This window comes from Alexandromys fortis, unplaced genomic scaffold, assembly GCF_014885135.2.
Source record: "Alexandromys fortis isolate MF-2015 unplaced genomic scaffold, M_Fortis_MF-2015_v1.1 scaffold_97, whole genome shotgun sequence".
Lineage (NCBI taxonomy): Eukaryota > Metazoa > Chordata > Mammalia > Rodentia > Cricetidae > Alexandromys > Alexandromys fortis.
The window spans coordinates 4,414,924-4,534,322 of NW_026067981.1; the positions used below are offsets into that span (position 1 = coordinate 4,414,924).

General features: G+C 46.5%; 2 protein-coding genes across 2 annotated transcripts; one reads left to right on the forward strand and one right to left on the reverse strand.

Annotated features, from left to right (window-relative positions):
• Positions 1-22,979: 22,979 nt before the first annotated feature.
• Positions 22,980-50,766, reverse strand: Styxl2 (serine/threonine/tyrosine interacting like 2). Its single transcript, XM_050158352.1, has 5 exons — positions 50,657-50,766; positions 36,679-36,773; positions 34,825-35,056; positions 31,916-32,133; positions 22,980-25,744 (listed from the first exon to the last, which is right to left on the reverse strand). The coding sequence occupies exons 1-5, from the start codon at positions 50,764-50,766 to the stop codon at positions 22,980-22,982; spliced, it is 3,420 nt and encodes a 1,139-aa protein (XP_050014309.1).
• A 3,247-nt stretch (positions 50,767-54,013) lies between these two features.
• Gpa33 (glycoprotein A33) lies at positions 54,014-90,838 on the forward strand. Its single transcript, XM_050158360.1, has 7 exons — positions 54,014-54,154; positions 70,947-71,101; positions 76,293-76,509; positions 81,313-81,468; positions 88,086-88,205; positions 88,869-89,004; positions 89,433-90,838. The coding sequence occupies exons 1-7, from the start codon at positions 54,100-54,102 to the stop codon at positions 89,563-89,565; spliced, it is 972 nt and encodes a 323-aa protein (XP_050014317.1). The 5' UTR covers positions 54,014-54,099; the 3' UTR covers positions 89,566-90,838.
• Positions 90,839-119,399: the final 28,561 nt, after the last annotated feature.

Below are 119,399 nucleotides of genomic sequence, written 5' to 3' on the forward strand. Positions count from 1 at the left end.
AGTTCTGTTATTGACAAAAGAGACAGGTTGGATTCTGGGTAGACAGTTAATGGTCCCATCGCTGCTATTATTATGGATGATCCTGGGAGATAACTAGCAATCTTTCATAGCCGATACAGGCCCAGAGATCAGCCCCTCCAGGACCACTTCATTTGGCTTACAAAAAAGATGGGTGACTGACTCTACTCCACCCAGGATATGAGGTGAAATGAGGTGTCTAGTCCTTCTCATGGGACTGGATAAACACTCATAAAGCCTTAATGTCAACAACATCTTCCATGTCACTGTGGACCAGGCCACAACAGGCCCGTCAGCTCACACATCAGCTACTACAGTCTCCGCTGAAATCAACTTGCTCGTGACTGGAAGGTGGAGTCACTACTGATCAAGGGTCCTGGAATTTCCTTTCCGCCTGGCAGTTTTTACCAAAGCAAAGTAAGGAATGAAGCAGATCTGTGTAGACCCTTCCTTTCCCTCACTGTCCCCTCCTCCTTCTGCCCCCTGCCCCAGAGGACCTCCAAAAAGTAGCCCAGGCAGGCCTCAAACTCATGTCTTGGCTTTCCGAGTAATTACAGGTATGTACTACCACTTTTAACTTGCCTTTGGTTCTTTTTTTTTTTTTAACAAAAAATATTTTAACTATTTATATATATTACTTATAGCTGTGTTATATGTGTGTGCATGAGTGTGTATGTATGTATGTATCTCTGTCTATTTGTCTGTGTCTGTGTGTGCATATGGCACTCACGTGGAGGCCAGACGGCAGCTTTCAGAAGCTGGTCCTCTCCTCCTACCCCGGGAGTTTGGGATTGAACTCAGGATGTCAGATACCTTTACCCCCGAGCCATTTCACCAACCTTGCCTTGTGATTTTAAAGTGGTATACATTCCTTATTTATTTATTTATTTATTTATTTATTTATTTATTTATTTTACCACACACTTGAATTCAAAGACCAGGGACTATGAAGGCGAAGGGACACCCGGATGATATGACAGTGACCTTGAGAAGGGAGGGTGTCAAGAGAGCTGAGGCCTCCTGGGACAAACTGACAGAAGGAATGTTCCTTGAGAAAAAAATGAGAATCTGATCTAAGTTTTGTTAATTCGGTTAAGATGGGTGTGATATGTGCATATATGCACCCACAGTTTGACTATGCACCAGGATGGGGATCCTGTCTTTTTTTGTTGAGTAGAGAGTATTTTGACGTACCCTGCCAGTGTTAGGGATTCTGCCTTGACACATGGCTTTAACCTACAACCAGAGTAAATATTCTCTGGTTATTGAGATTGCCTGTTTCTGAGTTAACCCCAGGATGTTTTGGTTGAAGCTTTCTGGGCCAGCCTCTTAGATGTTGACTAGTGATGAATTGGGACCATAAAACACCTTCATAATGAACACAAAAATTATTCTATTCATGCTCTATAATTCTACAGCAACTTGCTGAAGTAGAGTGTAAAGACATCCCCCTAGGAGTATGAAATACAGCTAAACCAACCTACTGCAGTCATGGATAACTTCACCCAGTGATTTATCTTAAAAATGTAGGCAAATTTTACATTTTGGTTCTTTGGTATTGTTGTCTTGGCTCATGCTTGCGTGCACACACATGCACACCACACTGTATTCTATAGCTTTAGCTTATATTTCTTTAGAAAAAAAATAGATGTTCTTCTTATAAAATTTCATGGTGGTTTTTATGCCCCATTCCTTTGTAGTAATTAGCAAAGTTATTTAGTAAATAAGGGCTGGAGAGATGACTCAGTGGTTAGGACCATTTACTGGTCTTGAAGAGGACCTGGGTTTGGTTTCCAGCACCCACATGGGGCTTACAACAGCTCATAGATTCAGCTCTTGACATCTTCTTCTGGACTTCACAGATACCGGGCACGCATGTGGCGTACATCTATACATGCAGGCAAGCACTAGCACATATAAAATAAATAAAAATAAATAAAATAAAAATAAAGGGATAAAAGAGTGCATTGTAAAGCGGCGGAGAGTGACAGTTTTGGCTTTGCTGTGCATTCAGCCTGCATCAGAATCACCCACTTCTGCCTTGCTAGTGTGAAGGCAGGGTTAAAAAAAAGAATAAATAAGCTGAGTGGGAATAGTTTTCAATAAAGCACATAATAACCGGAAGTAGAGGGAGAATTCTGGGAAGCTGGCAAAGCGGGACAACAATTATACGGGCAGAACTGTCCTACGAAACTATTTGGAAAGTCTGGAGACCATTGAAAGGAAGGCTTGCACAGTAAATTGCAGTCAATTTTGGTCAATTTTAGCTCTTAGCCCAGAAGCAGCTACCATCCCCCACTCCCCAGCCGGGCGAGCCGGTGGCAGGCGGCTTTGAATGTGTCCCTGGAGCAAATTGTTTCTACCTTGTCCCAGGCAGGGTGAGGGAAATGCTCCTGCCTCCCTGTGTCACGGAGCTCTGCTCATAATCACTGATTGCTGATTCTGATCACAGAGGCCCAGAAAGTTCTAGCCACTGTTGCTGCACCCACTCCAATCTGTATGTCCTCACTCCTGCTGGAGGAGATTTTCAAAGGATTCAGAAAGCCAAGAGCTACATACAACCCCTTCTTTCTTGTCTCTCACCCACTTCAGAGCCAGATTAGAGACTAAGACATTCATGAATAACGGAATAGGCAAAAGTGGGAAGTGCAGGGCCATGGTAACCAGGGAAAACGCAGGCTCAGAAAAGACATGGATTTAGTCGATCCTTCAGGATGCTTCTTGTTATAGAGACATTCTAAAATAATGCTTCCTTTTTTCTTTGTGTTGAGACCTTGCGTTCCCAATTCTCCTACCTCTACCTCCTGAGTTCGGAGATAGTCCTGTGCCAGCAAGTCTGGTTTCTGTGGTGCTGGGAACAAAACTAGGTAGGGCTTTGTGAATGGCAGGCGAGCATTTTCCTGATAGAACTATATACACCTCCATCCCTGGAAATAACTACCAAGACCTCCAAGACAGTAAGAAAAACCAGATAACTCTTGGGGAGGGAGAGAATTTGATTCTCAGAGTTAAATTATTATATTCAAATAATTGGTTTTCAACAACTAAAATCAGAAGCCATACAAAAAGGAAATTTGGACCCATTCAAAAACAAACAAACAAATAAATAAAAAAGGACAATCTGTTTTGAAAAGATCTGATGACAGACCTGTTAGACAGACACTTTAAAATGATGAGCTTGGAGACACTCAAGAAAATGATATGCAGGGTGTCTTAGTAAGGGTTTCTATTGCTGTGAAGAGCTATCATAACCAAAACAATTCTTATAAAGGAGAACATTTATTTAATAGGGTGGCTTACCGTTTCAGAGGTTTAGTCCATTGCCATCATGGTAGGACATGGCAGCATGCAGGCAGATGTTGGGAGCTGCAGACCCTCAGACCCTGACCTTTCTATGACCTCTTGCCTGCTGTAGTAAACAATTTATTTTTCTATGCTTGCAGCTGCTCTGAGCACAAAACCCTCACGAGCTCCTGAAAATAAGGAAGTGGTTTCTGGTGGGCTTGCAGTGGAAAATCCCGAGAGCTAGGGCGTGGCCACTAGTCAAGGAGAGCACTATATAAGCTGCCTTGGAACATAATAAAATTGCCATTCTTGTTTCAAGAGTGATTCACGTCTCTTGATCCATAGGCAACAGGAAGTGAACTGTTTCACTGGGTGTGACTTGAGCATGTGGGACCTCAAAGCCCACCCCCACAGTGACACAACAAGGCCACACCTCCTAATGGCGCCATGATCTTTCAAACCACCACAGGGGGTCTCTGGTACCTCACAACCAGTGTAGTAAGGATATGACGGAGGCAAGGAGGCACTTGGGTTCGGTGTGACTCAGTAACTAGTGCTGGTTCAAACTTTGGGAGTCTGACCCAGAGAAGTTTATTTAAGGCATATTTAAACACAGCACAATTTGGTGAAAATTTTCCTGATGATAATTAGCTCAATCTCATGTGCACAGCAATACTTAAGACATGTCTAAATCATGAGTCTTTGTAAAGTACATGTGACATCTTCCATAAAATTAGGTTCTAAAGATTGACAAGCTCACGATAAGTGTCTCGAGGCTCTAATGTGGTCTCAGCCACACGGACAGTGCAGAGGTCACCAGTCTATTAACCATGTCTGTTCCCAGTCTTCTAGGCAGGAAACAAATTATACATCTCTCCCTTGAAGAGACAACCCTGTGTGTTTAACATTTCTTGTTACCTAGTGCTCATCCGTGAGCACAATGACCTCTGTGCCTCCCACAGGGATATACAAACAAAACAGAAACATTAACAAAAAGATTGAACACCTTAAAAGGAATAAACAAAAATTCTGAAACAAAGCCAGCAAGACAGCAAAAAGCCTGGGGACCTGAGGTCAATCCTTGGATCCATGATGGAAGGAGAGAATTGACTCATGAAAGTAATCCTCTGACCTGCACCATAGCACACACATACCTGCACTCAGGTACACATATACACATCACACACACACACACCTGCACTCATGTACACATATACACATCACACACACATACACGCGCACATACCTGCACTCAGGTACACATATACACATCACACACACATACACACACACACCTGCACTCTTGTACACATATACACATCACACACACATACACACACATACCTGCACTCATGTACACATATACACATCACACACACACACACAATACATTTTAAAGAGAGGTGGGAGCGGAGGTGGCTTAGTGGGTAAGGGTATTTGCTGCTGTACTTGACCCACGTGATAGGAGAGAATCAATTCCTGAAAGTTGTCCTCTGACCTCCACACTTAGGCTGTGGCATGTGTGCTCTCCCATCCAAAGGAGTACGGTCGGATTTTCTGGAGCTGAAAAGTACAATAAGGGACATTTGAATTCCACTGCAGGGATTCAGAGACAGATTTGAGCAGGGATAAGAAAAAAAAAAAGTACTTGAGAGACGAAGATGAGAGTTATCAAGTCTGAGGAACTGAAAGTTTGAAGAAAAGGAAGTAGACCCCAAAGAACCTGTGAAACATTAGGCAGAGAGGCATAAGCACTGTGGGAGACCCAGAAGCGGTGAAAAGGGAGACTATTTAGATAAATCATAAAACAAATAAAGAAAATATAAGCCCTCTCAAATTTAGAGAAAAGCACGAACATAAACATCTTAGAAGTTCAACAAACAACAATTAACACCAACTCAGAGTGTCGCACTGTGATAAGACATACTAAAGAGAGCCCACTGCCACAAAATCCACAGTAAATCACCAGTGTATTTTTCATTAGAAGAGAGCGTCGGTGAACTAACATAGTCCAGTTGGGAAAAGAAAACACAAACAATCCGACATCCAGAAAATTTTTTCTTTAATAGTGAGGAAAAAATGAAGCCATTTTTAGATGAACTAAGTTGAGGGGATTTGAGACCATTAGATTCTTGTGCAAGAAACGCTCACCGGTGGTGTGCAGCCTGAAATAAAGGGACACTGGATAACGTCTCCAAACTTTCATTGTGCAGCTGGACTTTGAATCTTTGAAACCAGAACTAAATAAACCCCTTTCTCTCTAAGTAGTCTGAGCCAGGTATTTCATTATGGTGATAAGAGGCTTACTAACACTGGTTGGTAAGTGTAATCCTTGCTGTAACCAGAAAGAAAATAACTATAGGGCACACATAAAAGGGAATGAGAGAGGAAATATATATTCGGTACAAAAAATTGGGGGTTGGGGAGATTGCACAATAGGAAAGAGTGCTTGCCCTGTAAGGGTGAGGGCCTGAGTTCAGATCCCCAATTCCCAAGTCAAAAACAAAACAAAAGGAATGAGCACGTGTGTCTGTGACCCAGTTCTGTTGGGGGGTGCAGTTTGAAAACAGGATCACTAGGGATCACTAGGGCTTGGTGGCCAACAACCTTGCTCCAGGTTCTGTGAGAAACCCTGTCTCAAGAGAGTAGGTGGAAAGTTATAGAGCAGGATGGCAGACACCCTCCTGTGTCCTCCGCATGCCTGCAGGTATGTTCACACCACACACACACACATACCCTCTCACACACATACCTCTCACACACATACACCATTCTCTCTCTCTCACACACACACATACACTACACTTCAACAGAATATGAAAGAAGATAGAAATTCAGAAAATGAGAGACAAAAATGTTAGAAAACAAATAGCAAGATCCCAGAAGCCCTTTCCTTAACAACAGTCTACTTAAATATAAATCATGTAAACCCTTCGCTTAAAGACAGGATTGTCAGAATGGATCTAGCTGTGTGCCACTGTCTATATAAGAGCCATTTTAACTGGGTGGTAGGGTGGCACACACCTTTAATCCCAGGACTCGGGAGGCAGAGGCAGGCAGATCTTTGTGCATTTGAGGGCAGCCTGGTCTACAGAGTTAGTTCCAGGATAGTCAAGGCTACACAGAGAAACCCTGTCTCGAATGCCACTCACCCACCCAAAAAGTCATTTTATCTCCAGAGACAAAGTAAGTTGAAAGTAAAAGAATTAGAAAACAAAGACAATACTCCATAACTCCATACAGTCAGTAGTCAGTGACGAGCAGAGGTGGGGCCAGAGGTGGTGGTGCACACTTTTAGTCCCGGTGCTGAGGAGGCGGAAGCAGGGCAAGTTCCCAGGCCTCACGTGGCAGGAGAGGATTGGCTCCTGAAGGTTGACCTCTGACCTTCATGTGTGTGCTGCAGCATGGGCGCCCTTCCTCCAAAATGAAGATATGAACAATTTCATTGCGAGAGGCAGGATGATCTCTGTGAGTTCAAGGCCAACCTGTCTACATAGTGAGTTCCAGGCCATCCAGGGCTACAAAGTGAGACCCCATTAAAAAAGGAAAAAAAAGAAAGAAAGAAAAAGTGAGAAAGAAAAAGAAAAGCAGAGGTAGGCATCTGGATATCAAACAAAATAGACTTTAAAGGGAAATGATCAGAGGAGACAAAGACCGTGTACCAACAGAAGCACTTCAACACTGCAAATTTTTATAAAAATTATAAGCATTTGTGCATATAACAGGCCACCAAAATATATCACGCAAAACCGATGACCAGGGAGAAGATAAATGAGTCAACAGGGGCGTTGAACAATATAGTAAATCAAGTAGATGCGACAGATATTTCCAGTTCACCCTACCCAGTAGCAGCTTGTACAGGATTTTCAATTGCACATGGGACATTTTCCAGAATGGGCCATTTTTCAGGCTACAAATGAAGTAAAAATGTGTTGTATACACACAAGGGAATATTCTCAATCTTAAAAATACAGGGAGTTTGAGTCTGCTAAAACATGGATGAGTCTGGAGGATATTATCCTAAACAAGATAAATTAGTCACAGAAAAAGCAAATATTGCATGATTTCAGTTATAGGAAATGCTTACAGGGGTCAAAATCCTTTGTTTATCTAGTGCTGGGGCTAGAACAAGTGGTCTCAAGTGTGCCGAGCAGGCACATTACCACTGGGCTACACCCTAGCCACCCTGGGACCTACTGTTCAGTGGGCATAGAACGTCAGTGTTAGAGGAGGAAAACTGTATTGGGAATTGATGGTGGTTAAGACTGCAACTCTGAAATACATTTAATATCGAACAACAGTGCACTTAGAAAGAGTTATAAATTTTATGTTATGTTCACTTTGCCATAATTAAAAACTGGAGGAAGGTGGGTGTAGTGACGCGTGTGTGCTTGTAATCTCTTCACACGTGGCTACACTTAGGAAGCCAGGACAGGATTTCACACCTTCACTGACACCAACTCTTCAAAAAAAAATCCTACAAACAACAACAAACAAGCAAACAAAACAACTGGAGGTGACTTCCCCTTTTTCCTCTCTGCTGCTTCTGAGGTAACTGCCACCTCCTGTCTGGCATCATGTTTCCCCTCAGAACCTGGTGAAGCACCAGGCTTGCATGCAGCCAACACATGCAGGCAAAATACTCATCCACACAGAAGTAAAGTAAGTCTTTTTGTTGATCTCTCTCTCTCTCTCTCTCTCTCTCTCTCTCTCTCTCTCTCTCTCTCTCTCTCTCTCTCTCTATATATATATATATATATAGAATATATATCACTATATATGTATACATATATATATAGAATATATATATCACTATGCAGCTCTGATTGTCCTGGAATTGTTTATAGACCAGGATGGCCTTGAACTCAGCGATCCACCTGCCTCTGTCTCCCCGAGTACTGGGACTAAAGGCATGCACCACCGCCGCCCAGCATTTCAGTAAGTTTTTAAGCTATACATTTACCAAGAACATGAACACCACTGAAGTCTCGCTTTCAATACTGCAAAGAATAACTAGCAAGATCACCAAGTAAGCAGAACTCAAATGGCATCCACAGAAAACTGCACCAACCAGCCTGCTTGCAGGATGCACCGCGGGCATCTCGTTTAATAGACATATACCAGGCCTTAAGATGAGTCTCGGAAAATGAAAAAGGATTGAAATCCTACAAACTATGCTCTGTGAGATTAAATTAGAAACCAGCAACACATGGATGTGCATATTTGAGAAAACAGCAAAGTTTTCTAAGTACCCCAGGGGTCCACCAGGAAATAAGAAAAATTAGAAATTTTCTTTGGGAGAAAAGAATGAGAACACAACATCTCAAAACTGAGGAGATACAAGCAAATGCTTAAAAGGAAACTTAGAGCTACAAATTCTTATACTGAAAAAGAGTGGTAATCAAATCAATAACAGAGCCTATTACAGTAAGAAGCCAGAAAAGGGGCCACGGAGCTGGCTCAGTGGGTAAAGCTGTGCAGCCTGGGGACCTGCGTTTGATCCCTGGAACCAAGGGAGGAAGGAGGCACAGACTCCTCAAAGCTGTCCCCCGCCCTCCACACATGTGCTGTGGCGCATTCGCCCACACATACACAAATGTAAAATAACAAATATGTTTTAGAAAGATTATTTTAGAAAGAACAAAGTAAACAAACAGAAGGAAGAAAAATAATGAAGGAAAAAATAACAGGAAAAGGGAAGATCAGCAAAAAGATTGGTTCTTTGGGGATCTTTAATAAGGCTGATCAAGAAAACAAGAGGAGAGACGTTATTTACATTCAGGATGAAAAGAGACATCATTACCAATCTTACAGATATGAGAAAGGTCAGAAAGGGAACACTGTGAACTCTGTATGCTAACCAATAAAAAAAATAAGTGAACCAATTTCTAGAAAGATGTGACCTAGTAACGGAAGAAATAGAAACCCGACTGACTTACGGACAGTGGAGACTGATTTAGTTATTTCAATGCGCCACAAAGAAAAGTCCGGGCCCAGATGTTCACTGTTGAGTTTAACCTAATATGTAAAGAAGAATACTAATCTGTCAGCCCGATGTGGTGGTGCACGCCTTTAATCCCCACACCCAGCAGGCAGAGGCAGGCAGATCTCTGAGTCCAAGTTCAGCCTGGACTACAGAGAGAGTTCCAGGACAGCCAGAGCTACACAGAGAAACCTTGTTCCTCACAAAACCAAACCAAACCAAACCAAACCAACAGCTAAAACCCAAACCCAAAAAACAAAACAGAAAACCAAAACCTAATCTTTCAGAAGCACATTCTGGAAGTAGAAGATGAAGGATCATTTGCCAGTCCATGCTAGTATTACTCTAAATACCAAAACCAAAGATATCACCAGAAAACATTGTAAAAGCACTAGTTCATTAAAATGAGCTTGAAGATTATTACAAATAATACATTTACATTATTTTACATGGATGTTGTTTTGCGTGGCCAGGGCAGCTAACGTGAGCATAACTAAATGAAAGGGGTTTCAAAGCATTAGAGTTTTAGTTTTGAGTTTCCTACAGAGCAGCTGACAGTGGCCTGGTACGGGAAGGTTTGTCTCACTTAGTTGGTATCCCTAACTTTCTTTGCCTAGAAAGTGCCCCTCACTAAAGTTCCATCAATAAACTCGTGTATGATGCCACCAAAGTCCATTCTGTGGCACTGGTAAGCTTACTGGCTTATGTACGGAGTATAGATAAGTGGATATTTACAGGTTTGTGAGTGGGGTCCCCCACAAAATGCCATTTTGGAAAGTCTTCAGACATCAGGGGTGACAGCTCTTTCACGGCTTCATAGACAGAGCCCCTTCCTCTATCAGAGAGAATTCCATGACTCTCCCTACCCTTCCTTCAAGGACAGTGGTTCTCAACTTGTGGATCATAACCCCTTTGGGGGTTTGAAGGACCCTTTCACAGGTGTGGCCCTACAACCATCAGAAAACATTGATATTCACATTACAATTCATATCAGAAGCAAAATTAGAGTTATGAAATAGCAATGAAAATAATTTTATACTTGGGCGGTCACCACCACATGAGGAATTATATTAAAGGGGCACAGCATTAGGAAGGTTGAGAATCACTGTTCTAGGAAGTCAACAAGACCAGCTGGGATGATCTTTTGCAATCAGGAACAGTGGAACTCCCAAAGATGGCTGTTGTTTGGCCTAGAGGATAGTCCTGTCATAGCTGGGCTGATAGAGGACCCAAAAGTGACAGATTCGTCATACAAGCTGTTAGCCAAACATTGGCACAGAATCAGCACGTAACATTTACTGGCCTTAGTGTTATTACTCTGAGTGTGTTTTATAATACCAGGACACAAGTAAGAGAGTGAGCAATAAGTACCATTGCTGACACTGAGTTTGTACAGACTTTCTAGATGGCAATTTGGCTTGTACTGAAGGAAGCTGTTCTTGTTTTTAAGGTGTCCGCACATTGAAGCTGTAACTTTCCTAAGCATTTATTCTGAAGACATAATCAGGCAGATACATGTGTAGCCACGCTATCTTTCCAGCGGTGTTTACAATCAGGTGATTCATGCCCACGTTGTTTATGAGTTGGTGACTCAGCTCAGCATTGTTTGTAATAGGAAAAACTTAGAAAAGAGAATTAATTGTTCAACAATAAAGACTGGTTAAAAAACAAGTTTCAACATGAAGATGGACTGCCATAAGGTTATTAAAATTTTATAGACATAGAAAAATATCATCAGTGACTATCTTCTGGTAGTACATTACAGATAGTTGTACAAATTCAAGGTATTTCTCTCTCTCTCTCTCTCTCTCTCTCTCTCTCTCTCTCTCTCTCTCTCTTGCTCTCTCTGTCTTTCTTGAGAGAGAGAAACAGAGCGAGCGAACAGGAGAGAGAAAGAGAATATGCAGGCACATACGGTACATGTGTGGAGGTCGGGAGACAACTTTTGGGCACGTGCCCTGCCGCCCACGTTTGGAGTGCAGGGCGTCTTTCCATTTCTGCCGCTCTGCTGCTTATCTGGGCAGATAGCTGGACTTTCATCTTTCAGGGGAGTCTCCCATTGCCACCTCACTTATTGCCATAGGAATGCCAAGATTTTATACGGACGCCCCTGAGCTCAGCTCCTTCATGTAGCTTCCGGGGATGACGCTGGGGTCATCAGGCTCGCGTGGCTAGAGCGCTGTTAGCCACAGAGCCCCTGCAGATACTTTTCATTTAACTTCATTTTTTGTAGTTTTCTGTATGTTTCATAATTACATAAATAAAAATGTCTAATGGTCCATGTTGTCTTAATTCACATTTCACTATTTTTTTTAACACTATCTAATTGAGTCTCCAGTTCTTTGTTGAGTGTTAATTTTGTCTTTTTCAAAAGACTGGAGACTCTATGTCTTACAGGAAACCCTACTACCTGGAGAGTTTATTCTTTATTTTTAAATTTTATTTATTATTATCATTATTATTATTTTGTGTTTTTGAGACAGGGTTTCTCTTCTGTCCCAGAAATCTGTTGACCAGGCTGGCCTCAAACACAGACATCCATCTGTCTCTACCTCCGTAGGGCTGAGATTAAAGGCGTGTGCCACCACCGCCCAGGAGCATTTATTAATGTGCCTTTCACTCAGCTTCACACAGCAGCTCCACTCTGAATGACTGCAGAGGTATGAAGCAGTTTGTGACCACGCCAATGTCCAACAGGTGCAACCTCCTGAAATTCAAAAGGGCTCTCGCTCTCTTTTCTGCGCATGCGCACTGTGAACCCGACTAGCTCGCCCAGCTGCAGAATAGCCTTACGGGTGGGTTCCGCGTCTGTTCTGTCTCACCTAACTTTCTTAAACCACCAAGTACCAGCAACTTAATTAAGAAAGTTCATCATGGCAATGCTAACAAAGGCCGCTCTCATTTAACATAAATATTCTCATGTAATAAGTATTAATAATGTGTGTGGTAAGTATATTTGACACCTATAACATTATAGCATTAGTGTAATCCAGTTTATACTGGCGAGTTGTCTCGTGCTTCTTGCGAGCAGACTCCCGGAGCAAGGAGGGTTAACTTGTCCCAGGATCAAGAGTGTTTATTTCAAGTGTCTTCCAAAACTCTCTTTCCTGGAACAAGCTCTGTAACAGAAACAGGAAAAGAAAACAGCAAACAGCCAAGGGTATTAAAAACATTATGCCCTTTGGAGCAGCTATATGGCAAAGCCTCTCCAATAGAATTTACTATTGTTTATCTAATGGCATAAAAAATACCTGCAGGAGGAAGAGAAGCCAGAAAGCTCATCCATGGAGACAGCCCTCTGGTTTGCCTGGAAATCTCTCATCACCAGCTCCAGAATGGCAGGTTCAGCAGGGCTTCCCCCGTCCTTTCTGTTGTGTGCCTTAAGTGCCTGATTTTACGATGTTGCCTTTGCTTGCTTGCTCAATCCAGTTATGGCAGTCATTGTGCTGGATGTTATACGAGCCTGATTTGATGGTGTTTTACTTTCCACCTGCTGCTCCTAACTATCCACGATTTGCTATTTGTTCTTTTATTGTTGCTTGCTACATATCCAATAAACTCATTCATTCAAAGCTGAGAGCAGGACCATCATAGCTCATTTCCTATACGGAACCCAAGCTGAAAACAAAAAGCAGAAAAGAGCAGATGCTCACAGATCAAACATTATCTCAAGGAAAAAGGAACTGAGAACGCCCCAGACAAGATCAGGATTACCCACAATGAGGCAGCATCAACACCACAGACCATTCAGCTAAAAAGTGTATGCCCCCAGTGGATTTATGGTACTTGTCCTTGATTTGCGGAGCCTAGAGATAGCAAATAAAATAAATTAGGTATGACAGGAACGTCTGTGGACTCCAAAATGCCAAACCATTCCCATAGGGCATGTTGTAACTGGGAATCCACAGCAGATGGGGAAGACCGTTTGCTCCAGGGTCAGGCAGAAATGATTTTTAAAGTCAACCATCTTGATCTAGGCACGACTTTGTGCAAGTCATTTCACTTCCTTGGACTCGTTTCTTCATCTGTAAGTGGGTGTCGAGGTATCTGGCTCATCAGGCTGCGAAGTGCCTTCCGTTGTTGAAGACTTCACTAGACTTCATGCTAACTCTCCAGTGGGTAACACTGTGTTTGGTCAGCTTTGCATTTCTAGCACCAGAACCATCTTGTCTCATATTAATTGCCTCAGAGAGCTTGTCCACAGAAAGAAGACGGGAGGAATTGAGAGGACCATGGAGTCTTTTATGGCATGTCTAAACTTATTGTTACATTAATCAATAGACATCAAGGGCCAGGGATGTATCCCAACTGGTAGAGGACTTGCCTAGCACATCAGAGACCCTGGGTCTGATTCTTAGCACAGCATAAAACTGAGCATGATGGCACATGTCTGTACACCCAGCCTTGGAAGGTAGAGCTAGGCGGATCTCAGGATAGACCATCACTGGCTGTATTGTGAGTTCAAAGCAAGCCTGAGATACATAAAGTCCTGTCTCAAAAAAAAAAAAGTCTACTATATCTATCTATCTATCTATCTATCTATCTATCTATCTATCTATCTATCTATCATCTAATAGACAGGCAGACATCAGGATGAATTTATTTAATAGATCTGTTTTTAGATCTATATGTCTCAATTTTGGCTTTGTGTAAAATCTATAATTGCCCTGACCTGACTTTTATTCAACAGGCGACTATTTTCTCAGTTTGAGAATGTGGGTGATTTGCCCAATGTCTCCGTCTCTCTTCGCATTCTCCCGTGCACCCTGAAATCAATCCGGAAACAGAACCCTTATCTCCTGAGAACCTCAGCCCAGGAAAGCCTTGCTGAAGCTCCCCTCCTCCAGCCCTCTGCCAGCCTTTGTAATAAATTGAGAGCTACATAGTTACCTGTGCCGAGCAGCTTTAAAGGGGAAAGCTGTCTGAGAGGCGCACAAATATTGTGACTCCCCGCAATGAAAGCGTCTCTCCCGGGAGCCAGGAAGAGAGAGCGTGTGGAAATCTTAACCTCTTTGAACATGCCATCCTTTAAGTAAAGCTCCTATTTAAAGGCTGTCCCAGGAGACGACGTGCTTGTCATCTTCCCCACAATCCTTCGCTGTGCACTGTTTATTAGTGAGACGGCTAATGTGCAAAACGCATGAAGGCCAACTCCAGCCCCCTGCTTTGTTCAGGAACTGTCTCTTTTGAATGGCCAAGCCGCCAGCAGCCCTGCAGTTAGAGTCTAGATTTCTCTGTAATTGCAGTTTTAATCTCTCCCCAGGCATGGATCTTTAAAAGGGCAAAATGGTACGGTACAAAAAGTGGTTTTAAAATTAGACATATCTAATTGTAAAGTCCTTGGTTCCTTACTTACCGTGTGACTCTGAGGACATTGCTTCACCCCTTGTCGGTCTAAGCAGACCATCGTGACAAAATGGCATGGGCTAGGCGATTTGTAAACAACAGAAAAATGTTGCTCACAGTTCTGGAAGCTGAGAAATCCGAGATGAAGGCCGTAACCCATTTAGTGTCTGGTGAGGACTATCTGGTTTTATGGCCAACATACCTTCTCAATATGTCCTCACAAGGTGGAGGAGGTAGGCAAGATGGATTCCCCGAAGTGTCTTTTATAAGGACAATCACCCCATTCTCATGACCTAATCATGGGCTTAAAGCCCTACCTCTGAATACTGTTTACTGTGGAATCAGAGGTAAGATTTCACTACATGAACTGGAGGAAGGCACAAACATAACACCCCGTCTAAATTCTTCATCTGTAAAGCCTGCTTTATGGATTGTTGTAGCGGTCTCTCGGGTGGATGGAACTTGACTGGATGCTTGTCAATTGGTTTTCCAGTGGAATTCCCAAAGGAAAAGCTGTAGAATTCTGGGGGTCTCTCTTTCTATGCCCCTCTCTGGGGCCACTAGAGCTGAGAGCAGGAAGCTGTCTCCATGACCTTCCTGTTTGAGGGCTTATCTGCAGGGCACTCTTGTCTGAGAAACATAAGCCAGGCAATGGCACACTTAATGCAGGCTTCTGAGTACTCAACAAAGGGCAGCGAGTCATGCCCGCTGTTTGCCTTCTTGCCAGCCACGAGTTTTGATTCCCTTGAGGAGTGGAGCAGTTCTTGGCAGCCCTTGGAAATGAAGTCCCAGCAGCTTGGTTGTAGCTGGCTTGGTACAGAGCAGGGTCAGGACTAATTATTACTCTGGTGGCATCTGAAGCCTCGTTCTTGTTTCCTCCCTTCTCTCCCACCATGCTCCCTGCTCTGTCTTAAAAGGCACAGCCACTTGTCAAAACCGGGTTTTATTGGAGCGTTGAAAACACCCCCGTGGCCTGGAGAGAAATTACCGTCAGTGCCTTCCCCTGGGCAGTCAGTGGGGGTGACATAGGAGACCTTCCTCCCAGCCATGGGACACAAACTATTGTACCTCTGGAGCTGCGTTACCCTCTGACTCTGGGTGACCCTGATGTGTGTACATGCCAAGGCAGTCTTTCTCCCTCACACTCTAACAATCTTGTTCACTCATGGGGTAGGTGGTATCTCGGAATGGAACAGAGAAAAAAAAAAACCTGACTCTTTGGATTTTAAATGTGATCTATAATGAATTAAATATGGAGTAATTAATTCTATGTTTTCAAACTAGGACTAATTTAAGAGCGTAAAACGTAACAGATGATAGACATTTAAAAGCTCCCTCCCCCGAAGGCGTGTGAACTCTGAGATACCGTCAGGTTGTCTTGATTTCAGTTGGGGTTGTGAGTTCCAGTGGCCTATTATATTGAGTAATCCATTATTTCATCTCTGTGAGTCTCAAGGTTTTCATCAGTTTCCCCAGTGGAGCTGTATTCCCTTTGTCTGGCTTTCAGGTTCCAGTTTAAATGACCCCTTTTAGAGACACCTCCCTGAGTAGAGCAACCTTCCCATCCCCTCCACCCCTGTCCTCCATCATGTCACCCTGTGTATTTCCTTCCAACCGCTTATTATCGTCATCCATTATAAACACTGGCTATGAGTCGGTCCTCTTGAGACCAGGCTTGCTGTCTAATTGCAGGAGATACAGCCCAGAATACCAGCTCCCCTTCTGGAGCTTACATCCTAGTGGGGCCAGCCAGCCAGCCACACAGAAAGCTCATAATAAGCAAATGATATCCCGCACCTCCTAAAGTGCCATTTCCTTGGTGTATCTCTTCGTGTTACCGTTACCTCCTTAAGGATGAGAGACAATCTGTCTTGATTTCTACTGAATTCTCAGTCTCTACCACACTGCATTAGGCATAGCACAGTCTTCAAAACTAAGGCAAAACACCGAAAGAGTAGGATTTTGAAGAGTAAAGGAGATAATTGTAGAGATAAAGTCGATAATCCATGCTAAATCTCTCAGTGTAGTGCCTGGAATGTGGTAAACACTTAATATAAGTGTTGGCTGTTTTTCAATTAGATTACAAAGCTGTGCTCTTAACTACTTTACCGCACTGGCTATAATAACAGACATAATAATAACAGATTATTATCACAGAATTATATATAACAATGTACAATTACTGAATTCTACTGCATGCCGTGAACTGTCTAGGCACATTAAAAGAATCTATTTAATTACAGTGCCACAATAATCCTGAAAGTTGCACGTCTTTAACTACCAAATTCCTCTAATAAAATCGAGACTGGAATGAGCATCAAAAATGAATACAAGCAAATGCTGTGCAAGCTTAGGGGTGGAGACGCAGGTAGCCAGGAGGCTAGAAGAGATGGAACTGGGAAGGCACTGCTGGAAAAACCCTAGAGGGGGCAGGATGCTGGCAGAGTGATGGGTGGTGATAGGTGGTGGGATGCCCGGGCAGAGGAAAAGACGGGGAGCAAGCACTGAGCGGTGCTCCAGACAGTGGTCCATTCGACAGAGGTACATGGAGAAACCTTGCGGGAGGACTGTGAATGGTAGGTAAGATGTTTCCCCAATGACAAGGGAAGAGATTTGAGATTTATTCAGTAGATAATGAGGAGCCGTTGAAGGTTTTACACAGAGAAATAAAAAGTACCAAAAGTATGAGCTTTGGAAAGATTTACTCATCCCTAAGATAGATGATGGGTCTGAAATTGCTTAACAAGCTATTGTAAGTGTCAAACAGTGGGAAAGAAGAGACTTGTTTGCGTAGATGGTGCCAACGAAAGAACTTGGGAAGCAGGTACGTGGAGCAACATTGAGGCAAAGGGAGGCGTCAGTCTCGGCTGTGAGGTTCCAACTTTCAGTCTTTTGACCTTTTCTAATGCATTTAACAAAATGTTAAGTTCAGAACCAGGTAGCTAATAGTTTTTTAACTCGGTTTTTTTTTTTTTAAATTCTCATGAGTGTCTTAAAACTTTTTCTTACTTGTCTCTGTTACTTCACATAGCTTTCCTTTGATAGCACGGTGCCATGGTGCCATGGTGCAATAATACTCCAGGGATGACATTCAAAGCAGGTTAAGTTGAAACAGATTGAACTGAATTATCGGCTAACGCCACTCTCCTAGTTTTCCTTCTACTGCTGTGATGAACACTATCGTCAAATCAGCTTGGGAAAGACAGGATTTATCTGCCCTGTGTGTCTTCATTGTAGTCCTTCGTTGAGGGGGTGCGGAGGCAGGAAGTCAAGCAGGGATAAAACCTGGTGGTGGGAGTCAAAGTGGAGCGTATACAGGAATGTTGCTTGTTGTCCAGGGTTTGCTCAGCTTGCATTCTTGCACAACCCCAGACCACTTGGCCAGAGGTGGCACTGCCCGCACTGAGCTGGGACCATTCCCATCAATCACCAACAAGAAAATGCCCTATAGCCTTGCCTGCAGGTCACTCGGATAGAGGCACTTTCTGAGTTCCCTCTTCCCAGATGACCTTGTCTTGTGTCAAGTTGAGAAACAAACAAACAAACAAACAAACAAAACCAACAAGGCACAGCTGCTGTCTTGGTTGCCAGTAAAATTGAAGCACGCTTGTGGTGTGTGTGTGTGTGTTATTCATGTGTGTGTGTGTTATTCATGTGTGTGTACATTTGGGTGCAATTGTTCTTGCACATGTTTGTGTTAGTGGGGGCCAGAGGTTGATGTGGGGTGTCTTCCTCACTTGCTCTCCTCTTTATTTATTTATTTATTTATTTATTTATTTATTTATTTATTGAGACAGGGTCTTCCTTTGAACCTGGAGCTCATTGTTTCAGCCGGACTGGCTGGCTAGCAAGCCCCAGGAACTTCTCATCTCTGCCTCCCAGCTCTGGGTTCTGGAGATCTGAACTCAGGTCCGCATGGTGTCCTGGAAAGGATATTACAAACAGAGTCGTCTCACTAGCTCTCAGGTTCTGCCTTCAGGATCTAAAGACAGGGGAAAGGAATTCCAGTGCACCTGCTCCCGGCTTGAGGGCATGCCCAGTTATTTTACAGATGACTGGATGGGTGGTGGTTGAAAGGCCTGGCTCCTGCACCAGCTGGTCTCTATATACACCTGCTCACAGGTGCCGCGAGGTCAGAGATGTCTGAAGGTGACTGTTAGCAGGTGTGGAGCCTATGAGAATAAAGTTAAGCTGCTGATGACTTTCACCAGAATCATGCTAGATTTGGTAGGTAGTTGGGGAAGTGTGATGATTTAAAATATCGATTTTTACATGGAATGCATGTTAATTGAGGGCGGTGTGTTTCTAGTTGGTACTTGAAGCAGATGTTAGGCACCCTGAAGAGAAAATGGAGTTCAGGAATAACTAACCACAGTAAAAACAAAATTGGCCTCCCTTTATAACATAAACTTGATGTCACAACTAGAAAGAGGAGGTGATCCTAAATTCGGGTATATATTTGTGTTTAAGGGTCATCTCATGGAGGATACTACGTAGCATGCTTGATGGCTGATTGTGGCAAGACTTTGATATTAATTTTCATTAGTTAATGATTCTTTCAAAACTAAAAGTTTCAGGGAATCCAAGAAATTCATATTCTTGATTCTGGAACTATCCCAAACACTAAAAGCAATCCATTATCAAACTTGTTCTAACAGATGCACTGACCCTGGCTTTCCTGCTCTGTTGCCTGCCTTCTGCTGGTCCTTCCAGGTCCACACTGGTACACTCTTCTCTCCATCCTGGCCATGTTCCCACAATGGTGCACTCTGTCCCGGCCATGTTCCCACAATGGTACACTCTATCCCGGCCATGTTCCCACAATGGTACACTCTGTATAAAACTCCCTTCCTCTAGAATTTGGTTGGTTGTGACCTGTGAGGAAATGGAAAACCAATTAGAGTAAAAAGGGGTGAGGTTGTGTCAGGCTGGTGGTTTAAATTGCCCCTCCACCTAGGTCTTTCCCTCTCAGGAGAAGCCCCCCTCTCCCGGCTCACAGGTACATCCCTGCTCCTGGGTACACAGGTGCCCTGTGGTTTCCCCACCTTGCCAGCACCTTTGTAAATAGCCCTTTATGAGATTTTCCTTTTGAACTGCTCTATTTGGGTGTGGCTTTTGTTTCTTACTGGGATGTGGCTGGGTGATACCCCTTGTCTCTTCACATCTGCCATGTTTTCATTTTACCTCCTGGACTTCCACTTGGGTGAAGAAAAAACATCAAGCTCCTTTCCCATCTCTTCCTTATCCTGCCTCTAAGTCCTGAGCAGGATTCTACTCTTGTCGGCAGCCTTTCTGCGCACAATTACCCTTATTGTAGGAGCTTTCTCTTGATAAATTCTGGGTTATTCAGGATGGACAAAAACCATATTCAGGGTGTCTCCTCATCTCGTTTCTGTAAAACAAAATCCTTGCTCTCTCTAACAGTTGGTTCTATGTAGCTGGAATTCCATTCCAAACGTTAGTTCCTAACTGCGGGTTGTTTGGGTGTCTGGTGACTGTGTTATTTTCCCTGAAGTCAGACCACACCCTTCAAATGGTGTTCTGGAGATGGTCTCCTAATTTAACATGTTGCTTTTTGTGTTGTAGCCTTTCCATCCGTCCTTGCACACTGCTGATCTTTCCATAGACAGCTAGCCCTACCTGCTGGAAGTTACTTGCAAAAGATAAAACAGAGGAGATTTATTCTCTCACTCCTTTCACAGGTTGTTAGGCTCCCCCATTCATTCTGTGTGTCCTCCCAGACTGGAACCAGCTTCCTAACTCCATTTCTCAGCCCTAAGGTGGTATCAATTTCTTGTGGTTGCCGGTACCTTAGTTACTTCTTAGCTCCCTTCACCCTCCCCCGACCTGTGAACATAATTTCTACACTAGAAGCATTGGTAACTTCTGAGTTCCCAGCTCGTCATCTATCTCCTTGGGTTTGCCATCTATTTCCAGTGGAAACTTCCACTGACCTCTACTTCTTAATGTCATTTAGAGACTAAAACACAATATCACTGGCCATTGCCCTTGCTTAGAGCCTTACTTCACAGAGATTCCTTCAAGCTCATCATAAATCAAATGTAATTTTCATTGATTTTATTTCTAAAAAAATATATTCTGGACTCTAGGAATAAGCTGAATTTTGAGTACAGGATCTCTAGCAGCTATTTGGGAGTCACTACAGGCAAAGGTGCTTTCTTGGGGCTGGACACTGATATTTTTCTGGTGTACTGAGCTAAATTGGTCTTCCTATTGGCCATGAAAGTTATTATTGTCCCTGTAATCTAGGGTTCAGCCAAAGCCGGACAGATTGTCTCTTGGTCTGTTTCTCCCAGGCTTGGAGAAAGATAGGGCAATTTTTGAAATCAATACACCTTTAATGTGTGCTCAACATTCTTTCAGCAAGATATGAATTGGGATTGACTAGGAATGGTTTTGATTTCAAAACGCATTGCCTATCTTGACGTGAGTGAGATTAATTACGTATTTTGGAGAGAGATCATATATATGAAGGGATATGGAAGGTAACTGGTTCCTGGTAGAAAGGCAAAGGGACTTCACTAGGTGGTACTCAAATTGCTCCCTTCAGAAAACTGAAGTTCAAAGGTCGATTGTGCATACATCTGATGCCTTCCCATATGAATAAAGTGGGAGGGACCCTGAACTCCCTCACAGACAGAATGTATAGAATGTGTAGTACCAGTCTTCTTATGGGGGGTTAATTAGGTAGCATCTTTATGAGCGATGGGATTCCCCAGCCTCAGGAATTGGGGACTGGAGCTGACTAACTGAAGGTTCGCAAGGGGAGGAAAGGGCGAATGGGCAGGGCTGAGAACTTTTCTCAAGGCCTTGCTCTCCTGTAGTCAATGGAGGAGATGAGTGGAGGCTGGCCAATCAATCCAGCCACGTGGACAGCATTTTGTACCCTTCTGAGTTCGGGCTGTTCGGGTTGGCCTCTTGCCTTGGTGTTATCATGCGTGCTTACTGGGATGTGTGATGCTGAACTAACACACGGGAGGGTGTATAAGCTCTGTGCCCCGTGAAACTCAGCTCAGAAAACCGATCACATGGTTATTGTTTATTATTCTCTCATTGGTGGGCTCCTCTGTTTTCTTCTCAATGATCATGTATTGGTCACTTTTCTTCTGGACCTGGAACTTTTGATGGTTGGTATCTCGGAGCTCTGCATGGCTCCTCAGGGAAAGATAGAAAATAAAATGACCATTCATCCTCCCCTCCGGAAAACTGAACTTCAAGGGCAGATGCCACTTGGATGGCATCTGTCACAGGTACTTCCCCACTGCAGTGAAACAAGAGGGCACATGCCTTGAGTGTTTGCTCAGCATTAATTTAGGGAGACAAGAGTTCAAATCCTGAAACTTCACTAATGTAGGCTATGTTTTAGAGACGCAAGGACTTTGTGGGAAAGGGCAAACAATCCTCACCAACCTAACCCATACACAGTTCAACAAAGGATAAAGGAGGTTAGCCACTGCAATATTAAATGACCCTTCCGTAAGTTAGAAGCAAGAATGGCCATTAACTCTCATTTTAAAAAAGTCCTCATCACTTTGAATTGAGCTTCTTTTCATTCTCTTCCATGCCTGTTTTAGTCGACACTCTCTCTACCTCGTCTAAGCAAACTTGTTCTCTACTGCCTTAGTTTCTTCTGTTTCTCTCAGACATTTTCTAGTATGGCCTCTGGCTGACTGTATGATAGCCTAAACCCTTTATCATTTTCTTTAGAAATGAGGTACCCATGGTGTGGTTTGACAACACAGCTTTCGTGGAACATAGCAGCACATAGGTGTGGCCGTCTCATGAAAACCCAGTCGCATCTTTTCAAATGAGGGTCCTTTAACAACCAGAGTTAGAAATGACTGGAAGGAGGAACTGTTTGACAACATACCGATTTAATGCAGATCCAGAACATTGAAAAGAAACCACCACAGCTAAGCATCGCAGGGAGAGGTCAGACCTACCGCAGAGTAGATTACCTGGGTCTCCTTACAAAACCTCTACAAACAGAACTGCAGTCTGCATATACAGTCTTCCTCGGTGGCTTTCCATACCGGTGTCTCCACTCTGCAACGGACACTTTCAAACACAGAAGGAAAACTCCGAAAGTTTAGAGAGCCTTGGGTGACAGCGTCAGCCAGTCCAGAATTTGGGCGTCACATGGATGGCTCTTCTTGCTTCTCCCTGTTACTGTATGCCCAGGGCCTTTCTTCGTGGACACTTGCATTTTCTGCGTATCTGGAAGATCCTGTCTACCTGCTCAACCCTTGGCAGGCAGTAGTAAGGTGTCCCAAGCCCCATGTTAAGCTGAATGGCTTCTGTGTTCCCAGTGTCTCCAGTGTGGGCCTTATTCACAGTCCTCCCTTCTCCTCTGCAGTTTAGTTCTGGTTTCTTCTTGCCGCCGTCTCCAAGCCGCGATGATGGCTTCATCGTCCATTTCTTCTTCCTCTTGTCGGTTTGTACTTCTCCGATACTGGGACTGCCGGCCAGACGCAAACCTCCCTTCTTCTCTGTTGTCTGTCCTCTCTTTCTCTCCCTCCTCTTCCGACCTCATGAAGCTCTTGGAAAATTTCCTTTTGGCCCCAAACTCAGCGAAGTCTGACTTAGATGACTCTTCCACATCTTCCCAGTCCCTGGGCCTGGTCCAGTTTGGACGTCTTGGTCCTGGGGACTCTTCCCCGTCGGAGGGCTCAGGGGTCCGGCGGAAGAAATAGGGCTCTGGGCTCTCCTCGCGGGAGCTCGCCGTCTCGCTGAATGTGGACCTGGAGAACTTGTGAACTTCTCTGCCCTCTTTGGTGGTGGAAGATGAGACCCGTGAGGTGTTTCTCACGGCATTGCCGTCTGCTTCGTGGAAGGAGGTGTCCTGTTCCTCTGACCGGGATTTGGAGAACTTGTAACTGCAAGATTTAGACTCGGTTTCCCGGAGCAGGGAAGACCTCGTGTACCTCCCCCTGGAGCTTCCAGACCAATCACTTTGGGGAGGAGACTTTTCTTCCGTCCTGAGGCCGCTCAGCCACATATTAATATTGCTATCCATCTCGTTGCCAGCTCTGTGGCCATTTCTATAGAGATCGGAGATGGCCAGGGAGGAGGAGGTGTCTGTTTCAGGTTTCTGGGAATTACTGCGGGAGGAATACCGGAAACTTCCGATGGCACTGTCTGTGTCCTCATCTCTGTCACCCACGCCGCTGTCCTCATCATCCTTGGCCTTCTTCTTCTTGAACAGGGAGCTGCGCTTGTTGTCTGAGGCCAGCTTCTCCATCTTATACTCGGACATCTTCTCCTGCAGCTCCATCTGCATCTCTCTCTCCTTCCGGCCGAGCTCCTTCAGGTCCACGTTGTCAGCAAAGAGGCTGTAGATGGGCTTGCTGGTCCCCCTCACTCTGTTCCCACTGCCTTCTGCCCCGGAGGTCAGTGAGCTGGTGGAGGACAGCACAGACTGCGCGTCGGTGCTAGGCCTCACCTGGCTCTGAGGCGGTAAGCAGCCACTTAAGGAGGAGCCGAGCATGGAGACCTGGTCATCCTGCAGGCAGCTGGCTGCTGGCGCTGCCTTCATACTCGCGACAGATGGCGAGCGGGACAGCAAGAGCATTTCATTTTGCTTCTGGGCCAGGGTTTCATTGACGACGTTGGCGATCCAGTTTTGGATACTGGCAATGGAAATGGTGTCTCCGGGCCCCACTGGCAGGTTAGGCAAGGGTGTGGTGGGCATGTTGCTTGCAGGCTGAGACAGGTGAGAATGGTGGCTCTGGGTGCTGAGTACTGATGCCGTGTCCCCATCTGCACTGACCACCGAGGGGGCTGCAGACCAGAACGCAGACAGGGGGATGCTCCTACTGGCTGCACTATCTGCCTCCCAGCTTCCCATGGACTGGCTCTCTTCCAGCGTCTGCCTGCTTCTCTCCAGTAACTCCAGTCTCCGTTGCCTCTTCTTGGCCGAGGCCGCATCCTCTCCCCTGCTCATCTCTACCACCTCCTCCTTGTTCTCACTGCCCACCTTTCTCTGGTGCTTCAGCTTCCAGGCCTGGTAGGCTGTCAGGTTGACATCGGAGAGGCTTGTCTCTCCGGCTGCCTCTTCAGCACCATGCTCACTGCTTCCATCTCCCACCTCCGAGTCTTTCTTGTGAAATCCAAACTGGATTCTCTTAACCCTCCACCTTTCTAGGGCCGTGAGCTTGTCCTTGTTCCTGCTGCAGAAGTTGTAGAAGGAGCTGGCCTCGGACAACACACTCTCCTCATCATCCTCTCGAACCCTGCCCCCTGCTTCTGAATCCATGTCCATCTCCTCCCTCTTGCTCCTGGAGTGGTACTTCCGCGCAGCCTCCTTCTCAATCTCAAGCAGCCTCTCGTTCCACATGTCCCAGGTGCTCTCTGAGGACTCAGAGTCGGAACAGCGTCTTCCGCGGCGGCTTTGGCTGTTCTTCTCCAGTTGCCGCTTCAAGACCCGGATGTCATGGCTGCTTACACTCTCTGAGACGCTGCTCTCGCTCAGAGTGTGCCTGCGCCTTCTGCCGGCGTAGGAGCTCTCTTCCTCCTCTTCCTCCTCCCGACTCCACTGTCGGTGCCCTTTGCTTTGGGACCTCTCATTTCGGCTCTGCCACTCCTGGATTATCCTTCCCACATCCCCATCCTCACAGTCGTCCTCGTCCTGGGCAGAGGAGGCAGAGCAACTGCCCTTTCTACTCCGAGCAGCCTCGCCCTTGGGGAGGCCCTGCCCCTTCCTCCACTCCTCATACAGCTTCTCCTCTTCCTCTTCATCAATGAGGGTGACTGGCTTGGAGACCCGGCTGGCCTTCCCCAAGGAGGAGCCACTCAGGTGGCTGGTGGCATCGTCTTCTTCTTCCACCATCAGTGAATTTACTCTAGCCCCCAGTGTGCTCCCAGCATCCTCCTCAGGCTCCTCCTCACCATCCTCCTCTTCCCTCTCCTCCATCAGCTTCTCATTGAGCTCCCGCAGCTGTTTCAGGAAGCCGTCATTGGGGTAGATGGCCCGCTTTCTGCGCACGGTCATCAAGGCCTCCAGGATGGCCATGTTGTGGAAGATCATCAGGTAGGCGACCACCAGCACTGCTGACCTGCTGATCCCCATTTCGCTGCTCACCAGGACTTTCCCTAAAGGCAAAATGAGCACAAGAGGCAATGACGCAATTGCTCGGCTTCCTCCTGCTGTTTCTCTAGAACGCTATTTTGATGTGTTGACCCCTGGGTGTTTGCTTTGACTCGGGTGTTCGTCCCTGCTCAAATCACACAGGCACTTGTCCCGCGGACATTGGACAGAGCGTCCCCACTGCTGTTGCTTCTGAAACACTGGGGTCCATTTCTCCTTTCTCCCTTCCCCAAACTCTTCCTCATTCAAGAGAGGAAAAGTTAGAGAAGTTAGGAGGCAGAAGACAGGGGCAAAAACTCCTGGAAACTTCTCTTTACAGCATCCTGGATCATCTGACCCTCATTCCCATCATCTGACCTCTGCGGGATGCTGACAGCAATAGGAACTCACTGGCTCACAAATCTAATTTGTAGAGAATTCTTTTATATTTCAGGGTAAAGTATAACCTAGAGCAATAGGAATCCAGGGCTTCTTCACTGACATTCTGGAGTCAACAGCAAATGCATTTGGACGAACCAGACCCTTTGTACAAAGGCCTTTGCAAAGATTACCATCACATTTGGTTTCTTCCTGGTTAACTTGAGTCTTTTAAGCATTCCCCTCATGACTACAGACACTCCCTTCCAAACATTAAAAGGAAACATTGACCTTAATAGTTTTTATTATTTTTTTACAAAGAGTTTGTTTTCAGGCTAGAACAAGCTATTTCTGGTTTGGACAACTCACATAGAGTAGGGTGGTTCCCACATCACTTGTGGACATGCAGCCTTCACTTATGCCACCGGTACTATACTCACCTTTTACTATTATAATGAAATGCCCAAAGCGGGTTGTAAAGAGAGAAAGTTTATTTTTTGCTTATGAGTCTGAAGATGCATGGTCTAGAGGCGGTATCTAATGACAGCCTTCCTGCTGGTGGAGTCCTGAGGCACACCACAGAGTAAAGGACAGAAAGTGTGTGTGTGTGTGTGTGTGTGTGTGTGTGTCCGTGTCCTCATTTCTGCCTCTTAAGAAGCTACCAGGATTGGATCACGAGGGCTCCACCCTAATGGCCTTATCTAACCCTCATCATCTCTTAAAGGCTGCAGCTTCAAACACTACAGTTGGATCAGGGTTCCACCCTCTTATTATCTCAAAAAACAGGGATTAATTTTCAGGTCAGGAAGCCCTAGGAGGGGCATGCAAAGTATCTAAACCAAAACGTTGTTTGCAGTATGGACAGACAGGCCAAATAAAGATCTTAAATTCTTCTGTATCGACTGAAATCTATAAAACAAACAAACAAATCAACTTGCTACTAAGTCATGTTTCTCATCCGTAGTATGTTTTAACCATGAAGGTAGCATTGCAAATCCCTACTGATACTTTTGGTCTATGCAGTCCGTCCTTCCAGCCCACAGAAGCTTCCGAAAGGAAAGCTGTACCATTCAGCAGTCATGTTGTCCCCTGGCCTCCCCGTCTGCTTTGCATCTTTCATAAATGTGACAGACACTCTGTCAGTCCCTTCATTCTAATGGCTGTTTAAAATGCAGCCTGAGACCCCCGGAGACCTTCCTCCCGGCTCTCATCAATCTATTTGCCAACAGCCTTTGGAGATGTTTGCTAAATCGGCAGGAGTCCTATCTGATAATACGAATAGGGGATGATTCTTTTGTTATCATATCTTTGCGCCAGTGAGGCCACGTTTTTGTCACAGGGGAGGTCAGAGACCGGGACTGGAAAGGACCCAGGGCCTAGCAACGCTGCTAGTGTCGGGAGTCAGCAGCCACTAGAGGGAGGTAAGTGAGCAGAGTCAAAATAATGAAGGGCTCTGGTTCTCATTTTAGCCCTTCTTACAACACCTGTGCCTCACCGAGGACCTTTTCTTAACCCTATGTCCAGGTCACAGCCTCCTTGTTAGTATCAAGATTCCAAACTCATCCCTTGACAGGCCAGCTCACTTTCAAAACATTACTGCCTCGTCTTTCTCATAAGGGCATCGAGTCCTGTTTAGACCCATCTGGCATAAAGTGGGTTTGGCGTGAGGACAAGTCTTCCTATGCTGTGCTCTTGTCTCCTGGGATTCCTCTGCAGAACCTCAGGGACACAGCCTGAAGGACAAAAAGAGGAGGCTGAGTCGGGCTTTGGGGCTTCTACTCGCTTCATCTAAAGCAAAATCAGGTGTTTTCTCTTTTCTCTATTGAGTGCAAGGCCCAGGCAGAGGGAGCACTTGGGACAGAGCTTGCTTAGCATTTGGGAGGACCTGGGTTTGATCCAGAGCAGCAGGGAAGAGGCACTGAGCACAACTCCAGGGAGCACCCTCAATAATGGAGTAAAACTATGCTGTTGAAGCAAGGTAGGAATACAGGGGAAATTATGGGGACACGGGAATGAAAACGAGCCCACGTCGGAGCCTCTCACCCGTGGAGGGCAAGCGTTCCAGCACTGTTCACAGTGCTGTGAAGGTTACATATAACGAGAGCCTTCCTTTCATATATGGACACTTTATGTTAAATTAGCAGCGACCTAGGTTTAAAAGCTGAATGTATATGACCTGGAATAGGTTTCATCCCTCTCCCAGACATTTTCTAGGGGTCTCTAACAAATCTGTTCACTTTGTTTATAGTGAAGACACTTAACTTCCTGCATCCCTGGGATCTAGAGTTTTGCCTTATCAACCACAATCCCGCTGGGTGCCCTTCAGGAACCACCCTGTGATCTCATTTAGGCTAGCAACCCTTTAAAGATAATAGTTTCAGAACCTGACCGGAACAGTGTGCCTGGCCATTGTAAAAGGCAGCCAAGTGCCACTCGGTCAGAACGGCCAATGCCCGTGCTCTCGGGGGCGCCTCACTTTCTTCTCAAGCTCCCCTCTTTCTAGCAACCCCTGTTTTGAAATGTGTTAAAAATGTCTTTTGAGAAACACCAAGTCTGCTTCATAACAGCTCATCCCGAAATTCTTTGGTGTCAAGGATCCAGTTTTACCTCAGTGGAGAGCACCAAAAGACTAAGGGAACTCCTCAGGCCGATGCGGGTAACCGCGTGGAACTGTGCCTCTATCCCTGCCACCGCTGACAGGATAGAAACTTTCTATCAGGGCTGGAGAGATGGCTCAGTGGTTAAGAGCATTGCCTGCTCTTCCAAAGGTCCTGAGTTCAATTCCCGGCAACCACATGGTGGCTCACAACCATCTGTAAAGAGGTCTGGTGCCCTCTTCTGGCTGCAGACATACAGACAGAATATTGTATACATAATAAATAAATAAATAAATAATTTAAAAAAAAAAAGAAAGAAACTTTCTATCAGTAAAAATGGCTCCAGGAAGGTGGCCAATGTACACAGTCATCACTTTGTTTAGCAAGTGGGCTGATTGGTGGGTGGAAGGACCATCTGGATAAGGGTGCTGCTTCAAAGATAAGAGAATGCTACTGGAGACTGTGCAGGACTTGAGCACGACCGTGTCCACACCCTCTCTACCCCTCAGTGTGTGTGTGTGTGTGTGTGTGTGTGTGTGTGTGTATTGTGGATTTACACTGTATCCTCCTAACCCATAACTCCCCCTTTCTTCAGAACATACCTCTCCACACCCTAAAGAAGCAAGTGCTAGCCCAGAAGCCATCCCAGCTGCTGTTGCTGACAGAACTCAGATGACTAGAAAAGGGACTAGGGTCCACCAGACCATGGAATTTGGAGATGGGACTGAAGTAGATAGCAGCTAATAGCAGTCTTCCTGTCTGACATAGAGGGAGAAAGAAAACAGAACCCAGGAGTCCCGAGAATGTCTAGTGCCTCCCTCAGGCCATGTTGGGGTCCTGTCTTGAAGTTCTTTCCCATGTCTCTTGGCAGCTTGGCTTCAGCACAGTGCTTTTCCGAGGAGTTGGAACTGGTTTTGCACTTACCAGCAAAATCCACGTCCCCACCCCTGTATGTGTGCAGCGTATTTCTTATTTCCGGAGACAGGGTTTTGGTTTATAATGGTGCCTGGCTTGATACTAGCTATACAGCTGAATTTGGAAGCCATGACAGTCCTTCATCCTCAGTCTCCCATGTGCTGGGACTACACACATTTGCCATGACCTTGGGCTAAGAGGGTTTAATTATTACACAGAGGCAAAGCCAGAGGACCCATCTAGGAGCCTCGACGTCCTAGGCCGTAAAATGTAAACAGCAACACCCCATCATGGGGTCACTGTGATGGGTGAATAACAACACCCCATCATGGGGTCACTGTGATGGGTGAACAGCAACACCCCATCATGGGGTCACTGTGATGGGTACTGGTGTTCCTACCTCCAGTGCATTCTAGAGCAAAGGAAAGAAAGGCTCTGGGGAATTCAGGTATTTACTTCTCTGTCTCTGAGTGGGACCTACCTTAAGGTGGCAGCCACGCCTCTGCACAGTACCTGTAGGAGGTAGTGATTCAATGCTAGAATGGGCACAGGAGAGGCCCTGGCAAGGTGGGCACTGGGGCTCCCTGTGCAATGGCCAGAGGTTTAACTTAAGCCATGCGTTTTCAATCTATAGGTCTCAAACCAGGGTTGCATATCAGGTATCCTGCATAGCAGATATTTACATTGTGATTCATAACAGTAGCCAAATTACAGTTATGAAGTATCAATGAAATAATTTTATGGTTGGGGGGGGTCAGCACAACACAAGGAACTGTATTAGAGGGCTGCAGCGTTAGGAAGGCTGAGAATCATTGGCCTAGGCAGGCCTAATACTCAGCTTTGCCTTGGTGCATGCATCCTAGAAGTCAGGCGCGCACCCTCCACAAGCCTACGGCAGGAGACTTCCAGTGCAGCATCCTCTTCCTCACAGGCCTGCTCTAGCTGTGACTCTAATGTCCGCCAAAGTCCCTGCCTACTACGAATCCATGTTCTGCTGCTTTCCTGCTCTCATGATGGCCGCATGATGGCCGCATGATGGCCGCATGATGGCCGCATGATGGCCGCATGATGGCCGCATGATGGCCGCATGATGGCCGCATGATGGCCGCATGTTGCATCCACAGCCCATGCCCTGTTTGCAAAGCCTCTTTGCCGAAGACAATGATGCACTCGGCCCCACATAGATGAAAAGACCTGCACTTTTAAAAGTAAGTTTAAGCTGGATGGGTAGTTCATATCTGTAAACCTGGTACTTAAGAGACTGAGGCAGGAGGATTACCTCAATTTGAAGGCCAACTTGGGTTACACAGTGAATTATAATACAACTTAGGCTATAGAGTGAGACATTGTCTCTAAAACAAACACACAAAAAAAAATCAAAAGGAAAAAATAAAAGAGAACTCTGTGTGTGTGTGTGTGTATGCAATATTAGCATTAGTTAAATATAAGGCCACTGTGTTTCCTGGGGGAAAATAGTTCTTGGGTAAAGCTAGCTTATCATGGACTGCATGCCAGGCCTCCAGTCAGCAAATCCTGCACTCTTAATGCCAGGCGGTAGCTCTTGCAGGGATGAAAACCTGTCATGGAGAAGTGTGCAGAACTCTGGGCACTCCCACGGACTCTGGTCTGTTCTCACAGTGCCTCACACAGCAGCCCCAGGCCCGCTCCTTTCCCTCCTTCTTGACCATTCTCCAAGGCAGAGGGAGTGACTTCTAGGTCATCAATCACCCCGAAGGCCTCTCATCCTGTGGGCACCCTCCCTTTGCCATTGTTGCTGTCCCTGTCAGGCAGCCCTTATGCACTGTGCTCCTCCAGCCCAGTCTTTTGATTCCTGCACACATCAAACTTGGGCTTTTACACTAGAACTTCTCTTAGCCAAGAATGCCCTCCTGCTCCCGGCTAGCTCCTCTTCCTATGGAGCTTAAATGGCCTGTCCATAATAAGGTTTTCCCTGGCTCCCTCGGGGAGCTAGCCTGGCCCCCTGGGGAGCTAGCCTGCCATTCCAGTGTGTCATTCAAGTTAGTTTTTGCCTTGCATTTACCATGGCCACCTCCCCTCCCTCTTCCCCTTCTTCCTTCTTTGATTTCCCTTCCCCTCACTGCCACACCTCTTAACAGTGCAGGAACGATGCTCATCACATGTCTGGCCCTTAATAATTGCCCCTGGATGAATGATCTTTCTTTCCTTTGTCAGAGAAAACCACCACACAAAGACAGATTTCCTCCAGGCAGTCAGAAGGTTTCTGTAACATCTCCCATCTCCCCACTGGAGATTTTCAACAGCCCAGAGCCTGCAGGACCCCCTCACCTCTGTAGGTCAACAATGCTTCGTCAAGGAACTCGGCTGCCTTCCGGAAATGCTGGGAGATGTCCACCTCTGGGAAGTCATCCACCTCTATCCCCAGGTACTGGATCTCCAGGCCAGTGTAGAATTCAGAGCCTGTGTAAACACCTGTGCCATGTGCGGCGTTCAGGATGTGGGTGATCCCCAGCCTCTTGAGCCGCCCCTTGTTCACAGCTACGCTCCTGGGGCAAGAGACAGGGCATGGTTAGCAGAGTCAGATAGGTATATTGCCAAGGTGATCAGGATCCCATAGTTGGGCTAGGGCTCCCCCCTCTGGCCCTTGTAGTCTGGGGTTCAATGCTAATGCCTTTCATAAAGAGAGGCCAATGCTTTGGGCTACAGCAAGATAGAAGAGAGACAGGGCATTGGGCAAGGAAGCAGGGAGAAAAGGACAAGAGCAGTATGATTGGAAATGCACACACATATAAAGCATAAAGGTGGCATGAAAAGTAAAAGTAGGAGCCCAGAAAGATAGTTCAGTGGTTAAGAGCACTGGCTGTTCTTCCAGGGGACCCTGGTTCTCTTCCCAGCACCTACATGGTGGCTTACAACCATTTATAACTCCAGTCCCAGGGGATCCAACACCCTCTTCTGGCCTCAGGCATGCACAGATGTTCATGCAGGCGAAACATGCATACAAAATATTTTTAAGAAACAGTAAATAAAGAAAAATTAGAAGTCTTGTACTCTGGCATCACACACAGTATTCTTCCAGATCCCCTCACACACATAATTTTATTTTATCCTTATCAGAAACTGAAGAAGTAGAAGGGGCAGTTTTGTTCCTGCTTGAAGATTACAAAAATGAATTCAAGAACCTTTATTCAAGGCTGGAAAGGAGAAAAAGACCAAGTAAGATGAGTGTTCGGGGCTCTTCCTTTTGTAACTGAGTAAGTGGAGCTCAATTTGAAGAGCCCCTGAGGACAGCTTTTCTCAAAGAGCTGCAGAGGCTCTGGGGACATCCAGCTTTGTCTGGTGACCATGGAATAAATGCTTCTGGACCTGAATATCTGGTTAAAGGTCACTTAGGGCTTGATGATCTGGGAATCAGTTTTTGGGCAACTGATCATTGCATGATGGAGTAGAAGACCCAGTGTACAAAGCTCTCTCCACATTGCCTGCCTTAGTGATGTGGGAGGTCCTTCTGTCTATGGGTTGCTTTTATTGGTTAGTGAATAAAGAAGCTGTTCGGCCAATGGCTTAGCAAAGTATAACCAGAATGTAAGATAGATAGATAGATAGATAGATAGATAGATAGATAGATAGATAGAGAGTAGGTGGAGTCAAGGAGACATGCCATGTAGCTGCTAAAGGGGAAAGACACGAGTTGCTAGCTGGAACCTTGCTGGTAGGCCACAAACCTTGTGGTAAAATATAAAATAATAGAAATGTGTTAATTTAATATGTAAGAGCTTGCTAGGAATATGCTGTAGTGATTGGCCAAGCAGTGATTTAATTAATATAGTTTCTGTGTGGTTATTTCAGGGCTGAGCAGAAGGGAACAAACAACTGGCTTCCTACAACAAATTGGTGCCCAACGTGGGACTCAAACCCATGACCCTGGGATTAAGAGTCCTATGCTGTACCTACTGAGCTATTTACAAAGGTTAGGAAGAAAGATAAACAAAGGTGATTAGATTCAGAGTTCTTGTTTTGAAAAAAAGGGGGGGGGAGTGATGTGGGACCATGATCTTGTACCCTATAAAGATTTATCAGTTGTATTGCTTTAATAAAATGCTGATTAGCCAGTAGCCAGGCAGGAAGTATAAGTAGGGTGACAAGGCAGGAAGTAGAAGTGGGGCAATGAAAACAGGAGAATTCTGGGAAGAAGAAAGGGTCTGTCTGTAGTCGTCACCCAGACACAGAGGAAGCAAGATGAGAACGCCTCACTGACCAAAGGTACCAAGCCACGTGGCTAACACAGACAAGAATTATGGGCTAGTGTAAGTTATAAGAGTTAATAAGAAGTCTGAGATAATAGGCCAGTCAGTTTATAATTAATGTAGACCTCTATGTGTTTCTTTGGGACTGAATGACTGCAGGACTGGGCGGGACAGAAACCTCAGTCAACATCCCAGGGTCCAAACCTCTATCCTTCAATTCTTGCTCTTTGGGTAATTGCATTAGGAAGATATATCATTAAGTAACCAGTGCTTCAGCAAAAATTAGTTTCTGGTCTCAATTATGCACTGACAAGACCTTGAAGAGATAAACTGTGAGAACTGTTTTTGGTTTTGTTCTAGAAACCACTGATTAACTTGAAACTAAGTTTTCTGATCAGAAAAACAATACCTGGGAGATCTGTATATATTTGAAAAAAAAACCCAGAGAAACGAGTAAAACTGGCTCTTAGGTATTATTAACATTCTCTAACATTTCTTTCTAATCTGAGGCCTATGAGAGTGTGTTCCTGTGCATGTACACACAAACACACACACACACACACAACCTAACCAGTATCATACTATCACAATATACTCTTCTTTTACTATACTGCATACATTTTCATATATTGTTAAACATGGATGTTCACAGGCACCGTCAGTAGCTCCTAGTGTTCTCTTGTCTGGTTATTAGAGACGTGGTGGGGTGGTGGAGGTGATGGAGCTGGCAAGCACCCACGTCAGGAAGATCCCTGGAAGGTCAAGCCTATGCTGAAGAGCACCCACGGGCAGGAGGTGGATGTGGTCATTTTGTCTGGGGATCTCCGTGTGCAGGGTGATAGACTTTCTCCAATGTTAGGCCTGGGTAAGTGGTCAGGCAGCCACCATTTGATGGAAGAAACTGTGTGGGCATTGGGTGAGCTAGAGGAATTTCATCTCGGGGATCAACCAGAGGAGGACAGAGGGCCAGGTCTCTGCGGTCACACTCACTTCTCAGCTATGAAGACGTTGGGCCAGACCTCATCCACCTCATTCCGAGGGGCCTCTTGACGGTCCTGGATCAGTGCCCGCTGCAGGTCCAACACACAGGGGGTGTTGAACAGGCTCTTGTCATCCATCTTCTCCCTGACACGGTTGTACAGGTCTTCCACCAGCAGCTGCTCGGCAGACTCCAGCATGCCTGGACACTCCGTGTCTGCTCTGAGACCCCGAGGCTTGAGTTCTACAGGGGACACATGGTATTTGGATCAAAGAGTTAGAAACACCACAGCTTTCCCTGCCCTTTGGGGGAGTCTGGGCCAGCTTGCTACCTGGACCCTGGCACAGATGGAGTACCAGGAGCATCTACCAGGAAGGATTTACTTAGAACTCAGGACCATGGTGTTGATCTAGACTTAGGATCAGGATCCACTACAGGTGGGTGTGGGGGAGGGTAAAGTCAAACTGGTTTCTGTCATTCACTTCTTTGTCTGTAAAGCTGGCTGATAACGTTTTATACCTAAGTGTCTGGGTACGCAAAGTGTGTCTGATTCGTGCCTTTAACTCCCACAGTGCCTAGTACAACATGGATGGCCATGAGTGTTTACCAAATGAATGAATGAATGAATGAATGATGCTCTTTCCTAGCATAGTCCACCCCATCACATCTCGAATGCAGATATTCCTGGGAAAAGTTAAACTTTCATGAGTCAGTTATGAGACACTACCTTCTGAGACACATTTAATTTGCTTATTTGTCTCATTCTCTATGGGCTTCCCTGCTCTAGAACTCACGGGCCTGTGACTCTCATTTGCCTGCAGTTCTCATCCGCCCATGGTTCTCATCTGCCTGTGGATCTACCTCCTCGCTTCCAGGAGGGTGGGGAGTATGATCTCTTGAACCTGTCTCAAGCCAGGACCCACAGCCTTTCTGACAAAATGTTAGAAAACTCAAATTCTAAATGAGTTCAAATTCCAGCTACCTGAGCCCTCTGTCACCTGTAATGATGTCTCTGGACAACCCCATCAGAAGTGAGGCAGCCACCTGGAGAGGTCATAGGAGAATAGAAAAGGGTAAAACTGTGGAAGAGGATTGGCCCAAACTTCAACCAGGGTGTGTACCCTTGACTATAATCTGAGCAGAAATATGAACATCGCTACCTATCCTACTTCCCCCAATTTTCCTCATGCCAACCTACCTTATCAACTTAAAATTTTAAATAACTGTTTGTTTGTTTAGTTTTTTGGGGGTGTGGTGGGGGTAATACACCCTGGTGTATGTGTGGAGGTCAAAGGACAACTTGCAGGAGTTGGCTCTTTCCTTCTGCCATGTGAGATCAGAGGATCAAATCCAGGTCCCCATCCTCCATGGTGAGCACCCTCATCCACTGAGCCATTCCACTGGCCCTACTTTAAAGATTGTTGGAAGTTCATCCTCACGCAGAATGGATACACAGCTAAATGTAAACATCTCTTTGAACAGAACTCTCTGGGTTTCCTTTATTCCTTCTGGTGTCTTGGGCTTTTAAGTTTGTGTCTATTACAAGCCCTACACATCCAGCCCTACTATCAGCCCCTTGAAGCTAACAACCAGAATGGACAGCTCTGGGGTCAGAGTGGAGCCACTTCCCTCTATGACTGTGGCCTAGAGAACCATTCACATAGCATGAGATTATTTCCACCTTGTCCCATCAGAGTTATTGAGGTGAATTTAGTCAACCTGCTTCTGCCACATCTGCTCTCCTCAACGTGATGGGCACCACTGAACAAACATGGCTGCCCTTCAAATCTCCTCCGCCCTCCCCTACAAGAGTCTTCAGATGCTACCAGGCCCTCCCTCTGCCCACTTGTATGCCAGTTTATTACCTTCATTGATGATCTGTTTGGCAGCCACTGCTGAGGAGAGATGGATGGGCTCCATGAAGATGCTTTCAGTTTCTGCATCTGAGACCACTGAGTACCTGAGAAAAGGGGAATAAGCTCAGCACCGTGTGCATGAAGGCATTCCAACAGTAGAAACCTGGTCTGATTTTACCTATATGTGGTAAACAGTGAGAGATGGGAGGGAAACCCGCACTGCGCTTTGAGAATGACGCATGATAGCTTGGGTACCTGTCAACTCCTATCTGAGTTAACACCTCTGAGTCTGGGCTGGCGTGAAATAATGTGGAGTATATGTCTATGGCTAGAGGGCTGACTCGAAGGCTCTACTCTCTCAGATGTGCTAATGTCCACCACCCCGCACCCTGCCATCAGTACTATTGAGAATGCCACCAAATGTGCCTCTGTAGGGGTTTGCAGGAGTGGTGGCTGGCCAGGCTGCCACTGTTCCCTCCATCCCCAATACCTTCTCCTTGCTTGAGAGGAGACGGGTGGACAATGGAGGGGAAGTGAATGCCACAAGTGTGCTCAAGTTGCAGGTCCTTCCTAATTCTGAGCTCAGCGGACCAAAGATCAGGCTGAGTCCAAGGAATCAATAAAGCAATGTGGGTAAATATCAAAGCTATTTCTCAAAAGAAATCAATGGAGGTGTAAACAGGAGCATGAAGGATCATGGAGAATTAGGGCAGAGCAAAGGTTAGGACCCTGTAAAGTGCACCAGTGATCCACTCTTGTTGAGCTCTGTTTTCCTCTCCCATCTAGTTCTACCATTGGAGACGGAGTGATTTAAAAAGTGAGGAAACTCAGGGGATAGCGTTTCTGAGTGCCCTCTGGGAGTGTCCCACCAGGTGAAGTGAACTGTTACTCTTGTTTTACAGATGAAAACACGTGATCAGAGAGCTCAAGAATGTCGTCCAGATGGCAGAGGGTAGCTAACGAGAGGGCTGCACCTACTCAAGGTCCAGTCTTGCCCTCAGCACAGTGCCACTGCTACCGTCTAGGCTGCAATAGGGAGGTGAGTCCATCGGAGAAAGCAATTACAGCTGGGATCCCAGGCCCGACAGTGTGAGAATATGCATAGAGAGATGGATTTAAGGTGAACAAAGTTGAGCTGAGCAGTATCTAGCTGAATTGAATGGGGGCAAACTTCAGATAAGCTGGAATGGAATGAAACTGAATTGGTTCCCAGAAAAACTCTCCTGTAAGCACCTGTGGCATGGGAGTATAACGTTGGGAGACTCGTGTGCTCAGTGTCAGCTAGTCAAGTCAAAGATGCCTTGCTCAGAAAGAGGTAGCCAGATCCACCCATACAGCCTGAGGAACAGCACACTGTGGCATTATAATGCATCATTCCTGGGGACTTTCCAATATCAATGGGTCATTGAGGTCATTCCTATTTTACCTTCCTCATAAACAAGTACTCCTTATGAACAGAAAGTATATCTTCAAATGTATATGATTTCAGAATCACTATGTAAAAGTAAATGTTCCCCAGAGGGGAAATGATATGGGATGTCCTTCTATATATGTGTTGCTTTTATTGGCTAATGAATAAAGCTGTTTCAGCCAATGACTTAGCAGAATATGGCCAGGCTGAAAGAGATATAGAAAGTAGGCAGAATCAGAAAGCCATGTAGCCGCCGCTGCAGACAGAGGCACTAGAACCTTGCCAGTAAGCCACAGTCATGTGGTAATATACAGATTAATAAATATGGGTTAACCAGACATATAAGAGCTAGCTAGCAATATGCTTAAGTGATTACCTAAGCAGTGATTTAAATAATATAGTTGCTGTGTGATTATTTTGGGAGTCTGGGTGGCCAGGAAACAAACAAGCAGTCTTCCAATAACACAGGGATTCTATTGGGGGTGGGGTTGGAGGTCATGCATACTGCAATACAGAAAAGAATCTGGCTGTATTTTGTCCAGGCCTTGATATTTTGAATTAAAAGGTAGTGGGCTAATTAACTTGACACAGTAATTTTGAGGCAGTACATATAGGCTGTAGCATGATTATTGTTTACTTGTTTGGGCCAGATTTACAGTGAAAATCCAGAGCAAAATCTGTGGACAGAAAAACTGGAAAAACACACAATTTGATGAAGAAAGAAGTGTAAACAAATTAAACGCTTAAGATAAGGCCAATGCTGTGAAAAAGAGGTGATAGCTGTTGAAAGAGGTTAGTAGAAGTAAAGGGAAAGCTTGCTTTGCACTGGGATCACAAGAAAGGTCCCAGGAGAGCAAGACCCTTCACACTGAAGAAAACTAATTTCAAACAAGAGTCTTTTTAAAAAAAGAGATCTGGATAGAGAGAGCCTTCAGGTTTCCTTCAACAAGTAAGTATTTCCCCTCAATTCAGTCACTCAAGCACTCAGAGCCCACTGTAGCCATGGTGCATGGGAGCTTGGCTGTATCTTGACCAGAAAGCAGACTTTAGTATCAACTACATGATGTCAACATTGTCAGCATGCAGAACAACAGAACTACAGAGTCACACAGGCTTAAACCAAGGTTCTAGAGTAAATTAAAAGGGCCAGGCCAGGTGCAGTGGGGTCAGATTCCCTTCAGGAAGCTCTGGTCTGGGCTGGTATGACGGTGAAGCCTAAGCTGTAGTAGAGACCCCAGAGTGCTAGAGATATCAGGAACATTTAACATTTACTGAGGAAAGCTACAGGCACCCAGTGGATCCAATCCAAGAGAGAGTCCCTGTATGCCACAGAGAGCAGAGCAGTAGAGGCAGGTTTTCCCAAGCCCACTGAAGCCCATATAATGCCACCACATGCTCTCAATGCTACACATTGAGGTTCAGAGCTTAATATCTTTCTTTCCCTTTAATTCTTTCATTAAGTATTCTGTATCAGCAAAGAGAAAAATAACTAATACAGGAGGGGAATGATTGTGGATATTATTATTGGGTGAGAGAACCAGGGAAGTCTTTAGAAATGTCAATGCTCAATAAATAAAATAATAATAATAATAATAATAATAATACCTAGTGAAGTGGTACAGATTAGACAGTCTTTTTACCCCTGTCTCTAGCATGTGGGAGGTGATGAGTATTGGTAAAGACTGATGAACAGATGGGTTCCTGGGTGGATGGATGGATGGATGGATGGATGGATGGATGATATTAGGCACTGGACAAAGTGTCTGCATCTCATCATGGGAATCAAACTCTGTGGTCTCTAAGGTCCTGACTTTTGGCCTTCTCGCCAACCTAAGTGCCTGCACTGGCTTCTCCATGCTCTACTCCTGTCTGGTACTCCCGTCTTCATAAAGTTTCCTTCTGCTATAGGACCTGGCAGATGCCCATTTGGGCAGCATAGATGCTCAGTCTTCTCTTTTGGGTTTCACTTTAACCATGTCTTCTTTGGAGAAGTCCTCTGTAGTCTTACAGCATATTCCTTCCCTTTGTGGCATTCCATCAAATGAAACCTGATATTTATAAGTATCCGTCAACTAAGCTAGTCTGTGCCCTCTGTGTGTGGCTGGATGTTTCGTTGGGCATTGTGTTCCAGAACCTAGGCAAGGCTTGGCTTGGTGTACAACGAATGTGTAACAGATATTTTCTGACTCACAGACTGAATTTATCCTCAGTAGTACCGCATTTAAGGGAACATGGCAGTTGCCACAACAGGCAACAAGACCTGCAGCTGATCCGGGTATTTGCTACATGTGAGGCCCCAACAGCAAGCCAATCACAAAACCTGTGCTATGGCTGTGCTCTGTCCCTGTGTGCTCTCCTCCCTCCGAGGCCAAGCTATACACAGTCTCTAAGGCTTGTATTAACAACTAGACATTCATTTCCCATTCAGAAGGATTATCCTCCGGTCCTTTGGGTTAGTCTGGGCAACAAGATACTTTCTACAAGATATTTTATTCCCTTTCTTTAAATCAAGCTGTCTACAGTCACCGTGTGCCTCTCCATGCTGTTCACTTGCCAATATTCCCCACCCCACCCTGAATACTGCAGCACAATAGCAGTTATTTCCTTTTTGGGTTTGGTCTGTCTTGGGGGCAAGGCAGTGATCCATCTAGTTCCTCTAGCCAGATACCTTTCTGGATTATGAGCCCAGGTCTTTCTTGAGATAGCTTCCCCTCCCTGGGAGTCCTGAGCATGCATGCATATATATATAGTGCAGTTTTCACAAGTTGTCATCCATATTTGGGTGGACTTTTTGGTGAAGCAGCTGGCCCCATAAGTAACCTCACACCCATGATCCTCTAAGTAACCCCAATCAACTCGCTGATTCACCAAGCTGGACTTCAGCAGTATCTTTGGTCTGTCACTGGCTCCCTATCTGGGGTAAGTAGACACTTGTTTACGTCTGAGTCTGACTCCCCCAAACCATCAATTTTGAAAGGGCCACTGGTTAACAGTCCCCGCTGAATTGTCCAGCCCTAACCAAGCCCCTTAGTTGTTCTCCCAGCCTTTCTGACCATTCCAGCTGATATCACAAGAAACAGATTATTTGAGTCTTGACTTGAAAACAAGGAATTGAAATAAAATTATTGTCTAAGTTCTTAAATTTTGTTAAGTACAAAATTAAGAAATGAAAGCAGCATTATTCCAAGGGCTAAGAGATGAGTTTGGGCACATACTAAGGCGTTCCTTAATAGTGTTGACCCAAGTCAAAGTCATTGACAGACCTTCATACGTCGTGGGTGTAAAGTAACAATGCAATAACGCCAACATGGGGGCAGGGCAACTCCAGACTCTGTACTAGATCTGTGGTCATTCTGAGCTCAGAGCTTACAGCAGTCTTGGTTTTCAAATACATTTCACAAAGTCATGCCCAGTATTAAAATTTTTATAATAGTATGAGTCATATTTTCATGTCAACAATATTTATACAGGGAGTTTTATTAATTATTTATCAATAACATTATTTATACTGGTACTAATAAAATATTAATCATTTTACTTGCTAAGGGTCAGCTCTATGTAAAATGGTGTTTGGAGTGAACCAAACAAACCCAGGGTAAGGACTTTGGAAACACTGTAAGGATTATAAAGGGGTCTTCTTTGGACAGCTGCTCATTTTTCCTGCAGGGTCATCTGTCTGTGCTCCACTGTGGGCCTCCAGGACTCTGCACCCCCCTTTGGGCTTTCTCACATCTGTAATCTGACACCCACTAAAATTAATACAAGCCATGTCCTCACTTGTCTGGTGTGGAAAGATGCCCCACAAGGAGTTCAACATGCAGTGCCGGTGGGATCTTGGTCTGGTGTCATTTCCCATAAACCATGGTCCCTTCAAATTGTGAGGATTGGGGATTTTGTCTATTTTTGTTGTTATTTTTGTTGTTGTTAATATTGTTGTTTTTCAAGACAAGGTTTCTCTGTGTAGCTTTGGAGCTGTCCTGGAACTAGCTCTTGTAGACCAGGCTGGTCTCAAACTCACATAGATCCTCCTGCCTCTGCCTCCCGAGTGCTGGGATTAAAGGCATGCGCCACCACTGCCCAGCTGTTGTTTGTTTGACACCTGTTCTCACTTTGTAACTCAGGCTGGCTTGATCTCTCTGTGTCGCCTAAGTTAGCTTTAGACTCAGACTCCTCCTGTCTTCACTTCCTTAGCTCTGGGATTACAGGCACGTGCCACCACAGCCAGTTTTCAGACTTGGTTGGTTTCAGTGACTAACGTAGGAACTGAGGATGTCCTAAATGTACCTAAACTCTGAGACTCTGAAGAAAGATTTGAAATTAAAATTTAAAACCAAAAATGGCTGAGATTTATTCCTGTTCCTGGTGTAAAGCCTGAGCTTGGCTAATGGATCAGCAAACAGAGGATCACCATTTTGGCGGCCTGGCAGCTTCATAAGAGGGAAACAAGAAAGGCAAAAGCAGATTTCCCTGCTAACCCCCACAATATATCTGTCCTTGGTTGCTCAGCATTATCTAGTGCGGGGTGTGGAATGCGAACACCGATATTTTCCTGAGTCCGCTGCCGTGAGGAAATAAAAACCAAATGGTCCTCATACTGCTCGACCACAGACATAGTTTATGAAGTCTAGTAATGAGGGGTGCGTGAAACTGAAAAGGACCCTGCATTCTGCAGAGAATCCAAATTGCAAGAAAAGAAGAAAGGAGAGAGAGAGAGAGAGAGAGAGAGAGAGAGAGAGAGAGAGAACAGAGAGAGAACAGAGAGGCCTGAACAGTGGCCCTTTGATACTTGCAAGGTCAGTGAGATGACAGCCTTGAGGTTTTGATTTATGACCACATCTGTGCCTCAACCAGTATTCCTGAGATGGAGAGAGATGACGCGCACACCCTGATGAGAAAGCAGCAAGGCTGGCTGTTCCAGAGGACAGGCAGAAAAAAAGAGGATCTAGGATCGATACATACCTCATCACGGGATCAGGAAGGCAGCGGCTAAAAAAGCCTGGAGGGTGAATTGAAAGAGAACAATAAAGGGGAGTTTGATGGACTTCCTCACCCAGAGCCGGAGACAGTGCCGCTTTCTTTAAACCTGTGTTTTTCAAAATTGCAGACTATGACCCATTTGTGCAGCAGAAAGTCAATTCAGTGGGTGATGCCCTGGGTCTGAGAAAGGAAAAAACAGGAGGATAGAGGTAGGGAGGGAGGGCGAGCGGACACCACCATTCGATGTAAGTATAAGGGTGGTTTGGGAAGACATTTTACATTGTATATGTATGGTGCAGACATTGGGTTGTGATATGAAGGGTTTGTTCTATTGCAGATTATAAACAGCGGAGTTTGAAAGCCAATGTACTAAAGCAATTGCCAGGCAGCCTAGTGGCAGAATGGAGCCGTGATGCTCCCACCAGATCCACCTGCAGCTAATCCCTTTCAGCCAGCACGCCCCTTGCAGATGAAAGAGGGGCAGATTCTCAGGAGCCGGGGAGAGGGGGGTGCCCTTTTAGATTCGGCCTTTGTGGACAATGCCAGGTCCACACCGATAGAGGAGAGGTGGGCAGAGGTCCGTGGGCACCCCGGTTTCTTCAGGTAGCCAGGAGGTAAAACGGAGATTATGGGCGAGGGAGGAGCCCTCAATAAATTATTACACTGGACAGAGATTTCCATTTCACTGTTAACTCGTGAATTCCTAGGAAAATCTGCAGGCTTTCTTACCCCCGGAGAGTTTGGTTTTCAGGGGCTGGCTTGGAACTTAAGGTGCTCGAGGCCAGAATCCACCTCAGTTAGAAATGGAGGTTTCCGTACCTATTCAGTATCGACATTCTTTGGTCAGGCTCCTAGGTCCCCGGATGAGGTGAAATGTGGAGACTTCCTGCCGGCACCACAAACACACTGCCCGACAAGACGCAGTTAGAGTTGCCGTGCTGACAGCGCCGTTTGGAGCATACGTTGAAGTTTTACAAAGCACTGTTTTTGTCTTAGAGAAAAGTTTGGTCTGCTAGGGCGGGATCTAGGGCTGTAGTGGATTGAGGGTGCCCTGTCCTGCAAAGTTGTATCCCCCAGAGTCTGCACATGCTTATGTTTTTAATAAAGCATCATGGTGATGTAATTAAATGAAATCTAGTAAGATTAAATCACCCTAGATTAGGATTATACTCAAAGCCAATGGTAAGTGTCCTTATAAGAGGAGACAAAGGGAACAGAGATCAAAATTAATGCTATCATAAGGCAAGAAAGGGCTACAGTCAACTAAAGCTAGGGGGAGACAAAGGAGGGGTCTCCTCTAAAGCCTCAAAGGGAGCAAGTCATGGTGACCTTGATTTCACACTTCCAGCCTCCTAAACTACCAGACAGCACATTTATGACTTTTTAGCCACACCGATTGTTCAGAACCATAGGAAACAAGTACAAGAAGTATTCAATTGGATACGGTGATTTTCTGTAATCTCAGCATTTGGGGGGCTGAGGCAGGAGGACAGGCAACTGGAGGCCGGTCTGGGCTACACGGCAAGACCCTGTCTTGACAAACGCACAATGAAGAGTGTTGGCAAGCTACTTGATAACATGGTGTATATATTTTAGAAAGAATCGAACCTTCAGCTAAAGCAATAAAGCAAGAGGGATGGCGTCTCGGGGAGGACCATTCAGGATGGGGATCCAGAGCCAGAAGCAATGCTTTGCTGATGAGAATGCAGCATTTGCTTAGAGTAGAATGAGACAAATGTGATATCCTCACTGGAGGGCGAGCAAGTTTTCTTCAAGAAAAAATTTATTGATATTGTGACTAACTGAAAGAGATCCTTCTTTGGAGGAAAAATGAACTAGACCACCATTTATCAAATATCTAAAATGCGTTCATAGATGCGGTATTGTCTGTTCTCAATCACGGAGAAAAATGACTAGTCCTGATTGTTATTTATATAGCATACTCTATGGCTGACAAGCTGAAGAGCAGACCTGACCTGAGTTTTGGTCCCAACAACATCCAAGTTTTTCCATGGAGCTATTCTGCCTACTACAATGTATCCTCCTCGCTCCCATGACTTAAAACATAGATTTATTTGAGACTGAATTTATGTATGAACTACACACATTTAAAATGTACATATTGGTATGGTGAGTTTGACATGTGTTTCTATTTGAAAGCACTAAGGTTTGACTTCTCAACCCTCCCTAATCACTGTATCACACTCCTATATAAACCCTCCGCCTTTCCCCTCCCCCCTCCCTGTCCTGTGCTCGCGCTCTCTCTCTCTCTCTCTCTCTCTCTCTCTCCTCCTTATCGGTCTCTCCCCCACTCCTCTGCCTCTCTCTTTTCTTCTGCTGTCCCTGTCTCCAGAGACCCATCTCCCTGGTCCCCTTACCTCTTTTTACTTTTCCTTTCCCTTAATAAAAATCCCTCTACACGAAAAGAAAAAAAAAAACTCCCAGAATTTTCTAAACATGAAGTGATAGGATGTGCACTCATTTTTGTTTGACTGGTTTCACTCAGTATAATGACTTCGAGATCCAGCCACATGTTGAGTTAACACCTCATGCTTTCTTATTACCGTATAGTATTCTGGTTATGAGTGTCCTACAATGAGACTATTTACTCGATAGACTTTTAGGCTGTTTCAGTCTTCTGGGTTCTTGTGATAAAGCTGCCATGAGCACACATGTACAATTCTTTCCATGATGCTCAGCTTTCATGTCTCATTTCAGATCTAGAACAGGGATAGGAATCTCTTCAGGCAGGTGTGCACGCAATTTTATAACCATTGTTCCAGTTGCTGCACCCTCATGAACAGCTGGGCGGGGTAGTCTTTTTCATTCCAGGTACTCTGCGGTTATGGGCTTCGTTTCAGTTTCTCCAGTGACAACGGGTTTTGAACATAATTTCACATGCTCATGAATGATACGTATATCATGTGTGGAGAGGCATATTTTCAAATCTTTTGTACATCTGAAGTTGAATTTTGAGAGTTAAAAAGAATTCCTTGTATTTTGAAAGCCTAAAGAACTATGTTCTAGGTATAAATCCTTCATCAGATATGTAATTTGCAGGCGTTTTCTCCTAGTCAAGGACTTGTCTTTTCAGTTAGTGGGGTGCCTGCTGTGTAAGCTTGAGGACCCGAGTTTGATCCCCAGAACCTGTGTAGACAACCAGGCTTTGTAGACATGTTTATAACCCCAGGCCTGGGTAGGAATAAGTGGGAGGATCCCTGAAGCTCACACTGCAGCCAGCTGAGCCTAACGGGTGAACTCGGAGCCAGTGAGGGAGGCTGTCTCAATAACAAAGTGCACGGAGCATTAGGAATGACACCGAGGTTGACTTCTGGCCTTCAGATGCAGGTGCACATTTATTCCCATACATGATCATGCATGTGCGCGCGCGCGCACACACACACACACACCACCACCACCACCACCACCACCACCACACACTGAATGCATTCATCAGGGTTGATTCAAGCTTCATTCTATGCAATGCATTGGGATTGCTTGTGCAAATGCCTGTGCTTATAGCTATTACAGAGTAATAGCTCTCGCTTCAGACTTTGGGATGACGCCCATGGCATGTCATCATCTGTGTGCTTTCCTTGAAAACATCTGTAAACGGTAGCTGATCTGAATCTGCTTGCAGGGAATTGTAAGCAGTAGACACAAACCAAGAGGGGCATCAAAACCAGTGGGATTTAGCAGCTATCACTGAGAACCAGAGAAAATCTGCAGTGGCTGCTGGACCATGTCTGAAGGATGCTCATCTGAGTCCACTTGTGTTTTAGGCTCATCCTAGTTTTACCTGGGAAGGGGGTCTGGCTGCTCAGGACTAAGGGTACCACCCAGGTGTAATTTCGACATTAGCAAGTGCTTCTGTTTTGTGGTAGGCTAACTTGCTACAAAGCAATGCAACTGGGCCTCCTCCCTCCCGTTTCAATGGCTTCCCTTACTTTGTGTGTACTGGCCATTTGCCTTCCTCAGCCAATAATCTGAGAATCCTACCAACATCGGGAGACAGTTAATAAAATACGCGTCCTCCAGGGCAGCATTTATATACAACCGACTTCATTTATCCAGCCTAGTGTTAACTGGATAGCTCGCCATGTTAGAGTACGTATTTTGGTGCCCATTGTTCTTACTCTTGTTTGGATGCATTGAGAGTGAGCTTGCTGTGTATAGGAGAGCCAATGTGTTTAACTTTAGTGAGAGGATGTAAAAGCTCCTGGTGATTCTGCCAGTTCACACTCTCACCAGCAATGCAGGGGAGTTCTGATTCATTCACACCCTCCTTAATATCGCCAACAGCAGCTTTTTATTTTAGGTATGCTGTGGAGCATGATGTAGCTGTAAATTGTGGTTTCATTTTATTTGGGTTTTTAATTGTTTTTTTTAACCATAATTTAACTACGATCAGAAAAGTTTGTTGGTATATGCATAGCCCACTAATGGATCTATTTTAGTAAATATTCTATATCCCAATTATGAGAGTGAGTATCTTGAAGTAGTTGGGCAGACACACATGACATTACATATGCACGTGCACATACACATGTGTATATGTTCTGTAAAGGCCAATTAGGTTAGATGTTTGAATATATCTGTATTCTTCATGATTTATCTCTTTCTATCATTTACTAAGAGGTTTAAAATATTTGGTTAAAATTGTGAACTTTTTAAACTCCTGTCAGTTATTTTAATTAATTAATTTTATGTGTGTGTGTGTGTGTGTGTACTAGGTGTGTGTAGTGCACACAGAGGCCAGAAGAGCATGTTGTGCCCCCTGGGACTGGAGTTACAGATTATTGTGAGCTGCCATGTGGATGCTGGGAATTGAACCCAGGTCTTCTGGAAGAACAGCCAGTGCTTTTAACTGCTGAGCCATCCCTCCTGCCTGGATTTTTGTTTTATTTTTGCTTTAAGTATTTTGAGGCTATGTTGTTAGGCCATAGGTATTTTAAATGATTATGCTTTCTTCGTGAATTGAACCTTCAGTCACTATGCCATTTCCTCCTTTGTCTCTGGCGTGCTTATTTTAAACTCTGCCTTGTCTGGGCCTCACTGGGTTCTTTTCTGTTTGTGTCTCTATTTGTGGCAGCTGGATTTATAATTCAGAGATGACCACAGTATTTCTGATCCTAGTTTTCTCTTTATAATGCAACTTTGAAACTCTTCTGATTGGGTGTTGAGTTTCTGTTGTTCCCTTTGAAACTGAGTGGAGTGTGTGTGTGTGTGTGTGTGTGTGTGTGTGTGTGAGTGCGTGCAAAGCATAACAGAAGAGATGTGTATCTTGTGGTCTAGGAATAAAGGAACTCAAACACTATGTCTTTTTCTCTGGAATACAATTCTTGGCATTTAGCAGCCCTGTTTTAGCAGACAAAGTGGCCCACATGGAGGAATTGCATAGAAAGATAACCTCGGGCGTTCTGAACAGCAGCCCAGTCAGCCACAGCACAAACTGAAGACCGTGAGACATTCTATGACACCCAGCCCCAGCTGTTGAGGTCCCTTTGCCTTAAAGTCACCCTATATTCCAATTCTTCCAGCTCAGGCTTCAGACATCTTAGACCAAAGGCAAGCTCACTTCATTGTGTCCTTCTAGGTACCAAATTATCAACACGACTCATTGTTTTGTTTTCATGTCACTGATTTCTGAAGCTCTGAGCAATCAGTAAAATACAAGATTTCTCTTGGTAGCCTTTGTATCTCCTTGTCACAGACAGCACTCAGCTTTTAAAAAAGGGAGTTGATAATTTTCCTCTTTTAATTGGAATATTTGACCTATTCAGACTTAATGCAATTATGTATACATTTTCGTTTAAACCCACATTCTACTTTTCCTTCTTATTTGCTGTACTTTTATTTCCCCCTTCCTTATTTTTCTTCCTTCCTTCCTTGCTGATTATATCTGACCCTTGCTTCTTGCCCTGGTTAGTTATACACAAGCTATGGATTCTTTTGCAACCCGTTCCCGACTTCCTACACAAATGTGCAGTTTCAGGTGATCCTTCAAGATGACCATCATCAAGTTGAGACAGGGAAGAAAGACACAAATGAGGGTTGAGGTAGGGCTGTCCAGGGCACACCGTTTGTAATCTATTGAGTTTTGGAAGGGATCCTATTTCCAAAACAAGCATGAAATTTGGAGTGGCATATGCTCCAATTTTCCACGTCCAGACCTAGTGTGCAAAGGCCATTGAGCCTTCAAGGAAGCCTCACTTTCCCACCCACTTCACATGTGGCAATAGGAAACAATGATCCAAGAAAGCCCCAGAGCGCTGCTGCTGAGGGAGCCAAAGGCCAGAGCGAGAGATAAAAGGGTTCCTCTTAGGGGGCAGGTCCTGGTTCAACTAAATTCCTTCACGTCTGGAGTAACCATGTTCTCCATGAACAGGACAGCCACATCTTCTCTGGAAGCTTTCCTACCTGTCATCCTGGAGAGACCAGGGGATGCTGTGTTCAGGCCTGAGACAGTCACTGTTCTGTGTGGGCACAAAAGTAATGTGGGGAGACACATGGAAGGGCATTGTTGGGTGTAAACAAATTTAGTTCCTTTTCTCCCTGGGCCCATGGATCCGGGACCTATCAACCCTGGCAACCAAGTAGGGCCTTGCTGAGTTCCAGCTGGTGGACTCGGAGCACAAGGGAAGTGGCCTTCTTTCCAGGAAACGGCACTCCGGGGAAAGCTCTGTTGTCTGAGTCGTTCTTTTTTCTTTCTTTTCTGTTTTTGAGACAGTCTTTCTCTGGGTAGCTCTGGCTGTCCTGGAACTAGCTCTGTTTATCAGGCTGGCCTTGCTCAGAGAATTCCTCTGCTCCCTCCCGCCAAGTGCTGGGATTAAAGGCCTGTGCCACCACACCCGGATTCTTTTTCTTTGATTATTTCTGTGTGTGGTGGGAGAAGGGTGCACATGCTATGGATCGTATGTGGGGGTCAGAGGACAGTGTGCAGGGGTCAGCACTGTCCTACTATGTGGACCATGGGGATCAAACTCAGGTGGTCTGTCTTGGCGGCAAGAACCTTTCCCCAGAGAGTCATCTCTACAGCCCAATGGCATTCCGTTAGCCCATGTGTTTTCTTAAAACCTCACGTGAATCTGTCAACCTACATCGTCCAGTGGAACAGAAAGGACTCATCAGAGAGATCAGGGGACTCTTCTAGCAGATGTTGGTCTCCACATTGGCATCCTGCCATTGCCCCAGGGTGTTTCTAGCCTTTGGAAAGCAGCAACTCCATTGGGGGTGTAAAATTATTTTAGTACCCAGGCCTGGCCCATGGCCCCTTTCCTTTTTTATTTCCCCTCTTACATTTTCTGGCGTCTCAGTGCTCACCCATCCCTGGTCCTGGTGAATCAAGCACACTCTGAAGGGTCTCTGCCAGATTCCTATAATCAGAACCTCCCAGAAGCCTTTGGTCCTTCCCCATGTGTTTGTCACCCCACCTCCCACCCCACACACACCATGCCAGCCTGCGGCAGGTACCACATATCCCCGAGACACCACTGTCTGGCTCTCACCATGCCTCAGTGCTGTCAGGATGCCATCATGGAGAGTAAACCCCAGGAACATGCTGAGGGACATGTGTGGCACTCAGCATGGCCCACTTACTGGCTTGGAGAGGGACTCCGGAGGTAGCGGGCCTGCACGGCTCTCACATCGGCTTCATCCTCCTCGTTTGGAACTACCTGCTCCTCCTCTGGGTCTCCACCGGTCGCCATGATAGCCTTCAGCCTTGGCCTGTTGACAGGAAAAGATTGGCAAGGGAATTCCAGAGGCTTTGTAGGGGGAGGGGGTGTGTCACCAATGTCACCTTGGTGGACTGAGCGTGGGGAGGGTACTGCACGCTACTATTCCGGTGAAGGACCCACAGGGGAACCAATAAGATGGAGCTCAGCTATCACTATCAGGACACCATGAAGTGACAAGATACTTTAGAAGGGACAACGTGCCTCCTTTTAAGGAAGTACCAGGGAAGTAGAGAAGGAAGCCAAAGTTTACCTTAACTGTAGTGTAGGAGATTAAAAGACAACGAATTTCCCACACTAAAAAGGACACTCATAGACCCCCTTCCAACTACATGAATGTGCACACCCTTTATTTTTACTATAAGGGACAGCAGGCCCCCTTCAGTGACACTGTGTCAGTCAAGGCCTTGGGCCGAGGTACTATCCCCACAACCTATTAAGGCGCAAAAAGTCCCGGACGTCCCAGCTATGGCTGTGGCCTGACACTCAGGACAGACTGGCACCCACTTAAATCTAAGTCCCAGCTCACCACAACAGACTTGAGAGGATGAACACTCACCTCTGACTGGTGTGTCCACACTGAGAGCCAAGGACCCCAGGAAAATGCCCAGAAGCTCCAGCTAGAGAGGGACCAAGCTTTCTCCCTTCAGGAGGGCTCCTCTGAGGGACAGCTGTTAGCAAGAAACCTTAGCTAGTCTCTAAAATTAGCCTCTGGCCCCATCGGGTGGCAGCTCACAGGGAGGAAGGAATGCAGGCTTCACTTAACCCTTTCCCTCCTGGCTGATTCTCAGACACTGAAGTTTAGCAGTGGATGGAAGGACCTGAAGAAAGACGTCTCCTGCAGGAGGCTGCCCGTTCAAAGGTCTTCCTGGAAATCAGCACATCTGTAATAAACAAACTTTCCTTGGCCTCACAGCATCTTGAAGAGGTCCAGGAATGAAAAATGCTGGTCATATGGAACACACTAGTCCTTGATGGTCAGGTTTGGGGACAGCACCACATTCTGTTTAAAGAGAAGTCACAGTTTGCAACCGGCCTGACATTTTTAACAGAAACGTGTAAGGACCATACAGTGGGCAAGTTGTACCCCCTTCACATCTCCGCCTCAACATTCATGGCCCTCGGTTGTAACTAGGGGCAACATAAAAAATTTTGAGAGCTTCATAAACCCACCCAATCTCATGACACTCCCGCCACCACCTCTACAATCCCCAGTAACCCAACATTTGACCCTCGCATCCTAGACGCCCCGAGACTCCGCCTCCTTCCGTCCATTCATCTGTCTTCATGTTTCCACTGGTCTCCAGTTCACCCTCGCCACATTCTGTGATCACACCTTCATCTGTACATCTTCCCGTCTGTCTCCACGTCTGTAGATGTTTACTAATCACCTCCTGCGCACCAGGTCCTGTACTTGACTGAGCTAGTTAGACACAGAGGGGAAAGCATCCCATCTTTCTAGCTGGATGGAAGTGTCTTCAGTATAGTGCCATTTGACATCAGCTGAATGAATGAATGAGCTCACGATTTATTAGGAGGCTGGAGACACGGACTAAATATAGCTGAAGTGTAAGTGGAGTGTAGTTCTGGGCCAACAAGAAACTTGGAACGCTGCGCTGAGCCGTAGGAAAGAGAAGCCCTCCTGAACTGGGAAGGCAGCAAAGGCTCCGTGGGAGAAACGGTGTGTGAGCAGGCGTTTAAAAGACGAGGTAGATGAAATATAACCGCTATAATAGAGGCGAGGAACTGCAGAGAACGCAGCTCACAGTTCTGGGGCAGGGAAGAATGAGCTGTGCTATAGAGAAATGTCCAAGTACAGTCAGAACAGAGGTTACACACTCCAGAAGGGAATTCCTGGAAGGGAGGGACGTTGAAGAATGAATCCTACCACACCTGAAAGGACAGTGTGAGGAGCAGACGTTCATTTGTTAAGTTCTGTGGAGTTAGCAATAGGGCCAGAGCAGAGACTCCGTGTCAGAGGGACTGCGTCTCAGGAGGAGTAATCTGCCAATGGTGTCATAAAATACTGGAACTGAAAAAGTATTTTATACAATTAGAGAATGCAGCAGTGTGACTAAGCGAAGGGTAATAAACAGAAAGCAATAACCTCTGCGAGCCGACTAAGCCTAGTAGCTTGAAAGGCTACAGGTAATTTACACAGGGAGTTCAGAATACAGGGCAACGCCCAGGGAAGCCTTTGCAGCCATCTCTGTTTCCAGAAGCGATGGGTTTTTCAAGAACACAAAGAGCCTCTTGAAACCAGGAAGCTCAAGACCAATATCTCAGCAGAAATGTGAATGAACTTGGAGGCGGGGACATCACTGTAATATTGTTACCCACTAAACAGAAGTCAGGGGTGCTGTGTGTACGAATGCAGAAACGCCAGATTGTCTTGTTAAATGCCATACTATCATCTGTGCATATTCTCTAATGTGTAAAGTGTCTGTGGCAGAACCTGACCAGAGAGCTCTCCTGGAGCGCTATTTCCTATAGTGCCTGCCTCACTGTGTTTCCCTGGCTGTTCTGGAACTCAGGCTGTAAGCCAGGCTGACCTCAAACTGACAGAGATCCTCCTGCCTCTGCCTCTGAGTACTGAGATTCAAGGTGCTGTGGCCGATCTGTTACATTTAAAGGTGTAAAATACCTCACTGCTTTGGAGCTGAGGGACCCCGAGGAGACACGACTTTGGTGTTGAAAACGGAGTCAGGAGAGCGAAGACATAACTATCTTCTCGGTTTCTTGTGTATTTGCCGCTTTCCCAGGCAGAGTACCAACCCGAGTGCAGGAACTTCCTGCGCCCTCCATGAAGGGTCTCTGTCCTAGTGTGGGTGTCAGAGAAGAAAGGGTGGTGTGTAGAAAAATACAATGCTGGGTCTTAACGTACCTCAGCAAACGTGGACAACGCCCTTCTTTTACTAGCTTGGAACCCTACTTCTGAGGTTGTTCCCTTTTTATAACAATTTCCCCGTCAGTTACATGAGAGGCCCACACCTAGTGAGAAGCCCAGGACTTTGCACCTCTCCTGAGGAGGAAGAAAGCAGGGAGAAGGTTGGCTCCAGGGGACGCTGGGGAAAATCCTTGTAGGGGCCTTTAGTAGAGTGGGTGGAGTGTGCGCCTCGCCCCATTGGTGAGCTCCCCTGTCAGTCTGTTGACAGGGCGGGGCATGTGCGCCCAGTCTGGCACAGGTGAACAGAAGGGAGTAGCAGGGACTTCAGGGTGAGCCAGGTCAGAGGCTGCTGTCATTTAACCAGTCAACCCAGACTTGTCCAGCGCCTTGCCAGTTCCAGCCTGGGTGTGGGGCAGAAAATGAGCAAGGCCATGTTGGAGAAGGTGGGACCTGCGCTGTGCTTGCTTTGCACAGGTGAGTAAGCCCCTCTCCCGCCAACTCCAGGGGGATGATGGCTGAGGGAGAGGCTGTTCTAGTGACCCCCGCCTCCCCTGGTCCCAGCCGTACTGTGTCCCACTGAGCAGAACTAGACATTCTGATGTTGCGGGGGTGGGGGGCAGTTTCCAGGCCTGTTCCAAGATCAAAATGATTCTTATCTCGATTAGTTGGTAAACAACCATCCCATTGCTGGAACAAGTATCTCAAAGGCTCAGAAATATCTGATTGGGGAGACACAGTATTTGAAATCAGGGATTGTTCTAAAAAGTCCAGGATGTGGATTAAGATACAGTCACTATCTAGGGCAGAGGTTCTCAGCCTTCCTAACGCTGCGCCCCTTGGCTATGGTTTAGATGTTCCTACCCTGCCTACTCTGAACACTGAAGTCTCAAGCACTGAAGTCTCCCCCCAAATCAGCAATTTGTGGGTTAGCAGCTGAGTCCACACTAAGTGATAAATAACAGAGTGGTTCTGTGGAGATGGGCGAGCTGGGTGAGGCTTGGGACAGAAGTTCCAGCATCAGGGGGTCTGGGCAGCCAGGATGGGAGGCCAAGGGGAGGAGTTTAGTTCCGACCCCTTAGGCTAGCAGCTCAGAAACTGTTGCTGGCTTCCCAGATCCAGGAGCCAGGGGGAGGAAGTGAAAGCTGAAAGAGAAACCCAGGATCCCCAAGGGGCCTGGGAAGCAGAGCCCAGGGAGCTCTCTCTTCAGTACTTCCTGACAAGCTAGGAATCACTGGGGCCACCACCCAGGTCTCCTGGCTTCCTTTCCTGCCTTGGCTTTGGTGCGAAGGACAGCCTGCTAGGAAGGACAGATCAGATCAACGAATGGAGGGGGAGTTAATCAACCTAGTTGGTTCACGTTCTGTGTTCACAACAGTTCTGTCCTTCTGAGGCAGCTGTCCCCTCACCATCCACCTAGATGGTGCGGCCACTCACCCGTGATAACGGTGAGGCCACTCATTGCCTCGTCTGCTCAGCTCCTTTTACTGGACACAGACTCGTGTAGGTGCCCTAGGAATGGGGAGTCTGGACTCATAGCAGCCTGAATAGAGGATTCTTGCCTCAGGGAAATGAGGCTGAAAGGAAATGGCTACCCACCCCTCTCTGATTCGGGGATTCTCTGACACTCTCCTGTGCATGGCTTTCCTCTGTACACACACACACACACACACACACACACACACACACACACACCAGTGTAAAACCCTGTGTTCTGTAGTCTGGCACTAACCCATGTGTACATGAAGAGGAGTAATACTGGCTGAGGGGAAAACCAAAAACTGAGATCACAGTCACTTGCCCAGCTTAGCAATGAGAAGTGTCCTGAATTCTGAACTAGCTGGAGCAGGCTGGTGGCCTCCTCCTGGAGTGCGCGGCGTGTGACCCCTGGGTGAACCCAGCCAGCAGAACTAGTTCTGGGGTGGGGGGGGTGTTTCCTGGCATACTGATAAAGACTTTAGTCTATCCTCACCCCCTTCCCCCTCTCTCCTGCCAGCTCAGCTCAGAATCGCATGCTCACCACATTTTTCTCCTCCACGACTCTACCTACTCAAAGAGGAAGGGCTGGCATGCTGGGGCAGAGAAAGTCTGCCAGTGGCTGGAACAGTCATTGCCAATCCCTGGTACCACCACAGATCAAACCAAAAAACCATCAGGCAGTGATCTCCCCTGGGCCACAAGGGAGGGCATCACTTCCTGTTTGTGTGAGGGGACGCCTAGACAGGACTCACAGAGGGCCGCCTTCTTCCCTTCTCTCTGTCACTGTGCCCATCAGAGATTGTGCTGATTGTTGGGAGAGGGGCACAGAGCTTATGAGGTAGCCCCAGGCTCACCGGACTTTGGGGAAGTGGAAGATATCATCACATAAGGTTATATGGTGGTGGTATAAGTTGGCACCCCAGAATTCTTTTTAGATTTGTTTTACTTTTATGTATATGAATATTTGCCTGCATGGATCTATATGTACCACATACGTGCCTGTTAGATCTCCTGGAATTGGGATTAGAGATGGCTGTGAGCTAGCAAGTGGGTGCTGGGGATCTAACTTGGGTCCTCTGCAAGAGCGGCAAGTGTTCTTAACTTCTGAGGCCCAGAGGTTTGTTTTATGACTAAAAAGACTGAGATAATGGCTCAGTGGGTCAGGGTGCTTGCTGTGAAGGCAAGAGGATCTGAGTTCAAATCCTCAGCACCCACATAAAAGGTGTTGGGCTGGGTGTGCATGCCTGTAACCCCGGCATGGAGGAGTAGAGACAGGCAGATCCTGGAGCTTGCCGGACAGCCAGCCTAGCTGAGACAGGGAGCTTCAGAGTCAATGAGAAATCTTATCTCAAAAAAAGCCAAGTCAAGTGGTGGGGAAGACATTCAGTATCCTCCTATGGCCTCTGCATAGGCATATACATCTGTGTATACACATATGTTCACACACACACACACACACACACACACACGGAGGACTAAAATTGGCCCGCTTTCATTATCATGTGCTGACATTCCTAAATAGAGTCACTGGCAAAATACAGCTTCCCGTCAGGCAGATGTCCATCCCATCATAATGCTGTCACAACCGGGGACCTCTTTTGTCTGGCTGCAGCACGGGCAAATTACTTCACCTTGTGAAATCACAGCGCTGTGGTCTGTAAACCGCAGAGCTAATTTACAATGCATCGGAGGCCCACTGTACCTGCCGCACGGTTCACACAGGCAAAGGCCTTAGAACCCAGTTCTGCATGGGAGCACTCAACGGACGCCACATTATTATTTTTGATATCATTAGAGAGAATAAATGCAGGAACGAGAAGTCAATGAGACGCTAGTGACCCATCATCTAAGAGCTCTAATCTGATCAACACGAGCTAAGAAATGACTCAGAAGTCAGTGTGGGTGAGTCCTAAGTTATCACCCAGATGGCCACCATGTGCCTGACCTCTTCCCACCCAGGCTGCTAAAAAAAAAAAAAAAAAAAAAAAAAAAAAAAAAAAAAACCAACCCTCCCTTTTGTACACAGAATTGAGGCTCTTCCAGTCCAGTCCAGAAAGTTTTTCATCCACCAGATCCCCTAACAGGTGAAGAGATGTGTAAAGAGGGTTCCACCAGGTACGCTCTACAGGTGGAGAGATGTGGAAAGAGGGTACCACCAGGTACGCTCTACAGGTGGAGAGATGTGGAAAGAGGGTACCACCAGGTACGCTCTACAGGTGGAGAGATGTGGAAAGAGGGTACCACCAGGTACGCTCTACAGGTGGAGAGATGTGGAAAGAGGGTACCACCAGGTACGCTCTACAGGTGGAGAGATGTGGAAAGAGGGTTCCACCAGGTACGCTCTACAGGGAGAAGAGTGATCAGTTCTGTCAGAAGCCAGGACCTGACATTATAAAAACACATGTACCGACACACACACAGTAACACACAAGATACACACATAGAAACTGACACACATAGACACATAGACACCCCCACATCAACACACACAGACTCCACATAGACACCCAGGCACACACGCTGAGAAGCATACAGAAACACACTCAGATACACATACCACACATACAGACAGACAGGCACACAAACACAGACACACAACAAGACTCACGCAGAGACCACACAACTAGGCACACAAACACAGACACACACCTTCCTAGAAGTATAGGGAATTTCTTTGTTGCTTCTATGCTAAATTGGAACAATACTGCTTTTCATAGAGAAATAAGGGAATCTATCATTGCAAACTGTCATACCAGATGAGAAGGAATGGTTTTTGTTTGTTTGTTTGTTTTGTCTCTCTCTTCTCCCCTGACATTAAAAGGTTCCAATAACCCCCTGGGTGCTGGGCCACAGTGGGACTCTGGGAAGTTTATTTTCAAGTTGCTGGCTCACTGAGGTTGTTCTCATGTTAGAATCCTTTTGGACCATTGTCATCGGAGATACAGTCCCCAGCAGGGCGAGTCTTTCTGAAAGTGCTGCTTTCCATTTGCCACTCTGAAGGGCCACGTTCCCGATGGCTTCTCAGGCTGGGACCTCCTTGGTTCTCCTCTGTTGGTGCTGAGTCCGAGCTCTGTACAGTTAGCTTGACCAGGCTGGGCAGGTAGAAGACACAGTCTCAGACATGAATATCTGGTAACAGTCAAATCAAAGAGCGCCCTTCTTATGTCCACCAACTCTTGATCCCAAGAGGATACGTTTGGGCCAGAGCCAGGGCAGTGCAAGTGTGAGGTGGGAATCCTATCATCCATCTGCTCAGGGCCCTGGCTCTAATCCTTAAGGTTCACCTCCCACCTGATGCCTGAGCATCCCCTGAAGGCACAGGGCAGAAGTCAAGGCTCACAGATGAAACACAATGCTGCCTGTCAGAGATGCGATCGGAATTACAATGTCTCAGCTAGTGTCCGTCTCAGCCCCAAAGGGTACATGTGAGGTCTGACCAGCCCCACGGTGGAGAGCGGCAGGGTAATGGCCTTCAACTCTGACCCATTTGCATTCACCGGGTTCCTTCACATTTTCTGAATCAGAATCCAGATAAACTGGCTGTGTGCTTCTCCATCTGTTGACGAATCACCCCCATGGTTCTGAGATGCAGCCTGGGTTTACAGCTGCAAACCGCAGCGTGAGGTGTGCGGCTCACGATCTGTGGCCCTGGTGCTCTGAGTGTGAATTACTCTCATTTTTCATCATCTGTCATATCCCTGAGGGTTGCTGTCTAGTTCCTGGTTTGGTGTCTTGACTGGGGGAAGCCAGCTGCCTGCATTCTTACACCCCAGTGTGCACACAGGGTACCTGCGATCTTATTAAATACATCTGGAAGGCCAAGGGTGGGGTATAAAGCTCTGTATTTCTAACAAGCTCCCAGGACGGGGTGGAGTGGGGAGCTGTTCAGGGATCACAGTTTAAGAAGCAGAACCCTTAAGATCCCAGCCCAGGTCTTCTCGAAATCTGGCTATGATGTTGGTCACCAGAAGGCTGGTAAGCCTGGCTGCGTGCGTGCGTACCTGCTTACTGTACCCTTAGTACTGTATCACCCTACTGAACTATCCCTCCTTCCTAAGAGGCTGCGTTCTGAGACACATCCTCTCCTGCAGGCCTCCACGGGGTCTTTGACCCTCTCAAGCTTCCTCTGTAGCCTCATTGTTCTCTGCCCCCCCCCCATTTTCAGAGTCCCCTCCAGCATCCTTCTGTGACTGTATCTGCACCCAAAGTATTAGCTAGCTGTTCCTCACTCCCAGCTGACTTCAAAATGCCAGCCTTCAACCCCACCTCTCGCCAAGCTGGAGCCCCATAAGACCAACAGGAATATAACTTCCTGACTTATATATCTCAAAATACTTCTGACTCACGGGCTAAAACCAGACTCATGATGTGAGCCCGCTAGCCTGATTGAGCCTTTTGTGATCTCCTTGTGTCAGGATGTGATACTCTCGTCCCATCCAGGACCAGAAGGCCGAGACCTGGCGGTGATCTGCAACATATTCTATTGCAATGCAAAAGAATTAGCTCAGATTTACTCCTTAAACGATGCCGACATTTCGTTTGCTTGCAGATCTGGAATCGAGATGGGGCTTAGCAGGTCCTTGTGGTGTACAGTTTGACTGGAGTGACTGCTGGGGTGACTTCATTGGTGGTGGAAGGCCTCTTTTCATGGTAGAACCTCAGACGCAGGCAAGCTGGTCCTGACTGGCCTTTCACAGCACACAGCCTGAGTTTTCTGAAAGCTTCTGCAGGAGGGCAAGAGCAAACCCCTAGAACTAGGAAGTTTGAGTGCCCAGGCCCCCAAATCTGCCACACTCTGCTTTTCCGGTAACCATAGAGTCCAACTTAAGGGAGAGAGGAGCCCTATTTCTTGTTGTTGATGATGATGATCATTGACTTTTTTCAAATATGGCCTTGCTGTATAGCCCAGGCTGACCTAGAACTTCTAATCTCTATGCCTCTGTCTCTCTGTCCCCAAAGTGCTGTCCCACCAACCCTGGGCAATCATTTCCTTTCCATTTCCTTATTTTCTCCTCTTTCTCCCCCCTTTCTCTATCCCTCTCTTTTGTGGTACTGGAGGGCCTTGTGAGTTCTAATAAGTGTTCAACCACTGAGCCACACCTTCAGACAAACTTTGGTTCTTGATGAGAGCGGCTTTAAAGAATTTTGGACTATCATAAATTGCCAAATCACCCTTGATGACCCTGCTCTTTTACCTAAAACCAAGTCAGCCCTCTGCGGTGATGAGTTTAGCTCTTTCCCACTGTGGCTTGAATCTGTTCATTTTGCTTGGTTTCCTTTGCCCACTGTTGTCAAGCCTTTTAGGCTTGGACTCAACTCACGTTTGTGTCAATGGTGTGACCTAGATATACCTAGGGGTTATTTGTGGGGTGTCCACGGGAATCTGGCTGGAAAGGAGACAAGGAGCAGGTTTGTCCTAAGCTGACCTCATGGACCTAGTATTTTGTCAGTTGGCCCCTGGGTTTATCTTGAGTGATAGTGTGTGTGGTGGGGTTAGGGGGTCTACAGGAGGGTTATCCCCAAAGTCTTGCCCTTGGTCCTGTTGCTACTGCACCCTGCCTGCTTCTCTGCCCCTGACCATATCCTCTCTTGTCCCATTTCTTCTTGCTGGTGCTGCTCATGCTCCAGTTTCTGTTCAAGACAATGGCTCGTGTTCCTGAGGCCTTGCTCCATTCTTTCACTGTGTGTGTGTGCGCGCGCCCTGGGGGCATTGGTCAGCATGATGGTTTCACATTTGTTTTGAGATTATTTTTTTATTGCCCTCTGACTCACCCTGAGGACTGGAGTCAGGGAGAGCAGACCTGTGCCTGTCACTGCCACTATCATCTTCCCACCTCTGGCAGGGAGCCTGGCCCTGCTGGGTGCTGTTAATGAATGTGCACCTTGCTCTCTTGCCCCTTTCCAGGTAACAAGCCTTCACTGTCTCCCTAAGCTTCACTTTTCTTTTCTTTTAATATTTTCTTTTTATATGCCTGCTTGTCGGTCTGTGTGAGGGTGTCAGATCTTGGAGTTACAGGACGTTGTGAGCTGCCATGTGGGTACTGGGAATTGAACCCAGGTCCTTTGGAAGAGCAGTCAATGCTCTTGACCACTGAGTCATCACTCCAGCCCCTCGTTCTGCTTTACGTTTACTCCACCCTCTCCAGAATGGCCTGTCTTGAGTCTGATCAGAGTCAGATGCCTGGGACATCTAGCTAGACAGTCTTGTTCATCTTACTGCTGAAGAGTGGTTTGGAGTTTAGCTGGAGTTTTGCCCCTCCGCTCAGTGTAGGAATTCCAGATTCCAGATACATGGTTTCTAGAGACACAATGGACTTGGAGGGGAAAGTGGCAGCCTCCCCTCCCCCAGCTGTCTTACGTTGGCGGTGCTCAGCCGTGTTCCAGTGCTCAGCCGTGTTCTACCGTGTTCTTCTCCTGCCTTCAACGCCACTTTTTTCTCATCCCTCTGTCCCCAGCCCTCTTGGAACCTGTCTCCCTCCTAAGATTCTTCCTTTCTTTGTCACCCAGTGATCTTTGGGACACTTCCTTGTCTTCTGCCACAGTGAGTCAGGCATGCCACAGACATCTGACATGGGCAGGCACAGACATGATTCTAGACAGACACTTCCGGATAGGGCACTCCCCCAGTCCACTGGAAGAGCAGTGTAAGTGTGGCTTGGTGCTCTGAAGCTTGCTGCCCCTCACTTGCCCCTCGCCTGCCCACCAGTTTGCTAATATGTGCCCTGCGAGGGGGTGGGTCCTCGCGTGTATCCCAATCCATCCCCATGATCCTGTGCCTTCCCGAGATGACTTGCTCCCCCGTCTCTCCTCTATCTCCGGTCTCTTCCTTTTTAGAAGCTCAATCAGTAACCCATGGGCTGCCCAGGCCTCTCCATCCTCAGTCTGGAGGGGACTACAGAAACTTTTCCCAGGGTTTGTCTGGGGTCCGTTTCCGTGTCAGGCGAGCTCTTGGGCACCCGTAGGTTGCCTGCGCTGCCACCTCCTCCTCACTTCCACTTGGCTTTGCAGCTGAAAGGTGCTCTGGCTGTCCATTGCAAGCACACAAAGGCAAAGCCTTTTGACAACCTGCCCTTTGACATCTAAAGTCCAAAGACAACTGTTATTGCTGTTGTTTTCTTTTTTTTTAAATTTAATTTTTTTATTATTTCTTAAGATTATTTATTTATTTATTATGTATTCAGTGTTCTGCCTGCATGTATGCCTGCAGGCCATTACAGATGGTTGTGAGTCACCATGTGGTTGCTGGGAATTGAACTCAGGACCTTTGGAAGAGCAAGCAAAGCTCTTAACCACTGAGCCATCTCTCCAGCCCTTGCTGTTGTTTTCTTCTTTTTTTTTTCTTTTAGAATTCACCCCGTCTGTGGTCCCATGGGATTGGGAAGGTGTTGTGGCTACAATCCACCCCCTCCCTGCTTCTTTTCCTCATGCACATGAATCCAACACAATGAATGACATCCCTTGAGGGCTATATCCAGTTTCACCTCCTCAAGAGGTTTTCCCATTAAAATCCTTTTTCTGATCCCTCCCCACATCTCCCCTCTCTCTCTTTCACACTCAGAACACTCTATTAGGCTCCATTAGGATACCAGTTGTCAGTGGCATCTACTTGCTTCTTCTTAGGGATTATACCACAAGCTACTCAACCAACAAGGTCCTAATCATACCCAGTTCTGCGCAGACCTGTTGGGCATCAAGCCAGTGAGTGGTGGGTACTGGAACAGTCTGAGACACAGTCTGCTCAGAGGAGAATGCCAGTTGGTAAAAGAAGGTGCCTGCGCGCAGAAACTCATATCCGCATGGGGACTGCGCTCAGGAAGTGTAACAGTAAGGGCTGGCTGTGGTACAGGGGACTCTAGAGTCCATGGACTATGCCAAGCTCTGGAAGTTCTGCAGGGCCCGGCACTAGACTACGATTTTAGAAGAAATGTATTGACTTGAGCTGAATTTATAGGTTCCTGAGGATCTGTGTTGATCCAACAGCTCAACAAGTGTGGCTAACATTCTAAACAACATCCCTGTGGCTCCTCTGTCCTTCATCCCCAGCTGAGCACTTGGGCTGCCCTATGGAGGGGGTAGGACAAAACTTCCCACCTGTGGGAACTGCCTCCTTTTCATCAGAGGACCCCTCCTTCTCCTCACCAGAACATGTCTGCCTGGGATGGATGGGTCCCTTCTGGCCTTCAGCATCTCCTCCCTAAGAAGGAATATGTGGTTTGTCTGAGCAAATGGATTTTTTCTAAGTGGCCACGTTCCTGCTGGTTTCCCCAGGGCTCCCATAATGCGCCCTGAGCCTCAGGCAGCCAACTCCGTCAAGCATTTCATTATCTTCCCGGGATGGATCGCTTCCGCTTAGCTCTCCAGAGACAGCTTGTTGTCTTCTTAACAAACCTTAATTATTTACAAGCAATCATTGGGGCCTCAAGCTGGGTCTCCACACCCCAGCTTCGCAGGGAGACCCCTCTTCACTCAGGGCATCTTGCTGGCTGGGCTTTCCTTCTTGGGGGAGGGGGGTTCATTTTATATTCAGGCAGTTTCTTTTTCTTTAACTATTCCTTTAAATAAAGATGCGTTTTCTATTTATAATTTTTTAACTGGAGGGCCGCATGAATTACCAGTCATCTGTTTATTATTTTATAGTGCTGGGGATCCTGCCCGTGGCTCTGTGCATGGTAGAAGATCCACCGCCGAGGTGTGTCTCCAGGACTATCTGGGGACAGTTTCTAGCAACGCAGGGATAGGTCCTTCCACCAAGTGTCTTGAGTCATGAGCCTACTCTTCTTGTGTAGAAGTTATCTTATGACTGGCTCTTCATCCACCGCTGTCAAAGGACACTTGGTGGAGCTTTGCTTGTGCCTTGGGGCCTTTGCTGAGCCCTAGGGATTTGAAGAGCGCCAGACAGTGGGAGCTCTTACAGTTCTTGCTTTGCTTGAGGGTCGGGGGTGGGAGGAGGTACAGGATGTAAACTCCACGGCTGGTCTGGTGGTCCTCATGTGTACCTAGGAGAACGAGCAGGTACTCAGGTGTAGCAGGTGACAGAAAGCAGCATCTCTGCCACAGGCCAGAACCTGCTTGTTAGGACCTTTTCTTTGAGGCAATGCCCGTTTGTTTTCCAAACCTCTCCACAAAGAGCAATAACACAGGGAGTCTCATGATTCCCCCCTTGCAGATAAAAACACTTTTTCCCCCTGTCAACTTGGATGTCCCCAGGGGTTAACACATTAATGTATTATCAGTTCTGACACCTTCCAACAGCTGTGTTAGTCAGCTTCTGACAGTGTAACAAAATGTCTGGAAAAAAAGCTCCTTAAGAGGAGAAAAGATGTATTTTGTCTCAAGGTGTTTAGTCCATGGTTGATTGGATCCATTGCCTTTGGGCTCAAAGGAAGACAAAGTATCACTGTGTTTACACACTGAAGAGCAGAGTGGCTGACCTCATGGTAGAGGATAGGAGTGAGGAAGGGAAGGACGGAGGAAGAGGGCAGCAGGACTGTTTGGGTGGAAGAGTCACCTTAGCCCCTGGCATCCATATGTCCAAAGAGTCTGGAATGTTTGGGTGGGAGTTCCATCCCAAGTCCCCTCCCCTGGGAGTTGCCTCAGTTCAGACTCCACCTCTGAGAAAGCCTGCCAAATGATGACCCCACCCCAGAGATGCTCAAGACCACTCCCACAGGGTATTTAAATTGTACCCCAGAGAACAAATGTCTTCTGGTCTTCCTTCCTGGTCTCATCTCCGGGGGACTGGAAGACTACCTGGGAGCATTGGTATCCATTAAACCTGGGCTTTTTCTAATTTGGTTTGATTTGGTCTGATTTGGATTATTTCGATGGTGGAGAGGTTTATCCGGGTACAGAAACTTTTCAAGGACAAGAGGGACGAACTATAGTCTCCAGGAACATGGCCTCAAGGACCCAGTCTCCCAGCTCCAACATTTCCTATCATCTCCCAATAGCCCATCAAATTATTCCCTGATCAATAAATTAATCTATCCATCAATGAAGTCAGAGCCTTCATGATCCAGTCACTCTCCAAGGCCCTACCTCTGACCATGGCTTCACTGGAGACCGAGCTTTTGATGTAAGGAGTCTTCGGGGGACATTTCAGATCTGACTCATAACAGTGACGTACTGTATCAGAGAGGTGCGTTCCCTGAGCACAGCAAGCAGGAGAGCAAGCTGGGAAGAAAGATGACTTCTGGAGGCAGACGTCGGTGAGGAGCTGCAGCTTTGTGGGAAGGGCAGGCTCTTGGCAACTGAAAGGGTGATATTAATGTCAAGGAGAGCATTGGAAACTTTTAGTCAAAGGTTAGATGTCTCACCTGCCTTTTTTGTTTAATCCCCCGAGTGGGGGTGCAAAGATCCACAGATAAAGGATCGAAGAACTAATAAGAATAAAGTCAACCAGAAGGAGAGAAAGGGGCAGGATTTATTAAATTATGACGAAGCCCAGCCAGATGTTTTATTGCCGATTATGTCAGAATGGGAAAACACTGACTGTATCAAGCAGGAAGGAAAACGTCATCATGGTGAAGTCCACCACGGTATAAAGTTCTGGAACACAGGATCCTCACAGCCAGAATTATGGGAAATGTAAGCATACCCCAGGGTGCAGAGTCAGTCTTTTAAAAACCCTTCTCAGGTTTACAGCTCACATCCGAATTGTGCTATGCGTAAGCCAAAATTAATTATTATTATTCTTTATGAGTTGTCCCTCATTCATTTCTATCTCTTCCCCCATGCATCTACTAACACGCAATGATTTTAACTCATTGTTAAAGTGAGTGCTAAAATTGATCTACTCTTTGGCTTTGATCTCTAGCAATTACTATGGTTTCCTGTCAGTTAACTTGTGAGGGTGGGTGGTTGTTTCTTGGAATTAACTTCTAACCAAGACGTTTCTCAACAGCAGAACATGAGATGACAAAATACAGTGGTTTGACAAGGGAAAACATCTCCCTTATGGAGCACCGATTGCTAGTTAGGAGCCATTAAACAAAGGACACATTTCTGCCCATTTAAAGCTCGCATGATCCCCTTTCCCAGTGAGGGCTCTGACACCGGTGGCTTCCATAAACTGCTCGGAGCTACATACCGGGTGGATGAAGAAATTCTGAGAAAGTTAGCTTTGGAGCCGTGCACTTAAGCTGTGTGCTGCTTCCTCAAATGGATGCAGAGAGCTGCGTTGTGAGAAAAAGTGGTGAACTGTACCAGGCTTTTTCTCTTTGGCGTCAACCAGCTCCCAATCGTGGCGCAGAGACTTATTATCTGTGTTTCTGGCTAGCTCTTTTAACTGAAATGAACCTGTTTCTCTTTATCTACCTTTTGCCTTGAGGCTTATTACCTTTCTTCCGTCTGTGTATCTTACTTGTACAGCTTCTCTATGTCTGGCTGGAGGCTACCTGGCTTCTTGCTCCAGGCATCTCCCTCATTCTCTCCTCCCTCTTTTCTCGTTCTTCCTTCTTTCTTTCCTTCCTTCTCCCGAGCCTAAATCTCTCCTATTTATTCTCTCTGCCTGCCAGCCCTGCCTATTCTTTCTCTGCCTAGCTATTGACCGTTTAGCTCGTTATTAGACCAATCAGGTGCCTTAGGCAGGCAAGGTGAAACAGATGCAACATATCTTTACATAATTAAACAAATGCAGCAGAAACAAATGTAACACACTTTACACAAGTAAAGTACTGTTCTGTAGCATAAACACATGTAGCACATCTTTACCTAATTCAAAGAATATTCCACAAGAGTGAGCAAATGGGAATAATCAAAGCAGTGTTTATGAATTAGAAAAACGGGGGAGTTGGGAGAGGAAAGATTCAGCATAAAGAATATTTTCTTTTACGGGGGTGGGGAGGAAGGTGGGAGGAGGATGCACAGACCCTGAACTAGTCAGGGTACCCTGTTCTGATCAACAGGCCTCACCCTGACAAGGATGTGGAATCCCTCAGAGCTGTAAGGTGCTTTCCAACAGCAGGTTTGGTTTCCAGGCCAGGCTACGTAAAGCTCAAGTTTATTTCTCTTCTGCTGGAAAATATTCTACCTGGAGTTTGATTAAGTGGATTGCAGGGGGCTGGTGAGGTGGCTCAGCAGTTATGAATGTTTCCTGTTCTCCCATAGGACTTGAGTTCAGTTCCTAGCATCCACCTAGGGTGGCTGACAACAGCCTGTAACTCCAGCTTCAGCAGATCCAACAGCTTCTTCTGAGACCTGTGGGCATTTAGTCACATACATAGCATCTCTGTCTCACATAGAACTAAGTGTGTATGTGAGTTTGTTTATGTCCACAAACCCTGTCCTAGTAAGAAGGTGGCTTCATGCGTGTCTGTCTTGCATTCTAGAAGAGAGCGGGGATCTTGTTCACATGGCAGACATGTTACATTCTTGACGGTAGACTGAAGAAAGGCTGTAAGAGTTTCATTTACAAGGACTGAGAGTGACAGAAAGGATACGGTTGGAGTCAGTGCAAACACCATCCCTGCCACCTCTGGCCCAGGCAATGTGATCATTTTGCCCTGACAGTTGGGCAGGCGGAAACACCAGATACATTCTGACATTTGTCAACTGCATCTAGAGAGAACAAATTGCTTAACTCCTCTGAGCTACATGTTAAGACTGAACCTCAACTTTGTCATCTGAAAACTAGGGATAACATAAAAGAGAATATGAGAATAAATGAGAGATATCTATGAAATACTTGTACCTGTGCTACCGAGTTGTATTTAACGTAATGTAGGTTGGGTAGGAAGTGGGAATTACCAGTTATTCTCCTTTTCCTGACTGTTGGCTTACTCTCTCATTCATTAGTCATGCGTGAGTGGACATTCAATACTGAAGGAATAACTTGATGAGTTGGTTCTCTTTGATGTGGTGGTGAGAACTTCTGTGATAAGAGAGTGGTACCCAGACTCCATCAGTGGTCTGGAGCAGTTGTGACATGCAGCTCATGTATAAGATGGAGTGGTACCCGGACTCCATCAGTGGTCTGTAGCAGTTGTGACACACAGCTCATGTATAAGACAAGAAAGAATCATTATTCAGGCCACGAAGAGGCCTGAGAATGGTTACCTTGAGGACAAGGCTCCAGGGAAATGGGTCCAGGCAAGAGGTGAGATGAAGCTCAATGGCAGTTGCCATGACTACCACTAGGCAACCCCGGGAATGGTCTCTGAACAGGATGTAGAGCTGCAGCTCGGTCCCAGTGGGTAGAATCAGAGGCCTCTCCCAGCAAACAGCCTCCTGGTGAAGGCTACGCCGCTAGTGACGACAACAGATGTTTTCTGATAGATGGAGGTGGTAGAGAGACCTCTGGTGCCTGCAGGAGCCTTTGGTGAGCCATGGCCAGGGCGGGGACAGCTCCGGAGCTGGCTTCAGATGCCCAGGAAGCCAGTGTTTGAATCCCTTCTCAGTGGCCCCGGGCACTGGTGTCTCCTCGCTCCGACTATGTCAGGAATTTGCAGATGCCAAGAAGGACAAGGCTGGCCTTTGAAAACTTATTTCTTTCATCCCCGCCCCCACTACCTGTTTCTCTGATTTTACAAAGTGACCCCAGAAGCTCTCATCATCCAGCCCCCTTGCTGGGCAGTGCCCACTCTGTAAAGGCAGTCGGCTCTCACTTTGAGTACAGTGCTGTGGGAGAAAGCTGCGCACCAAAGCAGGAACAGCTCCACTCCAGAGCTGCTGGCATTTCAAGAACATCTTGTGTCCATGCGTCATTTCTGCTGTGACATTGTCCTGACCAAAACAACCGAAGAAGGGGTTTCCTTGACTTTACAATACCTAGTTTCAGTCCGTCGTTTAGGAGAAGTCAAGGCAGGACTCAAGCAGCTAGTCACATCATAACCGCATTCATGAGCGGAGAAAGAATAAGTGTTCTTGCTTGCTTGGACAGCTTACCGCCTCTGCTTTTACAGAGTTCAGAGACCCCAGCCTAGGGAATGGTGTTGCTCACAGTGGGCCTGCTCTTCCTACCTCAATGAACAATCAAGATAGTTCCTCCCAGACATACCATAGTCATAATGGATCTAGGTTGTTTCTCAGTGATGACTCTTCCCAGGGGATGGTGGGTTGTGTCAAACTGACAGTTAATAATCAGCACACCTTGCTAATCTGACTGAGGACAAGACTTCACAGTGGTGTCTTTAGAACTGGGCGCTAGAAGCCCATCTTTAGCAGGGTGTTCTTCCTTATGGTGCAACCTCATCACAGGAGAGGAGACTTGTTCTTACGACTGCCCTCAAGCCTACCAACCCACCTGGGTCTTTAGCCACATCTTGTCACAGGAGGTGGACGGCTTGGAGTCCTTTCTAAGCCTTCTCCTCCCACCACCCTACTCAGTTCTTTCTCTTTTTGGCTCATCCTTCAATAAGCAGCCTCAAAATCTTTCTAAAGCATCAAATAAATATACCATTTCCTCCCCGAAGGCACAAACCTGTCCTGGTCCTAATGCTTATTTTAGTTGTAATGGGCTCCTGCCCTTTCCAGAAAAGTCGTCTAACTTACTCTTGTCCTGTTTGTCCCCAAACAACTTCCATTTAAGCTCTATCCTCGCCACTCCACGCCAGTCGCTCACGCCAAGCTCATCTTCATGTTGCCACAGCCAGTTGCCGGTCTCTGGTCCTGAGCTCCCTGTATGCACAGACCACCGACATTTGAGCAGCTGACCCTGTCTTTTTCACTGTTCTTTTGCTGTGAAGAGACACCACGGCCAACTCTCGTAAGAGTTTAACTGGGGGTGGCGTACAGTTTGAGTTCACCGGCATCGTGGCGGGGAGCTGGCATCATGGTGGCAGGCGCTGGAGCAATTGCTGAGAACTACATCCTGATTCACAGTGAGGGAGAGAGGGAAAGAGAGGGGGTGGGAAAGAGAACACATCTGGGCCTGGCTTGGGCTTTTGGAAACCTCAGGACCCACCCCCAGTGGCACACTTCTTCCAACAAGGTCTCCTCGTCCCTCTAATTCTGTCAAAGAGTCGTGCACCTTGGTGACTAAGCATTCAAATATATGAGCCTATGGGGCCACTCATATTCAAACCATCGCCACCTGCTTCCTGTTCAGGAGACACCTTTTATGCTTGGCGTCTGAGAAACTCTCTTTTGATTTTCTTGTGTATTTTCCGGGCTTGCTCACTAGATATTAGCCAGGTCCTTAGAGGGGCATCCCAAAAGGACCAAACAGTGCATATTCCATTACTTAAGTTAGCTTGGGAGCCATGGAATGTCCCCACATCATAGTTATAGACCGTCCATATTAAAAGGAGAGAGTCCATCTCACAACTGAGGAAACGCACTAAGGGAGGAGGGTGTGTGTGAGAGGGAGCGGTGGCGAGCCCATGCTGGTTTTTTTTAAAAACTCTCTTCTGATAAACGTTCCTAGAAATACTCTTTTTCCTTGACTTAATCTTGCTCATAAAGTTCTTTATGGCATGCAAGTGTTCCATTAATGTTTGTTAAGTAAGTAAAAACAGAAATCATGGTCACAACAAAGCATTTATCAAGAGCTTTCTGTGCTCGGCACCAAGTAAAACTTTTCAGCTCCCCAGTAACCAAGAAGTAAACCAGGGCTTAGAGCAGTCCACACAGCTGACCAGGGCTAGGGCTGAGGCTGGAAGCCAGGCTGGCAGCCAACAGGTGCAGGGAACGTCTTCAGGACACTTCAGGGTAGAGAGATGGCAGACCCTGACACCTGAGTTCCCCCTGTCCACGCTCTGACGGAGGCTGCTATAGCAGCTTCAGAGGGCCCCATCCTTGCAGGGGTCTGGGTGTGTATGTTGGTGCCATTTCCTTTCCTCTTTTATTTCAGTCTGGGTGGCTGTCGATGCTATTTCTGTGGAATCTACACAAGATACTCTTCGGGCTGCTCGAGGCAAGAGCGTCACCCTCCCGTGTACCTACAGCACCTCCGCTTCAGACCGAAATGGATTTATTCAGTGGGATAAGCTTCTCAGGACTGAAACGGTAAGGCTCCAGGATGAACCAGGGCGTCATGGGTCATGATTAGCATCTGTGATCTCCTAACAGGTGCATGCCTTAAAACCTTCCTTCTGTCCCTCCCTCCCTCTTTTCTGCTGTCTGGGTTGAGATTCAAATCCAGGGCCTTGTGCATCGGATCCTGTACTTTACTGCTGAACTATGGACTCCATGTTTTAATTCAAAATATATTTTATGAAGATATTCTATATATACATATATATATATCATCAGTTTGTTTTCTATATTTTGCGGTCACAATAAACACAAACATTGTTTTATATATATACCATCTGATAGATTATGAAAAGTGGGACTTGCCTTGCATTCACCAGGTTCTGAGACAAACAAAATACAAAAAAAAACGTGTAAGAGCGGATCGTCTGGGTTAGCGGGTGTGTGAACTTGCACTTCCTATAATTAGAGCATTTCGTGGGATACTTACCCATCTTCATCTTCGCCCAAACTGTCTGACAATTGGGGATTTGATGAAGTAAAAAATGTATCTCATCTATGATCAAAAGCCTATCTGTTTATAAGAAGTGGTCATACATTTAGGTCAGATCTTTCAAGATGCTAACGTGGGCAAGAGGGGTGCTGGAAGGCACCTGTAACCCCACACCTCGGGGGTGAAGCCAGAAGGAATTCCCGTTCGATTCCAGCCTCCTCCACTTCCTCCTTTCCTTCCCCTTAAAAATTCTTTGAAAGCTAAAATGACTTTATTCTAGTGAATTTGCAAAGCCACCACACAGCTAGTTTACGGCAATCACTCAAGCCCTTGCCCAGTCCCAAACTCTACACATCTCAGTGAACGTCTATACAGTAGGAATGACCACATAGAAGCCACGGAACTTTGCTTAGGGTTTTACACTAAAACTACCAATTACATTTGGATTTATTTATTATCTTAGTTAGGATTCTATTGCTTTGATAAAGCACCAGGACCAAAAACAACTTGGAGAGGAAAGGTTTATCTCGCTTCCACTTCTGCACCTCAGTCCATCATCAAAGAAAGTCAGGGCAAGAACTCCAGACAGGAACCTGGGGGCAGGAACTCCAGACAGGAACCTGGGGGAGGAACTGAAGCAGAAGCCATGGAGGAGAACTGCTGGCTGTTTGCTCCTCACGGCTTGCTTGGCCTGCTTTCTTATAGCACCCAGGACTACCAATCAGCCCAGGGGTGGCCCTGCCCACATCAGTCATCAATCAAGAGAATGCACTGCAGAATTTTACGGAGACATTCTCTCAACTGAGAGTCCTCCTTCCTAGTGACTCTAGCATGTGTCAAGTTGACATAAACCTAACCAACACACTTATCAAATACAGATAAAGAAAAAAAAAACTACAATAGAGTTGAAATTAGGGGAAAACTAGCTTTACATCATGTGTGACTTGTGTGTCCTCTTGCCTGCGTTCTGTCCTTCCTCATCACCTTCTGCCATTCTTCCTTGGTCTCCTTTCTGTAGTATAACCTTTAGGGAAAAAAATTTAATAACATATCTGCCAGAGAGAATCACCTGGTCCCCAGCCACCCAGAGAAGAGGCTTTAGCCTTTTCCCTAACAGAGTCCCAGGACACCTGTATCCTGGGGGCAGGACTGATAAGGAAGGAGTCGGTCTTACCTCCACGCACCGAGGGTCCCAATGGGCCACCGTCCCCATCCTGTCTGCTCCCAGGGCGAAAGGAGCAGCATCCTGGCTGCTGTTTTGAGTGTGAGGAACTAAAGGGCACCGAGCCCCCCAGCAGATGCATCCGGCGAGCTGGGTGTAATGTCTATGGCTGACTTATTCTGCGCGTGCTGACATAGACACAGAGCTATAGACATTAACCACTGGATAGTCTGCTTCCAAAGGGAATCGAGGCAGCGGCTCCTTCAGGACCGATAACAAGTGCAGAGCAAGGGATTGCTATCTGCGAGTCCTAGAAAGTGGTATGGTCAAGAGGAGGCCCAGGGACAACCTTAGGGTATCATTGATTGATAAGATGGTATTATGGGGTGGAAAATCCAGAAAAAAAAAACAGTGCCAGTCAGGGTCAGGAAAGAGCTGGGCATCTACGGACTGTTCACAGGCCTAGACGGCACCTCGTCCTCTGTCTTCTCTTTGCCTCCCTGTCTCAACCAGACAGTCTAGAAGGACTGTCAATCCTGTCAGGGCTATCAGATATGGTTGGACAACTCGTGTCTTGCATGAGGGTGTCCAGCTGAGGACACTTGTGTTCCGATAGCTAAGCCATGTGCCCCGACTTGGACCGTGTCTGTTGGAAAGCCGGAGTGTCTTGTTCTAATTGGAAAGGCTCGGCATGTTCACAACTGAGGCTAGCACAGCGTCTCCAGTCTCCTCCCTGCCCACCACTGCCCACTTTCTCTCCTGACACTCCTGAAGTCACCAGCATCTCACACGGGCAACCACTTTCCATTCCGGAGTCCTGTCTCCCTTGGCTTTTGGGGATCTTGTCTCGGGGATCCCCTTTATCTCTCTGGGCTCCTCTTGATTCTTTGAGTGACTTGGGGACTTGCCATTTGTCATATCTAGCTCATGTCTCAGTAAACACCCATGCGCCACTGGCACCCAAACTTTCATCCTCAGATGTATCACCAACTGAAAGTTTCTCTGTAGTTCAGTTCTCGAAAGAAAGAATTCCACGAAGAAGCAAATACAGTCAAGGCAGTTTATTTAGCAAGGCAAAGCTTGCACTCCAAAGAGAGATTGGAGTGGACTGACTTTAATGGGGAGAGGGTGGCAGCCCACTGGGTTCTGCAGATAAACATGGAACAGTTTTATGAATATCTAAGAGGTGAGCCACTTATTCATTGGGACAATATGGCCCCTCCCCTTTCCTCTCAAATCACAGTGGACTGGATTTTGCTTTTAGAATAATTTTTCTTATGATTCTTTTGAAAAGCCCACAAAGTGAGGGAGGGGCCAAACCCACAGTGCACATGATATAATAATGAAGATGGGGTCATTCGAGGATGCAGGCCTTCAGAAGTATGCATGGGGGACAAGAAAGAGCTCTGGTGCGTTCAAGAGGAGCTAACTGCATCTTCCAGTGTGCTTAACCACAAAGGGGCATTCTAACTGCGGGAGACACAGCTACCATGACATCGCGTGGTTTCCTTGCGTCCTCACGTCTAACTCCTTACCTATCATCAGTGACATTCAGTCGACCATTCTGGCCATAGTGAATTCCTCCACCTGGGTGTCCCCCGGACATTTTAGGCATCCCACATGTAGACAGAACGCATACTCTTTGCTTAAGTACTCTCTTCGTGTGTCGACTCTGTTGGGAAGGGTACCATCCGACCTTGTATCTGGGAAGAGCTGCCCTCTGACTCTGTATCCTCATCCCATCCCCACATGTCAAGTGTCCCCTTCTCACATCTCCAATTTATGTCACTCTGTCCTGTGTTGCCACGCCCCAAAGTGACAATAATCAAAGTTTGTCACCACAGTCACTCAGCTGATCTCCTTCCTGGTTCCTTCTCAACCTGTCCCCTTTCTCCTTCCAATCATTTGTACTCTGTATTAAGAGCTAGTCTTATAAAATACAGAATTCTTCTGCTCGGTGGCAGAGCATGTGGGAGGCCCCTGGGCTCAATCCACGTCTACACTGGAAAACAACAGCAGCAGCAGCAGCGCTAAACCGCATCATTGCCTTGAAGATGAACCGTGACCTGTGTCATGCCAGTGCCTCAGGTGTGACTCAGTAGAGTCTGCAGAGCTCAGGCTCTGAGCCACAACACCCAGGGTCACCTCGACTCTGCCATTCACTTAAACGTGTGACCTGGGGAACACAGTTAATCAGCCTCTTGGTGCTTCAGTTTCCCCCGGTGTAAGATGGGTATGGCCATCAGGTCTACTGCAGAGGAGTGTTGATGTGGCTAAATGAGATAATACACGTCTAGTATGTAGAACGGTACACAGCATGTAACATATATAAGCAGCAGCTATGACCTTTGTTGTCATAGGCTCAGTTCTTACTAATCCGTCCCTCACTCACACTGTGCCGCTCAGGGTTGACGACGTTGCTGTCTGTTTTTAGGTTTTTCCTTTGCCTGCGATGTCTAATGCATTTACCCTGCACCAACATGCAGTGCTCCAGTCTCCGGGCTATTGCCCTGGATAATGCCCATCTGTTTCTTAAGCTTCAAGGCAATGATCATCCCTTTTAGGAAACCCTCCCTCAATGGGCCAGTTTCAGATCTCATAATCATAAGATACCGTGGTTGGCTGTTCAGAATTCACAGGGTACATACTGCAGACGTGGTGGATGCTAATAATGGCTAGTAACGGTAGACACCACACCTGGCATACTCCCACCGCTCCGTATAGATGACCAGCTTTAGTCTCACCACAGTTCCATGAGGTGTGTTATTATCAACATCTCCACTTAGTAGGTGAGGAAACAGAGGCTCAGAGCAGTCAAGGGTGTTGCTCAAGGACATCCAGCCATCAAGTGTCAGAGTTAGGATTTGACTGAGGCAGTCTGGCTTGGCCATCTGTGATATAAGCCACGAATGTACTGCTTCAAAAACATCAACAAATAAACAAATTCCAAGACAATAGTCAGAATCAAGTGAGCTTGGAATTCGAGAGCAAATGACCTAGCCTGGTGCCTGGTGTGAGTGGTGCTCAGAAAGTGTTGGGTGAAGGGAGGAATGAATGAGAATAAACGACGGACCGAGAGGAAATCGGGGAGTGAGATGCTGGCTACACACCCGAGTGCTGGGCTCTGAGACAGCCTCATTTGCTCCAGGTATTCCAGGGTGTGCGCTTTTGTGTTTTTTGTTTGTTTGTTTGTTTGTTTTTGATTTGAGTTAGGGTTTCACGTTGGCTTAGACTGGTTTAGAACTTGCTCATACCGAGGGTGACTTTGAACTTCTTCTTGTTTCCACCTCTGGAATGCTGGGGTGATTGGCATATACCACCACCCCCAAGTTTACAGGCGTGGTGCTGGGGATCAAATCCAGGTCTCTGTGTGTGTGCTAGGTGAGCACTACCAACTTAAACTACAACTCCAGACTCTAACATTTTCTTTTAAATCTCTAAAGTCTAGTTAAGAATCTACCAGTAGGCACTGCACATCTGTTTGATCCATACATCTGGGCTCTGGGGATGAAAGATTGGGTCAGGGCAGGTCTATACCAGCGTCTGGCAACATTTCTTCTTTCTCTTAGGAAAGAGTAGTCACCTGGAAGTTTTTGGATAAACAGTACATCTACGGGACCCGTTATGAGAACCGTGTGATAATGTCCAGTGATGTTGACCGCTCCAATGCCTCCATCACCATCGACCAGCTGACCATGGATGACAATGGCACCTACGAGTGCTCCGTCTCACTGATGTCAGATCTAGAGGGTACCTCCAAGTCTCGAGTCCGCCTCTTAGTCCTCGGTGAGTGTCTCCATCTTTTCCTGTAGGAGGAGGGTGAGGCTAAGAGCCCTGGCAGCAGAATCCAGCCATAAATCCAGGTGCAATAGGGCCTGATCGCCAGCCCTGTGTTGTATCGGCCTTGCCTATCTCAGAGAAGAGTGAGGATTCCACTTCTCCCTTTGGAGCTAAATATTGACAGGATTCTCAGTGAACAGCAGGCTGGTTCTGATGGCAGGGGCTTTGGGGTCGTCCCGTGGCCCCTCTGCCTTTTCTCCCCTCCACACCAATTTTTTCCTGCCAAACTCATTTCTGAAGAGAAGGGAAGGGAACTCCCACATAACACGCAGACTCTCATCCCAGTACTTGCTACTCGGAGGCTGGTTGTGACTTCCACAGGCGACGGGTTCCCTGGTGTTAACCCAGCTTCTCTCGGCGGTCTCCCCACGCTACCACTAGTGAGGGCACCATCGCCAACCAATGGGGAATATGTCTCAGGGGCATCCGTTTCATGGGAGAATTTGCTGGAATTTATAGTTTTGGAAGGATCAGGAAACTCATCTACTTTAGTTTCTGCGTGAACAAGGCCCAAAAAAGGGAAGTAACTGAGTCAAAACCGGTTATTGGGTTTTGACTCACTTTGGTGAGCTCCTGGTCTATGTCCCGCATAAGAAATGGCCCCACTCCCGGGAGGTAGCCACCATGCGTGAGAACAATGGGTCCTTTCTGTCTCTTTCCTCTCTACACTGCTTGGCAGACTTTCTTTTAAATTGTGTGTGGTAGTTGCCGGACTTACAGAAAGCATTATAGTGTGTCAGAATATACAGCCGCACACACTAATGCTGCGTAAAGCATAATCCAGGCCTCTTCCCACCCTGCCACCTGGAGGCAGCCAACGGTAGTGCAGCCAGGCGTCCTAGAGGTCTCCCGTGTCCCCTCACTGTGTGCCACACACTCATGTACCTTCCTCTGCCCGTCGAAGAGTTGCGCTATTATAAAGCACTTGTGATTTACCTCCACACGGTGCTCCAGCCCAGCACACGCAGACCTACTGCGAGAGAGCACATCCGGTCTCATGGCTGCACAATGGCTTACAAAAGGGTTTCACACTGAGGGTTATCGGGACAGATTTCATTGTTTGTTCAGTTTTGTTGTTGTTGTTGTTTGTTTGCACAAGCAATACTGCAATATACCTCACTACCCCACTGTGTGTGTATAGTCATATATATACTATATATAGTCACACATATACATACATATGGATTATGTGTACACGGACACATATAAAGTTTGGGTTCTTTGAATTACTGACCTGCCTTTTTGGCCGAGGATGTCAGCGAGTCGAAAGGGAAGTGGCAGGAACCCGTATAAATCTGAAGCCTGGTTCTGCTGGTCTCCTGCCTTACACTAAGGACCAGCTATTTCTAAAGAGGAACACATTAACCTGAAGAGGGAAGGATACAAATTTAATCTGGGAATATGGAATTCATAGAAGCCAATCCTTTACTGTTAAAAAGAAACCTTTTTTTTTTTTAAAAAAAAAAAAAAAAAACAACCTACATGCTAATTAAAACCCAGTGAGATTCTTTGTGGAAAGTTTTCTTTCTCTGTGTCTTTATAGCCGGATGCTTTTTTAAAGGAGAAAGGCTATAATGATACGGGGCGGCTTATTTGGGGCAGGCTAGCAGGAAGCCCCCCAGCCTTAGTCTCTGGGAGCTAGCCTTGTCTAGCTCACCTTCAGGAAGCCTAGAAGCCAGATTTAGCGGCCTGTGCGCCAGGTGGAATCCTTGCTCTGGCCTCTGGCGCCCCCTGACGTCCTTAGAGGGAACAACCGGCATCGGAGAGGATTTGAAGCCTAACACTTTCGCTTCCATCCTCTATGGCCACTCTCAAAGTAAATATACAGGTAACACCTACAATGCTGCTTGCGAATCAGGCCGTGTGAGAACAAGATACCCTCCCCCGTCAGTACTCTTAGCCCCCGGACGTGGGGCTCTTTGAACTAGATATGACTCGAGGTCCCCGCTGTTTGTGATTGGCGCGCAGGCGATCTGGAGAAGGAGGGCAGGGGTGCGCCTGGGATGGGGTCAGGTAGGAAGTTTAGGGCCTGTGGTCAGGAGCCTAGAGCAAAAGATCTCATCACAGTCCCCCCTAAAAAGCAGATCCCCCTTGCTGGCCATCACCCTTCTTCCTCCCGTGGGCAGTTAGTTTGTGGAGTTCCTGTTCCTTGCATTCCTTGCCAAGGAGTGGAGTAAGCAATCTAGTCTTCCACCGCGGACATTTACTTGCTTTTTACGCTTAGTTTCCAAACTCTACTTCCTGCTTCTGTCCTGTATCCCGCCCCCTCCGCCCCGCCCCCGCAGGGAGTTCCACTGCCACTCCACCGCTTAATCTGATGGGGCGGGGCGCGTGGGAGTTTGCTGCTGAGCCTCCTGCTAAAGGCTAAAGGCATGTCTGAGGCTGGCTAGGTAGGGGCACCGCAGGGTCCCGCTGTGGGGCCCAGGAGAGAAAGCAGAGCCCAGCAGGAGTACCCAGAGGGTAAGTCCGCCTCCACAGCATCCCCCAGGGCTGCTTGCTGGGCCAGCAGGATGGGCAGGAGGCTGACAGCCAGCTGCTGGCGGGCACTCTGCCCACCTGCGCTTTGATCCTCAGAAGCCCGGGTTTTGTTTGGCAATAAGGGAGTGCCTCTAATGTGTCTGGTGGGTCCGTACCTGGCTGGCCCAGCTGTGTTAGCAGATGTCAGGCACTAATAATAGCCGGCCTGTTTCCAAGAAGAAAATCTGCAACTGCCCGACAGGAAGAGAGAGAGAGGAGAGTCAGGGACCGTTCTTCCAGCAGCTTCCAGGTGGACTAAGGCTGCCATTAACCTCCAGGATGGGTGGCTGAAGCAAGCTAGCCAAGAGGGCATGTGATGAAAGTAGAGGGGCCAGGCCACTACCCAAGGACATCAGTGACAACTTTCCCCACTGTGTGTTCTCCCTTCCTCATCCCTAAAGATGCCTCCTGAAGTCTCATGGATACTTTCCATTTCCCCAGTCCAGCACGCTCATCTCTGCTCTAATCCCTGCCACTACCTTCGTCGAGGTGACCTTCAGGTCACAGCCCATATGCTGTGTCCGATCATAATTTTCTGCCCCAGCAGTCTTGTCCCCTGCTCTGCCATCGCTTCATTGTCTTTTGTCCCCTATTGGACTCCTTGATCCACTCGGAGTGTCACCCCAGTGCCCAGCATTGTTGGGTAGATCCCGGCTACCTAACAACATTTATAGAACCACCCACACCCCTCAATGTGACCTGAACAAGGCTGAGGAGAGACACAGGCTTAGAATCTCAAGAAGCCTGGGGCACCAAGGACAGACGGTTGGCGGCAGCGGTTTCTGGGGTTCATAAACATTTCTGATGGCATGCCTTTGATCCCTGCGGCCCACTCCCATCTCTTCGCTCTCATTTACCCCCCCCCCCAGCAGGAAGGTCTGCCCTCCTGGGGTCCCTCTTTCTCTCTAGCCACTTGTGCTGATCCATTTTATTAGCAAAGCAGGGGGAGCAGGCAGTGTTAGACTCGCAGAGGATGACCTGAAGGAGCTGTAGCTGAGGGCTGCAGAGATCTGCGAACCTAGTGTGAGGAAACCCCGCCCCGCACTTATGGTTTTAAAACATTATTAAAACCAGAAAATGAAAGGGGAGGGAGAAGGTCTCCAGAGAGGGGGGGAGCGGGTAAACATGATAAAAATAAATTGCATACATGTATGAATTTTCAAAGAATAAAAAATATTATACACCTGCCTCCTCCCTCTAAAGAAAAGAAAGCATTGGCGATAGTATTGTGTGGTCTACCGAGCCTACAATTCCCATAAGGCCCTTTACAGGACAGTCTTGCTGTCCCCTAACTTTAGAGATCAGGAACACTGTGATCTCTGCCAACAACAGAGAGCTCATATGCGTCAGTAGAGCAAGCCCTGGTTCTGGACCAGAAGAGAAATACCTGGGTTCTAATCCCACCTCCGCTAGGACCCGAGAACAAGTGTCCCTTCTGTGCTCCATGGCCCCCATCTGTATAATGCTATGTTGGGCATGTTCAAACTCCCACAATTCCCGAGAGCACCAGAAGCCACTACCAACCAGCCTGTCATGGAGACTATTTACCTTGGATGGTTTGTTAGCCAACAAACTCTCCATGACCCCAGTGACGTGTGAAACCAAAGTGATTCTACCAAAGCTCAGCTCGGAGAACCCACGATAGCGCTGAGTTACACGCAAAGCGTGGGTGAGCCCACAGCAGCCACAGCGCTGGGATCCACCTCCGCATGGACGGCTTCTCCGTGGCTGTATAGACGAACAATGCCCCCTTCACTTAGCCTTCCACAGTCTGCATACACCATATGCTAGCACCTCCCGAGACAAGACATGAACAATTCAGGCAGAATTACTTACAAGTGGTCACTGGTGCTTGGTGGAGTGGCTGGAAGCTCAGGCGAGAGTTCCACAGCCCTGCTCAGCCCCTGCTCCTCTGAGGACGCGTTAGCAGCCCACAAGCCCGGCCTTGAGGGTCCCTGGAGTCACGGCTTCTCTGATGAAGTTGACGCTGCTGTGCTAGGAAGGGCGCACTATACAACACAGTGTCAGGTGCTGCCCATTTGAGAGAGTGAGATGACCGTGGACATTTTGGGGGGGGGGAGTTAACTTGATAACATTAAATCTCACCTCTAGGCTGTAAGTTTCTGCCGGCCTCTGCGTGTGTGATGGGAGAGATGGGCTGATAGCTATTGGGGCGGGCAGTGACTGTCCCCATGCCATTCACGCCTCTCTTGCGGTCTCTTTCCTTCCCAGTGCCGCCCTCCAAGCCAGACTGCGGCATCATAGGGGAGACGGTGATTGGGAACAACATCAACCTGACCTGCCGGTCTGCAGAGGGCTCGCCGAGCCCACAGTACAGCTGGAAGAGCTACAACGCCCAGAACCAGGAGCGGCCGCTCACCCAACCAGGTGACCTGGGACAACAGGGAAGGCGGCTGTGCTCCACCTGTGGGTGCACCTGACTAGCTAGGGCTAAGGGAGACAGCGGCTGACCAGGCAATCCAAGCACCATTTCCTCAGTCCTGCCCTTGTGCCATTTCGCATGGTTTCTCAAGGCATTTGTTTCCCATACGAATACCTACCGGCTCCCGGCTGCCAAAGACAGAAGTGACTCGCAAGTGATAGCTCTTCTATTCTTCCCACCCCCACTTCGATTCTCCTGAGCAAGTGTGTCCTGCTAAGCATTCTGTGCAGAAACACTGGGGCTTGCTCTTTGAAGCGTTATGACAGCCTACAGTCCACTTTTGAGGCGGGGGATTTCCTAGTCCCCTTTCCTATCCGGGGCCAGTCCATCTCAGACACCACCACAAGCACACCATGGACTGTGAGGACCCCCATTCTCAGAGCATGCCACGGCAGATTTAACTAGTGTTGCCAGGAGACCCGTTTTGTACTGGGCAGCCAATATTTGACCTTTTGGTCAGGAAACAAACTAGAAGGAGGAAAAGGAAGAGGCGTAGTAGCCAGGAGAGGAAGAAAGGGGAGAGGAAGAGGAGAAGGGGCGGAGCTGGGAATGTGTAAACACTCTGCTGCCGTTCTGTCCACCTGTGTGTGGAAATCCCCTGGGCTCTCCCCGGCCATGGCTGCACCAGAGACCTCAGGCAGGAACAGAAAGGCCCGGAAGATGCCTCTAAGGTTTAGCCCTGAGGTCTTTCAGTCCTCTGTGTGTGGAAATGGAACGGAGCTCTGAGAGCAAAGCCCGTGGGTAGACACTATACTTGGCTTTTTCTTTGGGCCACCAGCTCAATAATAAGAAAACTTATTAGAGTATGAAAGCTCGGCCTTGGCCTGAGCTTGTTCTCAACTAGCTCTTATAATTTAAATTAACCCACTTATATTAATCTGGGTTCTGCCACCCCACGTCACCTTTCCGTTCAGTAGGGCACGTGCAACTTGCTCAGAGTCTGCTGGCGAAATTCGCACGTCTACCTTTCTTCTTCTCTTCCTCTACCTCTCCCTGGAAATCCTGCCTATCTCTCCAGCCTAGTGATTGGCCATTCAGATCTTTACTAGACCAATCAGAAGATGCTTTAGGCAGAGACACACTGTAAATGACACTGGACAACAGGACACACCTGTTTGAGAAGCTGACCGGAGGGAGGGAAGAACACACGGGACCTGAGGAAGTCCGATAGACAAATGCCCCGCTCCTTAGGCTTCCATCAAACCAGAATGGATTTTATCCGGCTATTTTCAACTATTTGGAGGCCAACCAATAACTTCTTAAAAACAAGTTCATAGCCGGGCGGTGGTGGCGCACGCCTTTAATCCCAGCACTTGGGAGGCAGAGGCAGGTGGATCTCTGTGAGTTCGAGACCAGCCTGGTCTACAAGAGGTAGTTCCAGGACAGGCTCCAAAACCACAGAGAAACCCTGTCTCGAAAAATCAAAAAAAAAAAAAAAACAACAACAAGTTCATAGTTGGGCAGGTGCTGGTGGCACACGCCTTTAATTCCAGCACTTGCAAGGCAGAGGCAGGAGGATCTCTATGAGTTCAAGGCCAGCCTGGTCTACTGAGTGAGTTCCAGAACAGCCAGGGCTACACAGAGAAACCTTGTCTTAAAACAACAAAACCCCACAAAAAAAAAAAAAAACAAAACAAAACAAACAACAATAACAAAAAACAACATGAAAATCAAAGTTAGTAGAACTCATTTGACTTAAGGTAAAAGATGATGCAATATGAATCCCACAGGCTTCCGGCTTTGCTGGCGTGTTTCTGGTTGCTGATTTTAAAAACATGCTTAAAATTGCCTTTTTTTTAGTGTATGCATTGTATATATGTGCAAGCATACCACAGTGAGAGGCCAGAGGGCAACCCGCAGAGCTGCTTCTCTCCCATCATGTGAATCCCAGGGGCTGAACCTGGACTCAGGTTGTCCCAATTGGCAGCAGGTGCTTTTACCCAAAGAGTCATCTCACCGGGCCCTGGACTGCAAGGATTTGAGTGTCTGGATCTTTGTTGAAATCACCTGGAAGGTGTCCTCAAACTCTGTAGTCTCCTTGCTCTACCCTTGATTCTTGCTAGTCGTTGTTTGAGAACATAACCACGCGTCCTCCAGCAAAGTGTGCACAGTGGGGTCCAGGGCTGAAGGTCGTGAGGTCACGAACCACAGTGCCTGACCTACAGTGCTGTGTGACTGACTGCTTAAGAGCAGCCAGGGGCTCGAATCCTGGCTGTGCTGCTGGTTATGTGCCTTTGTCTCCACATCTGTCAAATGGGCACAGCACCAGTGTTCAGCTCGTGCTGTGGCTGTGAAGGGAGACCCGAAGTCCACAGAACACCAAGGTCAGTGCTGTGGGCAGCACAGGACCCAGTCAACTCTAGGTATTGTTAGCTCAGCATGCCCTTCAGGGTAAAAACCAGCATGGGACCCATGACATGAGTGTGGCTGAGGGGGAGGATGCGTGCCCTTGCGGAGACGATGTGAGAGGCTGTTGATGGGAAAGATAGGAGAGATGGAGAGGGGCCTGGGTGTCAGCCTAGGAGGTCAGACTTTTCTCTGTAAGCACTGGGCTCCTCCAGGAAGCCTCACAGGTGCCCACCTCCATCACAGGAAGTTAGGGACCAAAACTTAGTTTCCTTATTGACCGAATGTGGGTGAATCCGAGGGCGTGGAAGGAGGTTAAAGTAAGATTTGCTTCTCTGCTTTATCCAGCCCCGAGCTCAGATTTTCTCTGTCAGAATTCAGACAAGAAGATGGCTGCTGCGGTACAATATCTTGTGCTGGCCACATTGTAAATGCAGTCAGGAAGGAGAGAGAGAGACAGAGACAGAGAGACAGAGACAGACGGACAGCAAGATAGACAGACAGATGTACAGACATTCTCCTTTTTATTCAACCTCGTCTTCCAGCCCAGGGATGGCTGCCCACAGCTAAGTGGATCTTTCCGCTGTAATTAATTTAACCTAGACTGCTCCACACAACCATGCCCAAGGCTGTCTTGATCTGGAATCCCTTACCAGCATGGCCAGAAGCTTATCCGCTAGCTTCAGACTGGCAGTATTAACCATGGACGTGGTGATCACCATGCCGTCTTGTGTCTGGACAATGTGATGGAGGGGGCCGTTCCCAAGGCCTCTTGTTCCTAGAGTGCCCTGCAGAGAGCCCCAGAGTCCTGCTGTGACTTCACAGCTGTAAGTCACCCACAAGTTCTCCCATCCTGAAAAACAGACAAACAAAACCCACAGAACAATAACAACACACCATAACCAAAGCTGAGATGGTGCTGTTACCCTCCTCGGAGGAAGAGGTTGTCTCCCGCAGGAGGGCTCTGAGGATGCTTGAGGAACTGTGCTCCAGTGAGTGAGTTTCAGGAGGGAAGGACCAGGAATTTGGATGTTAAGGAAGGAGACTGGAACACTTTAGGGGAGGAGGCCGTGGGAACAGTGATGGGTCCACCCCAGACCCTGGGATGAGATGTGATCCAGAGCTTACTGACCAGCCTTGGTGGGAGGGGAGAGAAAGAGCAGATCCTGTGAATTCAACATCAATATCTTAGGGTGGTCAGGGCTTCAGCAGAGGACAGATGTCTGTCATGCATTTCCTACACTGACCACAAGATGTCGCCACAGCAACAGGAAACTGGGTTTCAGAAACTGGCTCTTTCCAGAAGGGAAGGGAGCCTGGGATCCCCAGTTCAATCAAAGCCAATTGGTGGCATGGGGTGAGTGCTATTTCAAACAGAGAAGTTTCTAGAACCCATTGTTTGCTTCAAAGACTAGGGGAAGAATGGAGTTGGCTCATACATCAGGAACCCCCAGGATTCACCCTAAGCACGGCCTAGAGCTGCCCTAGGGTGCTGTGGACGCCTGATTCACAGAGCAGCACACTTCAAGGGGAATCTGATGCCAGCACACGGCCTCCTAAACACACCTGTGTCACAGAGCATTCTGTAAAGTGTGTTTCTTAACAATTCTCTTAAGAATAACCAAGTCCAACAGGGTCAGAGAACAGGAATGTTAATAGTCTGGACCTCAACCCGGGGTTCCCATTGCTCCCAGCATGGTAAAACGCCCGTAGGCCACGCCCCTTAAGCTTCACAACCACAGGGACTTCCACACTTGCTGTGCTTGCAGACACATCTCCAGAATCACATGTAAATATCACACGTAAGGGATTTGCCAGAAAACACTCGGGAATGGGCTTCTAGACTCCCAGGGCTGTCACATTGTACAGAGAATAGGGCCTTGGGTTCTAAGGGAAGAATATGGAATAAGTAGTATGTTTTTTGACAAGAAGAGAAGAAAATAAAATCAATGTGCTGTGAATAAGGATGATTTGATCTTATTCTCGCTCTTGTGAGAGGCCTCCTCTGACCCCCAGACAAGAGTAAACCCCTTCGCTATGAGTTCAGATACAACCTCCATCTTGAACCATAACTGCTCATAAAACCACCATTGTTTCATGTGCGTCTTCCTTTGTAGGTCGGAGACGCCAAAGGACAGGGACTCTCCTCACTTTGTTTGGAGCCGTGATTGGAATGTAGATGTTTTTGGTTTGGAGTGGATTAACATGACAGTTTTACGTCATACATAAATTCTTACCATAGGCATACATTGCAAAGGTGTCTTTAAAGCCTCTGTTTACGTATTATTAGTGTGCATGCGTGTGTATACACATGTACATAGCACTAGGAAGGGCATAGGATGCCTCCCAGAAGCCAGTTCTCTCCTCCCGTTGGGAAATTCGAGTTGGGGGTACTGGCATGGCAATACCTCCGATCAAGGATGTTGGGGGGCGGAAACAATGCGATGCTGAGACACCGTATGACACAGTATTTCCAGAACATGGAGAAAGGACCCTGTGTGGACTGACCTTGGCTTTGCACACGTGCAGCAAGAGATAAAACTGGTGCAGTTGCAGAATCGGATCTGTAGCTCTGTTATTGTATTAGAAGCTCAGAATTCAGGGCTGAGGGGCGGGGGGGGGAGCACAGCCAGTAAAACACTTACAGTGAAATCATGAGGACCTGGGTTTGATCCTCAGCAACCACATAAAAGCGGGCTTGGCAGCACCTGCTGTAACCCCAGCCCTGGGGATGCAGAGACAGGATCTCCAGGGTTCACTGAGCACCCACCAAGCAGCCGAAACAGTGAGCTCCGGGTTCATCAAGAGACCTGATCTCAAACAGTAAGATGGAAAAGCGATTGACGACTCCCGATGTTAACTTCCAGCCCCCACATGTGTATACATCCGTGCATGTATACTTACCCACATGTACACATGCACACACACGTGAGCTGGCTACTGTGGATTAGAGACAGCTTCTGAAATGTCTACAGGGCTGCAGTGGGTCTCTCTTGATGACTTAGAACACACCCGGGGGGGGGGTGTGTGTGTGATTGCAACACCTAGTGGCAGCCGGGTCCTGACGAGGCTGACATTGCACTCCTGACAAAGGCCTTTGAGAGCAGGACACACATCTAGGCTGTCTAGGTACAAACCCATGGGACCGTCTTGTGAGGACATCTGTGTCCTCGGGCTTGGCGTGGGCTGTTTTCACTCTCACTCCCCGATGAGGGTGGTGACCGGTGAGGAGGAAGCGTCTAAACTGACACTGTCCCCTAACTCCCCAATACCCGTATCCATACCCCACACCTGACACATCACATATGCGCATTCCCCTTTAATACGCATCTATGTTTCCCAAGTCCTGACTGCACATCGGGCATTCTACTGGGCATTTATATTAATTATTGATGCCTCATTCCAGGCTCACAAGTTCCTTGCCAGGCAGGTGTTACCATTTCTAATTATAGATGAGAAAATAGCTTCAAAGACGGCCAAGTTACTTGCCAAATACATCAACTAAGTGGAAAAGGCCAGACTCGACACCTAGGGTCCTGACTGGATTTGAAGCCCTTCAGTATTGTGATCCCCCAGTGGCCTAGGAGGTCTTTTTTCCTACATTACAAATCAGCTTGGCTAGTTCAGAGGGCTCAGGCCTCCTAGCCTTGGGCCGTACATACTCTACCCTAACACCATTTTTTTTTTTTTTTTTTTTTGTAATTGAGCTATACATTTTTCTCTGTTCCCCTCCCAACCTCCCTCTCCTTCAACACTCTCCCAAGGTCCCCATGCTCCCAATTTACTCAGGAGATCTTGTCTTTTTCTACTCCCCACATAGATTAGATCTATGTATGTCTCTCTTAGGGTCCTCATTGTTGTCTAGGTTCTCTGGGATTGTGATTTGTGGGCTGGTTTTCTTTGCTTACACCTGTAAGAATGGCCAAGATCAAAAACACTGATGACAACTTACGCTGGAGAGGTTGTGGGGTAAAGGGAACACTCCTGCATTGCTGGTGGGAATGCAAGCTGGTACAGCCACTTTGGATGTCAGTGGGGCAATTTCTCAGAAAATTAGGAAACACCTCCTCAAGACCCAGCAATACCACTTTTGGTATATATCCAAAGGATGCTCATTCTGTTCATAGCAGCATTGTTTGTCATAGCCAGAACCTGGAAACAACCTACATGCCCTTTGACCTAACGCCATCTTTTCACCCTGCCGCTCTTCCTTCAGCCTCGGGCCAGCTGTTGCTTTTGAAGAACATCACCACAGAAATGGCGGGCTACTATGTCTGCACTTCCAGCAACGAAGTGGGAGTGGAGTCCTGCAACATCACAGTGGCTCCCAGACAGCGTAAGAGCAGGGTGGGGAGGGAGGGTACGAGGCCCAGAGGTGGCTGATGGAGGTGAACGAGCTGACTGCTGTGACCCTGGACAGATGACTCCTGGCCCAGGCTTTCCTCTCCCTGAGGTCAGCCCAGCTCCTCCCGTTCTTTGGAAATAGAGCCTGGGGCAGACTTCTGGAGATCTCTTCAGCCATGCCTGTCTCGAGGGCCCCTCAGAGAGCGTGAGCAAAGTGCCTAGAACCCGCTGCCTTGGTCCAAACCCTAGTCTCTTTTTGTGGGGAGAAGGGAGACCACCGCTACTTCAAGCGTCAGCTGACAGCTGGCATAGCTAACACTAAGGGTCTCGGCAGAGCCTGAGCAGCCCAGTATCAGGTCTGACTCTCCTTGCTTGCTCCTCTCTCCTTAAGAGTGTCCTCAGATCTGTCTAACCACAATCTTCCAGGGCCACGACCTTTGCAGAGGGTTACAGAGGTCTGTAGCCATTGCCCCCTAGGCTGGTAGAAGAGCTGGTACTCCAGAGGCTGGGAGGGACCAGCCTGCTGTGCCCTGCACCGGTCTGTGGTTCCTCACCTCTAGCCTGGCTTTCTTCTCTGTTGCCAGGGGTTGAGTCGGGGGGTGAGGGGGGGCTAGAGTCAGGGCTCAGGAGGTCTAGCTGCTCCATCCTCTCGTAGCTTCCATGAACATTGCGCTGTATGCGGGCATCGCGGGAGGTGTGTTCGCGGCCCTCATCATCATCGGCATCATTGTCTACTGCTGCTGCTGCCGGGACAAGGATGAAAAGGCCGAGGACATGGAGGATGCGAGGCCGTAAGTGTGCGGGGACAGGGGGCCCCTTGGGAAGATCCAGAGGGAAATAGACATCCCAGCTCCTCAGGTACCCCCACTCAGCACCCCGGGAGTCTTCCCTAGTCGCAGTTGAGGAATGAGCAGCTCACGCAAATCAAGGGTGGACCTCAGTCCTGCCCTTGTCTCCCACACTTTGATCTCTAGGCAGGCCTTCTCGTGGCAAGCCAAGGGTCAGGTTTAGGCTGAAACACACACACTACTCCCACAGTCTCCTCGCCACGAGTGGAGTATTCTTGTAAGATCTCACTGTGCACTCCTAAACCAGGCCTGCATCGCGGAGTCCCTTTGCCGCTCCTGGGTGGGGTTGATGGCTGGACCAGTTTACCCTCCCCCCCAGCTCCTCACCGCCATGAGGGTTAACCTTCTCTTCTTCCTCCATTGCCCTGTAGGAACCGAGCTGCTTACCAAAAGCCTCAAGAGCAGCGGAGAGAAGTTTCCAGAGAGAGGGAAGACAAAGATGACTACAGGAATGATGACCGGAGGAGCTCAGGGCATAGCTCTCTTGACCAGCCCTTCAAGTGAAGGGGCTGCTGCCCAATGGAGGGGAGGGCTAGGCTCCAGCCTCCTGCTCTGGCCTCTTTTTCTTTCTAGCCCCGTAATCCTGCCCCTTCCCAGCCATTGGCGGAGTGGATCTTCGAGTGTGTGTGTGTGTGTGTGTGTGTGTGTGTGTGTGTGTGTGTGTGTTTCTGGGGAGCATCACTGGCCTGGCAGCATGGGTCCTACCTGTTACCCTGATGACCACACTGAAAGGACCCTTGCTAATTGCTAATTCTGACTCAGGGTTGGGCCTCCTCCTGGGACCAGACAGCACCCTCTGCTTCCCTTATGGTTGTTGGCAGGGGCTTGGGGAAACTCAGCACTGAGCAGGGGCTCCTTCTGTTCAGAGCTCCTCATGCAGGCAGTGCCAGCTTCAGAGGGGGGGGGGTCTGCCCTGCCCACCACGCCCAGCACTCATAGAGAACCTGGGAATGGGTTGCACTCAATATTTGTGTTGAATGAAGGAGAGGCATCAAGGATACAGTGGAGCCCCTGTGATCAACCCTGCTTCATCTTGCCCTCCATGCTTGGGGGTCACAGTGGCCTCCAGCTGCTCTCTCAGCCTCGTCTTCGGCCATATTGCTCCTGCTCCCAGACGCATGCCTTCTCAGGACTTCCCCGAACACAGTTCAGCCCTGTCTGTAAAAATCCTGCCTGTCCTTACAGCCCACCACTCACAGATCCCAACTGCTTTTCTTGATCCTGTTGTGACCACTCCCATGCAGGGAAACAGCAAAGTCACGTTGTCCTACATCCAAACCTGCGTAACAGGCAAGACCATCAGGGCCCTGCTTCCTGCTGGAATAGAGTAGGTAGCCCTGGAACAGGCTCTGGGCACTTGCCATCATAGGCAGGGCTTTTTCTCTGGGTTGTGACTTGGGACACCTGATGTCTCCACCCAAGCCCTGTGCTAGTCTGGTAAGGTGGGCAGACTAATTTAAAATGAACAACACACACAAGCTCACTTGCCTCCCACCCCTGCCCAGCCATTGGCCTCCGAATGCCAGCTGAGGCTCGCTGCCCTGCCTGCAGCCCTCAGCCTCCACCCCTTCCCCTCTGGTAAGTTCTTTCAGCTCTCCAGGGCTCAGGCCAGACAGGCTGCTCCAAATGTGTTTTAGCATCTGATCACTAGGAAAGCAAATGTATAAATCCCTTGTCCCGTCTGATTTTATTTACATGTATATTTTTATAGACTTTGCTAAACCCCTTGTTTAATTCAAAATGTTTCCTTATCAATAAAGTTACCGGTGGAAATTCACTTTTCTTTGTTCATCTTTTGTTCATGCCAAGTATACCCACTGTCTAGCAGGTCTGTGAGGTGAGGTGACCAGGTAGAGAATCTTGGGGTTCCATTACTTGTGGTCAGGGCCAGCAGTAGCTCTCAAGGTTGTTGGGGACAGGACAGAGCTCAGCCTGGTGGTGGAGGTAGACTGTGAGATGAGAGCCTGCAGGGTCAGAAGACCTAGCAGGCCTGGGCGACATCCATGTGCCTCTAGGGAGATGCCCTCACTGGGTGACATCCTACAGCGCCCCTCCTGAGGAGGTGGGCAGAGAACTATGGCGCCTCTCCCCTGAAGCAGCTCGGATTCGGACAGTACTCAGCTTGAACACAGACCCATGAGACACTTTCAGGGTCATCTCCTTCATACCCCTTCCTGTGGAGCCCTGTGCTTCTCCTGTGCCAGCATCATATTGTGTCCTGGGCCACAACCAGGGTACATGCCTTCGCCTCTGCCTCTGCATCCAGAGGAAGCAAAGGAACCAGTCCAGGAGGGTAAGGGTTAGTTGAGCAGATAACGGTTACTGTCACAGTGTCTTGCTCAAGGCGGCCCCTGGTTTCTTTGAGGAGCCACCATCCCTCATGGTTCATGGTTCATAAGCATGTCTGGAAGCTACTTAGTCCTCATGGGTCCTGTCACCTGTCCTCCGAGGCCTTCCATCCTAGCTCAGGATTAGGGAAGAGCACAGGAGCGAGCAGGGCCCACTTCAGCATGGATTTTGGGAGCACCTGCTCTGCTCTGTGCTGTTCATAGGGGTACTGAGGAGCTGGCATCCAGGGCAGGAAGCAGACACAGGAACAGGTCCATGAGACAGAGAAGGTCTGCGGCAAGGTGTATGTCGGGATGGGGTGAGGGGAAAGAGCTTGCCTTGGGGTCTGGGGATGAGTCAATGAGGAGGTGGCACTTGGCTGCATCTTGACAAAAGAGAGCAGGTGCTGACACTCCACTGTCCTCTAGCGCAGGGCTCGATTACTGGGGTGTCAACTTCCATTATCTGTTGGCAACACTACAGATTTCCTGCTGAATTTATCTCAGTCCAGAAACGGTGACAATTAGACCGCCGTGGGCTCCCAGGCAGCCGCAGCTAGGCCAGCACATGTGTTCCAAGGCGCTGCTGGGTGGGTGCTCAGACGGGCCCCGGAAAGATGAGATGCAGCTCATAAATTAGCTACTCTTTGGGAGCTTATTATGATTAAGTTGCTGTTGTAGCACAGAGACAGAGCACCAGGTCTCAAAGGCAGAGCTCCCAGGGCCCGGCATTCACCAATAGCAAATACTGGGACCGCACTTGCTCTGGTCCGGCTACTGTTCTGAGCCTTTCCCGCATCTCCTCTGTGCTCCTCCCAACAGCAGCGCGAGCTAGATGCTGTCTCAGTCAGTGTTCTGTTGCTGCGAGGAGACACCGTGTCCACAGCAACTCTTATAAAGAAAAGCGTTTAATTGGGGTGGCATAGGATTTCAGAGGGTTAATCCATTGTCATCACGGCAGGGAGCATGATGACATGCAGGCAAACGTGGTGCTGGAGAAGTAGCTGAGAGTTCTCCATCAGGACCTGCAGGCAGCAGGAGGAGGGCAACACTGGGCCTGGTTTGGGCCTTTTAGACCTCAAAGTCCACCCCCAAATCCCCCCCCCCCCCCCCCCCCCCCCCCCCCCCCCCCCCCCCCCCCCCCCCCCCCCCCCCCCCCGTGACACACTTCCTCCAACAAGGTCACATCTGCTAATCCATCTCAAGTAAGGCAGCTGCTCCCTAATGACCAAGCATTCAAATCTATGAGTCTGTGGGGGGCACATTCTTATTCAAACCACCCCAGGTCCTTTCAGTATACCCATTTTACAGTGTAGAAGTTGAGTCTTGGTACTTAAAACACAGAATGCCAAGTTGCTATTTCCAGATATAAAGTCTTTTTGTCCACCTGACTGGGGCATGTCCTCAATTGCTTACTGAGTGTGGAATCAGAACAAGAGAAGTTGGCTGCCTTCAAGGAACTCTCATTGTCTATACCAGTATTTACAAGCAGACGTTGTATTGTGGGTGGAGATTCTAGAAGCTTATTGTTTCAGGGCCCTGGTCGTCTTCACAGGTGATCTTGCTAGGAAGGGGGGGGGCTGTGGGCGGAGCCTCTTTGGCCCCGCCCATTCTTGCATACCGGGATTGTTTCTCTTCAGGACTCAGGTCCATTTCCGGAAGTCCCCAGCTGTGATGGCCCCTGCTTGCTGTGCCGTCCCCAGTTGACCATGTTGGCTTTCTTCTCCGATTCTTCCTAGTCACAGGCTTTCTTCAGGTTTGAGAAAAACTTCCTCCAGATCCAATGGAGTCAGCTTGGCCTGGGCGCTTGGGCGCTCAGTTTTAAGGGTAGAGAAGGGATGCATTGGGTCAGGGATGCATCGGGTTCCAAGCTCACCTCAAGCGGGCACTCTTTCCCTGATTGCCAGGCTGTTGAACCGGTTTTCGCTTCAATTAAGATAAACCAAACGGCTGCAGAGATGGACTTAAAAATTGTACTGACTGAAAAAGCAACAGAAGTTGCTTTCTTGCACACTTTTTTCAGGTTCTCTCCCTTGTATTATGTGGGATCCAGCTCAGGACACAGTTTAACCCACGCGGCCATCCACTGACCCTCCCGTCTGCCTAAGCCACCGGTGGGATAGTCCACTCTCACGGACCAGGGAGTTGTTTGCCGTCAGTCAGCAGAGCAGACAAAACACACAATAACTGTTCAGGGACCACTTTCAATTTCGGCCCTGAGGAGACCGCAGAGATTCTGCTCAGGCCACCCGTGAGTCGCCATGTTACACAGCGTCATCAGGAGGCAGCAAGATGCCAGCTGGTGACATTGACACGAGGAGAGCACTAACTGGCTGTTGGTTTCGGCCAGCCTCCCCTCACAAACGTTCATTTTACAGAGGAGACTAGGAAGTCCAGGGGGTTAATGTCACTAGAGGTGACGAAGCCAGGAGGTGGCAGGTGAGGATGAGAATCGGATCTGATGATGAAGGCCTTGCTATTGCCCCCTGACTACCCCTTCTCCTGGCCCATGCACAGGCACAGGATCAAGGGGAGAAGAAGCCGAATCAGAGCTGCTTGCTTTAAAGTTTTATACACACGAGCTACATAAGGAGACCTTGCTCAGAAAGCAATCAGCTTGTGTAATGAGCTTCTGTGTCATCAGGGTGAGTCATCCCTTGTACCTTTTGAAGGGACGGGGTGACTCATCCAGCTCTGTGAAGATGGAAAGGCTTATTCACTGGAAGTCTCACTTACCGCAGCACAAGTGTCCCCAAAAGGGACCTCAGAGACAGTCAGATCCTATTTGGCGAGGACAAGTGTCATTCATTCCCTTTCAAGATGCAGGGGGGCGGGTCCTTAGCTGTCTGCCCCTGCAGCAGTGCACCTGGGCACCAGAAGAGGAGCCATGAGGGTACCTACACACACAGATAGCATGCAGGAAAGGGGCGTGATTTTGCAGGACTTCCTCCCTACACGTTTCATCTTAAACTATTTTATTTTTTCAGTCTCAAACTTAAGACCAGGTCCAGGTATGATACACAACCTACGCTTGAATGGTGGGAAATAAGGTGCTGACACAGTGCTCATGTTAGCTTTGGTGTGACGCACCGAACGCTTGGTGAGTTTCCTTTGTGTAAGGATACTCTCCCGTAATACTCCAGTAGATCCACCCAGACCAGGAAAGGGCACCATCACCTTTCCATTACCCCCCACCCCACCCCCAGAACCTATCACGTTCACAAGCTTTCCAGGAATGCCATGGAAGCGAGAAGGCCCAGGTTAGATTTGCTCACTGCATTTATGCCTCACATAGATTTAGTTTTCTTTCGGCCAATCCTTCCTTCCTTCCTTCCTTCCTTCCTTCCTTCCTTCCTTCCTTCCTTCCCTCCTTCTCTCCTTTCTTTCCTTTTCTCTTTCTATCTTCTTTGTTCTAGATTTTTGTGACGTCAACACTTCTGATGACTATACAAGCCAGCTTTGCAAAACTCCTCTGAGCTGCCTGATGGTTCCTGTGACTAAACCCGTGCAGCTCTGATGAAGAAAGCCCAGAAGGGAAGCTGCGCTCTCTTCCCTGTATCCCACCAGTTGGGACAGGCCTTCCTTCTGGGATTCCAGCTTCCCTGTTGCTGGGGATATCAACTTTGTTCACTGGGTCACAGTGGTGTCTGCAAGATTTCTCTACTTGCTTCCCATGGCAAATGCTTGGAAGAACTGGAAGGGTCGCACGCAAATATTTTCTCCTCAACCTTTATTCACCTACTATGTCGTCCCTCTAGAATTTTGTGCTTTTATTTCATTCTCCAGGTTAGAATCCACCCTGACTTTTTTCTCTGATGTTTGAATCATTCCATATTGACTAGGGAGCTCGTCCTTGGCCATTGTTGTGTCTCCATCATTCTACATGTGATATCACATCTTACTGCGAGCTTGCTTTCTGTCGTTTCTATTCCAGCTCTGACATCAGCTGTTTCTCCATGAACCATCAGACATATCCAGTTTAGGATAATGGTTTCTGGAAAGTGAGACGTGCTCATCACTCTGAAGGAATCACTGCTCTCTGGCCGTCTTAGCAGTGGATGGACCTACAGGATGAAAGGCACGTGCTCTTGAACTTACGCCTGTTTTCCTGTTGAAGACAAATGTTCCTACCAGTGTTCCCATTTCCCATCCAGCAAGCCGAAGGGTTCGTTTGAATTTCCTTTGGCTGCAGGAAGCCGAAACCCCATTTTCTTTCTTCTATTTACTTATTTAAGCAGTTTCTCTGTACTGTCAATCACTCCCCACTCCCGGTCTTCCCTCTCTGTGCTGTGGTCTAGCCCAGCCTGTGCTCTGCCTTCCCTGGTGAGGAGCCTGGCTTGTAAAGAGAGTCACTTACGCTTCTTCTAGAAGCATGGAGCTTCTCTCTCACATTCAGTTGCCCTGCTCACATCGACTTCTGGGTGCAGCGTGAAGGGTCAAACAGGAGCTGAAGGGATTTTTGCCTAGGCAACTGTGTGTACAGTTGTGGCAGCATCATTTACCGAAAGGCTTCTTTTCTCCCATGGACCTGTCTTGGTATCTTGGCAAAAAACCAACTGAGGATCTGAGTGTGAGTCTGTTTCTGGATTCTTTCCCCCTGAGTTGTTTGCCTGTCTTTAAGCCAATACTGCCCTGTCTTGGACCCTGTACTGCAGAACACGCCTTGGTAGCAATAAATAAGTTAAAATCTCTGCAGTGCTTTTAAAGGATTTTTTGTCCATTACAGATTCTTTGATTTTCTGTATTATATGAGAATTAATTTATACATCTATAAAATGAACTCTTGGAAGTTTAGTTAAGCCGAGAAGTGACATAGAATGTTGACTCCTTCTAGTTGATGAAGACACACGTCTCCCCTGTCATTTAGATTTCTTTAGTTTCCCACAGAGATACCTGCAAGTTCAAGGACAGGGTTTTGCAGGTATTTTGTTCCATTTAAAAATACTTTATGGTTTTGATACTACCATAAATGGAATTGGTTTTTACATTTCCATTTACTTTGCTTAACTTATTTTGCATCTCTATTAAATACACACATTTAAAATAATTATGTCTTCCCATTTAATTGATCCTATTGTCAGTAGCAAAAAGTGTTATTATCTAGCTATGCCAATACTCCACCTTGAAGTTTATATTAATAAATGTCAAACATAAACTGATATGCTTATAGATTATAAGCCTTTTGCTCTCATTACTTGTTTTGACATTAATAAAATATATGAAGAAGTTATACATATATATACGTATATATATATGTATAACCCTATGGTGAGAGAGTAGGAACTATGATTAATACAAACCTTTACTTTTTAAAGCTCATGTGCATGTGTGTATCTCTGTGTGTTTGCCCATGTGCATGTGTGTCTGTGTGTGTTTGCCCTGTGAACATATGTGTAAGTGTGTCTGTGTGGGTTTGCCCTTGTACATAGGTGCAGGGGCCAAAAGGAGTTGTGAGCTTCCCCAAGTGAGTGCTGCGAACTGAACTCAGGTCCTCAGTATGAGCAACAAGCATTCTTAATCACTGAGCAATGGCTCCCAGCCCATAAAAGCATTCATGCTTCCTGTTTTCATGACACATCTGTTTTCATAATTTTGCACTTACTATATTTATGTCATTGTATTTCAATTTGATTTCCCATTCCTAATCAATGCCGACAGTGTCTTGACCCGGAGACAAGATTTTATTATGGGGCCCACACTGGCCTTGAACTCAGGATCTGCTTACCTCTTACTGCAGGGTACTGGGATTAGAGACGTGGACCACAGTTCCTGACTTCAATCTCTTCCGTTTGCAGAGTTTACTTAAGCCTATTATTTTGTCATTTGTTCTTTATGATTTTCTTTTATTCTTTTCCTTTGTGCCAACAGAATATTTGAAAACATTTAAATTCCCTTGCTGAGTTAGAGGCAATGCATGTGTGTATGTGTGTGCGTGCATATATTTGTGTGTGGACACATGTGTGTTAGTATGTACTCAGCACATCATTAGTTAAGCCCAGTTTTGTTTTTCTATCAGGAAAGCAGAACATATCAACATCACAGAGACTCCACTGAGAGGCGTCATAATATTAATATTGGCAGGCAGCTCATAAGGTTCTTTGACTTTGGATGTGATGAGAGCCATGCTTTCATCTCTGACCAAATAACGAGAAAGGAAAGGTTTCTTTTAGCTCGCTGTTTCCTAGGTTTCAGTCTGTCATCACCTGGCTCCACTGTTTCTGGGCTCGTGCATGGGGAGCTATGGCAACACTGTGGGGAGCGTTGCTGGAGGTAAGGGACTCACATTATGGAGGATGGCAGGCAGAGAACAAGACAGAAGGGAGCCCAGGACAAGACAGGTCCCTAGGGATACACACATCCAGTAACCTACTAGAGCCAGGAGTTTACAGCACCTCCCCAATAGTGTCCCTTTGACCCTGCTCTGAAGCCAGAAGGAAAGAAGAGAGGGAGGGAGGAAGGGATGGAAAAATGGGAGAGGGAGGAGAGGAGAGAAAGAGGAAGAGACAGTGCTCTGCTTGGTTCTTAGTAGCCGTGAAGTCACTTGGCATGCTGGGCGAGGGAGCACCACTCAGAGCTGCGGAGAAACCACGGCACTGGGAAGAGTGGGAGGAGGTGGAGAGGCTGTGGTGTGGGGTTAGTCTAAGAAGCAGGGTAAGGCTGGGATCTCTGGACTCATTCTGCTGCCGTAACTCTGAGCGGCATGGCACAGTCACAATCACAACAGCCAGTGTTGTCCTCTCTGATCTTGCCAGAGGCCACATGTAGGTGACAAGTAGCCCACAGTAGCACCCTGCAGAAAGTACCTCCCCCATGGCCCTTCCAACCTCCTGCTTTCTGTCCCCCACAAGACGAGCCGACATTTTATTTTCTTCACTACGTTTATCTGCTGTAATATTCTTACCACAGGCCTGAGAGCAATGGAGCCAGCCAGCCATGGACCAAAACTCCCCAAACCACAAGCCAAAACCAATTCTTCACTCCTTTTCAATTGCTTCCCTCAGGTGTCTGTCATAGAGCAAAAGTCTGAGCAGCAAACTGCCTTTGATCACCACACGCCAGGGAAGTGATCCAATGTCAGGTCACATCCCACACCCCCTGAGCTCCCTATCCTGGAGGTAGAAGGGAAGGGGTTGTAAGAACGCAATGGAGATCATTATAAAGTTAAACAGAGACGATGTCTTCAGGCATTGCTACCACCTCACGTTTCCCCCTGGTATTTGGCTAAGGACCCATCTCATCGCCAGATCTTCTGTGTTTCCCATTTCTTTATTCCTTTATGGAATAGCTCCTTAACTCCATCCTCCAGTTCACCAACTCTAGGCCAGGGGCTGGCTCCGTTCAGGCTCCTCTAGAAGCAGAGCCTAGCATCTGGGTGCTTGTGTTCAGTGCCATCAGGGAGCGGAAGTGACGGAGGAGAGGGAGGTAGGGAGAAAGACAGCAGTCTGTTCCCGCACAGCCATTGCTACAGGCAAGAATCCAGTCCCACAGGGGAACCACCGAGAAACTTAGAATTGCCTCAGGCTGTTGGTCCCACTAAGAAATGGCGCAAGGCATTTATCTACTAACTGCTTGCTATTCCACAACAAGGATCTGCTGGAATTCTACTGGCTACAGACTATAGTCGGACTGTGTTTGGGCCACCAACTCACAAATAATGACACGGAGACTTCTTATTAAGTAGGAAAGCTTGACCTTAGCTTAGGCTTGTTCCAAGTTTGTTCTGAAAACTTAAATTTATCTGTTTATAAGAATCTACATTCCGCTACACATGGCTCGTTACCTCTTCTCAGTCCTTTACATCCAACTTCCTCCGTCTCTGTTTTTCATCTCAGATTCTCTCCCGGAGTTCCTATCTCTGCCCAGCTACTATCCGGCTTATCCTCTCCTGCCTAGCTATTGGCCGTTCAGCTCTTTATTAACCCAATCAGAAGGTGTCTTAGGCAGGTGAAGTAAAACAGAGACATATCTTTACACAGTGTACAAAAAGATTATCCCAACAACACACCGAGTTAAACCAAACTTGGCCTAAATCATCATTTAGGGAGCTACAGTCTAACTCAACAAGTAAACAAATGGAACCCTAACAACCGAGGAACTGGCCTTTATGAGGAATGGCAGGATCCCAGCTACTCACAGTCCCGAGCGTCAGCCAATCATAGGTGGCCAACTGTTCAAACTACCGATAAAGCAAACAACCATCACCAACCCAATCTGTGCACCTACTTCCGCTCTCTGTATGTCATTTCCCTTTCTCTTGCTATAAATGCAATCTGCAAATGTGTTGAGCTGGAACATTCTGTTACGCTGGCAGATTCTAGGGCTGCAAATAAAAGCCAATTAAGACTGCAAAACTAGATTTGTTGTGATCATCTCTCTAATAGGGTTTTTCTGTGGCTGTCATCTCACTAATACTTGCTATGTGCTGCCGTCTAGGTAGGTGGCCTTCGCAGGCAATAAAGAGAGTGCAGTGTGCACTACAGCAGCTGTGGAGGGATAATTCCTGGACCTGTCCTTACAGCCGCACTGAAGTCGGGTGGGAAAGGGAATGAGGTCTAAAGATGCTCAAATGTTTGTTTAGGCCCTAGCCCCTGAGACAACAAGGCTACCCTACCCCCAGGAAACCCTGATCCCTAGTGAGACCCTTCCTGGTCAAAACAAAAATCTAAAGTTTCTTTTTAGGGTACTTCCTCTCGTGACTGCAACACAAGTCTCCAGGGAGCAGAAACTGGAACACTGTCATGAGCCCCTTTTCTCTCTCTCTCTCTCTCTCCCCCTTCCTCCCTCCTTGCCTTTCTCCCTCCCTCCCTTCCTCCCTTCCTTTCTTTCTTGTTTTTTGTTTTTGAGACAGGGTTTCTCTGTAGCTTTGGAGCCTGTCCTGGAACTCATTCTTGTAGACCAGGCTGGCCTCAAACTCACAGAGATCCACCTGCCTCTGCCTCCCGAGTGCTGGGATTAAAGGTGTGCGCCACCACTACCCAGCTAAGAACCCTTTCTTATCACCGCTTCTGACTCAGCACTCTCTGATGCCTCTGGCCACTGTGTCATGCGCCCATGTCCAGAAGAGACCAGCGATCGTGTCTCTCCACAATGTCTGAACACACTGAATGATAAAACCCCCACGAGCCGTATCGGTTTTGTTAGCTGTCACTTCTCAGTTCGTCTTGGTTTTGCTCGCTAGCTGGCTCTTGGCGACCACAGGTTTGTTTCTTTCAAGTACTAACATTAACTCTCAGATCACGTATTGTACTTAACACAATTTTAACCCACACTTGCAGATCACAGGGTGGCTAAGAAAGGGTTAAAGTGGCTGCAGAATTGGGAAGCTGTCCTGCAGTTGGAGGCAGAGGGCTGGCACAGGCCTTAGGAGGAGTCTTTAGGGGACATGGTAGAAAGTCTTAGATTCATGAGCAGATGTCGGATGTGGGTCAGGGGTGTAGGCCGTTTTGGTGGTCAGCTTGATATTAACTGTCACGTGCAGGAGAAACTTCAATGCAACTGGAAATTGGAGACAAAGACAGGGGTCCTTTCGTGGGATGGTTTTCCTGGAAGAGGCTCATGGCAAACGGCTGGGTGGCTCCTCAGTGAGGGTTCCATCTGTGCGACTGGTAAGTCACGTGTCTGGCGTTTCTGGAATAGCATGTTTACAGGTATCGGCATTTATTAGTACAGATAATTATGAGTCTGGGCCTTCCAGTGTGCTGGCAGGTGGCAGTTGTTTATGTAAACAAGAAACAGTCTTTCTTTTGTGTTCTTAGGCTCAAAACGCAGTATTGTGGGTCAAAGTGCTTGCTTTGCAAGATGGGATTATTCAATACAACACAGAGTAAGCCAGAGCAGGCTCAGCTTGGCCTCACAGAGTTGCAGTATCGGGTGACAGCAGCCTACTTTCTCAGCTGTGACACCTAGGGAATGATTTGTCCAAGGTAACACAGAAAAGAAAGGATCAAACTGGCATGTTTTCCCAGGTTGAGAGGCCTAGATCTCAGTTCTGAAGCCTCCAACTGGTTCACTTTTCTCCACAGATTCTCTCCCTTCTCCTGCTGGAGTAACACGGTTCTACCTTTGCACACTGACCTGGGCCTGCAGCTGCTGCTGTAGCTGGCGGGCAGAAAACCTTGGAATGTGTTCTGTTTATCGGTGGTCCCTCAGGCCAGCTCCACCTCGCAACACGTGGAGTGGTCTCTACTTGGGCAGTGTTTACATCAGACATTTTAGCTTCCATAAAAGGATACCCTATTACCTCCTTCTCGTCTTGGCTGGATTTTCCAGAAAGAACATCTGCACCTAAACTAGGCAAAGAGTGTTTGCAATCCCCAAACTTCAGGAGACTGACTTTGGGCTCAGTGCCAAACGAAAATTCCAAGAACCCTGTTGAAGAAATTCTACCTAGTCGGAACTGTACGAAGCAGGCAATAATTACTCTGCCCTGTTTTCAAGGCAAGCTCTCGGATCTGTATGCTTGGCTGTGCCATTTTGACGTGGGAATTATTTTACATAAATACTTGGCATAATTCCACTGGGTGTTGTATGGAGTTGTCAGAAATAGCGTTAAGCCTCCTCCTTTGTACTTATAGTTAGGATGTTGTTGAAGGCCTGGCTTAGGACACTGCAGTGATTTGTTGAAAGGAATCCACCTGAGAATTTTCTCTCAAGTCAGCCCACTAGGAAGATCATTGCTACTCATAAACAATGGATTTTCTCTGCATTATTTTAATTTAAAGACAGCTCACACCACAGCTTCTTTATTCTTTGCAATGGTTGCTAGGAAACTCAGGGTGAAAATTGAACTATATAGAATTCTTCAAAATGGAGTTGGTGAACAAATTTTGTTCATACTTCCACTTCTTTCTTCCTTTCTTATTTTCCCTTTGATGTTATCTCTCCTTAGTCTCCATCTTTTGTGCGTTTATTGAAACTACCTCACAATCCTTGAAAAACAAGGCAGAGTTGAATTAGCAATGAAGCAGAATAGTAACAACAGTTTTGGGGAGTGAGATTTAATGTGTGGAGCTCTGGAGAGGTGTGACTGATTTGGGGCTTTGGGGTCGTGGGCATCAAAGGGGAGGATTCAGTCATAACGGTATTCTGGGATCTAGGATTCTAGGGAGGAAGTAGGAAAAATCATCAAAAGTTCTAGTCTACTGTATTAGTTAGCATTCTTCAGGGTCATGGAACTTATGGAATGAAATCTCTATCTATCTATCTATCTATCTATCTATCTATCTATCTATCTATCTATCTGCTTTTCTCTTCCCCCACATCTCCACCAGCCTTGACACACCTGTTAGTATTGTGTGCAGCCCGGTGAGGTAAACCTTCCAGCATGTTCAGGCCAAGAGTGTGTGTAGCTGAAGGTTTCTCTCCTGCCTGCTAATGGCTGAATATCCACTCTGAGGCTTAATATTAATCACGAACTATCTGATGGCTCAGGTTTACTATTAATCAGCTTTTACATCTTAAATTAATCCTGTTAATCTATGTATTGCCACATGGCAGAGGTATTACCTCACATCTTTCTTTTCTGGTGGCTGCTAGTGTCTCCCTGACCCTGCTTGTCTTTTCCCTGTATCTCTGATTGGATTTCCTCCCTATCTATATCCTGCCTGGCTATTGGCCAAATCAGTTTCTTTATTAACCAATGGTAATAAAACACACTCACAACATACAGAGAGGCATCCCACATCAAGTATGTCCAGATGATGAGCTCTCAAGACATCCGAGACCCAGTGACACCATTGTCCATTTAGCATCCCTGGAACAGCAGGGAGGCAGGGAGCGCGTCTGCAGGGAGACACCTGGTCTCTTAATTTAGGCTGCTTACTCTCCCAGCCTCACTTAGCAATCAAAACCCGAGAAGCAAGAAGCTTTAGGTTCCTTTCAGCTGCCAGAGAGAAGGTGGGCTCTGGGGCTGATGGGAAATCACTTCGTAGGGATCTAGAAGGAGCAGTGGCAGTGGCTGTCCTGGAACAGGGATTTGGGGTGGAATTTCAGGATCTCATCTCGCTGGACATCTAGGAAGAGGCTTCAGAACCCCTCCTGAAACACTAAGGAGCAATTTTCTGGAGAAACCAGACTCAGCCCCTCCCCCCCTCGCAGCTTGTCAGCTCCCCGCGACTCCCCCCCCCCCCCATCCGCCCTGCAATTTCTTACACGTGAGCACTAGCTTCATGCTGCCGAAGGTGGGAATGTGTGGGAAACGGCCGCCAGGAGACAGAAGGAGCATGAACTATATAAAGCAGAGCGAAGAAACCCGACCCATTCCAACCTTGTCATAATGCCAGTTTCTTTTCAAATTGTGGGTAAACTGAGTCTCGGAGTATTGAAGCAGCTTTTCAGGAGCCATTCCCGGGGCCAGTGACAGGTCTAAGTTCTGGGTTTACTACTGAACCCTTCTTTCTGGTGGGGGGGGGGGGTGGAGCAGAAGCCTTAAGGAAATGTTAATTGCCTACGTCTACTTTTCACCTCCCAAGCCTTAGCCTTCCCCTTAGCACGGGACAATTTGTGTCGTTTATCAGCTCTGAGCAGCCTTCCTGCGCCCCAGCAGGCTACTTTGATCTCCCTTCTCCCACTCTTCTCCCAGTGGCTTTCATTGTCTCGTTTTCACTGCGACACTGAAAACATCCTGTAGTCCCTTTGAACCTGGTCCATGAACCTGTAGAGTTCTGCGACTTGGCCCAGGAACAGTCAGACAGAAACAATGCCACCAAACACTGCGCAGCCAGGGTTCATCAGGCTGGCCTGGGGGGTCCAGGCTGAGGGCTAGGGTCGCAGCTGCCCAGCTTGTTTCTAGCACTCAATGGCTGATCCTGCAGAAATAGCTCAGGAAGATCTGAACACTAGATGCCACAAGACTTGGATAAGTGGCCAGATCTCTGGAATTTCTCTCCTTTTATTGATGATGAGAGAAAATGGGGCTGAAGATCCTATTCCAGGGCAATCAGTCATTTTTATGGTAGGAACCAGGACTAATACTGCATCTTTTGACTCTAGTATTGACTGTTCCAGTAACGGATAAGCAACCTTACTAAAGAAAATAGAAACAGAGGGGATGAAATATGAGTCTATTCCTTTAGGCTTTATGTTGTAGCTTGGATCAGAAGGATGCCATTGTCTTTCCTAGTGCTCCTTGAGAAAGGAGAGTCAATTCACTGTTGTATTTCTTGTGTCTCCAACAGTGCTTGGACATCGTACGCACACAGAAATTATTACATGAATGAAATATGAATGAAATGAACCTGAATACCCAGGATATCTAACCTCTGTTGTTACTCTCTTGAGATAGGGTCCCACTGTGCAGTCTTTTGTCTACGAGTGTTGAGCTTACATGTGTGCAACCACCATGCCTGGCTTCCAGTCTTTCTTGTCTTACAGTTAAAAACTATAATCAATAAGAACTACCTTTGCTTTTGTGCGTGTTTTAGAGTCCTGTGATGCTCCTTGCTTCCCTACCACTCTCTCAACCCCATTTTTATAGGTTGAGGTCTTTTTGACATATTCTGCACTTGCTATAATTTGAGCCTGTCCTAATTTATACAAAAATAATTTGAAGTCTAATGAAAAGCCTCATATGATTTGTGGGCCAACAATTCACAAGGAAAAGGTGAAAATTCACCTTACTCCTGTGAAATGATACTTGCTAACATTCCTGTATCTTACTGCAAGATGAATTTAAATCGAACCATTTCTCATCAACAAGGCTGGAAAAACTCCAAACCGTGACCACATACTTATTGATGTTGCTATGATAAAGCAAGAACCTTGTCCCAGATTAATAGCAGAAATAAAGAACACATAATTTAGAGAAGTTTTTGCAAAACTTAGAGAAATTGTATAAGCAGTTACCATCTGACCCAGAAATGACGGCAGATATTTGTTGTTATATGTATTCAAAGATATAGCTGTGAACATATGGACAAGGCAACTGCACAGTGTACTACTATGACATCATGTGTGACAGCAAAGGACTGACAATGTCTGAGTCAACAGAATCCGACTTTCAAAAGCAGTAGCCCCAAAGAGTCAATTCCATTACCCAAAGGACGAATTATTTTAGCAATGCACTGATCTCTAGAGTACACTGGTAGAATTCAGAAAACTGGCTCCTGGTTACAGTTTATGCAATGGACGTCAAGTCAGCAGTGGAGAATGACAAGACAGAGACCAGGATCCAGGGGCAAGATCCAGGCATCCTCTCCAGCACAGGCGCTGAACTACCCAGACAAGGATGGGTGGCGACCTGCATGAAGAATGGCTAACCACATAAGATTGGATCAGTTTCTGTTTTTGTGTTTATTTTTTTTATTGGTCACTCAGACATGACCTTCTATAGGTCAGCTGACACTGTGGGGCCTAGACTCCTGCCATAGACCATAAACCCAGCATGGTCCAAGATCCCAGATAAAAGACTTTCTAACTGGCAAGGACATCCTAAAGACTTAGCAGTCTCTTCTTAGAATTAGCCAAGGGTCAGAATTTTCTCTGAAATGTGCAGGGTTTGAAACCTAGGCCATTTGAAGTATTCCTTTACTACAAACTGACCCAGAAGCAATGTGGTTTGCAAGGATATTTAAAAGTATATTTGTGATCGTATAAAAATAACTATAGCAATTCATTGGTCTCTTTTGAAAAGATGCTACAACAGCCCACATGATTAACTTTGATGTGGGAGTGTCCATATATCAATCTGTTGATTTCATTGGTTAAGTAATAAACACACTGCTTGGCCTCATAGGTTAAAGCATTGGTGGGAGGAATAAACAGAATAGAATTCTGGGTGGAAGAGGAAGTGAGGTCAGACACTGCTCTGCTCCTGGAGAGACGCCATGCTCAGCTCTGCTGGATAGACACGATAGCTCTGCACTCTGAGGCAGACGCATGAAGCTCCCCAGGATGGACGTAGGTTAGAATCTTCCCGGTAAGCGCACCTTGGGGTGCTTACACACATTATTAGAAATGGGCTAGTCCAGGTGCGAGAATTAGCCTGTAAGGGCTAGAGTTCATGGGCCAAGCAGTTCTTAAATGAATACAGTTTGCGTGTTGTTATTTTGGGCATGAGCTAGCCAAGCGGCCGGGGTGTTGGGGACGCAGCCCCGCCACTCCTATTTCAACATAACTTAAAAATAAGTAAATTAAAGACTTGTATTTTTCCTAAATGACTAGAGAAACGAGACGATGATGTAGTGTGGAGGCAGAGGGATTCCCCTTTGTAAAAGTTCCTTAGCTTGGAAAAAGAAAGAAAAAAGCAACAGGGACCCCCATTCTTTAGCAAGAGAAGCAACAGAACATTCTTCTCTTTACAAATGCCACATGAATATTACTGAAAACAAAAATGCCACATGAGAAAATAGAAATATGATCCAGCATCTGGGTATAACTATCAGTTTATGGGCATTACAGGGAATAATTATGTTAAATGATCCAGGAAGGCAGTCAGCAAAACCAGTATTATGCTGAATTACAGAGCGTGATTTCCAACTAAAACCTTAGTTTAGATGGCAAATTGACAACCTATAAGATTAAAAGAGTCATCAAGAAATTAGTCTCTGACACTTAGTTATATCCAAATTTGGAGTACCAAATTATAAAACAAAAAGCAAGACCAAAACATCCCAAGACGACTAAATATAAAGTACCTTATATTGGTGGTGTGTCATGTGCTGCTTAAGCTTATGAAAGGTAGGCTCTGGGTTGAGGAGGTCCTCCCTTGTCTCTTCCAAAACCCTCTGACCTAGGGCGGCCTATTGTCAATTACAATAAAGTAGTCCCCCACTAGCTCAGAATGGCCTATATTAAAGGTCTCTTTATTTAGGGGTAGATGCACAGATCGGCAGTTCTCTGCATGCGTGGGGAACAGGAACTGAATCCAGCAGCCAAGGGCTGTGCACGTTTTTTACATCTGTACATGTGGCCACGCCCAGAGCAGGCTAGTATCTTAAAGGCTATTGGCTGAAGGAGTTCCCACAGCACCTCCCTCTTTGTCTAAATAAAGGAGTTTTAAGCCTAATACAAATTATATACAATAAGAACAAATATCAAGTATAAAAATTAGAATTACAACCAGCATAAACAATATCAAGCAAGAAACATACGCTAAATGTTTTAATAGTCATTTTATCCTAAGGAGTTTAAGGCTTGTATTAGAAATGACTTGGCTAAGTCATGAGAGGAAAGTAACAACTGTCTAGTCTTTAACCCCATTAAAGACCTTAGAAGGGAAACACTATCACTTGAGTAAAAGGAAGCACACCCAAGCAACTTTCAAAGGGTACAATAAATGACAACTGGCTACCTGGGCAGTCACCCAAAGTCCCATTTGTAACATTGAAATAATCAACTTTGGCTAAGGCTTAGAGTAATTGACAGACCATTTTTAGAGATACGAAAATTTTAAAACTGTTTTATCCTGTCTTGGCAGCAGCCTGTTCCTGAACTCTATTTTTTGTTTCAGAAGAATTCCATCGTCTTTCCTAGTGCTCCTTGAGAAAGGAGAGTAAGTTCACTGTTATATTTCTTGTGTCTCCAACAGTGCTTGGACATCGTATGAACACAGTGATTGTTACATGAATGAAATATGAATGAAATGAACCTAAATACCCAGGATATCTAACCTCTGTTGTTACTGTCTAGAGATAGGGTCTCACTGTGTAGCCCAAGCTGGCCTTGAACTTTTGAGAACAATGATGTTATCTGAGTTATGTGAGTTCAAGGCCAGCCTCATCCACAAAGCTAGTTCCAGAATAGCCCAGGGCTCTGTCAAACAGAGAAACACTGGGGGGGGGGGGAAGAAACACACTGTGGGCTTGAAAACAACTAGAAGGGAATACATTTACAACTGAAGTTATTATTGTTTATCCAATAAGAAAAAAGTGTCTGCAGAGAAACTGAGAAGCCACACTTACCCATGGCAATGGCAGAGATGATACTCTGCCTGGGACTGTCAGCAGAGACCACTCATTCATTTCCTGACTGCCCAGACCTGAATAATCACAAGAAACTATATTAATGACAACACTGTTTGGCCAATGACTCAAGTATATTCCTAGCTAGCTCTTACATCTTAAATTAACCCATTTCTATCAATCTGTGGATTACCATGAGGCTGTGGCCTACTGGTAAGGTTCCTATGTCCTTCTCCTTCAGCAGCTACATGGCGTCTCCCTGACTCTGCCTACTCTCTCTATAGATCTCTGTTTGGATTTCCTACTTGACTGTACTCTGCTAAGCCATTGGCCAAAACAGTTTATTCATCAACAAATAAACAACACATATACAGAATGACACCCACATCATGGAACTCTCATTTGGGAACTCCAGCTGAATGTCTCAGCTTCCCCAGCATTAAGTTTAGCAAAACTTTGTGTTGTACCAAGCAATTAAAGAAATAAAAGGATAGGTAAGTGGAAAGGAATGTATGCAAGGGAGTGATTGTATGGCTCCAACTTGAACTTTTAACACAATAAGAAACACAGTGGGTACACAGAAATAAGTGATGAAATCAGCAGCTTGTAGACCCCACGTGCAATAAGAGTTTTTGAACTTGGGATGTTAAAAAAAAGTCAGCTCAAAAATGGTGGTTGAGGCCTCACATGGTGGTGCATGCCTTTAATCCTATCACTCAGGAGGCAGAGGCAGGAGGATATCTTTGAGTTTAAGGCCAGCTTGGTCTATCTAGTGGGCTATAGGCTAGCCAAAGCTACATAGTGAGACCCTGTCTCAAAAATACAAAACAAACAAACAACAACAACAAAAAAAACCACCAGAGGTTCTTAGCGGAGTGTATCCTGCTTGCAATGGCGTGCACAGAGAGATGTGCTGTGGGCCTTGAGGACAACTGTATAGATAAGACCGTGGACAGGGGAAGTGGGGTGAATCGCAAGTTCACCAAGGAGAGGAGTCATCAAGTTTTGAAAAGATCATCACCATAGAAACCGAGATGACCATAATAGAAGAAGCATTAGAGAGAGTGAGCAGAGCCACAATCAGTGAACCAGTGGGAAAGATGTGCAGTTCTTTTAAGGGCAAAATTTAATGTAGGGGAGGATTATTCATGAGTTCAGGAGAGGAGCCCTTGGAATGAATTGAGATTTTCTTCGGGAAGAGCATCTTTTTTGTTTCTATGTGAGGTTTTCAAATGTGACAAAATATCAGATGCCTGAGAGAAGCAGGCAATTTCCCAAGGCCAGTAGTGTGGAGATGATATTTTAATGAGGCAAAAGACAGTTAGTAGTAGCCTGGGTTGGCCATGTTGGTCCCAACCAGCTTCAGGTAGACTTATTGTGATACAGCCTGGGATGGCATCTGTCTCTAGCTATCGAACGACATCCCCACGCCTATCCAGTCCCCTTCACAGATTCATTAAAAAACAAGAGTATGCCTGATATGGAATGGGGTCCCAGGTATGTCAGGCAAAACAGCCAGGACAGGCTCAGAGTACTGCATCCATGGTGTGGGCAGAGAGGGGGCTGAGGACACACTTCCGCACACTGGCTAAGCTAAGCCGAGGGAGATGCAGAGCGTAGCAGGAATAGGAAGGCTTCTCTGATCTCCCCTGAAGGAGGCCATATTTTCTGACTGACTCTGAAGCAGGCCATGAGACTATCCAGAGAGAACTGAATTCTTGCTTCCCGGAGGAAAGAAACATCCTTGTCTCCAAAGCCCCAAAGACTGGGAGGCATCTGAGTAGAAGTTCTTGCTAAGTTTTCCCAAGTTGTCACCACTTGGTCACACCCTGTTTGACCTACCATAGTCCCCCGACTGTTCATTCCTCAAGAGGCTAAAATAACACGTCATTGTTGCCAAATTATGCAGGATTTACCATTTTTCAGGCTCTTGTTAACCTGTTTACTGTCACAGGACTTTGGCTCTGAACTCAAGAGCCCTAGGAAATTCTTTTCTGGTTTTTGAAAGGGACAGTAAAATGTATGACTATGCACAACAGATATACAGAAGAAGCGGACCACACTGATTGCCTGGGGTAGAAGGGACAACAGTGTCACGCCTAGGGACTGTGTATCTTTTGAATCTGAACTACACCACACATAGTATGTATTCCGAACAGTGGGGACAGGGAACCTAGAGTCCTCTGGAGCCTTCTGCTTCACAGTCTGGCAACACGTGAGACCCATGAGTATGTCAGTTTCTTCTGAGACAAGAGGCCGGTGCCATCAGTGGTCAGAACCACCCTGCAAATTCACTCGGAAAGCCGAGGTAGGATCACAAGCTCATAGAAGCCACAAAGTGAGATCTATTAAAAACCTAAACTAAATCTAACCAGGCTTTTTGGGGATTAACTGTTAAAAAGGAGGTATATTTCAAATAGATAACGAAAGCTATGAGCTGCTTGTGGCTCATTTTTCAAGTGCTGGCCTTCCATGGGTCAATAAGCAATAAGCCAGCGCTGGTCTTTCAGTGGTGAAGATCCAGAAAGTGCTTGTCACTAGCAGCAAGGCTCAAGATGAACCAGTGCCAGGGGCTTTACATTGATGCTGACGCTAAAGGGTAAACCAATGACAACAAGCACACCTAGCTATTCCTTCCTGGCCCAAAGCTAACAGACTAAAAGGTAAACCCATGGCAATAAATACAGCTGTTATTCCTATCTTAAGCACTTCCTGAAGTTTAGGTCACACAAAGTAACTCTTAGCTGCCCACAAGCTTAAACCAAGTAATATCAAGATGAAATACTTCCATTCTGTTTGGGTCTGAAAGGGTGGAGCACTGCTTCATGCTCAAGGCAGGCACACATCACCCAGGGGCATGTGACGTCATCAGCAGGCGACAAGGACAAAGGCCTAGGTCCCGGGCTGGGCTGGTGCTTTCCTTCCCATCATGCCCCACTTGTCCTCCTAGGTGTCACCATTTACCTCAACTCTCTTCAGACTGTGGTTTTCTATTTTTTCTTCTTCTGGGTCCTCTCCCTGACACCCAAGGCACTATCCCTCTCTCCCTAATGCTAACGGATGGTGTTGACAGAGGTTTCTGTCCCACCAGGTCCCCCACAGCTGTTTAATCCCAAATAAACACACAGAGGTCTACATTAATCATAAACTGATGGGCCTAGTATATCAGGCTTTTCTTATTAATTAATTCTTACATCTTAAACTAGCCCATTATTCTTGTCTATGTTAACCACGTGGCTTGGTACCTTTTTCAGTGAGGCAGTCACATCTTGCTTCCTCTGCCAATGGGTCATGACTGTGGATTGCGTCCTCTTCCCAGAATTCTCCTGTTCTCATTGTCCCACCTATACTTCCTGCCTGGCTACTGGCCAATCAGCATTTTATTAAAAATAATACAAGTGACAGGGTACAGACCATTGTCCCATAGCAGGATGGTCCTCCAGTTCCCTTCTGAGTCTGCATTTAAACTCTATCAACGAGACCAGGGATCTGCAAAGGGGACTCGACCTTGGGTGACAGTAGTTGTGATACTGAATTTAAAAAGTGTTCGTCCTCAAATTGGGAGACAAAATTAACTAGTTTACTACAGGGTGAGAAGTGTCCCAGGACACTGGCAAGGCAGAGACGACTGTGTTCTGGATGCAACAAGACAGGGCTGCCTAGAAGCTAGGCTGGAGGAGGGTGGGCGCGGAGATGCTTTTTCAGGGGACCTGGAGCAGCCCTCTCAGGCAGGCATGCACAGCAGCACTTTGGTTTCCGACAAGGTATTTGGTTAAAAGCAGTACTCAGAAAATCTGAAGAATTCAGAAAGGGAATTGATTGCACCTGGTAAAAGTCAAGGGTCTAATGTTACTAGTTAAAGGCTGTTAAGTGCTCATTGCTCTCCTTTATGACCCGCTCCATCATTAAAGCAGTTGTGGCTAACACGTGTGCCGGCAGGAGACAGAAAATGCGTATTATTTTTAGCAAGCTCTAGAACAAGCGGTAGATTCTCCCTGGACTCCGCTGGCAGATTTGCCTTCCGGCTCCCAGGAAGCCCAATTTATTTAAAGTGTCATCCCTGTCAGTTCCAATGGGGAAATGGACAATTTGGCATCCTCTAACGGTGATGTGGTGGGTGAACAAAATCCCAAGGTGGCACACAACTTGGGCCAAACTCAAAGTTCCAGGACTTTTTTTTTTCTTTCAAAAATTATCAAGCGAGGACAAAATTCCAGCTCAGCAACTGAGGACACCTCACTTCCCGGGAAGGCACTTCTGCTTTTCGAGCCGCTAGTAGCTCATTACCTGTTGCCCTTAGCCTGTCCAGTGGGAGAGAATGTATTTAAGATAGCATAATTTCCACTGCTTGTGGTGAACATGCATGTAATTATAATTTTCACATTCTCTCCAGTTCGAAAGATTTTTAACTGAATGTAATTTTTAAATCTCATGTCGCTGCAGATAGCAATAGTTTCTTTGGAAGGGAACTCTTAGAGCATTATGTATTTTAAAATCCTCATGGCCTGAGGATTAGCAGGTGCCATTTTCTTTTAGATACACATACAAAGTCCTAAAGCAAAATGGGACTGTCCTTAAACAGAGTGGAGAAGGGTAAACCAGCCTTTCCCTTCCCGCACTCATTCATGGCTCCTGGACAAGCACCTGAATGACATTGTTCTGGAGGGTACTTCTGTCACACGCTGCTGTTCCTCCAGCGGGTGGGACTTTAGATTCTGTTCCTGTGGTTGATTCGGAATCTTAATGCCATCATAATTTTATAACACATTAATGAAGACATGGTGAACCACGTCCCGCCCATCACCATATGACTTCTCTATGGGGTTCTTCTAGCTTTTCTTCACCTTTATTCTTCATGGAATTGACAGGTCTCATGAAAATAAAACTCGCATTTTGATTGGAATTGCATTAAATTAATCAGCTAAGGAAAACTAAAATCTTTATAATAGTGTGTCCATCTATAAATATGAGAATCTTTATAAAATCTTTACAATAGTGTGTCTATAAATATGAGAATTTCCAATTATGTTCTTACAGTTTTCCATTAAAATTTTATTATTTTCAGCATGTAGTCCTTATATTTTGACTAGATTTAGTCTTTGACAGATTTTCTATTACAAATGCTGTGTGTTTTTTTGGTGAGTTTTTTAAAAAATGTTTATAAGAACATACAGAAATATATCTGAATTTTGGTGCTGATCTTATAGTCGAGTGCATTTTATTTTACAGATACATAAATTTTTGTTTATGTAGACAACTATACGTGCACAATTTAACCTTACTTAATACTTCCTAAATATGGTGGGATTGTTTTTATTCATTTTATGTGTCTGTGTGTGTGCTTGAGTGTCTATATGTGCACCACAAGCATGCAGTGCCCAGGGAGGTCAGAAGAGGGCGTTGGATGCCCTGGAGCTAGAGTTACAGGTTGTTGTGAACTATTGATATCTCAAAGAGACGCATGTTTTTAATTGCAGAATCATCTCTCCAACCTAAATACTATTTTTATTTTTTGTCATATTTTACTCAGTCCAACCTTCAGTATAATGTTGAGAGGCAATAATAAAAGGTTTTGTAATCTTATTCTTGATTTTAAAGGAAATACTTTGTTTTCCTATTAAAAGTAACATTTGTCAGGGCTGATCAAATAATTCAGAGGATAAAGCATATACTATGTAAGCATGAAGATCCATTGCTGTGGGAGCTCCTTCCGCTCCTTCAGCCAATAGCCTTTAAGATACCAGCCCACTTGGGCATGGGCTCTTTTGCTTTAAAAAGCAGCGTAGCCATGCTCTTGCTCTCTTGCTTCCAGCTCTGCTTCTGGCTACTAGACTCCTTTCCTGGTTGTGCAGAGGGCTGTTGTCTAGGATAGTGATCTGTAAGTTTTTCCCTTTAAATAAATAACCCTTTTATTAATCATAATTCCAAACTGGTGTGGGATTGTTTTGTGACTTACGCCTTCAATCCATGTTTGGAACCCTAGTGATCACATAGAAGTTGGGTGTAACCGCACAGCTGGGAGTAGGGGATGTACCAGGCTTCTTACTTTTCTTACTTCTGCTTCTCTATGGCTGGCTGGTGCCTGCCTGACTTCTGGCCCCAGGCATGTCCCTTGGTCTTTCCTCTCTTTTTCTTCTGTTCTCTTTTTGAGCCTAGATTTCTCCTATTTATTCTCTCTGCCACTCTAACCTATCCTTTCACTGCCTAGCTATTGGCTGTTTAGCTCTTTATTAGACCAATCAGGTGCCTTAGGCAGGCAAGAGGAAACAAAAGCAACACACCTTTACACAGTTAAAGTAATATTATGGAGCATAAACAAATGTAACGCACCTTTACATAGTAAAATTAATATTTGACAACAGGATGAGGCCAGAGGATCCCAGGTTCTTGCTGCCAGGCGACCAGCCAGCCTAGCTGAACAGGTGAGTGACACTCCTGTGACGTCTGCTGTGACACCTTTACAGCTCCCATTTTACTAACCCGTGGTTTGCTCCCCTTTTCTCCTTTGTTGTTTGGATAGGAGTCTGTCAGTATCTTTTAAAACAGTCTTTTGTTGGATTCCATTTATGACTTACTCTCTATTTCTTAAGTTTCTGCTCTGATCTTTCACCAGCTTCTGCTTTGGGGCTTGTATTGCTCTTATTTTTCTAAGACCTTCAGGTGCATTATTAGGTTATCAGAGATCTGAAATTTTTAAAGTCAACAGTTACAGCAATAAACTTTCCACTTAGAACTGCCTAGCTACATCCCAAAGGTTCTGATAAATTATACTGTCATTTTCATTTGATTATATGACCCTTTAAATTTTCTGTGTTGTCACCAATGACTGCCAATTCAAGGTACCCCTGTCTCCCAATATTTGTAGACTCTATGATCTGTATTGCCAATTTCTCATTTATTTTTAGTTTATCATATCAAGGTATGGTAAGATAAAATCATTATTTTGTTTCTTTTGTGCTTATTATGGCCTTGTTGAAAACATATCTCAGCATACTAAAGGTCAGATATGACAAACCCACAGCTAATATTATCCTTTTTTTCTTTTATTACTTTATAAATAATACCAATCAAAATTCCCACTTCCTCCCCTCCTCCCCCTTCCCTCCCACTACCCCACACATCCTCTCTCCACCCCCTCCAGTCCTAAGAGAGGGCAGGGTACCTTGCCCTGTGGAAAGTCCAAGGCCCTTCCCCCTACATCCAGGTTTAGGAAGAGATGCATCCAAAGAGAATAGGATCCCAAAAAGTCAGTACCCAGTGCCATTATCATTGGCCCCTCAGTCTGCCCCAATTGTCAACCACATTCAGAGGGTCCAGTTTGATCCCATGCTCGTCAGTCCCAGTCCAAATGGATTTGGTGAGCTGCCATTAGCTCAGGCACACTGTCTCAGTGGGTGAACCAGCCCCTTATGGTCTTGACTTCCTTGCTCTTGCTCTCCCTCCTTCTGCTCTTCAACTGGACCTTAGGAGCTCAGTCCAGTGCTCCAATATGGGTCCTGCTAACATTATCCTAAATGGAGGAAAACTCAAAGCAATCCCATTAAAATCAGAAATGAGACAGGGGTATCCACTAACCCCACTCCTTTTCAGTATTGTGCTTAAAACACTGGCTAGAACAAAAAAGGTAAGAAAAAATAAAGAGCTACAAGTAAGAAAAATGAGAAGTAAAGGGAGCCCTCTTTCAGATGTATGGTATTACACATAAGAGATTTCAAACATTCCACCAGAGGACTTCGGGAAACAACTACTTCAGCAAAGTGGCAGGACACAAAATCAACTTACAAAAGTCAGCCGACTCTCTGTATACTGACAACCAACACTGCCATCTACAACAGCTTCTAGGAAAATAAAACGTCTAGAAACAAACCTAACTTAGGAGGTGGAAAGCCTCTACAATCTGAAGAAAGAGAAGCACACTAGTAAAATCTAAAGACCTGGATTAGTAGAATTAATATGAAAATGATTTTACCAAAAGCAAATAGAGACTCAATGCAATACAAATCAAAATCCCTGCAACAAAAATAAGCTGGAAACTCACATAAAATGACAAAAGACCTGATGGCCAAAGCAATCCTGAGCAGAAATAACAGTGGGATTACCATTCCAGACCTCAAGATGTAGTACCGTGCTGGAGGAGTACAAATAGTACTGTGTCGGTACAAAATTACAGTAGACCAATGGAACAAAATAGAAGACCCACACATGTGAGTATGAGTAACTACAGCCATTGAATATTAGAAAAGATTCCAAAAACATACAGAGACAGCATCTTCACCATATGGTACTGGGAAAACTGAAGTTAGATCAGCATCTATAACCCTGCATAAAAAGTAACTTCAAGTGTATCAAAGACCTAAATATGAAACCGTATCCTGCTGGAAGAAAACAGACAGTGCCCTACAGTGTAAGAAGGGATTTTCTGAGTAGGACTCCATTTGCTCAGGAATCAAAACCATAATTTGAAATTGGCTGTGGATTTGAACAGAGGGTTTTCAAAAGAAATAAATATGGCTAAGAAACATCTTTAAAAATGTTCATCATCCTTAGCATTAGAGAAATGCAACTTAAAATACTTTGGAACCTCATCTCACCCCAGCCAGAATGACTTAGATAGATCAAGAAAGCCCTCAACAAACAGGGATGGGGATGAGAGTGGCCCTGCAAACAGCTGTGGTCACCCTGGAATCACTGTGGGGACTTCTCGGGAAGCTCAAACTCAATGGCCGTGTGACACAGCTATAGTCCTCCTCGGCAGATGCCCAGAGGACTCAGTAGCCCCACTCACAAATACCTGCTCAGCCATGCCCATGACCAGCATCACGGTGAGGTATCTGTAAAGGTGCAGAAGCAACACACACATCTTTGCAGGAACCAAGAGCTATGTCATTGGACATAAGGCTTGGCTTCCTTAGCAGGAGGGAAGTCATGTCTGTGCTGTAAAAGAGTCCTATCTGCCCTTGTCTAGACTACCTGTGGTGAGTGAGGCCATGGATCTTAGAGGAGACTCAATTACTGCCACTTTACTGGACCAGTATACTAAGTACATTCTAAATACTTCCTTATACTCACAGAAAAATGTAGGTGTCATTTCTCATCAAAGCAGCTACTTTTTGAAGCAGGAGACCATTGTGAAGGTCACAGCAAGTCAAAACAGAGGACAACTGACCAAGAGATGCCCAGCCCACTGAATACATCTGCAATACAGTCCCTGTGCTCAAGGTTCTGGAACATCATGAAAGGGGGTTCAGAAAGATTTAAACAGTCAGAGAGAGGATCAGGAAGTCCCCCAGGGGATTATTCCTTCTATGATTGGGAATCTACACCCATGAAATCTCACCAACATGTCTACCTAAACAAGGCCTGAATAATTCCAACACCAGGTCTAACACAGATGGGGTAGATCTCACAGGGCTCCACCCCTAAATGGGGAGCTCACACAATTAACACCTGCTGAGAGAGGGAGAATGTGTCTTGGAGATGAGTGCCAATTGGTTATCTGATAGAAACAGATAGGCTGTCTTTATGTTTATTCATTTGTATGCATATGTGATAACAATGGTAAAGAGGCCCTGAATGTAGGGCGGGCTGTGGACATGAGAGGAATGGGGGGCATGTTTTATTTTGATTAAGTGAAAAAAGACAAAACAATGCTGGTTTCAATCACACACACAAAATAACTGCTTTCACTACAGCAGTTCATCTCAAACACCTATGCTTTAACAGATACTGTTCACATTTCTTTCTCGACTTTAGTTTCAATTTTTTTTTTACACTTTTTATGGCTGGGATCTCTCTTTAAAGTAATTTCAGACTTCCCTTTAGGTTGTTTTTTCCACAAGAGATGAATCATCCTCTTTGCCTACAGCACCTTTTTCTGGAGAAAAGTCCACACACTATAAAATGTGCCTTTTAGTAGTGTGTACACCAAGTGCACCATTTAGTGGTTACTTAAAAATCATCACTACTAACTAAAGAATGTTTCTATAATAATAAAAAAAAAGGCTTACATCTAGTGACCCATACACCTATGGTCCCAGCTAACAACTAATCTACTCTTTATGGATGTCTTTTCTGGAAATTCTCTGTGTAAGTTGAACCATACAACATATGGCTTCTATGTTACAGTGTGCACCAGCATTATATATATATATATTAATAATATATTATAAATATAAAACATTGCATTGTATGATTATGCATTTTATTTATGAGTTGATGAACATCTGCTTTCTATTTTGGTGGGTACTATAAGCACATATTCAAATATCTATGGGGAATTATGATTGATCCTATTAGCTAAAAGAATGGACTTGTTGAACTATATGGTAACTGTGTACATTTTTTGGGGGGGGGTTTGAGACAGGCTTTGGAGCCTGTCTTGGAACTAACTCTGTAGACCAGGCTGGCGTTGAACTCAAGAGATCCACCTGCCTCTGCCTCCCGAGTACTGGTATTAAAGTGTGCCACCACCGCCTGGTAGTTGTATAAATTTTTAAGAAACCATCAAATAGGTTTCCATGGCAACTGCACCACTTCAAATTCTACCAACAATATATGAGTCCTGATTTTTCTCATACTCTGTTTCTCCCCTTTTGGGTAACAAGCATCTTCTAAGTATTTTGTACATCTTTGCAGTTTCCACTTGCACTTGCTAATAGTTAATGCTGCCGTCTTCTCACGCACTTTGACCATCTGTAACTCTTTTCTCAAGAAATATCCATCCTTGGCTTCCTTTACATTTCTGTTTATTGCTGAGTTTTGAGAGTTCTGCACATGCTCTGAATGCTACTCTTATCAGATAAATGATTTGTGACTATTTCCTCACATTCTATGGGTTTTCCGTCTTTTCATATACAATGATGATTTTCTTTGCATTTAACTGGGAATTTACCAAGTTTTCCCTTTGTTGTGTTTTTGGTGTCAATTAAGATTTTTGCCTTATCTCAAGGCATGGATATTTACTTTTTCTTTTTGGTTTCCATTTTTATTTTTTTAAAATAATCTTTCTCATTTTATATACCAATCCCAGTTCCCTCTCTCTCCTCTCCCTGTTCAAACTGTCTTGAATAAGGTGCTGGTCATCCCTCACTGAGGAAGGCAGAGCCCTGTTGAC

Coding starts and splice junctions, on each gene's coding strand:
- Gpa33 (XM_050158360.1), top strand. CDS start 54,100: ATGAGCAAGGCCATGTTGGAGAAGGTGGGACCTGCGCTGTGCTTGCTT. Junction 76,510..81,312: donor AGTCCGCCTCTTAGTCCTCG/GTGAGTGTCTCC, acceptor TTTCCTTCCCAG/TGCCGCCCTCCAAGCCAGAC. Junction 89,005..89,432: donor GACATGGAGGATGCGAGGCC/GTAAGTGTGCGG, acceptor ATTGCCCTGTAG/GAACCGAGCTGCTTACCAAA.
- Styxl2 (XM_050158352.1), bottom strand. CDS start 50,766: ATGGCGACCGGTGGAGACCCAGAGGAGGAGCAGGTAGTTCCAAACGAG. Junction 35,057..36,678: donor CAAACAGATCATCAATGAAG/GTAATAAACTGG, acceptor TGTCCCCTGTAG/AACTCAAGCCTCGGGGTCTC. Junction 32,134..34,824: donor AACGTCTTCATAGCTGAGAA/GTGAGTGTGACC, acceptor CTCTTGCCCCAG/GAGCGTAGCTGTGAACAAGG.